At 32.5% G+C, this 144,179-nt stretch overlaps 5 protein-coding genes and 2 long non-coding RNA genes across 8 annotated transcripts; 5 read left to right on the top strand and 2 right to left on the bottom strand.

Moving 5' to 3' along the window:
* Positions 1-4,586: 4,586 nt before the first annotated feature.
* On the bottom strand, positions 4,587-5,453 carry LOC115952071 (F-box/kelch-repeat protein At1g57790-like). The gene has a single exon (XM_031069157.1). The coding sequence runs from the start codon at positions 5,451-5,453 to the stop codon at positions 4,587-4,589; it is 867 nt and encodes a 288-aa protein (XP_030925017.1).
* Positions 5,454-38,786: 33,333 nt separating this feature from the next.
* On the top strand, positions 38,787-41,969 carry LOC115952070 (alpha carbonic anhydrase 7-like). The gene is made up of 7 exons (XM_031069156.1): positions 38,787-38,841; positions 39,953-40,167; positions 40,522-40,628; positions 40,700-40,805; positions 40,896-41,060; positions 41,162-41,215; positions 41,818-41,969. Exons 1-7 carry the CDS (start codon positions 38,787-38,789, stop codon positions 41,881-41,883), a joined length of 768 nt encoding a protein of 255 aa, XP_030925016.1. The 3' UTR covers positions 41,884-41,969.
* Positions 41,970-65,770: 23,801 nt separating this feature from the next.
* Positions 65,771-75,426, top strand: LOC115953367 (alpha carbonic anhydrase 7-like). Its single transcript, XM_031070997.1, has 8 exons — positions 65,771-65,943; positions 66,065-66,282; positions 73,637-73,743; positions 73,824-73,929; positions 74,024-74,130; positions 74,604-74,661; positions 74,771-74,824; positions 75,278-75,426. Exons 1-8 carry the CDS (start codon positions 65,856-65,858, stop codon positions 75,341-75,343), a joined length of 804 nt encoding a protein of 267 aa, XP_030926857.1. The 5' UTR covers positions 65,771-65,855; the 3' UTR covers positions 75,344-75,426.
* On the top strand, positions 68,015-70,397 carry LOC115953369. Its single transcript, XR_004083673.1, has 3 exons — positions 68,015-68,285; positions 68,694-68,766; positions 69,984-70,397. It is a non-coding gene; the product is annotated as an uncharacterized LOC115953369 (long non-coding RNA).
* An 11,904-nt stretch (positions 75,427-87,330) lies between the features above and the next one.
* Positions 87,331-90,961, top strand: LOC115953368 (alpha carbonic anhydrase 7-like). Its single transcript, XM_031070998.1, has 7 exons — positions 87,331-87,475; positions 87,599-87,784; positions 89,524-89,630; positions 89,709-89,814; positions 89,917-90,081; positions 90,197-90,250; positions 90,688-90,961. Exons 1-7 carry the CDS (start codon positions 87,398-87,400, stop codon positions 90,766-90,768), a joined length of 777 nt encoding a protein of 258 aa, XP_030926858.1. The 5' UTR covers positions 87,331-87,397; the 3' UTR covers positions 90,769-90,961.
* A 12,194-nt stretch (positions 90,962-103,155) lies between these two features.
* Positions 103,156-104,279, top strand: LOC115953371. The gene is made up of 3 exons (XR_004083674.1): positions 103,156-103,430; positions 103,531-103,594; positions 103,738-104,279. It is a non-coding gene; the product is annotated as an uncharacterized LOC115953371 (long non-coding RNA).
* Positions 104,280-105,154: 875 nt separating this feature from the next.
* Positions 105,155-108,403, bottom strand: LOC115953366 (E3 ubiquitin-protein ligase RZFP34-like). 2 transcript variants are annotated; one of them, XM_031070996.1, is made up of 13 exons: positions 108,275-108,403; positions 107,834-107,973; positions 107,599-107,686; positions 107,431-107,490; positions 106,932-106,964; positions 106,747-106,824; positions 106,613-106,656; positions 106,485-106,525; positions 106,311-106,393; positions 106,133-106,224; positions 105,969-106,038; positions 105,775-105,816; positions 105,155-105,682 (listed from the first exon to the last, which is right to left on the bottom strand). In XM_031070996.1, the coding sequence occupies exons 2-13, from the start codon at positions 107,923-107,925 to the stop codon at positions 105,530-105,532; spliced, it is 876 nt and encodes a 291-aa protein (XP_030926856.1). In that variant the 5' UTR covers positions 107,926-107,973; positions 108,275-108,403; the 3' UTR covers positions 105,155-105,529. The 2 variants fall into 2 exon arrangements, with proteins under 2 accessions (XP_030926856.1, XP_030926855.1); XM_031070995.1 differs by lacking the exon at positions 108,275-108,403 and adding an exon at positions 108,097-108,262.
* Positions 108,404-144,179: the final 35,776 nt, after the last annotated feature.

Raw genomic sequence — 144,179 nt, 5'->3', positions numbered from 1 at the left:
ACTATCATCATTTACTTTTCTGGTTATAAAGCTCATTGCTTTTCTTTTTTTTTTTTTCTCTCTCTCTCTCTTTTTTTTTTTAATTTTTTTTAAGAAAAAGAGTCTTATAGGCTGTAGCTCGGTGGCATTACTTGATCTCTTATATTAAGAGAACCAGGGTTCAAATCCCTCCACCACCACTTGTAACAATGAATTTTCAAAAAGAAAGATATCGGCTCTTCTTTTTGTTTATAGATTTTGGCCAGAGATGGAGAGCTAACTGACAATAAGAGGTGGATCAATCTTGTTGGAGACATAGCCTGCTTCATTTCGATAAAGAGACCGGAAGAGGTAATAATCCACTTGGGATATTATTTAATACTGTTATATATATATATATATATGTATGTATGTATATATATTTGTGTCTACATTTATTTTTAGTATGACAAGTGGAAAATTCTAACAATTGGTGGAAAATGAAGTATGAGAACAAGGACACTAGGTATAGGGAATAAAACAATTCAATCATTTTGTATTATACTCATGGTCAATTTCATGTGAAATCGGTGACTTGGCAATAAAAACTGATAGGACAGAAGATTTCTAGCATCAATTTTCTTCTTTGGGCTATAGAGAGTCAGGGTTTTGCACTAATCGTCACTCCAGTCTAGAAGTGGTTTATATGATGGAGATGGGAACTAAAATTAGAAATGAAGTTCATACTTATGGTTAATTTCATGTGAAAATGGTAACTTGGCAATGAAAAATGATAGGAAAGATGACTCCTTCTCTTTCCATTTCTTTGGGTAAATAAAGAGTCAGGGTTTTGCACTTTTGATCACTCTAGCCTAGAAGTGATTTACATGATGGAGATGGGAATTGAAATAAGAAATGAAGGGTTTGCAAGAAAGATGCTATAAATTCTAATTTCTTACATCTCTGAGAATATGTTATTTATGATTTTTGTGCTTGAATTTACCTTCCAAATGAAAGTAACTGCAGTTCAATTATATATATATATATATATATATATATAAAGTAACCGCAATTCTTCTGTTTAACCAGGCTAAGTTTGTAGTTAAAACCTTATATTCCTTTATTGAGATCCATAACCTTTCATGAAAGGTTTTATGTTGATGCCTGAAGCTTTGATGGGGTAACTGTATTCAAATTTTTAAATGATTGGTCTTAAGCATTGTAGCTTATTAGTGAATTTACATTTGAGATCTACACCAAATTTCAGCTTAATATTGTTTTCAAAATAAATTCCATTGGCAGTTCATAATAGCTACTATTATTGTGGTAAATTTATAGGTTCAAAGTATTTGTATAATTTTGAGTAAATCCCTAAGTTGACAACAAAAATACCAAAGAGAAGCTGCATGTGGAGAAGATCCCCTAATTCCCTCTAATTTTTTGTTAGGAGTGAGACATGTGGCATTTATTTGATTTCATGCAGTTTACATGAAATTTCTAAGACCACTGGATTTTTTAAATGCCGTGTATTTCACATCCAGCTAAAAATTGGAGGATTTAAATGGGAGGGGAGCCCCTCCCACACCAATGCTCTCTTTTTTGCACTGTATTTTATGTAATTTTATATGGAATGTTGCCACTATTAGTATTTTAATTGTTCCATTGATGGTGTGATGGTTACTATTTACCTTGCAGTTGCAGCTGCCTTTTCCCTTGTTTTTATTTATAAGTTTTTAAAGAACCAATTGTGTGTAAAGAATATAAGGATGGAGATGATAATGGCCATCGAACGGGGTTGGATTCATATTTGTCCCAGTATGATGTGCGGTTGCAGCTGCCTTTTATGTACAGCTTTTTAAAACATTTTTTTTTCCTTCAATTTTTAAAATTTTTTTAAGGTACAAGTATAGGAAAAAATGGGAAATTAGGCATAATTTCCCAACTATCTAGTTAGTAGTTAAGGTTTCAAAACTATTTTTTTTTTCTAGCATCTCGAGTCTTTTAAACTCGATTTTGGCCTATAAATCGAGCATCAAAGACTCGATTTCTATGCTCTAATTCCTACCGACGTAGCATATTTTTCCACGTGGCTATATAGAAATCGAGTCTCTAAGACTCGATTTCTAACCCATATAAATAATATTAAATCAATGAGGAACCAGAACATAGAGAAGAAAGCAGAGAAAAAAAAAAAAAAACCAGAAACAGAAAGAGAGATCGGCTTCAGATCGGAGTGGGTCGCGCGCGGCTTGGGCTCGTGGGTCCGAGCTGCCTGGGCTCGCGGGTCCGGGCTGCCTGGGCTCGTGCGACCCAGGCAGCGCGCGGCAGGGCTTGCGCGACCGACGCAGCGCGAGGCCAGGCCACGCGACCCAGCTCTTTCTCTCCCTCTGATCTGAGTCTTTCTCTGCCTCTAAGCTCTGATCTGAGTCTTTGGGATTGATTCTTAAATTTTTTTTTGGGCATTTTGGGTTGTCTATGAGACTTCAAATTTTTAAAATTTTTTTTGGGGTAGAAATCGAGTCTCTAAGACTCGATTTCCAGGTAGGCTCCACGTGGAAAAAATCCACATCGGACGTGATCAACCCATGAAAATCGAGTCTCAAAAACTCAATTTATAGGCCCTAAATCGAGTCTTTGAGGCTCAAGATGTTAGAAAAAAAATTTCTTTCAAAACTGAACCTATTAACTAGATAGTTGGAAAATTAATGTTAGTTACTTATTTTTCCCTACAAGTATATTTTAGTACATTTTTATCAAAAAGTTTTCAGCAAAATGCTAAATACGCTATTCCTAAACGGACACTTAATATGTACGTGAATCTCTCATCGGCATTGTTGTGATTCAATTATTTTGGGCCAAATAAGGATAATGCCCTCCAATATTGTTCATTTCTATATTGATAAATTGTGTACCATGTAGATAGCTGTCTAGCCCCATCTGTTTGATTCAAGTATTTTGGCCCAACTCTTAGCTTGATTTTGTTAATATACCATTTGGACTCCTTTCCTATAAAGTGGGGCCAAACTAAACGTTTGGAGCTTGATGAACAAGTTTAATGGTACGTTTGGATGGAGGGCTGGAGAGGAGTAGAGTAGTGTTTATTGAAAATAGTTTAATTTTGGATTAAATCTACTCTACTCTCCCTCCCTCCCCCTCAATCCAAATGGACCATAAGTTATTGAGTACTATCAATTACTTGTGATTTTTCAAAAATTTCTAATTTTATTTATAAAAAAAAAAAAAAAAAAAAAAAAAAATTTTGATTTTTTGTAGATAAGAGGTTTGCTCTTTTTGTTTCTATCACTTGATTGTTGTTAGTTTAATACTTTTTTTTTTCTTCCATTCCTTTCATTAATGTGTTTAAATGGTTTTAGCTTGAGAGGACTAGTACAGATTTAATATTTTATACAAACTGTAAAATTGCCATGTGGTGTTGAATTTCTCACAAGTAGATAAGCGTTGAACTATTTGAATTATTCTTTTCCTTTTGTTTTTATTTTTTATTTTTTATTTTTTATTTTTTATTTTTATATGTTAAAAATTAAAAATTTGTTCCTATCACTTTTCATGCATTGTATCCAGTTTTGAAATAGGAACCTGTAGTGTTGAGACTAGTTTGATAACTAACTACACCACCCAGACATTGCTATCATTATTTTTAATAAATTTTCAATGATCAAATTATTTCTTTTTGCTGAATAGTTGAACTGTGCATATACACTCGCTTGCAAATTTTCTGGCAGGCACACAGAATCATGGACAGCCAAGTACACTCACTTGCCTTTTCTAGACTCTATTTGTTTTAGCTCTGTTTTATATGAAAATGGGCTTATGTAGATTACTTTTTATGATGTAAACTGTTTTGTATTGAGAGAAACAGAACCTTAAGAGAACTGTTGGGTTAATTTGGTATTGGAAGATGCATTGTACAAGCTAAGTTCCATACTAAATATTTGATGCATACACAATGGCAAATTGTTGGGTTTAGTGCATTATATTTTAAAAAACTGGATTTGCATTGGTGTATATGTTTCTCATTTTCTTTCTTCCTAACTGTTAAGAAGTGACTTCTGCAAATTTTGGATTTCCAGATACCATCTATTGATATTCTGCAGTATACAAGTCAAGTCTTAGGGGTAATACTAGCTTTACTTGAAGATCCAGATGAATCCGTTCAATTAACTGCAGTTTCATGCTTACTCATGGTGAATTCCCTTCTTTGTGTTTGTTTCATAAAATAATGTTGGAAATTACATGTTTATTTATCTTGTACCTCAAAATGACCTAATCAAACTAATGTCTTATATGTTAAATAACCTAAGCTAACATCAATATAGCACCACAACAATTCACCATTTCCATGTGTAAGAACAGGTTATATACTAGTTAAAAATAATGTTGAAACTTAAAACCAATAGGCTGCAAAGTTTGCATAATAAATAAAAATAAAAGTTGCAAAGTTCCATGTATGAAGCCAAAATGTTTACAATAAAATAATTAATTAAAAAAAAAAAAACTAAACTAGAGATATAACCAATGCATAGTAAAAATAAACTAAACTTTTTGTGAAGTTCTTTCCATCTAGAATAAGCTTCTTTGTAAGTTGTCAACCTCTATAATTCTTCTTCTCACCATTTAAACCCTTTATCCAAATCTATGTAATTGGGTTTAATCCAAGTGCATTCGGTTAGTTCTATTCCAAGAGATATACTCTTACTCGAATAATCACTAAAACAGGAGTGGTACTTCTTAGTTTGGAGAGAGTAGAATATGTTATTGTTGTCTAGAACATTTGGCACGTAAATCTTATTACTCATACCCTTTGCCACAACCAATTTTGAAAAAGAACCATAGGAACTAACATATAGCATTTTATTTCCAATGTTTGTCACTTTATGCCATTTCATCCTTGTCCCAATTGAGGAGAGATTCAATGAGTAAATCTGAATACTTGGCTCAATATCATTAAGCTCAAATACTGCAAAAAGCTTCCCATCACTTTCCAACAAATAACTATTCCATGATTTATCTAAGTGTTCTGGAGGAGTAAAATAGGAAAGATATTTCCATCGACAATTGTTTTGATTAGGATGAATCAAGTATTCATGCGGATCAAATACTCCCACTTCAGTTGGGAGACCGTCCTCTTGTAGACCCAACCAATAGCAACGGTCTTTATATAGTAGGGGATTCCCATTACCAAGAGGCTGAAAACGCTCTGTAAATTCGCACAAAGTCCAAGCCACTTCACCACGCCTAATGATGCCGAATTTGGATCCATTAGATATGATTGCAATAACAAAACAGTTAGTAGAAGTTGGGGGAGAAGAAAAACTCATTGATTTAAATTCTTCCTCACAAGAATAACTTGGGAGTTCTATTTTAATCCTATCAAAGGGATGGAAGAAAAAGACACTTCCATCCATTTTAGACAAAAGAAGCCAACCGTACTTTGAATATCGGATAAATGCATCTTGTAACTCTGGAATATCCATTTGATAACTGCCATTATCATGCATTGGATGAAAGAATGTGCATTTATGAATATCCAATTGCATTAAACATGGAGAATGAGAATATGGGGGATCCAATAATGGTCGAAGTGGACTCATAGGACTAGGAAGGGTTTGGATATAGCATTTAAAGTCTGTGTTTCCACATTAAAAAACAGAGTAAACAATAATTTTTCCCACATTAAAAAATTATTTTGCTACAGTGTTTTTAGTTTTCAGTTTCAGCAAAAATAAGTTGTATCCAAACAGACCCTTAATCACTATGATTTGCAAATGGCACGAAAAGTACTCAAGTCTTTGAGAATGAGGCGTGCCGAAAATTGACAAAGAAGATGAAATGGAAGCTCAGACCATGATCTGTCTAGCAATTCTTCCTTCTTTTTCTCACAAAGAAGATCTAATGAAAACTCAGAACATCATCCATCAAGCTCTACTTCATTTAGACTAAGAAGATGAAATGGAAGCTTAGACTATAATCCATCTAGCTCTACTTCTTCCTTCTCTTTCTCTTTCTCTTCCTCTTGCTTGAAAGATTGAACAATATTTTCTATCATATATTTGGAAGATATATAGTTGTCCTGTATTGAATTTAATAGGGATGAAACAAATAAGAAAAATTATTCAAACTCGACCAAACAATGAAATAAAGTAATTCTTTACAATCATGAAATACGAATAGACGACATGAACAATATATATTTAGATTGTAGACTCTAAAAGAGTCTGGGGATCAATTTAGCAATATGATACAATAAAAACAATAATCCTGCTCCCTCCCCTTAAAACTGATGATGATATTTATTAAAAATACATTACAAAAAGAGTTTTAACTAGTACACTGCATGGCGGAATAATTATTGATATAAAAAAAAATAAACGATAGTAAATACCAAAAGAATAAATAACTATGGTTTCTGATTTCTTTGAAAAAATAATGTCTATAAGACAATAAATCAACAACAAAATTTATAAGAAAAGAAAAGGTACCATCTTCGGTTGAGGGTAGTGCGGCGAAGGACACAAAGGGTTGAAGAGCGCGATGGAACTGTGCGTGTGATCCTTAGTTGAGGAAAAAAAGAAGAAGAAGAAGAAGGGCCTCTATATATAAACAATAGAATCAGCTTTACTTTGGAGGGGTTTTTTATATTACAACCTTGAGTCGGTTAGGTCCAAATTCCAATACGATTTCAATTAGTAATAGTAAACCCAGTTACAATTGATCTAGGATTAGGATATCCCAATCCTAATAAATCTAGGATGAGGAAATCCCAGAGTCCAAGTAAACATCGTGTATATATAGACTCGTTAACCTAGCAACATGAGCTCACGAACAAAAAGAAAAACTTACAAGCGAAACCAAGGGCGCTCCTCAAGTCGAATTAGACTTTCACCTATAAGAATATTCGCTCAACTACTGTGTCCTCCACAGAGAATCTCAGAAGGTACGTATAATTTTAAATTTTGTTCTATTATTTTCCAAAGAATACAGTTCAATCATCATTGTTTTACTTATAAATCCCAAAAATTTATTCCTTAAATAAAATAAGAATAATAGTCATCTACTGTAAATTTTGTTTTTGTTCTTTTTGATCATAATTTTGACTATCGATTTGTTGTTTGCTTCGTTGCGCTTGTTTACGTGCTTTCTCCTAGATTTTTAATTTTATAACACTTATTTAGATTCTAATAATTAAGGGATTAATTTGTTGGTACGTAATTGATTTTGTTTTAGAGCCAAAAATCATTAGGCAACATGTACAGCGTTAAGGGACGTACTTGACAGTGGTTATAAATATTATTAATTGACATAGTATTTTGCTTTTAGGAAACAATGATTCTAGCACTCGGACTCTCTTCCTTTTTATTTTTATTTATTTTTTTATGAATTCTGTTTTATATGATATCAATGTATTGTATTTCTGTTTTTTATATTTTTCAATGAATTTGTACTTAAATTGTCAATGTTTGAGGAATATTGATTGCCTGAAATATTATTCCTTTTGAAGGCAATAGGACAACTTTTCTTGATTGAAAGTATTTTAAATCGGCGATGCAACATATAATAAGACTCAAAAATTTAATTATTTGGGTTTCCTGAAATATTGTTCATTAGGTTTCTTGGAAGCCAAACTCTAGATTAGGTATAAAAGATTACCATATTACCATGCTAAAAATCATTATGAGAATATATATATTTGTTATTCTTTGAAAGACAAAATTTAGGTGCTTAATTTAAAAATACACTTTCATCTCATGAGAAAAAAATCTACATGACAAAATCTTAAGAGGAGAATTTAAGGAATAACACCTAAATATTGTACTTAAGTCTTGCCATTCTTTAAAAAGTTGGGATAAAAAAATTTAAAGTACTCCACAAGTTTAGCATGCATGACTTATCATTTCAAGAAAAAAAGTTTGCAAGAATATTAATCGATATTTGCGAGAATATACTGTATAATTTTTTTTAATGAAAGAATATACTGTATAATTACTAGTTAACAATTTAACCAATTTATTATAACATAAGTGTTAACGTTTGGACCCGTACTATTATATTTGGAAAAGATCTCGAGTTTGAGTTAGGAAACTCAAACTTTTATTTTATTTTGATAATAATTCAACCTTTTATTTTAAGTTAGAAATTAGAATAAGACGTGGAGCAAGAATATTTAAATAAGACTGTCATACCAAATTTCCTTCTTTTTATTGGACTCTAGTTTTTCATATTTTAATATTAAAATTTGCTTTTTTTTTTCCACTTATACACAGGCTTGGAAATGGAAGCTACAAAACATCCTTATATTATTCCTCAATCATATCCTTGGCTTGTAATTGCTGATGGGAAAAATCTAGAAAGGCAAACTTTGGTTAACATATCAAACAATCATTTTGACTCAGGGACAATTCCTGAGATGCATAATAAATCAATATGCACTACCTCAAAAGAATGGTTGTTGTTGAAAGATATTGACTCAATGGATCTTTGCCTCTTGAGTCTTACCTCTAAAGAGGTGGTGAAGCTCCCACGATTGCAACTCACACAATTCGAATTTATTTACGATTTGTATATTTGTATTCTATCCTCACCACCAAGTGAATCCAAGCATGACTGTTATGTAATGTTCATTGATCGTTCCAAAAGCAAATTCTATTTTTGTCAACCTGGAGATAAGGAATTTAGTGAACAAGTGTTTGAATTTGATTTGGACGATAGGTTGATGAGCATAACTGCAGCAACAATGTTTAAAGAGAAGGTTTACTTTTTGGCATGGTTTTCAGGACAACCTCCTATTTATGAATTGTTTACAGCTGAATTTGTGGGTTCAAATCTTCATTTCACAAAGTTTACAAGGGAGAGCTTTCCTCAACCATCACATCCTGAAATCGACGCAACCAATGAATATCTTGTTGAATGTGGTGGTAAGCTCTTATATATTTATAAGATGAGGGGTGGATGGAATGCAGCAAAGATTCTTGGATTTCTTATTTTTCAAATGGATTTTTCTAGTCGAGTGTGGGTGCAAGTGAACAACATAGGAGGGTGGACTATTTTTCTTTCTCGGTATCATGGTATGGAGCATAAAGCTATATCTTGTTTTGTCGCAGAAAGGGGAATCAGACAGAACGCAATCTATTTTACAAAGTCTTTTGATAGGTTGATTTATGTTTTTGATCTAGAAGATCATAGTATTTCAAAGTCATTGTCTTGTCCCATTGTAAGCAAATATAAGTCACGACTTGATTGGGTTATGGTTCCTAATACAAAGCCATAGGATCAATGTTATATTTTGGTTATTTCATTATTATTTAATTTTTTTTACCTTTTCTTTTTTGTTTCTTTAAGTCATTGAAGTTGCAAGAATATTGATTAAATAATGATCAAAATCATTTAGTCTTACAAAATAATATTATACAAGAAAAAAAATGTAATGATTTGATAAATTTATGTGCCAAGTTATTTTCTTTTCCAATATAAATGGCAATAGTACAAAATTAGTTAAGAGGACTTATGGATAAGACATACGAATAGCTGAGTTAGTTTCTGTTTAGAATCTTTTTGTACATCTGATTTTTGAGTAATTAGATGAATTACATTGTTGACTTGTGTTATTGGATATGAAAAATTTCCCTTAAAAAGTACATACATGTGTTTTCTGACTATCACGGTTTGTTTATGCTGCTAATATAGCTATTGGCTAGCCTCTTGACATTCTGAAGGCTTGTGTGTACATTAGGAGAAGATAATCGGCAAGTGATAATGCAAAAAAGTCTAGAATTACAAATTTTTTCACAATTTCTTGCCACAACTATGATGTGACAAGGTGTGATTGGTATATAAAAAATAATGGGTCCATGTGTAAGTGATGGTTAACCACTCATAGTCTGCCATGTAAGAGTTGTAGCAAAAAAGTTGTGGAATAGTTTGTGGTCCTAGAACTACTCGTGGTACTGCAGCTGCCTAAGATCAACCATCCGAATTTGTTGGGAACCATTTGGATATTTTTAGGAGGCCACCACTTACCCAAATTATCCAAACAAAAAGAATGATTGACTAGTTTTTGAATGATAGTTATGCTTGAGATATGAGGCCACTAGATAAGAAATATTTGGTGTTTTGTTTTGTTTTGTTTTGTTTTTTTCCTTGGCATTTATCCATACATGATTTCCCATTACCCAAAAGATCAAATGATGAAATTTATACTTGCAAACACCGTATAATTATGGAATATACCCCATCAGATTCAATGTTCTTATTCCAAGATAAAGAATATGAGAAGCTATGGTTGTCGAACTTTCCATTAATTCTATTATCTTTGCCAATGAACATCCCTTTTGCTTATTTGGAGCTCATGAACTAAAACATATTTCAAGCTGGCTGGTCCGATTCAGGAATCATGATAACTCCCAAGGCTTTTATTTTCCCCCTTTTGTTTAGTATTTAGACACTCATTAGCTTGAATTCAAGCTTGACTCACATTACCAATCAATTATAGAATAAATGACAGACAACCAATGATAGACAACCAATGTGACCCAACTATGTTACCTTTCATATTAGGTGAAAGCTATGTTATTCTATTGAGATTAAGTTCTTGGTCTTAAGTTCTTAAAAGCTTTATTTGAATTGTCTATATATAATGTTTTTATAAAATGTACTATATAATTTTATAAAGATAATTTTTCTACCATTGAGCTGGCATATCAGACTTGAAATATATGTAGTTTGATTTACGCTTTATTTGTTTTGATGGAAAACCTTGTATAAATATAGTTTTCTGTGTTTTTTCAGTATTTGGTAGTATAAAAAAAATAAAAAAATAAAAAAGTCAAAGGAAAACTATTTTTGGTCAACAAAAAAATGTGGCTTATTTTCAAAGATTGTTTCCATTATTATTATTTTTTTTGAAAAAAAAAAATTCTATCTCACATTAATCTAAATAAGACAAGTTAGCAGATTTTTTTTCAACTTAGTTAAGATTGTTACTAAATATAGAACAATGAGATAGTTTTATAGAAACATATTTTGAAAAATGACTCATTTTTTAGAAAACATTATGGCAAAAAAAAAAAAAAAAAAACAGAGCATCAAATCAAATCCACATATGTAAGAGATTTGTGATGTTGCCTTCCTTTAGCTAGCACTAGTCCTGCATATGTGAGAGTTATGAATTTACACTTTACACGAAGTCATAATTTGTGTATATAGTTTTAAGGATTAGTCTTATCAATATTTTTTTTAAAAGTTCATGGCATTCAAATGATTTCACAAAATTATAGTAATTTAGGAGATTCTTTAATTTGAAAACTTGATCTTAATGATGCATTTTGCTAACTATCTGGTTCATCACACATAGGGATGGCAATGGGACGGGGTGGGGTCGAAGGATGGGGTCTTCGTCTCCGCTCTGTATGATTTTGTCTTGCCCCATCCTCGCCCTGTCCCGCCTCGCATGACGGGGAAAACTTTCTCACCCCATCCCTATCGCCCCTTGGGGCCCCGCGAAGCCCTGCCCCACCCTGTAAAACTCTACTTTTTGTTAATTTGCCTTACAACTAGTACAATTTTTTTAATGAAACCTATTTCATTAATAAAAATATACTTAAAATTACAACTAAATTTATTCCATCAAATCAAATCAATTTTTAGAAAAAATTGAATAATATATCTAAGTGTTTAACAAGAGAATCATTAAAAAAAAAATCTCAGACATATAACAAAATAAAGGTAGAAAATCACATTAGGTAGAATAAAATAAGTTAATATTGATATGTTTGTTTAAATAGTAGGGTTTTAGGGTATGAAAAATTTACAATTAAAACTCTTAGCAATGCGGGCTAGGGCGGGGACGGGGAGGGGAGGGGCGGGTCTAAAAAATCTAAATCCATCCCTGCCCCGCCCCGTGGTGTGGGGCTAAAATTTTGCCTCATCCCCACCCCACCACCTTTGCGGGGCAAGGAAAACCCGTATGGGGCGAAGTGGGGAGGGGCAGGTTAAGCGGGGTGGGGAAAAATTGCCATCCCTAATTGCACAGGATATCAACTAGTTTATAGTATAATATACACAATCAAATATTAGACAAGAAAACAAGTGTTTGAATTTCTAACCGTGAAAGATATATTATTGAGATAGAAATTTTCATGCATTGCCTAAATTTTGGGGCTTAATTAATACTCCCCCAATATAATTAATAGTCCAATTTTTTTTCTTTTACTGTTCTTTGACTAATATTTGAGATTTTTTAAAATTTTTTTTTAATATTACTCCACCAAGATAATTAATAGTCCAATTTTTTCTTCTTCTAATTTTGTCAAAATTCCTACCTTTTATTCTTATGCAAGTATTAGTTGTTCATTGCATGATTAATTGGTTATGTTTGGTGCATGAACAATTTGTTATGATTATTAGTTAATGAAATAAAACTGTTATGTTATTCATTGACTAGGCTCAAAACTCGATTGTCTTAATCCATTTCTAACCCGCTTAAAATGACCTATTTTTTTATCTGAATCAATTAACTCAACTTGACCCGTTGGCCACATCTACTACTGATGAAATATTCCCCTTCAATCAATCCAAAATTACATTATAATTACCTTCTCTCCTTGAATTGATAATTTAAGCCAATCGTAGTTTCTTCAACAGATAGGATAAAAAAAAAGATATGGACAACAACATTTGGTTTTTTTTTTTTTTTTTTTTTTTTTTTTTTGGAGTTACACTAGGTGATTGCAAAAAGTTGACTTCCTCCTCTCGCTATGCTAGTTTTAGCCATATGAAATGCAATGGCAACAACCTTAAGGTTGCCCATGCTCGTGCCAGAAAGGTAAAGTCCTTCAAGGAATATCAAGTTTGGTTAGAAGATGTTCCTGAATATATAATTTCTTTTCTAACCCATGATTTTCTTTAGTTTCTTGATCAATAGAATTCCTTGACTTAGTTCTCAAATAAATAAATGCTCCCAATTGACCCCAAGTAAAACCCTACAAAGAAGTAAGCTCATTCGGCAGGGCACTCTTGAATCATTAAATTTAGGGCCATCTCAATTAGTTGTCTTTCAAACATCATAACCCGAATATGGAACAAGCAAATTCAAGCACAAAGCTTAAGGATTCAAAAGCATTGAGGGATGAATTCGATAGATAGTATAATGAGAAGTTAACAATTCACATGACAGATACCCTACAATCTTCTCTGTTGAAGAAGCTTAGTGGGTGAAGACTAACTTTGAAGAAAAGCATCAGCTAGTGTTGTTCTAATTTTTATTTTTATTTTTATTTTTTATTTTTTGAGAAAAGTGTTGTTCTAACTCTTAAATATAATAAAAAGCATGGTTTTCATTCCCGGACCGTTCAAAGAACCGGTTAAATGAGAGATTTAAGGTTTTTAAGATTCAACAGAGGTTTGACCGAGGTCGAACAATGATAATGTCATAATTAATTTAGTTATTAATTAAAATAAAATAAAGGTATTAAATTTATAAATTTTAGCAAAATTAACTAAAATATCTAAAAAATTGAAACAAACTTTCAAATAAATTTTCATGATATTATAAGGTTAATAAAAAATAGTATAGCATAAATTAGCATGAATAAATATTGTATAATAATCCCTCAAGTAGAAATTATTTTGATTAAATAAAAATCACTTTTAAAATAAATTTATAAATAGTAAATTCCTATGCAAATGTATTATTCTTAAATCAAAAGATAATTTAGCAATGAAAACAAATCTAGTAATATTTAATACATTGAGATAGAGGTGATATGGAAGTCTAGAAACTATAAATCATGTAAATCTAATATAAATCATGTAAATCAATTTTGGCTGGATTTTCTTTTACATTTTTGAAGCTAAAGTCAACCACAACACCCTAACTTGCAAAAATTGGAATATATATATATATATATATATATGAGTTGGATTACATCAATCAATATTGTAAGGACCTGATTTAGACTTCTAGCCCAACGTGTATATGGACTTAAGCCCAAAACAGCCCAAAACAATAAATTTGTAAAGAATGGGTTGGAAAACTGGGTTCTCGTGAATCAGATAACAGAAAAACAGGTTTTGATGCTAAAAAGAGAAAGATAACAGAAGTTTGTTAAGGAATAACGCTTTCGGATTGGTCCGAGGACATTGATTTCTTAAATATTTACTCTTAAAGCTTTATTACAGATTTGTTTACAGTTTTTTCCTCCCCCTTTTCCATGGAGGGTCTTTCACATTATATAGCCCTCCCCGGACCATCTTGATCATACACTTGTTGATCATCTGAGCCCTTATTTGAATACCTGTTCCATTAGACACCCTCTTTGGCTTTCTGTGAGTTGCGTTCGCCAAGGCGGCACTGTTTAGAGGTCTTCTCCACATAAATGCGGCCAGAAAAGTAGCTGTAGTACATTTAATGCAGTGGTAGCAGTTTTTCCTTAGATATTTTTGAGTTTCCTTCCTTCTTGCACATTCATGAGATACGTTCCTATCACTGGAGCTTTTTGGAGGATTACCTTAGTTGCTGGAATGCATGCTTGAGCTGCATTCATCATATCCAAGGAGGAGTTCCTCCTCGGATCACCTTTCGTTCGTTCCTCACTTATAAGACTTTCATTGGAGACTTCTGATAACTACTTGCTTCTCCTCGGACAATTCAGCGTTCCCGGACAAAAGCCCAAGGCCCAACATGTCATTCTGGGCCTTCATCCCCACAAATATTTTTTAATTGGAAGTAAATTTTGACAAATAGACCATTGGATTACATTATCTTTGTATATTCTCCATACTTGCAAAATTTCAAGGTGAATCAAAGATTAATAGTCATGTCATTTATCAATTGTATAAATTCAAGTTTTTGTAGTTTAAATAGAACATGTAATCCAACATGTAATCCAACGGTGGAATTTTCAAAATATAAATTCATCAACTAGTTATTGGGCGGTGTAACATTGTTTAGAGTTACACAAAGTGTAACTTAAACCCAACCGTTGAATAACATATTCTATATGTTCTTAACATGAATACCAATTTTTATGGCAATCAGAAGTAATTTACCATTCGACCTATAAACTCATATTTTATGCATTATTTTAAACTAAAAAAATTAAATTTAAACAATTAATTAATGACATGACTATTAATCTTTGATCACTATGAAAATTTGCAAGCATGAAGAATATATGAAATTAATGTAATCTAATAGTGGATTTGTCAAAATTTGTATTCAATTAAAAAATATTGAGTGGTGTAACATTGCTTAGAGTTACACTAGATATAACTTGGACCCAATATATATATATATATATATATATTTATTTATTTAAACACACACACACACACACACACACTAAAATAGCCTATTTTCACCATCCTAAAAATATTTTGAATACCTTGACTTAATAATCACAAGAATTTGGGTTCAATAAAAATAAGAATAATGAATATAATGTTACATCCACAATATTTTCACAACAAATCTTATGTGACAAGTTGCTGTTAATTTTAATTTGGGCCCAACACTAACATCTCTTTTATACCCACTAGAAACTTATCATATAAGATTTGTTGTGAACATATGAATGTAAAATTACTCAAAAAATAATTATGGCCTCCAAATCATAATGCTTAACCCACCCTCAAAAAAAAAAAAAAAAAAAAAAAATCGTAATGCTTAACCCCTAAAAAAGAGCTTAATTAATAACAATTATTAAACCAAACAAAAATAAGACTAGATCAAACAAGTGAACAAATTATTCAACAAAAAACACATTAAAAAACAAAATAAAAGTAAAAAATCCAAAATCATTCAAAATTGTAACCTGTTCAACCCATTACGAAAAACCAATACATAATTTCATTATTCCAAAAAAAAAAAGGTACCAAGAAAAATATTGTGATTGTGAGTTCTCATTTACGGTGCTGACATCTATTCTTTCTTTGGCTTTACAGTCACGATAATTTTCCTCTCCTTAGCAACTCAACTTATAGTTTATTTTCACCAGTTTACTAGACTTATAAAAAAAAATAAAAATAAAAATAAAAACAAATATACAGTTGTACTATAAATAAAACTTAAAAAGTTATATATAAGTTAAATAAACTAAATAAATTCTAATAAATGAGCCCTAATTGATCTTTAAATTAACTCATACAATCCATTGAGATGGGATGGCCGGAGAGGAGAGGGGAGGTGAAGGGTAGTGGGTGTACAAGCATGACTATTTAACAAAGTTGCCCATGGAGGATAACGCCATCACCATCATAGGGAGGTGGCATAGTGTGGAGGAAGACGATAAGTCTAGGGTTCAATCTCTCTCTCTCTCTCCAAATTGTGGACTTGGAGATTCATATTTGATTTGATTAATTTAGGTTACCCATTTGATTCGTGAAGTTTCTTATGAGTAAATTCAATTTTGCAATTTTTTAATTAAAAGATACACTATGCCATTAAAAAAACAAAAGTTAAGTCATTATTCCGTTAGTCAAGTAAGTAATACCACTAAAAGAAGTTGAGCTCCTTACGAAAACATAAGAAACCAATTGTGCTCAGAAGGTAAACTTGTGAGACCAATTCAAAAATACAATTTCTATTAACTCCAAGCCGTGAATTTTACTTTTGCTAATTCAAGAGTGGAAATTTTATTATTGTGGCGGCCAAAAAAGAATTAAGTGAAAATTATTGGCAATATTTTTATTGCCTATATAATTCATAATTCTCATTATGAACTAAATTGAAGTAAATTGAAGGGTTTTAATTTTACAAAACTTGACATTATTTTGAGACATCCGTAAATGGAATAGATGAGTAGAGGACCAATAATTTGAGACAAAAGGAGTAAAAGGAAAGACAAAAAGAAAAGAAAATTAAATTAAAAAATTTCTTATGTGAACAAAATGACATAGTTTTAATGATTCTGAGTTGAGATGACACTTAATAGCCATCTCATCAACGACATGAATAGAAGGGCTTAAATCCAAATGCTATGTAACAATAGGTGCGTAGATTTGAATTGTGAAACTGTAGGGGGTAAATCAAAATTTCCCCAAACTTTAGGATGTAAATTATAGTTAGATCTATTCTTCATTTGGATATTGCTACGGTACTGCACCTTAATTAGCCTAATTAATCCTGCTTGATAGATTTTTTTTAAAAATAAAATAGTATAAAATTCAATAGCCTGGGAGCTAAGTTGTTGGAGGTGGATGGGGCTATTTTTCAACTTTTTTTTAGTGCTCATTTACCAGGTGACATTAGTACTGATACACCGAACATAATAATAATTGTATCAAATATATAAATTCGTTTCAATCAATTCTATTAAGTACAACACAGAATTTAATAAAAAAATCAAATCAAGAGAATATTTATTTATTCTCTCATAATATTAGAATTTTAAATGATTTTATTATAAATTATTTAAATATATGACATTAAAATCCGATCACCCAAATTATAGAAATATTCATAGAACAAAGACAAAAAAAAAAAAAAAAAAAATTATGGAATCTAATATAAATATGAAATATATAAATGTTTAATATAAATAGTTTATTTATATTAATATAGTAGATATTGTGCAAAATCCACAATGTAAACGTATTCATGATCTAAAGGAGACCCATTTAAATCCATAAAGCCCAAGCAGAAAATTAATATGGAATCCAAACCCAACTCACAAATGACCCAACCTGAAAACCCATTTCAATCCAATTTAAACCCAAAATACTCAAACCCATTTAAAAATCAAAACTCATTTTGATCCACAAGGCCTAATTGGAAATCCACTTAAACTACAAGTCGTTTTGTCTCACTATGTAGGTTTTATTACATTATAAAGGCATAAACAAAAGGCGTAAAGACTAGACGTTCATCAAAAGTGTTTTCTCCAAATCCAAAGATCAGATATATAGCAAAAGGTTTTTCTCCAAATACCCAAACCCTTTTCTTCAAGTAGGCATGAGAAAGTCAAAGATCACTTACGAGAAAGTATCCAAGAAGAGGCTGGCATCAGAAAAAAAAAAATTAATAGCTTGTTTGGATGGAGGGGGAGTAGAGGGGAGTAAAGTAGAGGGAGAGAGAATAACGCTATGTTTGGAAGTTTAGAGGGAGAGGAGAATAGAGGTGACTAGAGGAGAGGAGAGTAGAGGAGAATTGTTATCTTCCACCTTATTTGGATGTTTTTAAAATTAAGTAAGGGGGAGGGGAATAATTAGTTTTTTTTCATAATTGTAATTTTGTTAATATGATAAGGGTAAATTGGGTAATTCATTTACTCAAGTATTTCTATACTTTACTCTCCCCCTAAATCTCTCCAATTTGGGGAATTAAAAATGAGGGAATAGAAGTAATTAGAATCCCTCTAAACCCCTCCAAATCCTTTCCTCTCCTCTATTAAAAAATATCCAAACAAGATCATTTAACTTAGTCTCTATCCTTTTACTCTACTTCGCTCTACTCACTCTCCATCCAAACAGGTTATAAGTTAAATTACCTTATTTGAATTTTTTGTGATAAGTGCTATAGATTTTCATATACTTTTTTTTTTTTTGGTGAAAAAAAACTTCCTATACTTACTTTCAAACTTCCTATACTTACTATAAACGCTATACTTCTAAATTTAGAAGTATAGGAAGATATTTGAAATGCTATACTTCTAAATTTCAACCAAAATTTTTTTATTAATAAATGTCATTTCAAATATCTTCTAAATTTCATACTCATTTTGGGCCGGGGGGCCTGGGCCCATTTACTGGGTCCACACGTCTTTTTGGGGTTACAAATTTATCACAACTCTGACCTTTCAAAACATGATATTTCCAGCCATAAACTACTTACTATTTACTCTCAAACTTCCTATAAACTACTTACTCTAGAAATATCGCGTTGAGAGTAAGTATAGGAAGTTTATTTTTACAAAAAAAAAAAAAAAAAAGTATAGGAAGTTTTTTGAAGGTAACATTGTCAAACTTCAATGTTACCTTCAAAAGACTTACTATACTTTTTTTTTTTTTTGGTAAAAAAAAAATTCCTATACTTACTTTCAAACTTCCTACACTTACTCTCAATGCGCTATTGGGTCCTCTCCTAGGTATGTCCCTGCCACAAACCCACCCAAACCCGCCTATTTGACACCCCTCCCTCTCCCCAAACACACAGAACACAAAAATCTGAATCTCTTTAACTATGCATCATTTCATTTCACATCATAATTATAAATGATAAATAATCTTTAAATATATATATATATATATATATATATAAATGATAAATAATGTCATTTCAACCGAATTTTTATTTATTAATAAATGTCATTTCAAGTACCTTCTAAATTTCATATCGATTTTTTCATTTTTCTTACCTCCTCCTTCGCATAGTTGTCTTGGTGGGTAGTCCACTAGGAGTCTAGGGCATTCCTTCAATGTGTCAATTTTCTTTTAATTTAAAATCATTTCTCCTCAACTTTTAATTTTTATCAATTTCTTGTCAGATTGCACTACGTGAGAGTCAAAGGAGAGCTGCGGCAGAGAATTAAGATTGCAATGATAAGAGTGGCTTGGTGTGGTTTAGTTTGTTGATGGAAAATATATATAATTTAGGTTTTAATTTTGTTGAAGAACAATCTGTAATGGAGTTGGGTTTATTTTAATTTTCTTGATTAACAATATCTGTAATGAGGTTAGGTTTTATTTTTTCCCCTGTACTCTTTTCTCTTACAAGCTGCAGTAACTATTCCAAAACCTAGTTTTATAGACAAGCTGTTATTTACTAGGAAGAGAGTGGGAGAAATTTGATTATTATATTCCCTTACTGCCTTACATTAGATTTATTAGATATAAACTTTATATGTATAATGATCATATTTAGAATTTAGGTCACCTATCGCCTTTGACCACACCAGTTGAGAATGATGTTATGGCTTTTTTTGGGAATTTCCATAGTTGTGTATTTAAAAATTCCTTAATGACCTATTCTCGACAATAATTCCCATAAAGAATAATGCCATCACTATAAGGAATTTCCATCCTATGATCCCTCTGGGTAGTATCTATAGATTATTGTCAAAGATGTTAGCCAATAAAATAAGGGTGGTACTATATATCAATGACTCATAATGCTTTTGTAGGGGAAGATCAGATTTTGGATTGGGTTCTTATTGCAAATGAATGTCTTTGAAGAGTCATATACCCAGAGTGATTTGCAAGTTGGGTATTGAGAAAGGTGTATGATCATGTTAATTGATAGGATGGAGGTGGAACAATTGGATGAGAGCTTGTAATTCTATTGTTCAATTTCAATTTTTGTCAATGGCTCTCTGGCTAGAATTTTTAATCATTTCTCCATGTTTCAGTTGGATTGGGTTCTTATTGCATATGAATGCCTTTGAAGAGTCATATATCGGGAGTGATTTGCAAGTTTGGTATTGGGAAAGTGTTTGATAATGTTATTTGATAGGATGGAGGTGGAATAAGTGGATGAGAGCTTCTAATTCTACTGTTCAATTTATGATTTAGTCAATAGCCCTTTGGCCAGAATTTTTAATCCTTTCCCTAGGTTTCAAGCAAGGGACCCTCTTTCACCATTACTATTCATTCTTATTATGGAAGGGTTGAGTAAGATGCTAAAGTTAATTTTATCTATGGCTTTCATTTAGGGTCATGTGGGGTCCAATGTGATTTAAGGTTGCGCAACAACTATATTATAATTTTTTAATCATTTCTTTACGTTTCAGGCAAGGGACCCTCTTTCACTCTCTAAGAGGGTCCACATTAGTGGAGCTAAAAATTTAGCTATTTAGCACCCACAAAAGTCATTTTATCTATTTTACCTTTTCACTTTACAATACACCCAACATTAATGGATCTATATTTTTAGCCATTTGATTAAAATAATATAGAAAACTCATTAAAATAAAATAAAATATATCCACCACAACAACCTTTCATCCACCCACAATCACCTCCACGACCACTCTAGCAGCAGCAACCTCCACAACCACCATCACCAACATAGACAACCAAATCTACAAACAAAATAAAAAACCAAACCACCATCATAGTCACCAATCCACCACCATCATAGTCACCAATCCACCACCACCCAAATTCCGATCTGAGCAAAGAGAAAAGAGATGGATTCAAGGGCGGCGGCAAGGGCGTGACTTGATCTATGAGATGAGAGAGAGGGATGAGAGAGAGAGGAGCTTTGGTCTGAGAGAGGGAAGTAACGTGAGAGAGAGAGAGAGAGAGATGAGCTGAAACGGGAAGAGAAAAGAAAAAAGAAAGGGAAAAATAGAAAAAAAGAAAAGAAATATTATTTTAATGGGAAGTTTAATAAATTTTTTTGTTTTGTTTTTGTTTTAGCTTCTTGCTATAGTGCACAACTATAGATAGCTATGCACTGTAGATGAGGAGCTAAATTTTTTAAATTTAACTCCACTATTGTAGTCCACTTTTTAGAATTGGTGGTGCTAAAAATAACTAAATAGCTATTTAGCACCACTGTTGCTAGTGCTTACACCTATGTTGACCTCAAAATTTATAATCTTGGCCCCTGTCCCCGAAAAACTTACAAATAGAACCATGCAATCCCAAAAAATTTAATTTATCCCTAACACCAATGAGTCATGTCTCACTACTCATATAGACAATTTTAATTAATCCATAAAATTTTGAATTTTTTTTAATTTCATTCTTCAACTTCTTGACTAATGTGATCCTCCAATTTACCCTTCACTTTTTGTGTGTCTCATTTCATCTTCATCATTACTCTCTCTCTCTCTCAAGCTGGTTCTTTACCCAACTTCTATGCAAGCTCATCACACACCTCAGACCAAGAACATTGGGCTGCTCATTTCATCTAACCAAGCCATGTTATTGTCTCTAGTCCAATATTTCAAGATGTATAAAAAGCCTGCATCTTAAACATACCTGACCCTTGCTATCCCTCCCAGATCAAATACAAACCCTCTTTGAAACAAAATACCTACGTTCTCTACTCTCACTACAAGAAAAAAGACATAATACAACAAATATTATTGCAAAAAAAAAAAAAATAATGGAGGTAATATATATACTATTGCATCTCTAGGTTGCTTTTTGTTGTAATAGTAACTTAAATTTATTACATCAATATGAGATTGTAGCAATAATTATTATGTTACATCGAAATGTGTTGTTGTAATAGGTAACTCTTTTTATACATTGAGATATGTTGTTGTAATAGGTAATCTTTTATTTCACATTGAACTATTGTTAGTATAGTTCTTAGATATGGTTTTTGAATTGCAAAACAGGTTAATGAAAAAATTATTATTCAAGAAAATGATTTATTTATTTTTAAATTTTTTTGATAAAAAAACCAACTTATTGCAATGAGATTTTTTCAACCTATTGCCACAGAGTTTATTACAACGGCTTGCATCGACTTTTTTGTCATTGCAATAACACCTATTGCAACGAGATTTTCAAACTAAATCATTGCAATATGTGGTACTTATTGTAATGAAAATCTAATGTTGCATAAACCTATTGCCTTGGAGTTTATTACAACGGCTTGCATCGACTTTTTTATTGTTGCAATAACACCTATTACAATAACATTAGTTGTTATTGCAATGACTTATTTTGTTGTATTAAGTCTTTTTTCTTGTAGTGCCTAAACAATTCTCCTCCCGCCTACTAAATATCTCTTCTATCTCTTTTTGTGTTTCATTTCATCTTCATCATTACTCTCTTCTCTCTCTCAAGCTAGTTCTCTACCCAACTTCTATCTATGCAAGCTCATCACCCACTTCAGACTCAGATCATTGGGCAGCTCATTTCATCTAACCAAGCTAGGTTATTGTCTCTATTCAAATATTTCAAGATGTGTAAAAAGTCTACACCTCAAAAATACCTGCCCCTTGCTATCCCTCCTAGATCAAATACAACCCCCCCCCCTCCTCTTTGAAACAAAATACCCACGTTCTCTACCCTAAACAACTCTCCTCCTGCCTACTATATATCTCATCTATCACTGCAGAAGATTTTCAAGATTACTACTCCAATATACACTTGAAAATGCTATACAAGTTTTACTATATAAAGTTTATAAACTGACATGGAAATTAATGTGATTGGTTGGCTTCAATTACATCATAAATGAATATTTAGTTTGTCACTTTATGATTGGTAATACATTAGTTTGTAAGCTAAATAGAATAAAACTTATAGTACCTGTAGCACTACTCATTTACACATCCACCTCCTCATCCCTTCCAATTAGGAAGTGTACCATCTAAACTGATTATTAGAAGCACCTACCGGAAGAAATTGACTAGTTAAGGGTGCCATCATTCCTTCTCCTCCTAGAAGAAATTGACCAGTTTAGGGCACCATAATTCCTCCTCGTGTCCTAAAGCTTTCATCCCACCTAGACCCAAAGTTCTAATCATGCACCCCCCTTCGCAATTAGCATGGACCTATCATGCCTTGCCAGGACCAAGGCAATTAGAAATCTAAAAGGCCTTACCAGAGATCACAACCATGATTGCATCTTTTAGCCTAACATAAAAATGAGGGAGAAAGATGAGGCTTTAGCCATGCAGCTAGGTTTGTACATACGGTCAAAGGGAAAAGATAGGTTTCTTTAATACAGTAAGTGGGAAAGATTGGGGTCTATTCGTGTAATGTTGTTTAAACACTGAAAACTGTTGTTTAAACAACGGTAACAAATGAGCACTGTATCTTTCAAACACAACCAAAAGCTTAACATGAGATATAATCCCACATCATAGGTCATAATGTCATGGTCTCCACTTCCTATGTAAAACACATTAAAGCTCCCATTTTCTAACACGGTGAATTCGTTTTGCAAATAGCAATTGCAATATGGATTTGAATATCACGAATTCCCTGCAAGCACATATTTTATTCCGATTGTAACCTCCTTTGGCTTTCACTTCACATGAGAATGTTGGGTTTATGATTTGGTGGCTTACAGAAGGTTTTTGGCGGTGCAAATAGGTTGATGGTTGGTTCAACAATGGCGGTGCAATAGGAAGGATTTTGTGGACGACAATGGAGATTGGAGGAGGGAGAGAGACCAGTGGATTTGGCCGCACATTTCAGAATTTGTTCATGTGCTTTTGGTTTCATTTATTTATTTGTTTCAGCCAAGGTTCAAACTCAAAGCGTGTACCTCATTTACGTGGACTTGCTTTTTCCTTGTTTTTAAAATGGAAAACACCTTGTTAGCTGTTCTCAATTTCTTTTGAAAACTGAGATTTGGTTTCTTACTATTTTAAGTTACCAAACATGTTTTTTTTTTTTTTTTAAATCTAGAAATAGAAAATAGTTTTTAAAAACAAAAAACAAAAATAAAAATTGGGGAAAAAGAGAGTTACCAAAATAGAGGTATAGAGAAGAGAATAGACTAGTCCATCTTTGCTTGAGGAATGTTTTTTTTTTTTGGATGGGGAGGAAGGCCTTTTATTTAATTTTGGGGATCATCCTCAAACCACATCCATAACTAAAGTTACAATTAAATGATGTGCCTTGGGAGAAGAATAGTATTTTCATGTTTCGTGGACTGTTGAGGAGGGGAACCTCAGGCATGTGAGTACAGATTAGTACTTAGTAGCTTTGCCTTTCAGTCTTTTATAAGCTTCCCTTTCCCCCTTTTCTTTTGTATATTTTAGTTATATATGGGTGCCACTGGGGAAATAAAAGTTTGCTCCTCAACAAAGAACTCTTTGTATGGGCCTCGGTTGTGTTGTAAGTTTGGAGTCTATTCTTGCTTTTCACAATAGAAGAGAGACAAAAAAAAAAAAAAAAAAACGATTGGTTCTATACTTCGGGCCGAACCCGAAGTAATGAAATTGTTATCTTCATGGCCTCATGGATATGGTCATGGGAATGACAGACTTCTCTGGTCAATATAGGCCCACAGTGAGCAGAGTTCCTGGACTGGACTCGAAGTTCGAACAAAATTATAAGAGCATTATTAGAACCTTTGAAAAAAAAAAACACACCCGAAAAAATTACACTCCTCTCAATCTTTCAGTTGATTTGAGTTTCACAGCACCACAACAGCAAAGGATTCTCTTCTTTGGTGTGAAACATTAACGAGCCCTTACACTTTTCTAAATTAAAAACACATAGTATATGACTCTTCGCATGTCATACTTGTTGTATTTTTTTTTTTTTTTGAGAAACTTGTTGTATTTAAATATGAGAAGTGATACCACAACATTTTCACATAAAATTATAGATAGTAAGTTATTATTGGATCTAATTTGAACTTGTCATTGTAATTACTTAATTGCCCATTGGCAACAACCAATAACAACTACCATTTAAGACTTGTTGTGAAAATACTGTGCTCATAGCATTTCTTATTAAAATATAGATGATTATTGTTAATGAAAAAAAATGAAAGATGGTTATTGGATCCATTCCCTTATATATCAAGATCATGATCATCCATCATATGTCGTTTTCAAGTGCTTATCATACAATTTATTCTAGACTTAAAAAATAAATTAAACAAAGATTCAGTTGTACTGAAAAAAAAAAACTTAAAAAGTTATATACAAGTTAAATAAACTAAAAAAATTCAGATAAATGAGACCTAATTGACCTTTAAATCAACTCATACATTCCTTTCTAGTTGAGGGGGTAGGTCTAGACTCTAAATGGAATCAAAATTCCTTGATAGCATAATTCTAATACTCCCCCTCACATGTGGTCTCAAATTACAAAAATTTTAACACCCCTTTCACATGTGGATTTAAACTATCTTTTAATAGATGAGGTCTAATACATGGCATTTTAAGTGGGATGTAGGGTGAAAAAGACAATGATTGAACTTAAAATCTCTTGTTCAGATACAAGTTAAATTACTAGTTTTTCCAAAAGTTTAAATTATTACAGAATTGTAAATTTAATCATTTAACCACATAATTTTGACATAAAAACTACTAAACATTATATATTGAAGTGAGATTAGGGCAAAAGAAAGAAAGTAACAAAAACAAAAGAGAAATAGGCATAGACATATTGTTGCGATGAAAGACTTTTTTTTTTTGGGTAGAAAAGGCTTGTAATACAATTAAACTAAAGATTCGTTGGTCATGTTATTGGGGAAAAAGGGAAGAAACAATGGAAACAAATAAAAGGAAAAACTAACAAACTAAACAAATTTTATTAGAAAAAAAAAATTATGATGTGAACAAAATGACACAGTTTTAGTTATATTAGAACCATGCCGTCTAAAACTATATATTTTTGAGTTGAAATGACACTTAGTACTCGTTTGGATGCTGAGTCTGCGTTTAGTGTCTGCATTTCACTTTTTTTTTTTGAGAAGAGTAGATTATGCTTTTCCAATGGGTCCCATGTATTATTCACGGGACCTGTAAGTACTTTATTCAATAATTTTTTCATAAAAAATGGGTCTTATGGTACTTTTTACACATTAAAAATTATTTTGCTACAATATTTTTAGTTTTCAGTTTTTAAACAGACCCTTAATGGCCATCTCATTAACAAACATGGATAGAAATGCTTAAATCCAAACGCTATGCAACAACAAGAATGATTCGAATTGTGAAACTTTTTGAAAAGGTAGAAGATGTCTCATCACAATAAATTATACTATGAATTTGGTGTATATACCATCTCTCTTAGAATAGGTGGGCCTCAGATGTAAGAGATTCACCTGGTGTAAAAGATGTGTATATTCTTGAAATAGGGTATACCACCTCCATGAAAACCCCCTTTCACACATGTGAACACAAAATACTTTTGAGTTGTGCTAGGAGCCTAGAATCATCAAAAATTGCATAATTTTGTACCACAACTCGGTATGTGGCGAATTATGATTGATAAAAAAGTGTCTGTAGACCATGTGGAGACATACTTTCACCAATCACAACTCACCACATGGCGAATTGTAGCACAAAATTGTGCCATTTTCTATGACCCAGCATTTTCCAATACTTTTTGGTGAGGGTGGTAGATTGAATCCACCTCTGACACGGGAAAATTGATAGTGGTACTATTTGGCTAGAAGTCCATTGACATTTGGCAATCTTCCACATTCATGTGAGAGCCTAACTAATTCGGTGCTGATAAATTTTTTAAAATAAAAATAGTATAAAATTCAAGTACATGAGAGCATTTTAAATTTTTTTTTTTTGAGAGTTTCAATCTATAACATTCACTTTTAATAATAACTCTTTGTCATCATATCAGAATGCCAATTGATTTTTTATGTTAGCGGGGATAGAACCCAAATTTCTTGTTCAACCATAAAATTTTTTACTAATTAATCTAACTGGAACTCACAGCATAAAAACTGCTTTGATAGACATGGATGGGCCATTTTCCATTTTCTTAGTGCTCATTTTTCTTGGTTCCATACCAATCATAATATTAATGGTGTGGAATATATATTATTCAATTTTATTGGTACATTATAGATTTAATTAAATAAAAAATTGAAACCAAAAGATTAATTATATATATTATTTTACTTATTTCTTTTATTATATTTCAATTTGATAGCTCATTATTTTAAAATAATTTATAAGATATAATAAAAAAACCAATTAAATAGTAATATATTTAGTTACAATGTCTTTATATATATATATATATATATATATATATCAATTTTCCTTACTTTTCATTTCAGTACTCTAAGTTTGCATTTTGTTATTTCAGTCCTTTAAGTTTCGAACATCTCAATCCAATCCTCCATTAACGAATCCTTCATATCTATTATTAACCAAGAGGTGCTACGTTCATTATATTTTCACAACAAATCATACGTGGTTAGTTGTTATTGGTTCTAATTTAAACCTACTACTAAGATTACTTTTGTATTCCACCAATAACAACTCGTAACAACCTGCCATATAAGATTTGTTGTGAAAATATTGTGGATATAGCATTTCTCATTGTTAACCTACGCAAAACGACTCTGTTTTATCCGTAATTTACTATTTAATATTTATTTCTTAATGTAAAAAAAAACCTAAAAATTAAAAAAAAAAAAAAAAAAAAAACCCAATTACTCCCACAAATCTCACCTTCAGGTTTCTTTTCTTCTAATTTCAGTGTAACTTTAATATCTTGAAGTATTATCACACTTGCATCTTAGCTATCTTGATAAATTCTATTTCTGCTTAGTTTGGTTTTGGTTACTTTTGAATAGTTATATTCTTTTTCTTAACTTTCTACAAATTTCTCTTGAATGTAGTCAGTGGGTTTTACTACAGTTCCTTTGTTTGTCATTGTTGCAGTCTGGTTTCTATCTTTCGGACTGTGCTTATGTCTTATTTCTCTCTGTTGTTTCTGTTGCAAAGGGGAGGCTTATGGTTATTCCAAAATAGCTTATGTTCTTTCTCTTATTTTCCTCATAATTTTCATGATAACAACTCTCTCTCTCATTTTCATGATAACAACTCTCTCAAGTTGGTGTTAAGTTGAACTTTTAAACCCAAAAATTAACTAACCCCATATTGAGAGATCAAGAGGGAGACTGAGGCCGAGTACACCTCCTAGAGCGGAGCAGAGTCGCCGAGAAACCTTGGAGCCAAGCCACCGAAAACACCTCTCAATCTCCTTCTCCCTCTTGGTCTCTCACTCTCCTTCTTACTCTCGATCTCTCTTTCTCTCTCTTTCCCCCTCTCGGTCTCTCTCTTTCTCCCTCTCAATCTCTTACTTATTAGGTTAGGCTAGAGATTTTTGTGTTCTTCAAATGAGATGAGTGGGGCAATTGGGGTTATTTTAATTTCTAGGTTTTTTTTAATTAACATTTAAAAAAAAATATTAAGTATTAAATTATGGCCAAAACGACGTCATTTTCATCAGGTTAATGATAGATATGGGTGGTGAGTTAGTGGAGGATTGAATTGAGGAGGCTTAAAACTTAGAGAATTGAAATAACATAATGCAAACTTAGATGACTAAAATGAAAAGTTGTGAAACTTTTTTTTTAGAGAGTTTCAATCTATAACAAGTTTTTTGAGAGGGTGAGTTTTGCATTTTGAAAGAGTTTCAAATCTTCATGGATATGGGTTAGAGGGTGAGTTTTGCAATTTGGCCAAAAAATTATTTATTGTCTCTCATAATATTATAATTTTAAATGATTTATTTTTTCTTTATTTGAAATTTGTATACGTCCCTCTTATATATGACATTAAAATCCAATCATCCATATTATAGAAATATTCATGGAACAAAGAAAAAAAATTACGAAATCTAATAAAAAAAATTAAAGATATAAATGTTTAATATCAATAGTAAAACATAAAACTAAAAAAAAAAAAAAAAAATTTATTTTGATAGTTTTTTGTCTTATATAATGACAAACATTGGCTTAATAAAAAAAAAAAAAAATAGTAGCTAAGAGTATTATAATTTAGTCAAAATTTCAGTATAATACATGCATAATATGAGAAACATTTTGGTACTATATTTATTTATTTTTAAAAAATTTGTATCCTTTTCAAATTAATTTTATCTTTCGATGACAAAGTTTTTCTAAAATATGTATTTTTTTTTTAGAGAGAGTTTTAATTTATGGCGTCCGCTCCTGATAATTGCTCTTTAACATTAGACCAAGACACTGCAATTAGTTTTTGGTGTAGGTAGGGATTGAATCTTAGATATCTTATATAATCATCACAGACTTTACTAGTTGAGCTAATTGGAACCCACTCTAAAATATGTACTTAGGTACCATAAGTATATGTATTTTTCTAATTATGCTTTGTTTTGATGTTTACATGTGGAGTTTATATATAAAAAATAGTTAGATATTTGAAGAGGTTAAGATACTCTTGTTTATCAATATATATAAATTTTCCAGTGTTTATTTTTATTAATACATTCTGCAAAATCCACAATCTAAACGTATTACTATACGGTAATTTCGCTATATGTAAACTTTAGCCAGTTCTCTCCCAACTCCAAGTCCCATCGAATTTTCGTTCTCATGTTCACGTATGGAAAGCCGAACACAAGAAACGTGTACCTAATTTTCCTTTAAGCTATCATTTTAAGACACCCCTCTGTTTTCTAGAATGTTATATATAGTTACCCAAATCCCAGTGTCAAAGCAAATTAAACTGGCCATTAATTGGGTTGTGAAACATGAAGACTCAAAGCAAATCGATATTCATTTCCAATTTGCTAATTGTTGTGATTCTTTGCTCAACAACAACATCAATCACACAGATTCACAGTTCAAGAAGTTGGTAAGCAACTTACACGAACATGTATTTATTTTGTAGTGAATTGCATTGATTAGTGCCATTAAAACACATATCAATATTCATAATATAAACTGTATATATATGGAGCAGAGGATGAGAGAGAGTTTGATTACGTCGAAGGAAGCAAAAAGGGAGTGGAATATTGGGGTGAACTTAAGGAGGAATGGTCCACGTGTAAAGATGGAAGCATGCAATCCCCCATTGATATATCGATTCTGGAGGTAGGAATAATTCCAACGTTACTGAATCTAAAGGGGAATTACCAGCCTGGTAATGCTACTGTCAAGAATCGAGGCCATGATATTATGGTAAGGAAGTCACACTCTTCATATATATTAACCTTTGAGCACGCGCGTTAGAGGCTCTTCTATTTTTTAGGGAAAAATTAATAATTTATATTTATTATAATTGGGGATTTCTACTTTTTCCAATCACAAAAAGGAAAAAAAAAAAAAAAACATGGGGTGAGTTTTGTAGATTGGAGAAGTTTTAAAACTAACAAAAGAGCGATCCTATTTTGTAGGGAGTTAGAGAATAGAAGTAGGAATTTAAATTAACATAAAAGTAGGAAGGCATTTCAACGTAGAAGTAAGAATTTATTATTTTTGTCAATTTACTATTTTAACCTCATTTTTAAGTTTTAGGTAGGGGTATTTTTTATAGTAAAAAAAGCAATAACTAACTTTCTTTTATCAATTTACTATTTTAACCCCATTTTTAAGTTGTTGGTTAATTAATTTAGGGGTATTTTTGACAGGAAAAAAAGCAATAACTAACTTTCTGAATCCTCTTAATATATACAGATAAGAGTATATAATCGCAACTCTTCATGTGTTACCATTTTGCTTATAAATCAATAACCTTTTAGTCAAATTATAATTTTCTTCTCGTTTTAATGTGGAATAGTAGAGTTCCACCAAAATTAAGGGTTTGGTGAGTTTATGAACTCTTCTATTAATTTGGGGGGACAAAAACAAAACTTAAAGCACTCATATCAGTAAGTGCGTAGTATAAAGGGGAAGCGTAGAGTTTCACCAAAATTAAGGGGTTGGTGAAGTTTTGAATTCTTCTATTAATTTGGGGGGACAAAAACAAAACTTAGAGCACTCATATTAGTAGGTACATGGTACAAAAATGTAAAATTTACACAATTTTTCCTAAAATTAACTCACATTAATTAGTTTGTTTATAGTTGTATAAATATACAAAAGAGTTACGGCAACTATGTAAATATACACGGTTATTGTAGTTGTGTATCCATTATTTAATTAATTTTTTTTTCTCTCTTCTTACCAAACTCCTCTTTTTTGGTCTCTTTCCATTTTTTTTTTCTCTTTTTGTACAAGACTTCTCTCTCTCTCTCTCTCTCTCTCTTTCTCTCTCTCTGTGTGTACAAGACTCCTCTTCTCCCTTTGTCTTTTTTCCCTTAATCTTCGTTTTCCCTTCCTTGGTTCTTCCTCTTCCCCTTCATTCTAGACCAACACCCTAAACCAACCACAAAACCACTACCTAATTCAGCCAAAAAAACCCAAACAAATGGGTCACATAGTTGATCAACCACAAGATCAAAATATCAACAATTCAAAGGAATCCATAACTCCTTAATCTTACTTGGTGGGTTGCTAATCTATGGGTTTAAAATTTCCTGGTGGGTTGATGAACCAATTTTTTCAAATGATTGGTGGTTTGATGGAAGTTGGTTGCTTGATGAAGGATGGGTTGATGATGGTTACTTGATGATGGGTGTGGGTTGATTCGTTGATGGTGGTTGGTTGCTTGGTGATTTTGGGTTGTGTTGGGTCTTTGAGAGAGAGGGAGCAAGTGAGAGGATTCTAGGGAGAGGGAGAGAAAGTGTGAAGGAAAAACAGGGAGCGAGAGGCTTCTAGAGAGAAGGAGAGAGGTGAAGAAAATAATAAAAAAATGGAGAAGAATTAATATTTTATTGAAACAAATTTTTAGAATAAAATTTGATGTAAGTTTCTTTTTAAAAGTGGTTGTGTAAAATGGAAAAAAGTATGTTTTTTTTTTTTTTTTGGTAAAATAGACAAAAAATTTTAGAAGAGCTAATGCGAATGCTCTTAATATGATATCAAGGTTATGTTAATTGCCAAAAGCCTTATAATATATTCAACTAAAAAAAATGAAGAAGATATTCATTAATGTTGACATAAAAAAAAGGGTTGTATTTATTGCTTCTCTATAGTAGCCAGGTATATATAATGGCGTTGCTTCATTTATTCTATCAATTGCAATGTTGGTTTATCAAGTAGTAGACTTTAGCAATTAAAGTTCTTGTTTACGAAATATATATACTAAAAATACTATGGTAATGAATGCAGCTGAAGTGGGCCAGTGGTGCCGCCGGTTCAATAGAGATCAACGGCATAGTTTATTATCTACAACAATGCCACTGGCATTCACCTTCCGAGCATTCCATCAATGGCATAAGGTTTCTCTCTCCTTCTATTTGAAATGAAAAGAATTTTAATATTTGAAACCCAATACATTTCATGATTTATATCAAATTGTAGTATTACATTATTTAAAATTATTTTAGATATATGACGTCACTTGTTAGATTCAGAAAATATAATCTTAATTAATTATGAAATTGATTAGCTCTTCTCTCTCGGCTCTCTTTCTTTTTAAGGTATGAATTGGAGTTGCACATGGTTCACATGAGCCCAGACATCAAATTCAAAGACAAAGTTGTTTTTGTTGGGGGTCCTCTACAACATTGGTCAGCCCGATCCATTCCTTGCCCAGGTGAAAGATTGATGATTATTGATTCCTTCATGATACTTTTTTGTTGCTAAAACCTATAGTTTTTTTTTTCTCTACAATTCTTCAAAACTATTTTAGAAAATTACATTTTAAAACTAGCTCATGGCTATAACAAATTAAATCTTGAAATTTCAAAAAGTAACACATATAGATTGAAGGTTTAATTTGTTCTTTTAAAAATGTTGAGTTTAATTAGTCACACCCCTTAAATCACAAGGTGTAAAACCTAATTTTTTATTCTTTGGTAATTCGATAATTAGAGGGGAGGGAGAAATTTAAACTTTAAACGTCTATATTGAAAATACTTGAAAATATCAATTGAACTACAAATTAAGTTTCTAATGTAAATATTAAATTTTAATGAAAACAAAATTTAATTTCAAATCTCTCATATGATGTTAAGAGATTATATTTGTAACCTATTTAACATGTAGGAGTTCGATTGGTAGCCCATTGGTACCAACAATGGCGGTGTTTAGAATTTGAGTCTTACTTCTCTTTTCTTGCTTCCTATCTAGCAAGAAAAAAAAGAAGAAGGTATTTTGCATATAAGCCAAACAGAAAGAATTGCTTTTCCATTATAAATAGTAAAATTGCTAACAAATTACACATATTTTTCCTCTCACACTCAATAACCCCACATCAGTTAGAATGGCTTTTTTATACAGTAAATAAATAATCAAAATTCAATTTCAGTTTATCGAGGATATAGTGTCTATATCTGATACAAAGGAAGAGAGAAACGTGAGCTTGATTAATCTGACAAAAATTCAGACGGACGGCTACATTAGTTCTTGTTACACATATGTGGGCTCACTCACTGTTCCTCCATGTTCTGAAGGTGTCCTTTGGATTGGATCATTGATAAAAGGGTCAGTTTTCATTTATGCTAATATTTTTATTTTTATTTTAAAAATTTTCCTGGTATATTTTTCAAGGTACCGATTAGATTCTTACGTAAAATCGCATTGCCCTCAGGTAAGCACAGTCTCGGGAGAACAAGTTCATGCACTTAAAGTAGCGGTCCCATGGTTTTGAAATCCAAACCGGACCATATGGTTTGATCTGGTTAATTGAAAACGGCCTCTTGTGATGTTTTTTTAAATCCCAAAACCCGCTCTACACAAAAAACACAATGAATCGTGCGAACCGCCTGGATTTGAGAACCGTGGACGATCCATGACGTAAGTTGCAGTTTTAATTAACTCATAACTCATATTAACTTAGGTTCTAATTAACTCAATTGATAATATTTTGATATTGTTTCTTGATAATATTAATTTAATATTGAATAAGAAATTAGAAATTGAATTCAATTTATATCAAAAATCTATTGACATATTGACTTTTTTTTTTTGATAATCAATTGACCTATTGACTTGACAATAAATAACAACAGATGTTATATATTCAAATTATATATTAAAAAAATTGACACATGGAACCTGAATTCTATGTATAAAATTGTACAGTAGTGTAATTCAAAGTATATGTGTGATGGACAAATAAACTATGGTGGGCCTAGAGCCCAATGGGCTTGTACACTAATACTGGTTAACCAATTGTGATTTAACATAATTGCAGTATGCGGAGATGAATGACCAGTGCAGCCACTCCATGCTCGAAAAATCCAACTTAACATTGCAAAAACCTGAAACTTAAGGAGCATGTTTGGTATACTGAATGAGAATTATTATAGGAATAATAATATTTATTATTATGAATAAAATGTATTGTAATGATTTTTTTTTTGAGAAAAAATGTATTGTAATGAAATAATTAAACATATTTATAAGTTTGGTTGTAAGTTCTAACATTAGAATAAAACTTAAGATATAATCTCGGAAATATCTTACTCATACAATTATGTTTTCTAAATATAATATTTTTTTAAATTTGAAAGAGAGATTAGTTTTTATTTTTTTTTAATGATTTTTTTTAAATTTTCAAAATTGCTATGTGCATATTAGAAAGTTTGTTTATTTGAAAATAAATTAATTTTAGAAATTATTATATATACTAAAAAATAATTATTACAATCTTTTTTATAGGAATTTAGTTTTTCCTCGTTATAAAAAATAGCTATTCAAAAGAAATGGTTCTTTCCTATTATAAAAACATTATCAAATTATCAAATAATTAAACTATAAGAATAATTATTACATTACAATACTTATTACAATATACCAATATATACTGTAAGGAGCTCAAATGTCTCATTGTACTATTTGGACGTGGTTGAGAAGCTTCAATGTGAAAGTGTCATATTGCCTTCTAAGTTTCTGTGTTTCTTGTATATTGTGTAGCAGTTGCTTATGCAGCTTGTGGCTTGTGCTTTGTCGTTGTTAAATAAACTTACTCATGAAATTAGTAAAAAGGTGCCATCACTCAAAAGTTCAAACAATGATTGCCTAATGATGAATACGCTCGCCAATCCAAAGTAGTCCTAGTTAAAAAGGGTCAAGCATTCAAAGTTCAAACGATGTTGCGATAATATGAAAAAAGGGCCAGTCAACAAATGTATTGATTAAGGATGAGTTTTGTTATTGCGATCAATCAATTCTTTTTGGGAGTCTCACCTAAGTATGGTAAATATAAGTACTTCCTTTGTTTATTTGTGTGTGTTTGTTTCTCAAAAATTACTTTCCAAAATAGTGGATCCCTTTAAATTCTTCCTTAACAAATATAAGAACGCACCCATATACAAAAAGCCTATAAAAATTAGGTGAAACTGTTATTGGTCGTATTTGTCAGAATACAATTTCATTTCTAATCTATTGATTATGCCAATTTACTTATTAAAATTTTGAAAACTACTTAACATCACCCTTATATCACTTTCTATCAAATGTAGTTAACCAAATCATACTAAATACTTCCTTTCAACTGGTGATATTAAATTGATAAATATCAAGTTATTTACAGGTTAACTTACTTTATTTACAAAACAATTTATTGGAAACCATTTGATTTTTAAAATGAATTGGAAAATAAAAGAAGCAAGTGACTAGAATGCTAGTTGTAATGGGTAAAAACTAACTCAGCACATTAAATTTGTAGAACAAAATTTAGCTATAAAATTGGTTATAACCTCAGAGGAATATAAAGAATCTGGTTGCCTTAAACTTTACTCAATAAAATAAACATTATTACATATTTTGAAATCTAACCGTTGAATTACATGTTCTTTACGCTCTTAATACACATGTTAAATTTTGTGTCAATCAGATATTATTTATTATATGATCTACAAGCTTATATTTTATATTTTAAATTACAAAAACTTGCAATTTAAATAATTTATTGATAACATAACTACTAATCTTTAATTTTCTAGAAATTTTGCAAGTATAGAGGATATAAGAACAAGATGTAATTCAATGGTTGTTTTGTCAAAATTCATCTCCAATAAAAAGATATTGAGTAAGGTTGTAGCCTAAAACTACAACAAATTTTGTAACTGAACTTTGTTCAAATTTATATTACAAAACTTGGAAATAATGATCCCACTAAAGAATATTACAGTTGGAATGCTTAGTTGTCTTTCCTTTGATGCAAAAAGATTGCTCGGCCCTTGAAATGGGGGCCTGAGTGGAGGGGTATTTAATATTAGATAAAGTTTAGTTACAAGCTTAGTGGTAGCAATTGACTATAATTTTCACTAAAAAATTTATTAAAACTATATATTTTAAAAAATCTAACTATCGAATTGCATGTTATTTATATTCTTAACATGTATATCAAATTTCATGCTGATTGGATATTATTTACTATTTAGCTCATAAATTTATTTTTATACATAATTTTAGATCAACATCAAAATTTTGAAATTTAAACATTTAAATTTTAGACTACAAAATTTGAAATTTAAACATTTAATTGATGACATAGCTATTGATTTTTTTAGAAATTTTACAAGTATGAAGGATATAAGAAGAAATGTAATCTAATGTTGGATTTGTTAAAATTCACATCTAATAAAAAAAATATTAAATGGAGTTGTAGCCAAATTTTATCATAAAAATATTTATAGAGGGGTTTGGAACTTGGAACTCCTTAATTCTATTAGGAACTAATGGATAAAACTCAGTACTCTTGAAAACTGACTTGCAAGAGAAGGGTATCCAAGAGCTTATATACACATATTTAAGTTTATACTTAAACAATGTGGAACACTAGGATCATAAGAAATTCTTCATATAAATATTTAATATTTATAGAGGGGTTGGGAACGTGAAACTCCTTAATTCCCCCTATTAATGGGGTGTTTGGGGAAGGATTTTGTCCAATCATGCTTCCTTTTGTTAGAATCAGGGAATGAGTTAGGTTAGGATTTGATTCTACTATCCCTACTGTGGATTCCCTCAATATAATAGGTTGCCATAAGGTTGCATGGATCTCAGTAACAAGTTGGCAATTTGTAGATTTGATGTATGAATTATGATTCCATTTGGGGAAAAAATAGTGAAGCAAAAGATACATGAAAGTTTAGTGTCATCCAAAAAGAAACATGAGCATGATGCTCGAGATTCATACAACCTATATCTCAAAAAACAAAAACAAAAACAAAAACAAACAAACAATATATCTTAAAAGGATTAAAATTTTCTAAAATATTTTTTTTTGACTAAAACTATCTATCCATTTTTGACTTATATTCCACCAAGCAATCTTCCAAATTAAGTCAAATTATATGGGTTCAAGCTATACAAGATGTAACTTAACAAAAATTACATATTTTTTAGGCCATAAATTTCTAAAAGATATTATGGTTAAAATAGGTCAATTGTCTATTAATATTGTATTATTACACATTTATGATTTACCACATTCTCTCTCTCTCTCTCTCTCTCATTTATTACAACTAAAGAAATATATAGGTTTATTTATATGACAATGGTTAAAGTGCATTTAATGTCGTTTTAAATACTAATATATTTATACATTTTCAAAAATTAGAGTTAAACCACACACCCGTGCCGTAGCTTGACCTCATAATATTTTTCCACGTAAAATTTTGAGGCCACACAATTTTTCACATCTTTTTTTTAGAAACAATTTTTTCACTTTTTTTGGAGAATCAATCAAGTTTGTAGCTCTTTATCCTTGCTCATTAATGAACCACATTAATATTCTAATTATATATATATATATATATATATATTAATTGAGTTTAAATTCTATTCTATGCATAAACTCTCCATTAAAATCTTGTCACACCAAAGTTTCTCTAAATAGTAGAATAGATAGTTCCATATACAAACATAATTATAATGAATATTTTTTATAATTACCATAATTATATATTAATAAATATCTTAATAAATACCTATTAATTTTACGATAAATATCTATTAATTATAATTATCACAATAAATATCTATTAAAAAATCATCATAAATATCTATTAATAACTCCCATAACTATACAATTTCGTACTTAACATTGAGTATTTCATATATATATACGCAATCAAAATAAATGTCTATTAATTACAATCATAATTATAAAATTTCACATTTATATAAAAAATAAAAGTGAATTTTTTTTATGGATAAAAACTCATTTTTTTTTTTTTTTTTGAAATAGTTACAATATGTTGTTAATTCCATTGTTTTAACTATTCTCCTTTAGACTCCAAGAACTTTATGCATAGGGAGGTGCTATTTAGATAAAATTATATTTTATTGAACTTTCTCGCACATTTCACTAGTTGTTGACTAGTTTACTTTATAAAAATAATTATTTTTTAAAGTCCCTTGATGTTATACCATGGAATCCATGCAACCTAATGGTAACCCACTACGAGATGTTCACAGTGCAGCTGGTAATTTGTGTGATTCTATAAATGAATTATGATTCCATTTGGGGGAAAAAAATATTGAAGCAAAAGAAAACATTAAAGTTTAGTGTCATCCAAAAATATATATACATGAGCACGACAGATCGAGATTTATACAACTTACAATCTAAAAGAGGCTAGTGTATCTTAAAAGGATTAAGATTTTCTAAATTTTATTTTTAACTAAAACTATCTTTCCACTTTAAAATGAGTGAATTGAAATCTGCAATTCCTCATTGTTTATATTTGATCTTTTCTTCCAATTCAGATGTTAAAAATTATTATTATTTATTTCTTTTTATTCTCCTCGGTTTATACATGGGAGTTAAAAACTTCTTAGTAGATTCTCCTTGGCATACAAAAACACATTGGCCATATGTGAGTGATACTCCTTTCGTTCCAAATTGTTAGGTCTGTATTTTGCTTTGGGATGTCCCTAATAAAGTCATCTTTAAAAAATCAACATAAGAATTTTCTAACATACACTTTAATTTAATTAAAAATTCAATACCCCTCTTTCCTTAAAGTTTAAGTTAACGAGGATAGTTTTTGAAACTTGTAATTATTTATGCAAAAACAATATATTAACTGATGGTCCCTTAAAATATTGGATTTTTTAAACAGTCTTAACGAAATGGAACTGAGGGAGTATTACATTAATGCCTCAATTAATTAGAAATTCGAATTATGATTTCGTCCTTCTAATGTGATTGACACTGATGCAATTTCAAGGATTGATATTTGATAAAAATGGTAGTGCAATCACTATTATTATATAAACATAAATATTAGATACCTCTCAGGCATTAGCATCTCCAGCAAAAACCTCCCTATTTGACCTGCAATTAGTTTCTTTTAGCACTTTGGCTGTGTATATCATGAAGAATTATAGTTTACCCATCTTCAGTTGTTGGTTTATATTATTTCTTCTTTACTGGGAGCCAATACCCATTACAGCTCAATCTGGTAATGCCAACGATACTTATTACTTTCATTCACAATGCTAATATTTTTTTTAGTTGTTCATAGTAAGAATTGCCAAATTATTGACTTATTGTTACCTATGATGATGTGATGTTTGAAATTTATGGGATAGGTGAGGAGCCAGAGTTTGATTATATTGAAGGGAGTCCAAAGGGACCCCAACACTGGGGAGAACTTAAGCCAGAATGGGCAGAATGTAAGGATGGGGTATCGCAATCTCCAATTGATATATTGAATAAGAATGTCAAAATTGCCTCAACAGGTGACCTGAGGTTGAATTATAAGGCATCTAATGCAACTGTAAAGAATACAGGTTTTTCTATAGAGGTAAGGACATATCTTATTAGCTCTGCAACAAGTATATTTATGTATACAACCTACTTCACACATTTTATTTTTTATACAAAATTTACGATTTCTTGAAGTGTTATGTAATGATTGATAGATGAAAAAGTAATAATAATAGTGGACCTATATGTTCCGACCAATCATAATTTGGTGCATCAACAAATTTTTATCATAAAAAGATTGTAAAAAATGATATATGTACCTAACATTGTTCATGCTATAAAAATTCTCTACTAACATTTATAGTTATAGTTTGAGAGGTAAAGAATTCAACTGTAATATCCTTTTTATTTTATTTGGTATTGGTTCAATATCAAAATTTCATGGACCCAGGTTGCATGGGAGGGTGATGCTGGAACAATTCACATCAATGGCAAAGACTACCCCCTCCAACAATGTCACTGGCACTTACCCTCCGAGCATCTCATCAATGGCAAGAGGTCTCTCTCTCTCTCTCAAAATTAAATGTCTCACTGTCGAAAAATTTCATCTACAATGATTTCTTAACCAGGTATGAATTGGAGTTGCACATGGCTCATATAGATGCATCAAATAAAATTTCAGTTGCTCATGCCCAGTTCTACCAAATTGGTGAGCCCGATTCATTCCTGTCAAAGGTGAAGAATCCCATATCAACCCACTTTCACTTCTTCACTCAAAATTGCTTTTAAATGTTTCTAAAACTATTCCATTTGTTTAAATTTCAGTTCACAGAGGAAATAAAATCTTTGGTTAAAAAAAAGGAAGAGAGACCAAGGGGGGTGATAGATCCCAGAGACTCAAATATGGATGCTGTCAAGTATTACAAATACAACGGATCACAAACATTTCCTCCTTGCGCTGAAGGTATTACTTGGATCATCAATGAAAAGGTACGGATGAACACTTTAATTAACTCCAATTAACTCTTATAATCTGCACATTTTATTTTTCAACTTGACACCATATATACCTTAACTTAACCTTGCCTCAGATAAATACTGTTTCAAACGAGCAAGTACAGTTACTTCGTGAAGCTAATTTCGATGTATGTACTCTATATCTAGCTTAAACTTGTGTTAATTGTTGCTTTATCTTATTTTTCTTTTCTTTATCTTTTTTTTTTCCCTTAAATTATATATTTGGTCCTTAATGTTTTGATTTTGTTTCTTATAATTTAAAGTTTTGATTTTGTTTCAAATTTGTTCTTATAATTTAAAATAATTGACTTTTATTCCTATAATTTCAAAAATGTTTTAAGATTTTTTTATGCCCATGAAAAAAAAAATCACATGTGAGAAATTGAATTCATGCCACGTTATCGCCTCCATTTCAACAAAATGATTTTGGTTTCATAAATTTCATTTGTTAAGTCAACAATTTTCATTTATATATCAAATGGTGGTAAAAACTAAAAACGCATTTTTGAAACATTTTAAAGTATTTAGCTATTTATTCAATTTTGAAACAATCTAATGTCTTGATGTAATGATAAGAAATAATTGTTATAAAGTGGATGCTATAAGATTTCAAATTCTATCATATCTATTAAAAAAAAAAATCAAATACCAAATATTAGGGACCTAATATGTAGAGTAATTTTCTTTTTAAAAAATTAAATTATTGAAGTAATTGGTTAATTTATTTCAGTACGCAAAGAACAATGCAAGACCTGTGCAGGCTCTCAATGATCGAGAAATCTTTCGATATTGTTGAGTTAGTCAATGACTAAGAAATCTTCCAACATGGGACAAAGGGATTTCGTTCAAGAAAGAAGTAACTCTTCCTCTCTATGGCTAGCAAAGAAGTTATTTTATTGTAATAAATTAATGATTATTGAGAGTTAGGGATTTAAAATAAAAGCTCTTGGATCTCCATTCTTGTTAATATCTTTGATTTAATTCTAACAAGCATCCGTTGTACTACATAGACTCAGGTTAAACGACATCCAGTAATGTTTAATCCTTAGCTAAAGCACGACACGTAGCAATGCTTCGTCTGGCTTGGAACGACTTGTAGCACATGAATTAGCTATCTAAACTATGTAGCGTTTAGGCTTATATATGTCTCTTCAACCCAATGCCATCGCACCCTTCACACATGACACACCGATACAACCAACAATGTCGTAACCCAACTTTCCTTTCTCGGGTCACCCTTCTCTCACTTCTTCCTTTTAGCTGGGACACCACCGCTCCGTGATGGTGATCTGGACCTCTTAGAGTGCATTTGGATTGGGCGTTTTCGCCCAATCCTGCGTCTGCGTTTTTCATTTTTTTTTTTTTTTTTTTCACGCGTTTTGGGTTTGCGGCTACTGTTCATGCACTGTTCAATGAACAGTAGCCGCAAACTTTGACTTTTCAAATTTTTTTGACCAATCACAGCACATCGTGTACTGTTCACGGACCCACAAATTTCACTTTTCAGCAACTTTTTCATTAAAAATGGGTCCCACGATACTATTCACACATTTAAAAATTATTTCGCTACAGTGTTTTTCAGTTTTCAGTTTCAGTTTTCAGTTTTCAGCTGTATCCAAACGGACCCTTAGATGTAGTGGTAGGGAGCTCCTGGTGGAAAATATAGGTTTGATATGGTAACTTAATTTGCATGAATATATAGCGGCATTTTGTAATGAACTTGATATAGCAATTGGCATTTATGGGTTTTTCTTTTTGGGTACTAGCAGTGTAGGTTTCAAGTAAGAAGGTGTGTGGGTGTTTTTGTAAGGTGTTCGAGTGATGATTGAAAGACAATAAAGGCTTGGTGTGGTTTGATTGAGTGGTTGATGTTTTGATTCGACTAGGTGAGCCAATTTGGAATTTAAGGAAACTTGAAGTGGGGGTGGTGTGACTCTTTGGTAGTAATTAGTGTTTGGTTAAAGCCTTTTTGGTGCTTCGGTGGTTTTTCTTGTGATGGTTTGAATGATTATGGTGGTTTTGATGGAAAATTAAATAGGAAATTGTAGAAATTGTGAAAAAAGGGGGAGAAAACTTTTGAGGCTTTTTTATGTTTTATTTTCCTCTCACAAAGATAGACGATTATTTGAAAAAAAAAATGCATTCTATTAGACTTCACACTGCTAGAATTCATGGTATATTTGTAATAGTTTTACCAAATGCAACCTAAATCAATTTACCCACCAGTGTCTATTAGTCCATTAACCAATGGTTAGTTTCAGGCGTGCTAAGATGATGTTTTTATCTTTATTTTATAAGTAGGATTTAAACCTACGTCTCTTATTTCAAAATAAGAGATTTTACTTGTGAAATTAACTAGAACTTACATATGATTATGTGTTAACTATTAAGTATTACATTATATATATATATATATATATATATAATAGATCAATCTTAATTATATAAACCTATCAAACAAAGTATTCTGTGTGTGTTATGTTTGTAGACAATTATAAATTTAAAATTGTGGATGGTTACAAGCTATGCATGGTAGTAGGCTAGTAGCTGAGATTTTATTTTGATGACATTGTATAATTTTTTTTTTTTTTTTTGATACAGACATTGTATAAATTATGTTAAATGCGGATATATAGGTATATGTCTAAGACAACATTATATATGTACATGTAGAGGTGGCCACATGTGTTTTTACATGACTAGGATAAGACAAAACCATGTTACATGGTTTTATTGACGTCCATTGCAGATGATATGCTACATTTTGAAAGAAATATTGTGAATGATTTAATATTTTATATGTGCAAGTTGTGAAAATGCGCGCTGTTTTTTAGCTTGTTTTTGTTGAATAGAATCACAAGGATAGTTCCGTTTAAACCACAGATTTAGGGGAAATGCAACATCACATTGGGCACACACACAAATACACAATATTATGCAAGCACATCATTGTTGTTGTGTGCCTAGCTTTGTAATTTCACTGGCATTATGTATTTTGTTATTATTATTCCTATTATTAAAGGTGATTTATGTATTTTGCTATTATTAAAGGTGATTGTATTTAAGTAGATATTAAAAAACTTTATAAATTTGATTAATTTTGTGGATTTTTATATGCACAATTTATTTATAAGAAATCAATAATATTTTCTTTTTATGTGCACAGAAAATGCATTCTACACTTCAAACCAAATCCAATTTCATTAAGAATAATTACTTTTTAGTAAAAATCTCAACATAATACCAAATGTATTTTTTCAAGAAGGAAAAAAAAAAAACATTTGGTCAGAATGCATTCTCGACTACAATTCCAAAATCTAGCATTGATTTATGAATTTAATTTCTTAGAGCATTAGTATCAGTCTCAATACAATTTTAGCTAAATTGATCAAAAAGACTTTACTTTTATTACTTTAGCTAATGTAACTTTTACAACAAATGTATCTTCCTCAATACTCTATCACTATTTTATTAAAATATTATTTTTCCCCCTCAATTAATAATTTTTTTTTTCACTTATTTCTTTCCCATCACTTCTGCAAGCTGTATTACCAATGGCAGAGTCAAGAATTTCCTTTTAGGGAGAGGGACAAATAAAAAAAATGAGAACTAAAAATTCTTTTCTCTATATAATTTAATTATTTTCATATTATGTACAATAGTCTAAAATGGTATTGTAAATGCAATTTAATATACAAGTTAATTATTCCCACTATTAATGATTCAAAAGGTTGTTTTTCGGGGTTCAATCCTTAGAGATTTGAAATAATGCTTATTGAAAGTTAAAGTTTTAATATATAACGTGTATTACTTTTTTATTACCATCTTCCTTTCATTGGAACTATAAACCACTATTTTATTTTTCTTGCCTATAAATCAAGTTTTTAAATTAAACAATGGATAAAAATCATTAAAAACTCAATAGATAAAAAAATCTAATCAAATCATCAGTTACATTATTTTTGTTTACAACGATCAATTATTTTGCTTAGCCAAAAAAATAACGTTACATTATATTTTATTTATATATTATAGTTTAATAATAGTTTCTTTCCTAAAAAAATAATAGTTTTCATTTCCTCGAAGAGAATAAAATAGTTTTCATAAATGATGATGTTATGTACTATAATATATTTATTATTTTAATAAGAAATAAAGATTAAAGAGAACTTAGAGAAGTCAAACCTATGGGCGGCTGTGGCCACTTAGGGATTCTACCTCAGTTGTGATGAATTATAATCTAACCATACACATACTCCATGGTATTTTGGAAGTTGGAGCAAAGCAAACAAGAGAGTGTCTCACCACGTGGAATGGCAGTGTTGTTTGCTTAAAATTTTTTACCAATTTAGCTATATATTTGCTGAAAATTAAAATAGCTACATTGATTTGAATGCTCTTGTTACACTTAAGGAACTCATAATTCCTCTTCGTATGTAGTTTATAGTTTCATAGAGAGAAATAATGAAACTTAATATATAGTTTCTTATTACACTTGGAGAGAAGGGAACTCATAATTCCTTTCTGTAATTCATGGATAGAAAGTGATAACGTAATTGGCTCTACCAGAGCAAGTAAATGTGCTATTCTGATCATCATAAGCATAGCTATAAGCTTAATGACATTGGTTCTCAAAGATTCAAGAATTGTCCGTGGGTGGACATGTTTGTGGGGGTGTTATACGAGTTGGTGCAACAATATTGTGATTGATGGAAAGCAGTATAAGCACTCTTACATGCAATAATGCTCCCATCAAACCCTTTAACTTGCAGCTCTGCTGGGGAAGCTGCGTTCACATTGCCTAGATAGCTCGAAGTCTTGCATTCGCTCCACCTTGTTTGGCTACTGAAACAGGCAATTTGAACCCATCTACAAGGCTAACATCGTAAAAGTCCATTAATTTTCCTAAGTTGTAAGGCAGAGTTTACTTTTGTTAGAGATGATATATATCTCTTTTTCATTGACCTTATGTTTATGTTGGAATTGAGATTATTCAATGAAATCTACTTTTAGTTTTTTGTATACATTAGTTATATTTTGAGATTAGCCAATGACAAATTATAGTTTGTGATTTTTTTTTTTTTTTTAAACATTGTTAATGCCAATTTGCCTAACTTGTCGAGTTGAAACTGCCAAATTTTGTAATCAATCTGTCAAATTTAGACTTTGATGGGTCGGTAATGGATTGAGTGCCAAGGTTTTCATCATTAATTATTTGTATGATACCTACACTGTTGCTTCAAAGTGGTGGTAAAAACTAACAAGTATGATAAACTTGTGCGTGGTATGGTGGTTGCTAATCCGAAGAACTTGGTTTGGTATGTATAGAGCCTTATAAGTCAGATATCAAGGCGGTCCAAAACTAGAATTTGACTTTTCATTAGGAATTCTTATTGGCCTACTTGGCGTTAGTCTTTCATACGGCGTCGACTCGCTACTGCGGCTGTGTCAATATTTCTTTGGTATTTTACCCAAAAAAATATTTAAAGCAGATCGATCGGACTTGGTATTTTACAATTTGGTTATCAAATGTATTAGTAGTACGACTATTATGCTAAATAGACTTTTGCATTCAATTCAACTACGTCTGAGGATTGAGACTAAGTAATTAGTAGTAGTCTAATTCATCATTATGACTAATTAAAGGTTACGTGCATAGATTTTTCACTGGGGAAATTGAAGACAATCCCACGCTAACTCTAAGTACTAGGCTACTAGCTATGCCAACATTAATTTGTCTGATTTCAACATGAGACCCTACACATGGTTTGGACCCGAGGCTGGAGATATTGACGGGAATATACTGCAGATGCACTTGAAGTGAACCAATTCATAAGGCATCTGAATCTGATAGACTAATATATAGCTAGTATCTCTGTTAGGTTTCTTTTCTTTCTTTTTCGCCAAAAAGAAAAAGAACTTGGAATTTTCAAAGAGCAAAAATGAACCATCGAAAGAGTTGAATCATGCAAAGACTTTAAAATACATTCACGGTCTAGAAATAGTCCGTTTCCGAGTAATGTTGTGGCAAACTCTAGTGAAAAATATTAAAGAATATAAGAGCTCCCTTTTGTGGATAGAGAAGGTGAACAAGCGGAGCATATTTAACTTCTTTCGGTTTTAAAATTTGGCTATTTGAGGGCGTATTTCTTCAAGATTTGAAGAGATTGTGAATGCATGGTAGTAAATAATAATAATAATAATAATAATTATTATTATTATTACCCTACTTCAAAAATATTTATACTAGGGTAGCTCAAGTCTGAACCTATATTTCTAACACAAAATACATAGCCTATATATTATACGTCGTCACATGACTATGTAATCTTTCATAACAGAATTTACCACTTACAGTACTTAATACAAGTTGACTGATTTATACCCCTTGCATATATATATTGTCGTTCCAGACTTCCAGGATATACTGGAATGTCGACCTCAACCTCCTTTTCACCACCTTCTTGCACAAACTCAGTTAACCCTAGTGATGAATCGTGTCCAATCTCTTTTCTCAATCGACACCTCTAGCTAGACTCCAACGCCTTTCCAGGGAAACAATTATGTTGCAAGACTGATCTAAATTTAAGAAGTTTCCCTTGGAGAGCTTTTGATCTCATGAAGCATGATTAGATCTCTGGTTCCCACCAACCTTGACATCTGCCATATACACAGAACCAGCATGATGAATATGTGCAGTGCAGGGATCTGCTTTCTCAAGCCGGGCAATAGCCCTCTTTTCCTCAAAGCATTGAGGTAATGTTCAGTTCTTGTACAGCAGGGAGTCAGCTACCTTTTGGATAAAATGATCCTTTTCCATCCTTCAAACCCGGTGTCGAAGTTCCCACATAGCAGCCTCCATCACTCCATGTATATGCTCCAAATCCATGCATCATGCAATTTAACCAGCTTCCTTCAAACGAGTCTCCATTTGTCCAAGTAAGAATTCCTTTCCACTATATGAACTTGGCGTGGTGTGTGTGTGTATGGAGCGGTTTGGATACAAGTCCACATCCACGTTTTGGCACTGTAGCATGTTTTCAGTTTTTTTTTTTTCCTGGATGTGTCTGGCACTGTTCATTGTCCATGAATAATGATTTTAGGCTTATGAACAATAAAAAACAGAGTAAACAGTAATTTTTTTACACATTAAAAAATTATTTTGCTACAGTATTTTCAGTTTTCAGTTTTCAATTTTCAGTTTCAGCAAAAATAAGTTGCATCCAAACGGACCCTATATATATGTTGAGAGTAAGGGCTTTCATGAATGTTCAGCAATGTCCCTTTCTTTGAATACTTTGAGAACCATTTTGAATGGCACAAAAAGTCTTGTGTTATCACCAAAACTAACTGGACCGTAGAAGACAACAAGGGAAATAAGAATGTTGTTCGGTCTAGCCATCCACCTCAGGAAGCCATAACCTTTAAGCATCGTGGTAGTGATGTAGTTGCCTCTCCCTTCAAGCACCCAACCAATGAAGAAAATGTTGTCAAGAAGGTAATAGAGCAAAACAACTATACCAATCAATGTTTAGGTGTTATAGGTAAGCAGCTTGATAGGATAGAAGATCGGATAGACAACAAGGTTATCCTTCAATCAGGAAACCCTAGCAAACCTATCTAAATCATAGAAAAACCTTTAGTTAAGCTCCCCACAACCAGACAAGACTCAGTTGTTGATCAGGAAGAAGACAACACTAGTCAAAAGTTACCATCACCATCAGGAACTGACATGGAAGATCCTTTTCAAGAAGAAACTGAAATTGATCGCCAGCTCATGGTGATAAGAAAAGAGTTCACCCTTGATTTAGTAGCCCTAGGCAAAGAATTTGACTTAGAGAAAAATAAAGTCAAGAGAGAAGCCTATAGAGCCAACCACACCAAGGAACAAAAGAAAGAAGTTTTGGAAAAACCAGTCTAGACTTAGTGCTAAATATTGTTCATGCACAATGACTGGTGCTGTAATTACAGGTTACAAGTGTGAAAAGTTACAGACTGGGGGGAAGGCCGACTGAGGCCATATGTGTGCAGAAATATAAATTATAGGTTACAAATGTGAAGACTATAACTATGGTGTTACAAATGTAAACTAGAATATGAAAAGGGACTGCCATCTATTTACAAGACTATGGGTTGTAAAGAGAAGGGAGGTATTTCTGAACTAGACCTAAACTAGACCTGCTCAATTGGACTTGCTGAAGAATGAAGCTAAGGGTTCCTTATATAGCTGGAGGAAGCCTTGGATTCTTCAGGAGATTGCTGGAAATCCGGAGAGTAAAATGCTTTTACTAGGGGTGAAAACTTTTTCCACTGAAAGCAAATAGTAACTCTGGATTATTGTGTCGGGCACTGTAGATGAACAATGACTATTACTGTTCATGAATAGTGACTTGTGCCCTTACTTTTCTGGAATATTGTTCATGCACAATGATTGGTGCTATGGATGAATAGTGGACTGTCTAGAATCTTGCTGAGTGCGGGTACTATAGATGAATAGTAACTGGACTACAGAACTGTTCTGGTGCTTTCAAAACATCTTAATCGCTATCCAAGTTGTAACCATCATAAGGATCTTGAGAATCCTAGAAGGGATCAACTGGATTGTAGTTCACTGGAGCTTCAGAAGAGGTAGGAGAAACTCTTTCTTCTGACTCTAACTTCTCTGACTGAATGAGCAATTGCTGAGCAAGATCTTTAAGTTCCTTGCTAGATTTTCCAGTGATCTGGATAGAATCTAGACGGGACTGAGATCGTGTGTTGTGAGCAATGGCTAGTCTGTATCATAAGTAGAATGATGAGTCTAGACGGGATGGAGTCTGGAGGAGGAAAGTCCTTGTTGGCGAATGATGTTCTAGATCACTCTTTAGGACTTACAAAACAGAATGCTAGTCTGTATCATAAGCATCTGATGGATCTCCATCATGGGGATCCCAAGGGGGATTATAGTTACAATCATGCTCATGATAAGTGGCATATTGATTACAAAATCCACAATAAAGCAAAGGTTCATATTATGGTTTTCTTGTAATGAACTTCCTTGGATCATCATGGTTGGTCCATTGGCAATCACGAATTGCAGAGGAATAGGGTCTAGTTGTGAATACTGAAATTCTTCTTGTGCTTCCTACAAAATGGTAATTTTTCCATAGATCTTGAGTGGTGTCAAGAATTTCATTATTGAAGTAATTACTCCAACATCCTGCGAGGGCATAGGGATCTCTGTAAGATAAATGAGAATCTCCTTCATACTAGGGACCTTGATGGGTGTAACCATTAATGAGCACTAGATGTCTGGAAGGTATTACAGTCATCCAATTGTTGCTATCCCATTGTGGGAGTGTGCTCCAGCACTTGATAGAAACAAAGGGACTCCTAACTTTTGTAACAACTTGTTGAATAATTTGTGGGAACTGGCTGATTTGATTATGGTGAGTAAGCTTAATTAATTTGATAAAACCATATTCAAACATCTGTGAAAGCCAGTTGGGATCTCTGTCTTCTTCATTAGATCCATCTTCATAATTGACTATGAGCTCGGGAAACAGATTCTTTTTCTCATATACTCTGAGACTGCTCCCAAAGTACTCTTCCCACCTAGCCTGTACAAAGATATCATCTGTATCATCTGAGTTGGCTGGGTTAGGATATGTGGTGGTGACCAAGACTTTGAAATGTTTAAACCATCAGTCGAATGATTCAAACATAGTCTTGTAACCTAAAATACTAGTTTGTACTTCAGGGGGCAAGTTGGCCATAGCACTTCTTAAGATAGTTTGAGCCTTAAGGCTAAACTTAGCATAATCAGTGCCCATGATAGTCATTTTATCCATTGAATGGATATCCTTTTTGTCAAAGAGTTGACTAGTGATAGCGTCATTTCTTGCCTCAAGATTAACCAGGTGGATTTCTAATGCTTTGAGGGTTCTTTGGAAAAGGCTATTTTTGTCTAAGGTGAAGGCTGCTTGGAGGTTGTCAAGGATAAATTTAATGGAGTATGGCAAGTCTTCATATACACCCTTATTCCATTGCAATTTCTTGGATAAAACTTCCTATAAAACAACAGTCATATCACCATTGGAATATGTCACCTCTGCCGGGACATAATCCTGAAGGGATGATGATCCTCTTTGGTTTCCCTTAGAGGATACGCCTTCATGCATTACAAAAGACGATCCTGCTCGAGGCCTTTTGTCTTGAGGATAGCCCTGTGCTGGTGCTTTCCCCTTGTTCCTCTTCTTTGTTGAAGAAGTCATTTTCCACTTACTAGTGGTAGCTTTATTAGACATTTGCTTGTTTTCCTGCCAATAGGCATAATAGGCTTTTAAAGGATTTTCAGAAACGTTTTTAATAAAAAGATGAGATGGTATGTAACAAATATTTGTATGATGAGTGCAAGGAATGGCTGGTATAAATTGATCAAGGTTTTTGATCTGATAAAAACCAGTTGTGGATGGAAGAATTTTGGCATGGATAAGGTTAAGAGTCATGGAGACAGAGACTTCTTGGAGGCTACTGATATCTCTATGTTCTGGGCTCCTAAGAAACTTAAACTTAACTGGTTGGCCAAAATGATGGGTAGTGATTCCTTCACTATCCGTGATAAAATGATATAACAGACACATGAAAGGGTTTCCTAAGATGACCCTATTTGTCATGTTCTTGACAAGGACAAATATGGTTTTGAAGCACGTATTGTCTTGGCAAACATGAGCTTTTAGGATCTTGAATTCAATCTGCATTTTTCCTCTCTTTGCAAAAGTCAACCTTTCTTTGGTTTTCTTAAAGTACTTGGAGGGAATAATTCCTTCTTGAATGCAGTTGAGATCAGCTCCTGAATCTATTAAGGCTACTACCTCAAATTCAAAATCTTTGCTGATGACAATCTTGACTTTGGAGTGCCATTTTTGGAAGTTAATCCTACTGATGGTTTCTAAGAACTTCTCACTGGATTGTTCTAGGATCATATCAGTTGTAGGGTTAATGGTTTCATCAACTTTTTCATCAGAAGGGTTCTGAAATGAGGTTCCTTCCTCATTGCCTTGATGAGAAGTATTTTCTAGATGTCAGACTCTTTGATCAAGGAGATTGTGATCTACCCTAAGGATTGTTAATTCTTGCTTAAGGGTTCTCACCTTTGTCTTGGTGTCCTTGATCTCTTTTTGAAGGTCGTTGACTGTAACTTCCTTCTTTGATTTGGTAAATCTGTTATAGATTTTTTCCAAATCAACTTTAGGTTCCTGAAACCTTGGTTCGGGTTTACTGGCTTCCCTATCTAAGGTTTTATGGAAATCAGTAAGCCTTTAAGCTTTAATGACTGGATTTTCGATCTGTTCTATGAGATCTAAGAGGAGCTCTTCTTGCTTAGAAAGAACATTGATAGTCTTGTTCCTACAACAACTATCTTTGCAAAGTATAGGTTCATCTGGGCTACTAGAGGTGCTAGAAGAAACTCTAGAGGGGTCAGAGGATGACCTATAAATCTGGCGGATCTCTTCTTAACTAGAACCTTGGGGAGACTCATTTCCTGAGTGGTTGAGTTCTAAGAGTTTAAAGATCTCTTCCCTACTGGCTTGGTCACTAACAAGGGTGTTGATAAGGGATTTAGCCTTAGCTTGACACTCTTTCTTGAAATGACCTCTCTTTCCACAGTTAAAACATTTTCTTGTTGTTTTGGGTATGAACTTCCCTATGGATTTGGATTTTCCTTTCTTATAGAAATCATCGGCCTTAAACTTCTGTTTCCTATAATACTTGGCTGCTATTTTCTTCCTGTGAACCTTCTCAGAGGGTTCTTTTTCTTTGTATTTGGATTTTCTCTTAGGGATGACTGAGGGTAAGCCATACTGTGTACAGAAGTTTCCTACTTCATACTTGGCTTTACTCTTGTTGGCTTGGCTTTGAATTTTCAAATCTCTGCACATCTTCATTCCTTCACTTCGGATCGTGCTAGAGATGTCTCCATAGGTTAGGTTATCATAATCTATGACACCTAAGGGGCTACAAGGGGTTTCTTTGACCTTTTCGCCGAACAGTCTGGGTAAGCCATTGATAAATTTCTCATTTCAAAATGGAGAGTTACAATCGCTTTTGTGCATGACTCTGGTGGTGAACACATCTTCGTCCCACCTGTAGTCACCAAGGGTCTTATATCTAAGGTTACTCAACTGGTCGTAAATCCTAGATGTGATGTTTTTGGGTTTTCCTACGAAGTGTTTCATGATCGTATAGATCAGGGTGTTAACTCCGTCGAGGATACCTTTTCCTATGCATTCGTCAAAGATGGGGTTTTCATCCTCATCTTTTTGTACAGCATTCCTAATGTCTTCTCTAGACTCTTTTGTTAGGCAGTTGTTCCACCATTGCAGAAGTTTTCCTGTGAATCCTAGACTCATGAGCTCTATGAGCTCTATATGGGGATGTCCATCATTTAGGTAGTTATTGGCTACCATGGTCATATGCTGGATCTTGTTTAAGATTTCTTGTTCTGATAATCCATCTATGTTCCACTCATAGAGTTTACCAGAAGATACTGAGAACTGGCTATTCCTTTCCTCGAACTGGAGGTCAGGGGGTGTGGGTCTGAGACACCAATTCTTGGTTAGACTGGTTGGTTTGGGCTGGTAAAGCCTATTTACCTGTAAACCTTGAAATTGGTCTTCTAGATGTTCTATCTCCTTTTCATTATCTGAGAAAGTTCTGCTAGAACTGCTAGAGGCTGTGTGGGCTTCTAAAGTGACAAGTCGATGGTCTCGGGGGTCTCTACTGGTTGAGGTGGTGTCTGGTGAAAGGGTGACTGGTTCCTTCTTCACGAGTTCCTCAAGCTTTTGGGAGACAATTTCTAAGGTTGTTTTATCCTTAGGTCTAAGACTGGCTTGTCTAGTTGTGGGGAGCTTGACTAAAGGCTTTTCTAGGGTTTGGATAGATTTACTAGGGTTTCCTGATTGAAGGATAACCTTGTTGTCTATCCGATCTTCTATCCTATCAAGCTGCTTACCTATAACACCTAAACACTGGTTGGTATAGTTGTTTTGCTCTATTACTTTCTTGACAACCTTTTCTTCATTGGTTGGGTGCTTGAAGGGAGAGGCAACTACATCACTACCACGATGCTTAATGGTTATGGCTTCCTGAGGTGGATGGCTAGACCGAACAATATTCTTATTTCCCTTGTTGTCTTCTATGGTCCAGTTAGTTTTGGTGATAACACCAGGCTTTTTGTGCCATTCAAAATGGTTCTCAAAGTATTCAAAGAAAGGGACATTGCTGGATATCTCCTTCATGAATTCTTTCCATTTTTCCAAAACTTCTTTCTTTTGTTCCCTGGTATGGTTGGCTCTATAGGCTTCTCTCTTGACTTTATTTTTCTCTAAGTCAAATTCTTTGCCTAGGGCTACTAAATCAAGGGTGACCTCTTTTCTTATCACCATGAGCTGGCAATCAATTTCAGTTTCTTCTTGAAAAGGATCTTCCGTGTCAGTTCCTGATGGTGATGGTAACTTTTGACTAGTGTTGTCTTCTTCCTAATCAACAACTGAGTCTTGTTTGGCTGTGTAGCATGGAGTGCTGACCTGGGATTGGGTTTTTACTCTTTGGAGCTTTGGTCCTAAGTCTCTCCTAGATCTAGGAAAGGGTGCTAGGGGCCTGGATGAGCTACACTGGAATGCAGGTCTATCTCTGAGTAGGATAGGTGACTGCCTATAAGGTTGGTGTAAATCCATTGGGGATCTAGGCCTTGGTTCAGAATATTCTAAAGGTGATCTAAACCTAGATTGGTCAAAACTGAGTCTAACCGTACCATCGGCTAACTGCTGGACGAAATCTAGATCTAGATTCTGGGATGGGTTTTAGATCTAGAGATGATGATTCTCATTCTCTAGAGTCCAATTAGGAGGGTAAGTAACATCAGACCATTTCAGGGTCTTGGGAACCTAGATCTTGGATCTAATGTCTTTGGTTTGGATAAGAGTGGTTTCTCCTAACTTTCTCTTATCAATTGCTTGAACATTCAAGTTCGTCCTGCAACACTTATAATATACTCTGTATATCAATGCTATCTGCTGGACTCCTTGTAACATGAGGGTTCCATGGGTCTTGATGTTGAGAGTAAGGGCTTTCATGATTTAAAGGCTAAACATGAGGGAATATATATATATATATATATATATTGGTTTATACACTGATTTAAAGGCTAAACATGCGGAAAATTGTACTTTAATTTTCTAGAATTCTTATTGACCCACTTGGTGTTTATCTTCCATACGGAATCGGGTCGCTACTGTGAGGGAAAGAGACTGATGTAAATGTGCAAGTATTTGGTAAGGGAAGCAGTGGGAATTAGTCGTTTACAAAAGGGGTTGTCAAATGTAATACTAGTATGACTGTTATGTTCAATAGACTTTTGTATTCAATAAAACAACGTGTGAGGTTGAGACGAAGCATCCAGTCTAGTACACCATGACTAAAAGGTTATACGTCCGTCCATTGAGTTTTTACTTGGGAGATTTGAAGACAATCCTATCCAAAATGTACGTGGAGCCAAAACCAATTTGTCTGATTTCAACATGGGAATGGTTTGATGCTTTGAACTTGAGGTGGCTAGAGATATTTACTGGTCTTTGAGCTGCATATGGAGCCAATTCGTAGGGCATCTAATCTTGGTATCTAGTAAGGAATAAATTCTCTCTAAATTAGTTTGGAGAAGATTTTCCAAATTCCTCATATATTTTTATATTGAGTGCGAATTTTGAAAATCTAACTATTGGATTACATGTTCTTATCATATCCTTAATACGTGCAAAATTTCAAGAAAATCAAAAATCAATTGCTATGTTATCAAACAAATGTAAAAGTTTCAAGTTTGTGTGATCTAAAATTGTGTATAAAAAATAAGTTTATTGATCGAATGATAAATAACATCCAATTTAAACGAAATTTGATATGCATATTAAGAACATAAAGAACATGAAATTTAACAATTAAATTTTTAAAATTCATACCCAAAAATAAAATATATAAAAAATTTGAAAAGTTTAAACTTTGTTCTCTAGTAGGTACTGATTCTTCTCCTTCGGCCAAAATACATCGTCATAATTTTAAAAAGTAAAATTTAACCATGGAAGTACTAAGATCTAGAGTTCTTAGAGTAATTTTAACATACATTATCAATATTAAAAAAAAAAAATTAATTGTCATCATTTTCGTACCCATTTAAATTATTGCTGACATAGAAAACTTTTTTGGTTCTTGGTCCATTCACCACACAAATGGGAAATGATCAAATTAAAGCTTTGGTTCTTGCTTAGAGCTGAGATAATCATTTTCTTTTTGTTTTCTTTTAATTTCAGCATTTTTTATTTTATTTTTTTACTTCTCCTTTAGTTTTCTGCTCTTTATTTTTCTTAGCCATAGATTTTCTTTATTTTCCTTTTTATTTTAAAGTATTATGACTAGAAACATGCTTAGGTTAGAATAGGGGTTTCTACCTCAGGGCGTGTTACGCAACCTTAGCTTTACATATGCACCCTAGGAGTCCTGTGTACAATGTACATAGCCTGAGTCATTTGTAGGTAGGCTCTTTTAGAAAATCAGGAATTTTTTTTTTTTCTTTCTATTTTCAACACATGTTAGAAACATGCTTATGATGATTGATTCTTGGTAAAAGCATGCTAAGGATTTGGATGTGTTGATAACGTGGTAGCTTTTAAAATTCTGGAATAGAAATTTTATTTTTTAATTCGAGAAACGATGTGTTTAGAATGTGTGCTTTTGTTTGAGCCTTACTCTTAATTCTTGCATGCATAGGAGAGGTCCCTCTTAGGGGGGTGGATCCTTATTGTAACAACATGACTATGAGGTCCATTAATGGAGGCCACCCCACTCAATTAAGGAGGTTTGGGTGTCCTATACCTTTCTAAGCTCATACACTAACTTTATACTCATTTTTGGTTTGTTAGACCTCTATATAAAAATTCAAATTTGATAGGCCAAAAACTTATCGACCCCTTGTGATGAATTAGTTGATTAATTAGCCAAGTTTATTAATTAATCAAATTAACATGCAAAGCATGTGGTAGCACAAACAAATCACCAATAACTAAAGTATGCAGCGGAAAATAAATTGACATGGTGATTTGTTTACAAATGGGGAAAACCTACATGGCAAAAATCCCATCGAGTGATTTTAAGGTCACCACTTCCGAGAATCCACTATTATCACAACAAGCGGTTATAAGTAAAGGAATCCCAATACCTTATACCAACCTACATTTGAACCCTTACCGCAATACCCAATTAGACTTGTTCTATAGTAACAATCTCTCCTTTTAATGCATGGCTCCCAATATGTGACTAACCAATTGTGCGAATTCTAGTACGTGACTTCAATCATCAACTAGAGAAGGTTGTTGGCTGCAAAGTTCTTCAGTTCATCACCCAATGAAGATCGAGAAGCTCCTTGGTTACAAAACCCTACGGTGCACAAACACAACAGCTTCTTCACAAGAAAGATGAATTAGAGCAAATTCTGTCTCCAGTCACAATTTGCTTGAACAAAACTTTGCTCAACACTTGTGCAACTTATGTTACCTTTGACGGCCCTTAAAATAATCATTTTATATGTCTAGGGTTGTGAGAAAAGAAAGCTCAAACATACAATCACAGATTGGATGAAAAATAGACCAGAAATTTTGAGTTTCATAAACTTTGACAGATACCTTATCTGTCGAGCTGCTATCGAGATACGGGCTGGAACAGCTTTTCAAGGCTTAATAGATGCTAGTTGTCGAGTTTTAATGAACAACACTTTTCACACTTGAATCTTGGACAGACTTGCATGACTTTAATATTTGAACTTGAAACCTTATTTCTTGAAGTATTAAACACATCCTAGATCTACCCAAATACAAGTAAAGTGCGTTTTGTCAAAGGATTAGCCAATTACAAAAAATAGTGACATATGTTCCTAACATGTGAAACATATATATCCTAACAAAATTGATTCCTAGATGGCTGGATCTGAATCAAGTGGAAACTCGTACCCATAAGGCTAGTAGCATACCGCCATGCCAATGTCTAAGATGGACCTTATATGGCAAATAAACCTAGAAGCTCTCTACACAAGAAAATCTTAACTAAATCTACCCTAAGTTCCTATTAAATATATATATATATATATATATATATATATATATGTAGGGACACCGTTCCTTTGCGGCCCACTAACATTTTTGGGCTCACGCAATAAAGGTCCCTCACAATATGATTTGTAGAGAGTGGGCTTGAAAAGCTGATCGCTGGTCACTGGGCGGTGTTCCGGGCTCGAGTTTAGAGGAATTCATGCAGAAAAAGGAATTGGGCTTGAACATTTAAGCCCTAAGACGTCGCAGCCAAGGGGATGGGACTCCTCGGAGTTGATCCGAGGACCATTAGGGTCTCCCTCCGGTTACTCATTGATGGACTTTTTCGTGAAGTCCGGTGTTGTTGAGACGTTCTCCCCCCTGTAACCTTTCTTTTTCTGGGAGATCGAATGGCCTCCCCTTTAGACTTCACTTACTTCCTTATTTTATACTGGCTTGCATTCGTTGTCCTTCGTCCACGTGTAGGGTCAATCTTTACAAACACTGACATTTGTCCCATCAGTCCAATCCCGGAATTATTGGGGATGGTTTGATAAAGCTGCAGAGTACGGCTCTGTCAGGCGCTGGGTCTTATCTTGAAGGGTAGTAAGGATAACTTCCCCAAGGTATTTTGGATCTTACAAATTCGCCCCTACGCCAGTTTTACCCCTTTGTTCCGGTGGGATTATGGATATGCCGAGGACTAAACTGTCCTCGGCTGCCTCCCAAAAATTATTTCGTGCTCGGCATTGTAGAGTGTGGGCCACAGCTCTCCTCGGATTGGGCCTTCAGAATCTCTAAGGGCAAATGGGCCTGGTCCACGAATTGTCGGGCCCCACAATATATATATCTCTCTCTCTCTCTCTCTAAAAAAAGAGTTTTATTACATGCACGAAGTGTAGGTGATGAGGCTAAAATCACATAAAATAACACTTTTGTCATGATTTATTATAATTTTTACTACAGCTCGTCACATGACGAGTTGTGACAAAAATTATGTCATTTTATGTAGTCCTATCATTACTGAATGCAAAAAAGACAAATAGTAAGAAGGTTAATAAACAAAAAGTTATACTATTAACCCTTACCTTAAGGACATTTATAAACATTTTTCATAAACAAATTAGCCAACTACTTTATGATGTGCAGCTGAGAATATTGAGGACATGGCCCAATTTTGTATAGTACGTCGGTCTATTAAAGCTTTACAAGTTGGTTGAAGTAACAAAAGGTTCAATAGAATACACGATTGCATTGTTGTTGTTCTAGAATCCCATTAATAGAGAGACATGGATGACTGTTCAAGACTGGACTTAGTTATTTGGTGGGATTTCATGCAAACCACAATCTTTCCACCTAACACATTGCTGCAGCATAATGACAATGGTCTTTTCCAAAGACAGCTGGGTGTTCATACATGTCATAATCAACGTTACTCATCCTCTGACTCCGATAAGTTATGAAATTTTCATCTTAATTGATTCTAATTTTAAAGCTACAATTACATTTTTTTTTCTTTTTTTCTTTTTTGATTTGGAAAAGCTACAATTACTGTATTTGAACTTTGATGGCGTACAGTTGTTGAGAGTTTCGATTATAAGGTGTACGACCTAAAAAATATCTAAATTTTCTGAGTGACTATAAAAAAATTATGAGTGACTAAAAAAAAGGCACTTAGGAGGGGTAAGATCCAACAATAGACTTAACAAACGACGTGTGCCAACCAGCAAAAACCGTTTAGTTGGTGGCCATGGCAAATGCTTTTTCTCGAAATAGTAAGAACAAATGAGGCAAGAGTTTGTTTGATTTATGGTGGTTAACATGCTCTAGCTTAACTTCCAAGATAGCCATATAGATCCTCAAAAAAAAAGAAAAAAAAAAAAGAAAAAGAAAAAGGAAAAAAAGAAAGCCATATAGAGTACATTATCTTTAAGGGGGGAATTATTCAATAGATGAAAATTATCTCTACTTCTTAAAGGGTTGTTCACTCTCTCTATCTTTAACAATTCATCTCTCTCTCTCTCTCTCTCAAAATCAAAATCATAGTGCATTTTTTTTTTCTTTTCATATATTATATTTAAGAAGTCTATTGACTCCAATTTTTACTTTTGTTGGTGTAAACTGGTAAAGTGGAGTATGGATCACTTTTTCTCCAATCCATTAAAGTATTAGCATTGGAATACCTAGGTAGCTAGGAGAAGTAAAATTTGAATACCTAACCCGAAAAATCATGCCATACTGGGCTAACTTTCAACTCGGAAAAATGTATGTTCCCTATTGTGTTTATTCAAATCTAACTAGCATTATTGTAGCTTTCAACTAGACAAAATGTATGTTTGTTAACTTCCCAACAAAATCATGTGTAAAATTTAACAAAAAGAGAAGAAAAAAAAAATTAAATTGAGTTTTAATTGACCTTGGTAAGAGAATGCATAGCATGAGGAATAAAAATTGAAATCAGATTTCTAATTTTTATTTTGGTTTTGAGAGAGAGAGAGAGAGAGAGAGAGATTGTTTGGCATGTGACTGTATGGAAGATTTAGTGATTAATTTTGACAATCTACCATGTCAAATACTAGCTTACAAAAATTGAAGCCTCAAGGAGTTGATGGAGGTTTTTTGGGTGCCAGGGACGTAGTTTTTTTGGTGAATCAATTTGGGGGTTAAGACAACTTGAAGTGGTGGTGGTGTGACTCTTTGGTGGCAATTAGGGTTTTATTTGGTTGATTTTGGGTGGTGGTAAAGGATTTTTTGGTATCTGTGTAAAAACTCAAAGATACAAGAGTTTATTATTTCTCTATATTGAAAATATGAGATACAACGTGGGTTCCAGTTAGTTCAACTGGTAAAGTCTCTGATAGTTGTATAAGAGATCTAGGGTTCAATCCCGCCTACACCAAAAACTGATTGATGTCTTAGTCTGATGATAAAGAGCTATCATCAGGAGCGGACACCATAAGTTGAAACTCTCTAAAACAAATATGAGATACAACCAGAATATATATACTACAATGCACATACAAGGAATATACATATATTAAGGAATATATTAGCACAGGAAAGGCAGTGACAAATTAGTGGAGTTTTTCTGCACATGGGTCACGCTACTTTGATTGATTTTCTCTGTTTTAGCTTTCCATAACAAAGTTGCTTGTTGACTTAGTTTCTGCAATAGCTGTTGGGATTATATTAGGAAATGAGTTAGCTGTCTTGCCCACAAGATCAACACTGTCATGAATGGAAATACTTTCCTTAACAATCTGGTGGTGTGTATGATGTTTTGAATGATTATGATGGTTTAGATGGCAGAGTGGAATTGTAGAAAATTGTTGCCCACTATTAACTTTGTATGGTTAGTGAGAAATTGTGAATAATATGAGAAAAAAAATTGTATCTTTTTTATGTATTGGTTTCCTCTCACAAAGTTGATAATTATTTTTTGAAAACAAAAATTCAAAAAATATATATATTTATGAATAAAAAATTTCATTCTAAAAAAAAAAAATGTATTCTATTAGAATTCCTCCTTCCAAAATACATTCTATTAGAATTCAAAATATATTTGTAATAGTTTGGCCAAACACAACCTAAATAGATTTAGCCACTATTGTTATTGGTCCATTGACCAATTGTTAGGTTGGGATGTTCTTTAATATTGAAAAATGATGGTTTTTGGTGTAGGTGGAATTTGAACCTAAGTCTCTTATTTGATGATAAGAGACTTCACTTATGATTATGTTTTAAGTATTACATTATGTGTCACGGCACAAATCCATGGAACATTACATGGATTTAGATGCACGACTAACTTGCTGATCTTACATAACTCAATAAACATAATAAATTCCAAAATTAAATAAAACTCCAAATAAACAATGCTCTTAATAAACCTCTTACAATATCTAAAACCACAATTTAGAAATAATCTCCAAATACTGTAAAATCTTAAGCAAGATAAAAATAACTAAAAATCCTTTAAGGCTTCAAGCATTGTTGACGTCGCCTAGAAGCTCCCACTCTCTACCTTGTACCTTATGAAGTGATCCAATGGTTTTGTTTCCCAACTAAACTTTAATCTAAAAATTGTAATTGATGGGGTGAGCCACACATCTAGTAAGCAATTATACACAATACACAACAAAATAAAGTCAAGTAAAAGACGAGTATTTTGATTTCACAAATTCACTCAATGATATCAAATATAATTTTTCCAAAACATATAATGAGTCATTTAATACATATGTAATCAAATCTTAGAATCATTCGAAAACACTTACCGGTAATTGATCAGAGCACAGTGTCACATATCCACATATCACATATTCTTATATACAATCCTATGAGTGGATACCAATATCTAACCCTTGCTAGTGAGGGATCAACATTTATTCTCACATACAACCCTGTGAGCAGGCTTACACATATGTCAGATCAATTCTAAAAACATTTATTTTGAGTCACATATCACAAAAGAAAAATTTACACAAAATAGAATAATTTTCTTAATATTAACAATTATTCCAAATATAGAGATATCGAATATCACAATATTGAATTGAAACATAAATCAAAGGATGCTTGACTCTCTTGGGGAATAAGTAGGAACTGAGGAGTTTATACAAGTATTTTACAATTATTGAGTAAATCTGAAAATTCAATTTGCTAAAAGAAACATTTTAAATACCATTTGGAGAATAGGAATATGACTTTAAAATCACTTAGTTTTACACAAATTTAAAGAACAAGAACCTTTTTAGAAAACTTACATTGAAACTCAATTCTTTTCGGAAAATATTTTAGTTTAGAAATCATCTTTTAAATAAGATTCGGATATTCAAAACGTTATTTAAAATTCAAAAATTTTCTTTAAAACATTATATAAATGTTGAAGTTTCTCTTTCAATGATGTAAAAATGTTTTCGATAAACTTCAGAAAACATAAGCTTAAAAACACAACTTTTGAAAACCTTTAACTTCTAAGAACCTAAAGAACAAAACTTGTACATATTATGCATAATTACTTACTGTACTTGAATTTCTCTAAAAGTCCATCTGAAACACCTTTCAAATAGTCTCAAAACACTCTAAAATATGACCTATAATCAACCATGGAAATTACTTAATATTCTCCATAAAATATAAAGCTTATTGAATTATACAAACTGATTCACTAGGAAAATGCTTTGTTGAACTAAATGATAACACTAATGCAAAGCATCTCTACCCAAAAATATGTTTCCTTGAATTTATCAAACCTGAGAAGCAATAACCAATATTTTGTAAACTTAGGATTTGAAATATGTCCCAACGAAAGGTAAACCCTTATACACGATTTAAGCTTTATAATCTTGACTTTTGCTCAAGAATACAAGCTGTAGGCACCCTAGGATTTTATATATAGATATATATAACCCAAAGAAAGTGTAAAAGCCATGTATATAATCAAGCTCGTAATCCGTGGCTTTATTCTAGCAAGCTTGTAATCCGTGACTTTATTTAGATAGCACACAGTGGCTTTGTTCTTAAATGAAATCCGTGGCTTTATAATCCCAAAGCAAAAGAACGTTAAGCACACAGGGACGGAGGGAGACTTGGCCTAGGGGGCAATGGCCCCCAATTTTTTTTTTTTAAAACTAATATATATATAGGCACTAATTTTAGTAATTTTGTTCTATAAAATCACACTTTGCCCCCCTTAACATTATCATTGATTCTTTTAAGAATACTACTCTAGTCACAAACTTTTCTATAACATTTTTACAAACTGTTGAGGTAGTAAAATTTTATTAGTTTGCATATAGCTAGGCTCATCACTTACATCACATTTTTACTTACTAATAACTACTCACCACATTAATAATTTGTAAAAAAGTTTGTATTTCTGACATTTTCCTCCTTTAATTTTAAAGGCCAGATCTAAAATCTAAAGCAAAATAAATATATAAGCCCAAAAAAATTATTCAACAACAAAACTACCAATAGTAAAGCTAAAAACAATTAAACTCAATAAACCAATTTTACTCAAAACAAATAGCCAGACCATTTAAAAAATTTTAAACAAAATAATTTTGTCCCACAAAAAATTGCTGCCCCTCATAACTTCAAGTTTTGGCTCTGTCTCTGTAAGCCCATCTAATCTATATAACCACAAGGAAAACGTAAAAGCCATGTTGTTCTTGAATTAGGATTTGCAATCTAGGAGTTCTGTTCTTGAATACAATCTATATAACCCAATGGAGAATGTAAAAGAATCTACACGAATTAAGATTTAAAACCATGACTTTTGTTCTTGAATACCAATTATAGGCAACTTAACGTTATAGTGTAAACAATCTCCATTTAAACAATCTACCCATCACTACCGATTCCATGATAAGATCCTAACCTTTTAATTCTTTGATTCTAACAAATGAGAAATCATACTTGGAATTCTTTGGTTACCTCTTTAATTGTGTGTGTTCTAAACTCTAAGGGAAAAAATACACCTCCTAACCTCTTTAGTGATGAATCTCTTTCTTTGAAAACCCTAATTTATCTCTTCCTCTATCTTATATTTAATGCATTTGAGATGTGGGCTTAGTGGAATAGTGAGCTGCAATTACTAACAAAAGTACTTATAGCCCATCAATTAAATATATATATATATATATATATAATAATAATAATAATAATAATAATCTCATAAAAAGATATGAGGGGTATTACATTATGAATGTGCTGGATCAATCAAAATTATAGAAATAGGTGTTATGAGTTTCAATGATAAGGTTTACCGCCTAAAAAATGAGTTATAAATAATTACTTATGATCGGAGTGGTCGAACCCAAAAAGAGAGACTTTTTTTTTTTTTTTGGAGAAATCTACAATAGAGACTTGATGCGTGCCAAGTGGTATAAATTATTTTTTTAGTGTCAACGGAAAATGCTTAATCTTAAACACAAAATAGTAAGAGCATAAGAGCGAGACAGAGTATTGTTTAAATTATTATGATTAACAACTTAACATGCACAAACTTAATTTTCGATTGAGCTATTAAAGTTCATTATTTTGAAAGAAACAAATATATAAAAAATGCAATGTCTATTGTAAGGAAATAAATTATTAAAAAAAAAAAAAAAAGTGCAATATCTATATCTCTTCCTATGTAGGAGTTTTAACAAAGCCCTAAGAAATGGTCAATAGATGAAAATCATTTTCAAAAAATTCTCTCTCAAAATCGTAGTGCATACTTCTTTCTTTCTTTTGTTTTAGTTTTCTTACTTTTATGACTTGCAAAGTCCATTGACTCTATTTTGTACTTTTGTTGGTGTAAGATGGAGTGTGGATCAATTTTCTCCGATCCATTGAAGTAATAACACCGAACTACCCATGTGCCTTGTCCAGCTAAAATTTGAATGCATAACCCAAAAAGTCAAGCCATATTAGGTTGGCTTGCAACCATGCAAATTAAATGCATGTTAGCTACAATTATACTGTTTATACCAAATTCAGCTAGCTAGTATTGTAGCTATTATAGTTGAGTTTCTGCTTACTATATATGGATAGATAGATAGATATAGATATAATTAGAGAACTCATTGACATTAGCTTCTCCAACAAAGAACTGCGCTCTTTAACTTGCCTTTAGTTTCTCTCATCATTTTTTCTATATATCATGAAGAATTATAGTTTACCAATCTTCAATTGTTTGTTTCTCCTGCTTCTTCTATATTGGCAGCCAATATCTGTTACTACTCAAACTGGTAATGCCAAAGATTCTTACATGTGTCATGCTATTAGTGTTGTTGTTTTTTATATATAACAAGAATTGCAATATTATTATTACCTATGTTGAGGATGTGATGTTTGATATTTACATGGCAGGTGAAGAACCTGAGTTTAACTATATTGAAGGGAGTCCAAAAGGACCCGAACATTGGGGAGAACTTAAGCCAGAATGGAAACTGTGTAAGATTGGGCGTCATCAATCTCCAATTGATATATTGTATAAGGACGTACGAGTTAACATAAATCTAGGAGATCTGAGATTGAATTATAAGGTATCTAATGCAATCATAAAGAATACAGACAGTTATGTCGAGGTAAGGAGATAACTTATAAGCTTTGTCAATAATTAAGTTTACGAACACCAATCATAACTTTTTCATCCATGGAATTTTAAAAGAGTAAGAAATATTTTGTGTACTTACATTGCTTATAAGTTTTATAAGTAAAAGTTACATGATAAAGACATAGTATGGTATTTATGTATTGTTGTATGATGTATCCAATGTTGGAGACCAACTTCTCCTGCTCTTTAAGAGCGCTATTCAAAATTTAAATAGCTGGTTTTGCCTAATTAGTAATTAGAATGGACAAAGGATTAATTAGAGGTAAAGTTCGGGTTCAATCCATTCAGGCCAGGTTTATAATTAAGTCTTGGAACAAAATTACTCAAAATTTAAATTAAAAAAAAAAATATATATATATATATATATATATATATATATATATATATAATAGGTGTTTCTAGAATTGGGTCAACTAAAAGAAATCAATACTGTACTGGAGACTATTTCGGTTTAAGTAAAAGAATGAAATATTTTAGTATTAATAAAAATCGATGTACCGTTTCGTGATTACAGCTACTTTTATATATATATATATATCTATATATATATATATAAAAGCAGAAGCTGAGAGAAAATGAGTTCCTAGAATTAAGGAGATAATGACAAATAGGAAAAGTCCCTACCTAAAATTCAGACATGTGTAACTTTAAAAAGCGATACATTATAATGTTTTCAAAACATTAACACTGTTTGGCTGTAATTGTTTATATTAAAAAAAAAACTGTTAAAAAAAAAAAAACGTAGAAATTAAAAAATCTAGCTAATATTGCGATACACAGAAAGGGAAAAAGGAAAAAACCCTACCCTCTTCACATCAGTCTTCTTAATATTTTTTCTCTCTAAAAAAACCCTAACCATACTGCGATAGAGGCGATCTCTTCACATCAAACTCTGCTAGGAGAAAAATAAAAATAAAATAAAAAAACTTGCGCCAAACTGGAGATTCGATTGGCCGACCATTGCTATCCTCTTTTGAGTTTTCCAGGTACGTTCTTCTCTCTCTCCCTCTCCCTCTCCTTCTCTCTATGAGTTTTTGTTGTTTGATTCGGTTTTGAAACTTCTCTGTGATTTCGGGATAAATTTCCCCTGTTTCCGTCAATTTACGGAATATTCTAGATCTGTTTTGAGAGTTTAGAGAAATTTGGTTGGATTGATTTGTATTTAGGTATTTGGGTTTCATTAGGTTTTGATTTGATTTAGTTTCTCAGAATACTAAAAACTTTTGGGAGTATTTGGATTCAATTAATTTTGTGTTTGATTTTGGTTTAGTTTTAGCGTATTTACAATTGGCTTTGGATAATCAAGGTTTAGATGCCAAAAGTCCAAAAACGGTAGAGAGAGAGTCGGTTAGTCACAGAGTTCAGAGAGATCAACCGATTGGATTTGTTTTTGGAACAAGAGGAAGAATAATCATTAGACTGTTAAGTTAATGCGCCATGGATTGAGAAAGGGGCACCACCACAAGTTCTGTCATCACCGTAAGCTTCCATCCACCACAAATTAAGGGTTTTTGGTTTTTATTTGGAGAATCAATAGGAAAAGAAAATCCAAAATCACAAACCAATTTTGCCTCTTCAGAAATTGCAACTGTCAAATTCTCCCATTCGATTAGACACACACGGATAAACCCTTTCCTCCATCGAATTCCTTACGCATATTTATTCCTTATTAATTGTTGCTGCTCTCTATCAATTGGTAAGCCCTATATCTTCTCTAAATTTCATTGACTTCTTATGCATTTCATGCATCAAAGTAAGGTATTTCCATGCTCATGCATAATGATTATTTTAGCATTAGTCGAAACTTGGGTTAGTAGATTTTCATATGAATGTTTGGATTGTGAAAGGAAGTTAGTCCTACCCATTGCATTCGGGTGTAAAAATTTGACAGAATCAAAATATGCTGTTGTTCTTGACAGTAGCAGGTTTAATTATGCACTTGAAGTGTTCGATAAAATGCCTAGAAGATGCAAGGTTGGTTTTTATTGGGATGCTTTGGGCTCAAATTAAGGTCTCTACTTTTTTGTTTTGAGAATTTTTCCAGGGTGAAATTTTGAGTAGAAACGAACAAATAAATGGCAAATAGTTTGTTAAAAAAATGTGTTACTGCATATTAAGGGATTATTTACTTAATATGGTTGTGTGATTATTTACTTAATGATAGTTTGTTTTGTGTGTGTCTATCTTTCATCTTTCTCTTCTGTCAGTTTAAAAAACCTTCTTACCCTTTCATTTATTGTTGAAATTCAGATTCGCTGAGTTTTTCCTGTCAAGTACTAATAATTCATAAATATGCCAAATTTTCGAGGGCCTCATTTACATTGTTGCTTCTCAGTAATTTTGTATTTTCAATGACTTTTTTTCCCTCACGTGCTAATGTAGATCTATCATCTCTGCTCTGGCTTATAAGACAGTTGGTAGCTATTCAAGAAGAGCTACTTGATTAAATATAAAGGTCAGGCCAGCCTAATTTTCCTTTGTTGCTTTTATTTAAATTTGTATCTCTTTATCATTTGTTAATGTTTGATTAAAAAAAACTTTAAACAAAAACAGTTTAAAAAAAGATGGGTTTTAGTATTTTTCTTTGAATTCTTTGGTCTCAAAATATCATCATTACTTTTTCTTTTTCTTTTTTAATAGCACTGGGAGTATCGCCCTATTGAAAATAGATGTGTTTAGGAAAGGCCTAGGAGAAGATAGAACTATGAGAAATTTAGAAAATACAGCTACTGATTGGATAATCAAGTTTCAAGAAAGAATAATATCATCAAAAAAATTGTGTAAAGAATAATATCATCAAAATTTTTTTGTGTAAAGTGTGTGCTCAATACTTGATATATTCTTTTTGTTAACATTTAGAGTTATGTTTGGGTGTGCTTTTGTTTTAAATGCTTAGCAGAGATTGATGGGGTAGATGACAATGGTAAGGCCAACATTAGATTTTTTTTTTTGTATCGTTTTAACTTTTATTCAGTTTTAAAATCAATTTGACTTCTAAAGTAAATTTGTAAAGTCAATTCAACATTAGATATTTGGCTTTTAGTTTGAGTATTATTGGTTTCTAAAGTCAATTTGTATTTTAAGAGTGTGATATGCTCCCAAGAATTTGTAAATTTGATTGTGTATGTTTGTCAATATAATTCATAGTCGATAAAACACATCCTACCCACTCTTTCTTTTCTCTAATTTAGATTTCCCTCTCTACACTGCTAAAACAATTCTTATGGTCCCTAAAAATCAAACTTTTGGGTATTGGGTTTGGGTTGTGAGTTTTGTATCGTAGTAGTTTTTATAGGTTGGTTGAATTGTGGGTTACTTTGCAAAGCCAGCCATTTCAAAGTGAACAATTTGCAATCTTAATGGCTATTCTGGCATTCTGCAGAACAGGGGGTGTAGAAATAGGTATGTAACATTTAGTTTCCTTTATCTAATTCTTTATTGTTAGCTCACCAAAAACGTAAATATACTTTCAAACCATTAATATTGAAACATCTCATGCTTTTATTTTGTTGCTTTGTTGAGAAACTTTAATAGGCAGAACAGTCATAATTATACTTCAAGTTGAACATTTATATGTCTACAAATCACATTTACAAATACACAAAGAGAGCAGTGTGTGTGGCTGTGTGCAACTGAACTATCTATCTTAATTGATTCTCTTACTCCCTGCAGAAATATCTTCTAAGAGTGGGCCACAACTTTACTTGCAATGTTAAGGCTGATTAGTGTCTGAGTGTCTTAGCTATGTCCGAGTCGATTGAGACGGCTCTATTAGAATCATACACTAGCATAAGTGGTTTACTAGATCTGTTTTTGTTGTTTGATTTAGTTTCTCAGAATACTAAAAACTTTTGGGAGTATTTGGATTCAATTAATTTTGTGTTTGATTTTGGTTTAGTTTTAGCGTATTTACAAAATTCCTAGAACGGTAGAGAGAGAGTCAATTTGGAACAAGAGGAAAAATAATCATTAGACTGTTAAGTTAATGCGCCATGGATTGAGAAAGGGGCACCACCACAAGTTCTGTCATCACCGTAAGCCTCCATCCACTATCAGACTACCGGAATCGCTTCCTGTAAAGTTTTGCTTTAAACTAAAAAATTAAGGGTTTTTGGTTTTTATTTGGAGAATCAATTGGGGGTTAATTATTAATTTTGGCTTATTTGTTTTTGTTAAATTTTACTATTCAGTGTAGCTCAATGATTACATTGTGTTGGTTTTGAAGGATTTGAATTTCTATTTGTGATGATTATGTAATCATTAATTTCAGTTCTTATTTCACATCCTCACCGCTATTTTTTGTTATTTGAATTTGAATAAAAATCCGGACATTTATTCTCTTTCTTTCAATGTTTTGACATGATAGTTGCTCAATAATGATTGATTTCTGAACCTTTTTTTTTCAATGTTTGTAGCTTTTGCTGTTTTGGGCTGCTTTGAATAAGTATATGATAGTTTTCTTATAAGATTTTTGGTGTTGGCCTGTAATAATTTTAACTAAGGGATATTTGCCTCTATATATATATATACACATAATATTTAACAATGCTTTTACTTGGTTCTTTTTTAGAATAGCATTTTGTTACTTCCTATTGGCTTTTCTTTTATATATGGTTGTTAGAAACATCTGCTCAAAGACCTGAAAGAATGCCGCTCCAAATGCTTCAAAAACGTCAAAAGAGTACTAAGCAAATTGCTACAAAGAAGAAAAAAAACTGAACTCTAATGTATATACTACCTTACTCTAAGAGTCTTTATGTATTTCATAGTATTGTTAATTTTTTTTTTTTTTTTTTTTTTTTACTTTAGAAGACTAAACTGAATGTACTGAATAAAGCTGACAGATTAGGACAGCATTACTATAAAATGTAATTATATTTCACAATTCGGTATGTTAGACACTGTGATGGTCCCAAAATGGCTGATTTCAAAGTGTATAAAGTGAATGAAGAATGTAGTCGACAGGATTTGCTTTAATAAAATAAATAGATTTTCCCCTACTGTTCTATTGTTGTAAAGTAAGAAGTTATGTGTGTTCAACTACTGCATCTCTATTTTTTTAGTTATTTTAATTTTTCAACCAAATCAATATAGTGTATATAATTGTATTGTGGCTGTTTGGATTAGTTATATATCTACTTGAATTCATCAAAATTTCCTTATAATGTCTATTGTGACTATTTTTTCTTCTCATCATCTATTGAGGTTTTTTTTAAAGAGAAAATCTTTTGAGTAGTTGAATGCATGATCGGTTGCTTAATAGAACACTATGGAGTTTTACCTAAGAAATATGGTAAGTTCAAACACATTATTTTCTGAAATAGTATGCCATGGTTCAGATATATAAATCTAACAATCTAAATTTTTCTTTCCATTTCTTTTCCTCACCTCCTTTTTTTTAAAAAGAAATATAATGATATCTAATTCTTACAACTTTATTACTTCTATGAAACCATTTTTATAGCTATACACAGGTTATCATTTTGATCTCTTATTTTTTTAGGAGGGCTATACAGTGAAAAACATGTCTGTTTATTATAATGTAATTTATCAGGATCCTTCGTAAATACCATCAAAAATAAAGTAGTAATGACTAAGAGTCTTTACAATGTATAATATATATTAAAAGCAATTATCTGTATTTTTTTCTACTTATAAGATTTTAAATAATCCCGCGCATTGCGCGGGTTAAACACTAGTATATATTAATGACCCTCTAACTTGCTATGGATCTTTAAAAGCCCCAATATAAATATGTCTAATCAATAAGGCTTATGAGTAAATAAAAAAAAAAATCAATGCAAGAAGTAAATAGTGCTTCATTGTGTGGGTAGAACCGTAGAAGACTCGGTTAAAAAAAGTAAGTGGGTGATAAAACCAAAGAATCCAACTTAAAGGCTAACGTGTATTTTTCAATTTTTCACATCTTCCTCCAAAGTAACTTTTTCAGCATTTTTACTCTACAGTACGCTAATTTTAATTTGACAAAACTTCTCACTTACCTGCCTCTCTTCAAGCTAATTTAAGTTTTAGATCTTGTTTTCACTCACTCTTAGTTTCCTGCCTCCATGAACGCTGGTGCTGCTGTTCACCACTACTGTGCGCCGCATGGAAGAAAAAGAGATGAAGAAATCTCAGTCCGGCGGCGTGAGGAGGAGAACTACAGTCAATCGACAGAGTTTTTGGGTATAAGTTCATACTGGTCCGGTATATATTAACCGGCCAGAATCTGGTATTTACTCCGGTACCACCAAAATGGTCCCGATATAGCTAGTATTTTAACTGGTACGAAATCATTATGTTTTTGTACCAGTATACCTGCTAGTGTGGTAAATTCTGGCCGTACCAGTTGGTATTGTACGAAATCAACTCCGCTCTCACTTTCCACCCTCCCTCTAAACATAAAAATGCATTAATCCGCTAAGTAGTAGAATAAAAATTGATGAATCATCAAATATCCAAAATAGTAGATGGTCTTTCACAAGATTATACGTCCTACAATCATTCAAGTCAATTAACTTCAACAATTTACAGCCAAAAAAATAAAACAAAATGTATCCTAAACAAAGTTTTGAATACTATTTTGGAGGCCACTTCTAAAAAAAAAAAAAAAAAAAAAGTTTAGTTACAAAATTAGTTGTATAAAATATAAGCTTATAGATCATATAGTAAGTAATATCCAATTGACACAAAATTTGATATGTATATAAAGAATGTAAAAAAAATGAAATTTAACGGTTAGATTTTCAAAATATGTAGTAATATTTATTTTATTGAGTAAAGTTGTAGCATTAAACTACAAACAATTTTGTAGCTAATATTTGTCCTGCAATAAATATAAGAACTACATAATTTATGTAATACGCAAGGCTTTATTATAAGAAAAATAATAATGAACTATAACAAAATTATTTCATATATCCATTTCAGAATTATTCTAAAAAAAGTGGATTTTAATTAGCTCAACTGGTAAAGTTTTTGATAGTTGAATAAGAAACCTGAGGTTTAATCCCCGATTACACTAAAAATTGATTTGGTGCCTCAATTTGATGATAAAACAGAGTTTTCACTTTTTTTTGGCAGAAGAAATCGAGTTTTCACCTAAAATGGCTGGAATAGGCTAAAATGCCCAAAACACACTGATATGGCCTTGTATTTTTTAGCCAATTCAAAATAATGGTCTATGTGTACAGATTTTATACACTAATAAGGCTTGAATGAAACAAAATTAAAATTTTAAATATTCTTATCAAAGAATGCAAATTTAAAATGTAATATGTTTTTTTTATTTTTAAATATTGGTTCAATTTTAATTATGGACACAGGTTGAATGGGTAGGTGATGCTGGATCAATTCAAATCGATTACAAGCAATACAGCCTCTCTCATTGCCATTGGCACTCACCTGCAGAGCATCTCATCAATGGTAAGAGGTCTCTCTCTCTCTCTCTCTCTCTCTCAAATTAAATGACTCACCGCCAACAAATTTCATCTACAATGATTTCTTCACCAGGTATGACTTGGAGCTGCATGTGGTTCACGAAAACACGCCAAATCAAGTTTCTGTTGTACGTGCCCAGTTTTACCAAATTGGTGAGCCCGATTCATTCCTGACAAAGGTAAGGAATTAAGCACCAAATCAATCCACTTTGAGTTCTTCACACATTATAACATCTTAAAGTTTTTTAAAATTATTCCTTTTTTTTATTTCAGTTCACAGAGGAGCTAAAAACTTTGGTTAATAATAAGGGAGAGAGAGCCATAGGGGTAATAGATCCTATAGACACGAACACAAATACATTCATGTATTACAGATACGATGGCACTACAAAAAAACTGGTCTAAAGCTGCGTTTGAAAAACGCAGCTTAAGACCCCAAAAACGGGCTATAGGTAACCTGTAGCTGTGTTTTTTCTAAGTAAAAACGCGGCTAAAGGTGACCCGTAGCCGCGTTTTTTAATTATAAAAACACAGCTACAGGTTACTATAGCTGCGTTTTTTGAAAAACGCGGCTGTAGGTAATCTTTAGCTGCTTTTTTAAACAAAAAAACGCGGCTATAAGTTCACCTTAAAAAATTATTCGGTTGGACCTATAGCTGCGTTTTTTAAAACGCAGCTACATCTTATCTTTAGCTGCGTTTTAAGTTAGCTATAGTGGCATTTTTAGTAAACGCGGCTATAGAATGTGGCTTTAGCGGCGTTTCAGAGAAACGCGGCTATAGATCCCTTATAGCTGCGTTTTTTGTAAACGCGGCTAAAAAAAACGCGGCTATAGCCCGCTTTTTTTGTAGTGTGGATCACTTACAACACCTCCTTGTAATGAAAGTGTTACTTGGATCGTCAATGGAAAGGTACTGCTAAACACCTTCACTATAACTCCAATTAATTCTTCTATTATTACATTTTTTTTCCCCTTTACTTTGTAACTTGACTATTCACCTTATGTTGACCTTGCCTCAGATAAATACTGTCTCCAGCAAACAATTACAGTTACTTCGTGAAGCTAATTTCGATGTATGTGCTATATATATTTAGCTCAAATTGAGTTAATAGCTTTTAAATTTTTTGTTAAATTGAATATTTGGTCCTTAATGTTTGACATTTGTTTCAAAATTATTTTTATATTTTAAATTATTTGATTTTTAGTTTCTATACTTTCAAAAATATTTTTAAAAAGTAAAAATGATTGACATGGCAAACAGAATTTATGTTATGTTGTAGGCTTCACATCATCAAAGTGATTTTGATTTCACGAATTTCATTTGTTAAGTTAATTAGTAAGTTCTATGATTCTATCTATCAAATAACACAGCAAATAACTTTTTAAAATATAAATACATCTTTAAAACTAATTTAGGCTGATGATAAAGAAAAAGAAACAATCATCATGTGTTGAGGACCATGTATATAATTTAACATTATTTTTAAAAAATTAAATCCTCGATTTAATTGGTTAATCTATTGCAGTTCCGTGGAGAGGATAACGCAAGGCCTGTACAGGCTCTCAATGACCGGAAAATCTTCCTATGGTGAAGGTCATTATACTGTAGTAAAGCAATTCTTCCTCTATGGCAAGAAAAGAGTTATTCTACTGTAATAAAGTAATTCTTCCTCCATGACAAAGAAAAAGGTTATTCTACTTTAATAAATAGATAATTAATTTTACACTAAAAGCTTCTAGATATCTCTTTCTTAAATTTAGTATACGTTTAGGTTAAGATGAAAAATGAAAATTATTTCACTATTCAGCTTCTTTTTGTTATTATTTATAGGTCACACTGTACTTTTTGGCACTATTCATGAGCCTTACTGTACTATTTCAACTAACTTTTACTTTTATCTAGAGTACTTTCGGCAATAATATTTCAGTTTCAGCAAAATAAACGGTATCCATACACATTAATATCTTTTACAATAATTATTTTGAAGTGAGTAGCTTTGTTTGTACTGCATAGTATTCATTTTAGCTTGCAATCTTTTGTCAATTTTACTTAATTAGTACTTCAGGATGATTTAACCGATCTCTTTCAATAGCGTATTTAATATAATGTTGTACTTTAATAAAAAAAAAAGTTTTAAAAACTCTATATAAATCAAAATAAGCTATTGAAAATAAATTCATTCAAACATAAGGAATGTACCTAGTTAATTTATCTAAAGTTAATTAGAGTTAATTATTATTATGATTTTATTTTACCCTAGTTTATTTTAGGATTTAATATCTAAAATATATATTGGAGAGTTATATTGTCATTTAGGGTATTACAAATTTACAATATGTAGATGTAATATCTAAAATATTCCGCAGCAAGAAACTAGAATTATTGGTGTCTTCTCACCTTTTCCTTAATTTGTTGGTATATTCGAACCTTTTTAATGTGTTCGATGGCATAGAACCATATTTATTTCTGCACCCCACCAGCTACCTCAAACCTTCAGTCCTTTGAAGCTAAAAATTGGTTCAATAATTTTCGGAGCAATTTTTTTTTCCTGATTATCACAAAAGATTAAAAACCACCTATTTGATATAATGATAAATTATCAATTATTCAAAACCTTCTAAATTGTTAAAAAATAATAAATTTAATCATTTAACCAATACCTACTTAACCACATAAGGTTTCCTCCTTTCCATCAAATAGGTGCTGACTCTCATAATGCACACACATCGGCACAAAACAGCAACATTTTCCAAGTGATTTTGTTCTATTTCTAGCTACACATGTAGTTTCATTTTCTAAGAAAACATAAAACATGCAAAGTCTCTTAATTGAAAACTCCAATCACCCTAGCTAATTGGCACTTTCTTCCACAAGCAACAGTTCATACATCCAGTGCCAATATAACCCATTGCCTTGTAGCTATCGAGCAAAACACGTACATAGGTCAGGGAAGCTCCAGCACCATATCCAGGAAGTAATTCATGTGTCGCGCACATATGGTAGAATGCTAAGCTCTAAGACTTGTGATGATCATTCATTCCATGCTTTGCATTTGAATATTTAATGCATAAATTAAGAATCAACTGAATACTTTGAATGGACATATTGGAAAAACTAAGCAACAACAATAACCAAAATAAACAACTTCTCACTATAAGCAAACCACAAAAGGATTTATGACAGTTTTTAGACCCCTTAAACAATTGATTAAACTTAGGTAATTAGCCAAGTTGTTACTTAGTCCAATTAAACAAGTCTAGGTTATCACAATAATAAAGATCAAATCATGCAAAGCAGCGGAAAATAAATAACACACGATATGATCACCCAGGAAACCAAACCGGTAAAAACCTGGGGAGGATTTGACCTAGCTATCCTCAAGGTAAACTTGAATCCACTATCAGAAAGAATCGAAGTTCATACAAAAGGACTACAAGCACCCCCGCTCGACTTCCTAATGCTACCAACCAGTAGAACTTATTGACACGACTACGTGCAAGCTCCGAATCCACGGACTCTTTCTTTCTTGAATTCCCACCAGCTACAAGCACCCCCGCTTGTGTATTCTTTAAACTTTAATGGCAGCAACTGTTTTGATCATCAAGGTGTAGAGAATATCTCCTCCTTGAAAACCCTAAGTTTGTGTAAAGGAAAGCTCCTCTAGATCTCACAAGAGATTTACACAAACCGCAATATGAGCAACACTAAAACGTGGCTAGGGTTTGCCTTTTATACTTAGGACAAATAAGAAACCCTAAAAACGTTTTAAAACAACTAGGGCTGAGTTGGAAAATTCTGCAGAAAAGCAATCTGCCCGAGGTTCGATCGGTCGAGCCTAAGCTTCGATTGATCGAGCCAGGTCGAAAGCCATAGTGCTTTCTGCTTTACACTCGATTTCAACTTTACATTGACATACAACTTTGAGCTAGCTTTAAACACTTCTAAATACATTTTTTTTATCATGGTTTGCCAACAATACAAATTAGAGTTCTAAATACATAAAGTCCTACACTTTAGAACCTAACAATTTAGATGATTTATTTTGTCTATTTAAAATAAACACACTTTGTCTTATTAATTGTTACAAATTAGATTTTTATTTAAAGGTAACACTGCTTACCAATTATATTTTCTAAATCCATATGGGAAAAGCTTTATGCACTGTATACCAACATTTTTATTATGAGAATTGTCAAACTAATTACCTTTGTGTTGGTAGAACTTGTTGTGATGAATTGCATCCTTCCCAAAGGCAATTTTCTATCTCTACCAAATATCAATTAATAATTTGAAGAAAAAAAAAACAGTAATAAATTGACTTTTTTTTTGTTTTTTGGAGAAAGTAATAAATTGACTTAGGGTGGACAAATACTTTATAGCTAAATTGAGTTAAATAGAGTATTCATTTGATTGACAACCGTATGATAAATTGAGAAAAAATATATACACAGTAATAAACTAGCTTAGGGTAGACAAATACTATACTGAGTTAAATAGAGTATTCATTTTGAATGACTAGGGGTGTACATAAAACTGACCTACACTGACTACCAAATGGGGCAACTACAAAATTGGTTATAGTAATCAGTGAAAAACCTAAGAAACTGACGCCAATAGATACACTGACACCAATAGTCCATAGTGCATCCATTGATGGATGTTTTTGTAAAATACACACACATATAAATATAATAACAATGTTTTGGAATATGAAATTACGTCATTTCAAGTCTCCAAAATGACATTATTTTGGTTTGAACAATGACTTTAATCTTCACTTCCTTTTCGAGAAGATTCAACTCTCTCCCTCTCATATATCTCTATCGTATGATCCCCTTCTCTTTATCTCTCTTTCTTTGATTTTAGTTTGTTCGTGATTAGACTCTTAGATCTCTGGTATTGTCAGTTGGTCCTCATTCTCCTTAATCCCGTGTTGAAGTAATTTTCCCCCTCTAGCTCTCTCTTCAATCTTAACTTCTTTTCCGAGAAGGTTTGACCCTCTCTCTTGTATATCCCTATTATACGAACTCTCTCTCTCTCTCTCTCTCTCTCTCTCTCTTATTAATACATATATAAATTTCTTTGAAAATTTTTTGGGGTTTTCATGTTTGCAAGTTAAATTGATTGGACATCCCTCTTATTTTCCTCAAGTTGATCGGACAAAGTTGTGAAGGATTAAGAGGTTAGTATTTTCAGTTCACCGTTTTAGTTTCAGTGGCTGTTAGTAATTTAGTATTGTGATCCTTGTGTATCCCTCTCGTATACGGTACAAGTTTGTTTTGGATTTTGTGAATGATTAATTTCTACTTTCTGCTGCATAGATTTGTAAATGGTTGAAATCCAGCCACGTTTCTGGTTGATCTGCAAACCAATCAACCAGACCGACCGCACTGTTTAGCCTAAAGCCAAATAAGCCAACCTGTCAGCACAAAATTTTCAAATTAGGACGGTGCGGTTTAACAAAAATGAGCACCAATGACGTCGGTGTGGTGCAAAAAAAGTGCCAAAAGGTCAACTGAACGTTACGGATTACACAACCATGCATGAGCTTAAGACTATACCTTAAGCTCCTGATCACACTTATCTTAGAAAGAAAGAATAAACATACTATTTGATTTTCTTACTAGTTTGAAACCGCAATAATTGTAAAAATGAATTGATTTTATTAAAAATTTAAAACCTTCCCTACAATTCACCCAAAAACTTTGTACTCCAAATAGAACCTCTTTATGTTTAACATTCCGGATTCAAATCTCTCTTCTATCCAAAAAAAACTTTGCTTATGAGGCTATGACTCAACAAAGGAGTTTACATGTGTATGTAACTATACATGTTCAGTCTTTACAATATTTAATTAGAAGGAAAGTTTTTCAAATAATACATAGTTATCTAGATAGATTTATTCATGGTAAGCTATCTGTTATAATCAATCCTTATTGAAAAAATCCTTAATCCATGTGAAGACCAAAGCTGACAGTGTGTCGAGATCTTTTTTCCAATATTAGAGGGTTTGATTTCTCACTCGATTCTCCATACAACTTAGCATAAATAGTGGGAATGCAAATCCTTTATACTACCTTTTGTGTACTACTCTATATTCCACCAATCATTATTTACCATGTGTATACTTGCTTTCCATTTTAAACTTTAGTTATTTTATAAAGAAAGTAAAATCAAAACATGACACGTAGTGATTGGTGAAACATAGAGTGGTATACAAAAAGTAATACAAAGAATTTGCAAGACCAAGTTTGTTTTACTATTACAAACTCATCTCAATTCATAGGCACCTTCCTATATTAATGTTACTTATTTTCGCCTCCATGAGGATTGATAGAGATGAGTATTATGTGATACAAATATAGAATTATTATTCTCATTATCAGCAAGGGAGAAAGAAAGAAAAAGTGGTGCTCCAAACAATCCAAAGTTCACTATTTTGGCTTTTACCTGGTGTCACTGATCTGGGTAATTAAGGAGACACATTGGCTGTAATATCTTCTTTTCTCCCACAATCTAAATCTAAAAATAAAAATCCCCTGCAGATTCGAAATTGAGATTATAGATATATACATAGATAACCAACCTATACAATTAAAAGAAACTCATAATAGAGAAGTAGACTTCAAGTTGAAATAGGTATGGTATGAATATTTTCCATGCTTGCAAAATTTCAAGGTGATCAAAAATCAATAACCATGTCATTAATTAATTTTTAAAATTCAAGTTTTTGTTGTTTAAAAGAATGCATAAAAGATGAGTTATGGATCAAATGGTAAATAACATCCAATTGATATGAAAATTGGCATGCATGTTAAGAACATATAGGATATGTAATTCAACGGTTGGATTTTTAAAATATTAATTCAATAACAAGTTATTGGGTAGTATAACATTGCTTAAAATTACACCAGATGTAACTTAAACCCAACTCTTATATATATATATATATATATATATATATATCGATTATCTCAAAATTTTTTAAGTTGTTAAAAAATAATGAACTTAATCATTTAATCAATATTTACTTAACCACCGAAGGTTTCCTCCTTTCCATCAAATAGGTGCTGACTCTCGTAATGCACACACATCAGCACAAAACAGCAACATATTCCGAGTGATTTTGTTCTATTTCTAGCTACCCAGTTTCATTTTCTAAGAAAACATAAAGCATGCATGGAAGTCTCTTAATTGAAAACTCCAATCACCCTAATTGGCACTTTCCTCTACTACAAGCAATAGTACCTACATCCTGTCCCATTATAACCCATTGCCTTGTAGCAATCGAGCAAAAAAAAAAAAACAGGTCAAGGAAGCTCCAGCAGCCTATCCAGGAAGTAATTCATGCGTCGCACATATATAGATAATATCATAATAGAATGCTAAGCTCTAAGACAATAAGTTAGACTTGCGATGATCATTCATTCCATGCTTTGCATTTGAATATTCAATATTTGATGCATGTAAATTAAATTAAGAAGCAAACGAATATAAATGGACATATTGGAAATACTAAGCAACAACAATAACCAAAATAAACAACTTAGCAAACCACAAACGGATTTAGACGATTTTTTTTTACGTTGACATGCCGAGATAAACTTGTATTTATGCATAGGTTTTATTTATTAGTCTATTGTAACTTGTATTTATGCATAGATTTTATTTATTAGTCTATTAGTTTCCCAAGTTCTTTCCAGATCACTTTTTCCCTTAAATGATATGATCAAAGGTGAAAATAATATGACAACATTCATATTCTGCTAGATTTTGGACTACTATTTCATTCTAGTTAGGAATTTCTTTTATTTTTTCCTAGGGTATCGTTTCCCCTCTTTTTACTATGTGGATCAATGGATGGATCTCCCAACTATATGTGGCACAAGTTTCTGCTAATGCCTTATCTACCGTAGTAAAAGCTTCAATGGAATATCTTCACTTGTTTAACTGAAAATAAATGTTTAGCAGCAATTTAAGAGTTTAATACATATATATATATATATATATATGTGGGTGTGTGTGAGAGAGATGAAAAAACATATAAAAAATGACATACCCAGCGGCTTGAATTGCAGTCCATTACAAGGCATACGTCTGTCACCTTCCCAACAATATCCTACTAACTTAGGATAGAATTTCATTAAAAACAAAAAATAATAAAACTTCGGATGGACCTATAATGAAATCTTCATCCCAACATATTTTCTAAATCCGTAAAGGGAAAAGCTTTATGCACTGTACGTATACCAACATTTTTATTATGAGAATTGTCAAACTAATTATTTTTGTGTTGGTAGAACTTATAGTGATGAATTGCATCCCTCGCAATGGAAATTTTCTATCTCTACCAAATATCAATTAGTAAATTGAAAAACAAAACAGTAATAAATTGATTTAGGGTGGATTTTTTTATTAACTAATTCCTTTAAAAAAATACTTTACTGTTAAACTGACTTAAATAGAGTATCCATTTAAATGACTACCATATAATAAATTGGCTTAGGGTGGACAAATACTTTATTGCTAAGCTGATTTAAATAGATTATTCATTTTGAATGACAAGGGTTGTAGAGAAAACCAACCTATACTGAATACCAAATGGGGCAACTAAAAAATTGGTTATAGTAATCGGAGAAAAACTTAAGAAACTGACAGTGATGGATGCGCTGATACCAATAGTCCATGTTTTGGAGGATAAAATTACGACATTTCAGGTCTCCAAAACAACATTGTTTTGGTTTGAAGATTTAATCATAATAATGAAGTCAATATTCACTTCTTTTTCAAGAAGATTCAACCCTCTCTCTCATATATCCCTATCGTATGATCCCTTTCTCTCTCTCTCTCTTTCTCCAATTTTAGTTTGTCAGTGATTAGACTCTTAAATCTTTGGCACTGTTGGTTGGGCCTCGTTCTCCTCAATCTCTTATTCAAGTAATTTCCTCTCTCTCTCTCTCTCTCTCTCTCTCTCTCTTAAGTATTAATATAGAAATTTCCTTTAAAAAAATTGGGGGTTTTCATGTGTGCAGGTTAAATTGATTGGATATCCCTCTTATTTTTTGAATATTCTCTCTCCTTATCAAGTATTAATATAGAAACTTCTTTGAAAAAAATTGGGGGTTTTCCATGCGTGCAGGTTAAATTGATTGGAAATCCCTCTTATTTTCCTCAAGGATTAAGAGGTTAGTATTTTCAGTTCACCGTTTTAGTTCCAATGGCTGTTAGTAATTTAGTAGTATGATCTTCGTGTATCCCTCTTGTTAGAGATTTATTACTTAATGCCAAGAACGAAGTCTCATATATATACGGTTCATGTTTGTTTTGGATTTTGTGAGTGATTTTGGTGGCAATTAGGGTTTTGTTTGGTTAATTTCGGGTGGTGATAAAGGTTTTTTTGGTATTTGGTGGAGGTGTGTGATGTTTTGAATAATTATGGTGGTTTAGACAAAAAAAAAAAAAAAAAAAAAAAAAAAGAGAGTGGAATTGTAGAAAATCGTTGCCCACTATTAATTTTGTCTGGTTAGTGAGAAATTGTGAATAATATGAGAAAAAAAAAATTGTATCTTTTTTATGTTTCGGTTTCCTCTTGCAAAGTTGATAATTATTTTATGAATACAAAAATTCAAAAAATGTATTTATGAATACAAAATTTTATTCTAAAAATAAAAAATGTATCCTATTAGAATTCATACTTCCAAAATACATTCTATTAGAATTCAAAATATATTTGTAATAGTTTGGCCAAACACAACCTAAATTAATTTAGCCGCCATTGTTATTGGTCCATTGACCAATTGCTAGGTTCGCTACAACAAACTTTAGTTATTTGGAACCTCTTTTATCGGGGGTTTACTAAAATCTGTTAATACAATCTATACATACAAGTGTGCTTGTTTATATTACTAAACTTTATCTCAAAGGTTATTAGGTCTCTCAAAATATGTTAAAACACCCTTGAAATAAATGTGAAAGAAAAGAGCGGGTACAAAACTTTACATTTTTCAACCCACAACCCTTGATAAAATATGACAAAATTTTCAGCCCTTGAAAAAAGCCCACAAAAAAAATTAAAAAGAAGCCACAGCCCTTGATAAAATATTTGTTCACTCTCTTACAGAAACTGAGAAAGCATAGAGCTCAAAGAGCTTAACAATCATGGAAATCTCAGAGCTCGACGATCATGGAAATCACACAGCTCCGATTAGGTATGAATTGATCTTGGCAATTTGTGGCTCTTTGTCTCTCTTGGCGTTGTGTTCTCAGCTCCGATTAGGTACAAATTGATCATGGAAGTAACAAACCCTAATTTCATCTTTGATTTTTTTTGTTTTTTTGGTTTACCCACACTTTTTCATCGATTTTCCCATGATTTTTGTTTCACGTTTCTCAGAAAACTGAGAAATGGAAGTCACTCTTTCTCTCATTCTCTCAGCAATGATGTTCAAGGTTTCTCGCGTTGAGACCAGTCAATCGATGGCCAAAAGCCTGGTACCTCTGGTCTCCGCAAGAAGGTTTAATTTCCCTTTCTTTCTATTCAATTCAATTCAATTCGATTCTTTCACTGTTGCGCTTTAATGTTCGTTGCTTTTTATTTGATCTATTGCGTGCAGCTTTAGTGTTTCTGAATGTTGCTTTCTAACACTTTTCTTGTGTCTCTGTATTATTTGCCAATTCCCTCTCATATCATTGAGTTTGAAAGAAGCAGTGTTTGGTGATAACATGAAACTAATTTAGAATTTTATTTTCTCCCTTTGGCTAGTTAATGCATTGGAAATAATTTCTCCCTGCCTATTTTTGAGTTAGACTAACCTATGAAATAAACCTAACGGATACTCCTGTCTCATTTTGTTTGTTCATTCCTTCAAATATTTTTTCTCAATTAATAAATTATTAAAAAAAAACCTTTAAATCTTAACTATTTAAGGGAACAACGTTTTATTGCTTTCACATGCAAATAAAAATCCATTGCTTTTAGCTACTCAATTTGAGTTTAAGTATGTACTATATCATATTTTTCTGGAATGGAAGATTGCACCACCAAAATTAGTTTTGAGCGAGTTCTAGAGTGTCTAGATTAGATTATGAGAATGTATTATCATGGTGATGTATTATCATGTCGTGTCATAAATTTTGGAAAATTGTCCTTTTTCCTTTTTATCAATGTAAATCTAAAATTTACTCTGTATGGGTTGTCAATTATGATCTGCATCATGGTTGTTGTTGTTTACTCTGTATGGGTGTATTAATCTAGTTAATATGTATACTTGCGTTTTATTGCCAGCCAAAGGTTATTCCATCTACAAAAAAGATCCCCCTTTGAATGTCACACCTTCCCTACTAGAGAATGAGTTCAAGAAGTTTAATATAATGTTTTGAATTTTCTGCCTCTTGATGTCAATTTTATTACAAATCATGCTTCAGATTTTTCAGCGTCTTGGTTCAAGCTTGCTAAACAGCGTAAGATAAGTTCTGGTGGTATTCCATTTGAATGGAACACATAATAGTGCTTGATATCCTGGCTCTATAATGAAAGTTATGGCTCAATGATGCTAATAATGAATAATTGTGCTAACTTATGTTTTGCATCCTATGGACAGATGAATGCATACTAAGAAGTTGACATTCACTACTACTTGAACTACCATGGGAAAAATGGTGACTCTCTTGGTGGGAACTGGATGGAGCATGGGTGAGTTCAGTTAAGATGTCAAGTATGTTGGGGTTTAGACACTTGTGTTTTAGGTAATAATTCATGAACTAAACTATGCTACTGAATTTGCTTTTCAGAAATATGTAACATTTTGAAAATCACAAGTCAATATGGACTTCATTGTATTGCAATTTTTCAATCAAACACCTCAACCATTTAACAAGTGCATGATTAATTGGTTTGTCAATTTCCTTGCAGTTCTTAATGCAAGGGAAAGTTGGTGGCTATGCATCAGTCTTTGAGAAGTACCAAGAGATGGCAGAATCCTTTATGGTTCTTGTACTAATTTATTTATGGAATTTATTTCAAAGGTCATCAAGGGTCAGTTAAACCCTCAAAATAATATATTTTGAGGGCTTTTAATACTTTTTTCAAGGGTTTTGACCCTCGAAAAAAATCAACTTTGTTATAGCGGTTGGGATGTTCTTTAATATTGAAATATGATGCTTTTTGGTATAGGTGGGATTTGAACCTAAGTCTCTTATTTGATGATAAGAGACTTCACTTACGATTATGCTTTAAGAATTACATTATGTATGTACTAGATCAATCTAAATTATAGAAATAGATGTTATGAGTTTCAATTATAAGGTTTATAGCCTAAAAATGAGTTATAAAAAAATAATCACTTAGGATGGGAGTGGTCGAGCCCAACAATAAGAGACTTGATGTGTGCTAAGTGGCATAAACTACTTTGTTAGTGTCAACAGAAAATGCTTTATCTTAAACACAAAATAGTAAGGGCATCAGAGACAAAATATTGTTTAAATTATGATGGTTAACAACTTAACATGCACAAACTTAATTTTCGAGAGAGCTATTAAAGTTTATTATTTTGAAATAAAGAAATAAATAAAAAGTGCAATGTGTATTTTAAGGAAAGAAATTATTTATAATCAAAAAACAAGAAAGTGCAATATCTATATCTCTCCCTTTGTAGGAGTTTTACTTTTAACAAAGCCCTAAGAAATGGTCAATAGATGAAATCATATATAGTGCATTACTTCTTTCTTTTGTTTTAGTTTTCTTTCATTTATGACTTACAAAGTCAACTGACTCTATTTTGTACTTTTTTTGGTGTAAGGTGGAGTGTGGATCAATTTTCTCCGATCCATTGAAGAATTAGCGCCGAACTACCCATGTAGCTTGTCCAGCTAAAATTTGAATGCATAACCCAAAAAGTCAGGCCATATTAGGCTGACTTGCAACTGGCAGGCAATATTGAATGCTAGCTACAATGTTTATCCCAAATCTAACTAGCTAGCATTTAGCTTGCTATTAGAAAAAATGAATGCATCACATGATAAAACTTTAAACTATTAGGGTATATTTACTAGACTGTAATAGATAATGTAATGTAATGGTTATTCCAATGATTTAGCTATTCAGTAATTTAGTTATGTTTTTATTACATAAAATAATCATTTTATATGAATAGTTATTCTTTAAAATGAGGGATAATTATTTTTTTTGAAAGGATTGTAATAGATATTCCTTAATAGGTGTAATAATTTTTTAAATTAATATATTTTCAAATAAACAAACTTTCCATATGCACATAACAATTATAGAAATTTAAAAAAAAAAAATCATCAAAAAAATAAATTATCTTTCTCAAATTTTAAATATAATTGTTTAAAATATTTCCTAAAATAGATTTTAAATTTTATTCTAATATTACAACTCATAACAAAACTTATGAATAGATTTAATTATTCTATTATAACACATTTTATTCTCAGTAATAAAGATTACCATTCCAATCGTAATTCTCATTTAATATACCAAATGTGCCCTTATAGTTGTGTTTCTGCTTAGTATATATAGATAGATAGATATAGATATGATCATAGAGCTCATTGACATTAGCTTCACCAACAAAGAACTGCACCCTTGAACCTGCCATTTGTCTTCTGTATATCATGAAGAATTATGGTTTACCAATCTTCAATTGTTGGTTTCTACTGTTTCTTCTATATTGGCAGCCAATATCCATTACTGCTCAAACTGGTAATGCCAAAGATACTTACATGTAGGATGCTAATAATGTTGTTGTTTTTTTATATATGTAATGAGAATTGCAATATTATTATTACCTATGATGATGATGTGATACTGAAATTTACTTGGCAGGTGAAGAGCCTGAGTAAACACTGGGGAGAACTTAAGTTAGAATGGAAACTGTGTAAGATTGGGCAACATCAATCTCCAATTGATATATTGAATAAGGATGTGCAAGTTAACATAAATCCAAGAGATCTAAGGTTGAATTATAAGGCATCTAATGCAATCATAAAGAATACAGGTCATTCTGTTGAGGTAAGAAGATAACTTATAAGCTTTGTCAATAAATAAGTTTACGTACACCAATCATAACTTTTCATCCATGGAATTTTAAAAAGAGTACAAAATATGTTGTGTACTTAACATTACTTATAAGTTTTATAAGCAAAAGCTACATGATAAAGACATAGTATGGTATTTATGTGTTGTTGTATGATGTATCCAATGTTGGAGACCAACTTCTCTTGCTCTTTAAAAGTGCTATTCAAAATTTAAAAAATAGCCGGTTTTACCTAATTAGTAGTTAGATAGGACAAATGGTTAATTAGAGGTAAAGGTCAATTTGCTTCAATTCATTCAAGCTAGGTTTATAATCAAGTCTTGAAACAAAATTACTCAAATTTTAAAGTATAACCTATAATAGGCGTTTGTAGAATTGGGTCAAATCTCACTTTCCGCCCTCCCTCTAAACATAAAAATGCATTAATCCACTAATTAGTAAGATGAAAATTGATGAATCATCAAGGCCCTGTTTGGTTATTATTGGGGGTGGATTCATTTTCTCTTTCCATTTTCTAAACTCATTTTTTGTTTCTCAAATCTTGTATCCATTTTCTCTACCCAACCCATTTCATGTTTGGCATTATTTTCTAGTCTGGTTTTTGCTTTTTTTTTTTCACTTTATATTTTTCAATTAAAAATTCAACACAATTGAGAGAGTGTGTGTTTTTTGATGGGACAAGTCAATGTTAGAGGAACCCACATATTTGGTTTATTTACGAAAATTCATTGTATTCATTTTCAAGAAAATGAAAACACCAAAAAGTTGTATTCAGTTTTTTGTATTCAAATCCTTTTTTTTTTCTCAAAAAAAATCCTTTTTTTTTTTTTGGAAACTAAAAATGTAAACTGAATACAAATACAAAATTAAACATGTTTTTTAATGAATATAGAATATACCCCTTTTTTGCTCAAATTAAACAAGCATCTCCAAAATAGTAAATGATCTATCACATGATTATACATCTTACAATCATTCAATTCAATTAACTTCAACAATTTACAACCAAAAAAAAAAAAAAAAAGGTGTCCTAAACAAAGTTTTGAATACTATTTTGGAAGCCACTTCTAATTGACCGTTAGAAGAAAAAAAAAATTCAATATGCAAGGTTTTTGAAATTTGAAATTTTCGCATATATATAATAATAATAATAATAATATTCCTTATAAAATAAATATAAGAACTACATAATTTATGCCGTCTCACTTCCCAATATGGAAGGTTTTTATCATAAAAAAAATAATAATAATGAACTATAACAAAATTATCTCATGTATCCATTTCAGAAATAATCTTTAAAAAAAATAGAAATCAAACTTTTAGAAATAAGACAATTGGAAATTGAAATATACTTGATTAAATCTGACTTGTAGGGGAAAAATTACCAAAATGCCCAACATTTAAATAAAAAAAAATTACAACCTCTACTAAATCATATTCTGAGCCTAAGCTAAGTTTTCATATGAAATGGCTAGAATAGGCTAAAATGCCCAAAACACACTGATATGGCCCGGTATCTTTTAGACAATGCAAATAATGATTGCTGTGTACTGATTTTATGTACCAATAAGATTTGAACGAAACAGAATTCAAAACATTAATTTTAAATATTCACAATAATATTGTTGTCAAAGAATGCAAATTTAAATATAATATGGTATTTTAAAAAAATATTGGTTCAATAGCTAATTGTACGTGATGAGTGATGACACAGGTTGAATGGGTTGGTGATGCTGGATCAATTCAAATCAATGGCAAGCAATACTCCCTCCGACAATGCCATTGGCACTCACCCGCAGAGCATCTCATCAATGGCAAAAGGTCTCTCTCTCTCTCTCTCTCTCTTAAATTAAATGGCTCACCGCCAACAAATTTCATCTACAATGATTTATTAACTAGGTATGACTTGGAGCTGCATATGGTTCACGTAAACACATCAAATCAAGTTTCTGTTGTACGTGCCCAGTTTTACCAAATCGGTGAGCCCGATTCATTCTTGTCAAAGGTAAAGAATTAGGCACTAGATTAATCCCCTATGAGTTCTTCACACATTATAACTTCTTAGTGTTTTTAAAATTATTCCTTTTTTTTTTTTTTTTTGTTTCAGTTCACAGAGGAGCTAAAAACTTTGGTTAATAATAGGGGAAAGAGACCCATAGGGGTAATAGATCCTAGAGAGACAAACACAGATACATTCAAGTATTACAGATATAATGGATCACTAACAACACCTCCTTGTGATGAAGGTGTTACTTGGATCGTCAATGCAAAGGTATGGCTAAACACCTTCACTAACTCCAATTAACTCTTCTATTCTTACTTCTTCTTCTTCTTTTTTTCATTCTCTTTTTAACTTGACTATTTACCTTATCTTGTATTTGCCTCAGATAAATACTGTCTCAAGCAAACAAGTACAATTACTTCGGGAAGCTAATTTCGATGTATGTGCTATATATATTTAGGTCAAATTGAGATAATTGTTTTTTATTTTTATCTTTATTTTTTTAAATGTTTGACATTTGTTTCAAAAAAAAAAATTGTATTTTAAACTATTTGATTTTAGTTTCTATACTTTTAAAAATAATTTTTAAAAGCAAAAACTTTGACATGGCAAACAGAATTTATGCTATGTTGCAGGCTTCACATCATTAAAGTGACCTCCATTTCACAAATTTCAATAGTTAAGTTAGTAAGTTCTATGATTCTATTCATTAGACAACAGCAAATAACTTTTTAAATATAATTATATTTTTAAACTAATTTAGGCTGATGATAAAGAAGAAGAAACAATCATCAAGGTGGAGGATCACAAATATATAATCTAACTTTCAAAAAAAAATTAAATCCTTGATTTAATTGGTTAATCTATTAATTGCAGTACCGTGGAAAGGATAATGCAAGGCCTGTGCAGGCTCTCAATGACCGAAAAATCTTCCTATATGGGGCAAGACCATGGTGAAGGTCATTCTACGCACTGTAAAATAAAGTACTTCTTCCTCTATGGAAAGAAAAGGGTTATTCTACTATAATACAGCAATTCTTCCTCCATGGCAAGAAAAGAGTTATTCTGCTGTAATAAAGTAATTCTTCCTCCATGATGAAGAAAAAAGTTATTCTACTTTAATAAATTAATAATTAATTTTACACTAAAAGCTTCTGGATGTCTTTGAATTATTTTGAAGTACGTAACGTCGTTTGTACTGCATACTGCATAGCACTCATTTTGGCTTGCAATAATTAATCTTCTGTCAATCAGTCTTAACTTAAAATGTCAACTTATGTTTATATATAGTTTTTTAAAACTTTTTTTTTTTTTCTAAAGTACAACATTAATTATATTAAATGGGTTATTTTTTAAAGCAAAATAAGCTATTGAAAATAGATTCAATCAAACATAACACAAGTGAATGTACTGCGCAGTTAATTTATCTAAAGTTAATTAGAGTTAATTATTATTATGATTTTATTTTACCCTAGTTTATTTTAAGATTTTTTATCTAAAATATTAGATATTAGATCTAATATCTAATAAATTATATATTGGTGAGTTATATTGTCATTTAGGATATCACAATATGTAGATTAATTTAATATCTAAAATATTCCACAGCAAGAAACTAGCTAGGGTTATTGGTGTCTTCTCACCATTTCCTTAATTTGTTGGTATATTCGTATCTTTTTAATGTGTTCGACCATAGAACCATATATATTACTTCGATCTGCAGCCCACCAGCTGCCTCAAACCTTCAGTCCTTTGAAGCTCAAAATCGGTCGAATAATTTTTAGAGCCAATATTTGTTTTTTTTTACTGATTATCTCAAAAGATTAAGATCACCTATTTGATATTATGATAAATTATTAATTATCTCAAAATCTTTTAAGTTGTTAAAAAATAATGAATTTAATCAATTTTTACTTAACCACCAAAGGCTTCCTCCTTTCCATCAAAACAGCAACATTAGAAGTGATTTTGTTTTATTTCTAACTACACAGTTAATTTCATTTAATTTCTAAGAAAACATAAAACATGCATGGAGGTCTTTTAATTGAAATCTCCAATCACCCTAATTGGCACTTTCCTCCACAAGCAACAGTTCCTATATCCAGTGCCAATATAACCCATTAATTGCCTTGTAGCTATTGAGCAAAACACATAGGTCAGGGAAGCTCCAGCAGCATATGCAGGAAGTAATTCATGCGTCACGCACAGATAATATTCGATAGAATGCTAAGCTCTAACACTTGTGATGATCATTATTCATTCCATGCTTTGCATTTGAATATTTGATGCATGAAAAAGAAGCAACTGAAAATTTTGAATAGACATATTGGAAAAACTAAGCAACAACAATGACCAAAATAAACAACTTCTCATTATTAAAAGCAAACCACAGACGCAGGGGCGGAGCTACATTGCTCCCAAATTTTTTTTTTTTTTTTTCTCCTACAACTATACTACTAATTGGATATAGTCCTCCCAAAAAATTAGAACCGGACCCCCCAATTATTTCTAAGATTTCTAGTTAGTCCAATGGATTTTTAGTTAGCCTCCTCAATCGTTCAAAACTTTATTACATGTCCACCCCAATTATTCCTAAGATTTATAGTTAATCCAAAAGATAATGACTAATAGTTGATCTTCTCCATTGTTCAAAAAATTTATAATTAATCCAATAGATAATAACTCACTGTCTAGCATCATTGACAACCCATTTCCCAACATAATTTCAATTTTTTTCATCTTTAGGTACCTACGGAGCTTTGTTGTGGCTACTAGTGCTAGCTCATCGCCCCATTTTCTTTCTTCTCAACACAAAAACTCCTATCTCAACCAAAATTATTAATCCATTTTTTTTCTTGGTGCAACATCATCTTCTTGACTCTTCAAAGAAGTGAATATGCAAGTGCATTTTCTTTTCTCTCTCTTTTATCAATCATCATTGTTATTTTACCATTAGTATTATTTTTGTTTCTTTCTTCTGCCACTATGTGTGTGTTGATATGCATGAGGGTATTTAAGATTTTTTTTTGTTCACATTTTTGTATTGCTATCTTTTTTCCATTAAAGATTGTTGGGCATAATTTTGATGTGAACTATTCTTTTATTGGATTTTTTTTTTTTTTTTAGTATTTGTCTATAATAAACTATATAATTTTTGTATGTTCATTAATATTTAAGAATATAACAATATATCAAAGTAAATAATTTTGTATTCAATATGAACTATGGTTAATATATCAATACTACAATTCGGCTCCCCCAAGTAAAATTTTCTGGCTACGCTCCTGCATAGACAGATTTAGATGATTTTTTTTTTACTTGACATGTCGAGATAAACTTGTATTTATGCATAGGTTTTATTTATTAGTCTATTGTTTCCCAAGTTCATACCGGATCATTTTTTCCCTTAAATGATATAATCAAAGGTGAACATAATATGACAACAGTCATATTCTGCTAGATTTTGGACTACTGTTTCATTCTTTTTTCTTTCTTTCTTTTTTATCAAAAGGTAACTGTTTCATTCTAGTTAGGGCAAACAGAAGATTTCTTTTATTTTTTCCTAGGATTTTTTTCCCCTCTTTTTACAATATGGATCAATGGATGGATCTCCCAATTGTATGTGGCACAAATTTCTGCTAATGCATATCTACTGTAGTAAAAGCTTTAATGAAATATCTTCACTTGTTTAACTAAAAATAAATGTTTAGCAGCAATTTAAGAGTTTAAGAATTCCCCCAATCCGGGGATAATTTATTCAACAGGAAAATCTTTAGATACAAAATTCAAAACATTTGGTGGAGCATCCTCCATCCAAATACGTAAAGGAAAAGACATTCTAGCCTCCCTCACTAAAGCATGGGCTACACTATTACCCTACCGCCTTACATGAGAGATAGAATAAGTTTGAAACAAACCAGCTATAGACTAAAAGTCTTTTACTAAATGCCCCACAAAAGCATTGGAGCTATCTTCCTCCCTTATACTTCTCACCACCCCCTCGGCATCAGCCTCAAAGCAGACATTCTTGAACCCCAACTCATTGGTGAAGATGGCAGCTCTCTTGGCAACCAGCATCTCGAGTACCTCCACCAACGATGGCAACACTATTTTCTCAAATAAGGCAGCCTTTACCTCCCCCTTTTCATTCCGAATCATAACTCCCACCCCTGCCTCATATGAATTACTAAAAACTACACCATCAAAATTCACCTTTATTAAATCAGGTGGAGGAGGCTTCTAGTGATTAGGACTTGATTGGCGTTGACTAGTTATCCTCGATTCTTCTACTAGAACTTAGCTAGGAGTGTTAAGACTGATTTATAGATTTTGTGGATCGGGGTGCTATCTTCCTTGCTTCGAAGCTTGTTGCGACATTGCCATATTTCCCATGCTACCATTGCAAATTTTTCTAACTCTCTAGTCTCTTCAAGTATGAAACTAACCAGGTCACACATGGTATTCATCCTCGGGTTTTTCACCCTAGCTGCTGCAAACGAGGCTTCCTAAACTATTTGGATACAGTCACAACTCCAGATTACATGAACTTCATCCTTAATTTCCAACGAACATTGATCACAGATTTTATTATCAATAATCTTTCTTTTTTGTAACCCCACCTTAGTAGGAAGTGCACTTGAGTATGCTCGCCAAAGGAAGATTTTAACCTTACTTGGCACCTTGAGATGCCAAATACTCTTCCAGAATCTTTTAACTCCCTCATCCATAAACCCTGATGGTGCACCTGTTGCCTAGCTTCACACAATAATTGATAACCCGATCTGACAGAATAAGACCTAGTTCTACATTTAGGCCATGACACACAGTCTTCCTGGCTTATGACAAAAATAGGAATACCTTTGATCCTTTGAGCCTCAAAAGGAAGGAACATGGCATCCACCAATTGATTATTCCAGCCAGCACCATTCGGAACTAGTAGCTTGCTCACTGTCCAATCTGTAGAAATACTATTTGAGGGTGAAATCACCTTAGCTGGTTCCTCCCCTGGCAGCCACCTCTCCCCAAAAAATTTTATTTGCTTGCCATCCCCAACCCTCCGCAACATACACGATTTGATCAATGGTAATGCTTTCACAATGCTTTACCAAGCATATGAACCCGAGGAAGGTTTAGCATCCAAGACTGAGCCATTAGGAAAATACTTGGCACTAAAAACTCGGTAGAACAGGGATGTGTGATCTATTAACAACCTCCACACTTGTTTCGCCAACATCGCCTCATTGAACTTCTCTAAATTCTTGAATCCCATTCCACCCAAAGTCTTTGTTTTGCACAAGGTCTCCCAATCTTTCCAATGGATTTTGCATTGATCTCCCCGTTGCCCCCCACCAAAACTTCCCAATCAATCTCTAAATATCTTGTATAAGTCCCTTTGGAAGCTTGAAGTAACTCATAGCAAAAGTGGGGATTGCATGAACTACTGCCTTAAGCAAGACCTCCTTACCCACTTGAGATAGAAGCCTCTCTTTCCACCCTTGAAGCTTATTCCACACCCTTTCTCTAATGTCATTAAGACTCTCTTTCTTGTTTCGACCCACCACAGCCAGTAATCCAAGATACTCCCTAACCTCATTTACTCCCAAGAACTCCACCAATTCTACCCTTCGTTCTTCTGTAGTAGCCTTACTAAAAAACACCGTAGTTTTTTCTCTATTTAACTTTTGCCCCGAAGCTAGCTCATACAACTGTAATAATTGAAGAATTACCTCCAAATCACCCCTTGATGCACGGCAGAACAGCAAGGTATCATCGGCAAAGAACAAGTGACTGATTCTTAGGCCATTTCGACACAAAGAGAATCCTCTAATTACCTTAGATCTGGCTGCATGTTGTAATTGCTGGTTTAGAGCTTCCAAACATATCAAAAATAGATATGGTGAAAGCGGATCATCCTGCCTAATCCCACTCATTGGCCAAATATCCCCTCTTGGAACACCATTCACCAAAGCTTGATAGGAAGCTGACCCCATACAAGCCATGATCAAATCCACCCACCGGCTAGAAAATCCCATTTTCCTCATGGTTAGCTCCAAGAACCGCCATTTAACCCTATCATACGCCTTGCTCATATCAAGTTTGAGAGCTATAAACCTTCCCTTTTTTTACTTCTGATTTTTCATATGATGTAGGGGCTCAAATGCTACAAGGATATTATCCGAAATTGCCTTATCAGATTGGAAAGCACTCTATGATTCTGAGATAATAAGAGGTAGTAAACCCCTCATCCCGTTGGCAACAACCTTTGAAACAAGCTTATATACAATGTTACATAGAGAAATAGATCGAAATTCAGATACTTTGGTAGGGCTTTTTACCTTGGGGATAAGAGTGATGAATGTACTATTGAGAGAAGAGGGAATGACTCTCGTGGGTAGGCAACTCAGTACCGCCTCAGTCACATCATCTCTGACGACTTGCCAATACCGTTGAAAGAATAAAAGAGGTAAACCATCCGACCCCGGTGCTTTCAAAGGTTCCATTTGCTTCAAGGCCACTACCACCTCTTCCTTTGTGAAATCAGCCAAGAGCTCGGCATTCAACTCATCTGTAACGAAGCAAGGAATGTGTGCAACAACCTCTTCTATCATGGATGGATTGGATGAGGCAAAGAGCTGTTGATAGTAGTCAACCAAAATATTTGAGATGCCCTCTTCATCACTACATAAGTCTCCATTTGTATCCTCCAAATTATCAATCTGATTCCTCCTAAATCTATGAGATGCTCAACTATGAAAATACCTTGTATTGTTGTCACCTTCTTGTAGCCACAAGGATCGAGATCTTTGCTTCCACATTTGTTCCTCCCTCACTAAGAGTTTGGAAATTTCTTTGTTCAACCTCAAAATCTAAGCAAAATTGCCTCCCCTTGTTGCTTCAGCTTCGGCTAGCTCCAGCAATCTTTTCTTTTCCTTCAATTTTCGGGTCACATTTCCAAAGGCAACCTTACTCCATCATTTCAGATTTCTACAGCACCTATCGACTTTACTTTCTAATATGTTTATAGCACTTCCCTATGAATCATAAGCCCATGCGTCTTCCACCACTTCCCTACATCCCTCATCCTCCATCCACATTTGCTCAAACCTCCATGGTTTATTAGTCTTCTTTGTTATGCCCACTAAGTAAATCATAAGAGGCTTATGGTCTAAGGAACCACTCTCCAAATGGACCACCTTGGATGCCGGAACATATCCATCCATTCCACCACACCAACTGCTCTATCTAACCTTTCCCACATCGTGTGGCCTTCCCCATGGCCATTACACCAAGTAAACTTATTGCCACTAAAATTGAGATCTTGAAATCCACATTCATCGAGTACATCTCTAAAATCATCCATTTGTTTACTCGGCCTCAACCTCCCTTCTAGCTTCTCATGTGTACTGGTAATTACATTAAAATCTCCAACACATAATCAAGGCAAAGAGTATTTTGATTTTGAAAGTTCAAATAGTGTGTAAAACACCTACGAACGTTTAGACCCTCAATTTACAAATTACCAACACAAGCTTATAATCAAACAATGTATGTGTGGAATATGAAAATAAGCTAAAACAGAATTGGTAAAACAATTTAAACCAAAATTAATCACAACTACAGCAGTAATTAAAAGGCAAAGATTAAGGGAAGAGAGATGCAAACACAAAGACAACACAGCGATATGTTATCGAAGAGGAAATCGAAGTCCTCGGCAAAAAACCTCTCTGCCGCCTTCCAAGCGTTCAATAATCTACTAGAGAATAAAGTTGAGATACATGAATAGCAAAAGACCCTCCAAGTTTAATCTACCCAGTACACCTAAGCCTTCCAAACTTCTTGTTCCAACAGGGTTACGCCAAACCTTGTCTTCTCTAACTTACCAAATCCCACAATAAGCCCGTTGTATCAATCAAAATGAATTGGTCCCTTCTGAACTGCTTCCTAAGTACCAAAATGCCTTCTCATAGATATGGGTATGGTGAGATAAGGATTTGACTAATGTACCTCTCAAGGATGTGACAATGGAGAGGGTGGGAGTAGAGGAATTTGGAGAATCAAAGAATGAAGATTGTGGATGAGTCAATCTTGTTTTTATTTTAGGGTTTCTCACTCAAAATTCTCTCTGGAAACTCTCTACATTTCGTGGGAATAAGAGTATTTATAGTAGGGTGAGTGAGGAATGTGAACAGTCAGGTTTCTAACAAACAAAGCATTCTAGCGACTCAAGCTTGCGACTGGAATGAGTCGCGAGTTTGAGGCGCGAGCTAACTGTCTGGCCGGGCTAAAAGTTTTGTCCTATAGTGCTACAGCTAGCGTGACCCTTCAACTCCCCTGCATGCTTCATACATGTGCCACCTTTGCGACTCGCCAGTCGTAAGCCAGTTGTGAGATCTAGTCACAAGACTCTTCTTGAGTGCACACTCTTAAACTTTTCTGCACACTCTTAAACTTTTCTTCACACTCTCTCACACACTACCCTTACATGATTCTCACCTAAATACAGGGTTTCTAAATGCTGAATTACAAGCAAATTTGGCACGGAATAAAGCCAAAAAAAATGATTGAATAAATTCAACTTTACAATCTCCCTCTTCGGCTATTCCATGACAAAACCCTAAAATAAACTCTAGACTTAACATGTGAGTTGGGAATAATTGAACAAAACTCACTCACACCTAACTCTAGAATCTGTGAAGCTCTTGAACCATACGAACAAGTATTTCCTGAAAAACAACAACACAAGACGATCATTGTAAGCAAAAATCTAGAAATGCATATAGAGCAAGCACAATGTGATCAAGAAATATAGATTAAAGCAATAAAGTATGGCTTGACCAAAAATGAACAATCACTATAAATAGTGACCACAATAATCATTCACACAAGTAATGAACATCCAGACATACAAGCTAATAAGCTTAATGCAAAGTATCATTTGCATGTCCAACACTCAACTGATACAACAACACAAGGTAATTGCATCAAAGATATAAAATCCAACAAGGGCATAAGAGTAATGTACTTAAAGAAATGCATAACATTAACAATAAGTACTAAGCTACAAAGCATGGGTACAAAAACAATATATTGAATATAAACTAAAGTACCAAAAGCTTTAAACAAAAGCACAGTAAATATCCATAAGTTTATGTACCAAAAGCTTTAACAAAAAGTGTTGTGTAGGCCTATATTAAAACAATCCAAACAAAACAACAACAACCAAAAAAAAAAACATAAACAAAACGTTTTTCTCCCCCTTAAAATGGTGCTCTCCCTCAAGAGCTACTCCTTCTTCATCTCCAAAGTTCTCCCCTTTTTTGACCGGAATGGCCAAAGGGCTACTGCTGGGTAGTGAAGCTGTCAAACTTTGTTGAAAAAAGATTCATTGTTCTTGGATAGCAGCAGACCCTTCAAGCCTAATCTACCCAATGCACCTAAGCCTAATCTACCCCTCTAAACTACTTCCCAAGTACCAAAATGACTCCTCATAGATATGGGTATGGTAAGATAAGGATTTGGCTAATGTACCTCTCAAGGATATAACAATGGAGAGGGTGAGAGTAAAGGAATTTGGAGAACCAAAGATGAAGATTGTAGATGAGTCAATCTTGTTTTTCTTTTATGGTTTCTCTCTCAAAATTCTCTCTGAAAGCTCTCTACATTTCATGGGTATAATGGTATTTATAGTAGGGTGAATGAGGAATGCGAACAATCAGGTTTCTAACAAGCAGAACATTCTAGCAACTCAAGCTCATGACTGGAATGAGTTGCGAGCTAACTGCCTGGCCAGACTGGAAATTTTGTCCTATAGTGCTACAGCTAGCGTGATCCTTCAGCTCTCCTGTATGCTTCACATGTGTACCACCAGTCGCGAGATCCAGTCGCGAGACTCTTCTTGAGTACATACTCTTGAGCTTTTCTTTACACTCTCTCACACACTACCCTTACATGATTCCCACCTAAATACAGGATTTCTAAATGCTGAATTTCAAGCAAATTTGGCATAAAATAAAGCCAACAAAATGATTGAATAAATTCAACTTTACAGATTTTAATCTCCTTAGAGTGGCCCAAGAGATGTAGTGGTTTCTTGTGTCAAGTTCACCATAAAACCCAGTGAACCTCCATTCATCCTCCTTGCCCTTATTTATTATAGCATCTATATGATTAGGCGAGTAAATATCAACCGAAAGATCTACATCTTTTTTCCACATGATAGCCACCCCGCCACCTCTCCCTTCTCTTGAAAAATCCAGCAAGCCTTCAAACGTGAGCTTGTCTCAAATGAAAAGAAACCTAGTTTTATCAATCCATGTTTCGACTAAGAACACGACTAAGGGACCTTGAGCTCGAATGATATCACCAAGCTCTTGCTCTGTCTAGGGGTTCCCAAGCCCCTAACAGTTCTAGCATAAGAGATTCATTGTTGTTCGCAGGGTTGCTTAACAACCTCCACCATTGATGAAAGTGTAGTCTAATCATAGAGAGAAACCGCTTTTTTCTTACTTGTTAACCCACTACAATCCTCCTTACAAAGTCCCTTCGCCTTTGTCAAACTCGAAGGAATCATGTTTTCATCCGTACTAACCCGACCTTGCTTCTTCTTTCGATTTCTCAACTCCACCGTGACTGTGTTATTGGGTTTGTCTAGGGCATTTGTGATATCACCCAATATATTTTGAGTGATTGGGACACTTACCAGATCAGCTTCATTGACACGTGGCTGCCTACTCAGCTTCTGACTCAATAGGCTCCCAGAATGATCCTCATAAGGAAACAATGCCTCAGCATGCATGGTCTAATCAAAATCCAGCTATGTTACGTGGTCAGCACTAACATCTTCCTCCAAAATTAAATCCTTATCAGATCCCAATTTTGAAATTTCATCCTTACCAAACTTTTTCAATTCCCTATCAATTTCCTCAATTCTTTCCTCAAACTCCTCCCTAGTATCTCGGTTTTTCTTCACTCTCCCACCCGTGATCCTCTCCTCAATTTCAGGTCCTGATCCCCTGACATTATTCTCCTCTTGAAAATCCTCACCTTCCTCAGCTATTGGGTACACCACCACCAGAGACTTCTGCAAACCCAAAACCACCACCAAGATCGGACTTGGTTCTTTGTTGTTCATCTATTGCCTCTCTTTTTTCCTTGCCTCATAATAACCCAGTACTATAATCATCGGACTACTTCCCTTAATAAATGGTGGAGCACAGATCCAAGACCCATTCGCTTACTCTTCCTTCTTCAACTAACCTTCACTATCTAGCCATAGCTCGCAATCTCTATCCACATGGCTCAAACACCCACACCAATAGCAAAGGTTTGGTAACCTTTCATATTTAAAAGAAACCCACCCTTGTTCCCCCTGAGAAGAAGAGAAACGTCGCCCTTAACAAAGAGGTTTGTTAATATCGATAAGAACCCTAACCCTCATAAAACTCCCTCCATCCATTTGAGTAACATCATCCACTCGGCATACCGAGCCAACAACATCACACAAATCTTCAGCAACCTTACGGTTTAAGAATCTCACTGGGATATCATGGACTTGAACCCAGACTGGAATCTTATCAAAACTTAACACCCTAATCGGACCTCCTCTATCATACCACTGTATCACCTCCAGGTGTTTATCAAAGCTCCATGGCGCGTTGCTTAAAATTTTCTCTACTTCCTCCTTATGGTCAAACACAAACAATAAGACATGATCTCCTGCTCTTCTCACCTCAAACCCCCTCACAGGTCACCACAAAGGGCTAAAAGTTTTAATTACTGCCTCAACACTCAAAGCCCTTTTTGTTAGGAATTTCGCAGCCAGGATGAATTCAATAGTTGAATACTCATTAGGTAGTTCTAGGTTTTTCTCCTCTCTATCATTCAACGACAACTTCTGGCAATGCTTGGCCAAGCTGTCCATCTCAGAGTCATTCCAACCCTTGCGTTTCTCCCATACCCTAGAGAAAGGAAAAGAAAAGAAAAGAGATAGTCCCCCAAGAAACCTCCAAGTAAAACATGTTTACTTGAGGTAAAAAGTAATCCTCACACAAGGAACGACAATTCTACAGCCTAAGGGAAGCTTCCCTGGGTTCCAGAGAGAACTTACTTAGTGACAGAGAAACTCTATATTTTTAACACAATATATATACAATATATATGTGTGTGAAATGAAAAAGCATATAAAAAAATGACACATACCAGCGTCTTGAATTGCAGTCCATTACAAGGCTAACAATATCCTATTAACTTAGGATATACAGACTTTCATCAATAAATAAATAAAACTTCGCCTGGACCTATAGTGTGGGTTTGGATTCAGCGTTTCCGCTGAATCCTGCGTCCCGTTTTCCTTTTCTTCTTCTTTTTTTATTTTATTTTTTATTTTTTATTTTTTTTGCTTTCACGCTTTTAATGGAGGAGACAAAATTTACTGTTCATGAGACAAATGTCACTGTTCACGCACTGTTCCAATACTATTCATGCATTGTTTACGGGTCCCACAACACTATTCACACATTTAAAAATTATTTTGCTACAGTGTTTTCAATTTTCAGTTTCAGCAAAAATAAGTTCAATCCAAACACACCCATAATATAAAATCTTCATCCCAAACTTTTTCTTATTAATTGTTTCCCCAAACAAATTATATTTTTATTAAATGTAAGACTGCTTACCAATCATATTTTCAAAATCTGTAAAGGGAAAAGCATTATACACTGTATATCAACATTTTTATTATGAGAATTGTCAAATTAATTATTTTTGGTTGGTAGAACTTATTGTTATTAATTGCATCCTTCCCAAAGGCAATCTTCTATCCCTAACAAATATCAATTAATAAATTTTTTAATAAAAAAACAGTAATAAATTGACTTAAGGTGGATTTTTTTTATTAACTAATTCTTTTGAAATTTTTAAAAAAATTAACACTTTATTGTTAAACTGAGTTAAATAGAATATTCATTTAAATGACTACCATATAATAAATTGAGAGAAAAAAAATATACAGTAATGAATTGGCTTAGGGTGGACAAATTGACTACACTAACAACCAAATGGGGCGACTACAAAATCGGTTATAGTAATCGGTGAAAATTTTAAGAAACTGACACCAATGGATGCATTGATACCAATAGTCCACAGTGCATCCATCGATGGAAATATATATATATATATATATATCATATACTCATACAAAACAATGACGTGTTAGATGATGAAATTACGTCGTTTCATGTCTAAAAAACGACATTGTTTTGGTTTGAAGATTTAATCATAATAATGATTCAATCTTCACTTCTTTTTCAAGAAGATTCAACCCTATCTCTTATATATCCTATCGTATGATCCCTTTCTCTCTATCTTTCTATCTCCAAATTTAGTTTTTCAGTGATTAGACTCTTAGATCTCAACGATGTTGGTTGGGCCCCATTCTCCTCAATCATGTATTCAAGTAATTTTCCCCCTCTCTCCCTCTCTTCAATCTCCACTTCTTTTTCAGGAAGGTTCAACCTCTCTCTAATATATCCCCTATTGTATGATCCATTTCTTTGGCCTTACTTTCTCTCCGATCTTCTGTGCTGTTGTTTGGGCCTTGTTCACCTCAATCTTGTATTCAAGTAATTTCCTCTCTCTCTCTCTCTCTCTCTCTCTCTCTCTCTCTCTCTCATTAATATAGAAATTTCTTTGAAAAAAAATTGGGGGTTTTCATGTTTGCAGGTTAAATTGATTGGATATCCCCTTGTTTTCCTCAAGTTCAGACAAAGTTATAAATGAGAATGAGGTTAGTATTTTCAGTTCACCGTTTTAGTTCCAATGGCTATTAGTAATTTAGTGTTATGATTTTTGTGTATCCCTCTCATATACGTGCGGTACATGTTTGTTTTGTATCTTGTGAGTGATTGATTGCTGCTTTCTGCTGTATAGATTTGTAAATGGTAGAAATACAGCCATGTTTCTGGTTGATCAGCAAACCAATCAACCAGACCGACCGCACTGCATCTGCATGTTTGGCGGGCCTAAAGCAAATTAGGCCAACCTGTCTGCACAAAATTTTCAAAAGGACGGTGCGGTTTAATAAAAAGGAGCACCAATGACGTCGGTGCGGTGCAAAAAGAAGGACCAAAAAGCCAATTGCACCTCACGGATTACACCACCATGCATGAGCTTAAGACTGCACCTTAAGCTCCTCACACTTATCTTAGAAAGAAAGATTAATCATACTATTTGATTTTCTTTATAGGCTGAAACCGCAAAATTGTAAAAAGGAATTGATTTTATTAAAAATCTAAAACCTTCCTTACAACTTACACATTCCTTACAACTTACCCAAGAGCTCTGTAGCCTGAATAGCACTTCTCTATGTTTTTATTCTCTTTAGCCATTGTAGCTATTAAATTATAAAAAAAAACCTTCCCTACGACTCAACAAAGGAGTTTACATGTATATATAACTATATATAATCAGTCTTAAAGAAGGAAAGTTTTACAAATATACATAGTTATCTATAGAGATTTATACAAGGTAAGCTATCTGTTATAATCAGTCCTAACTGGGCTGTCAGCCTGCCACTAGTGACTTATTTTCGCCCCCGTGACGGTAGAATTATTATTCTCATTGTCAACAAGGAAGAGAGAAAAAGTAGTGCTCCAAAGTCCAAAAAACTCAAAGTTCACTCTTTTTGGCTTTTAGGCGGTGTCACTGATCTGGGTAATTAAGGAGACATTCGATAATATCTTCTCCTCACCTACAATCAAAATCTAAAAATAAAAAATAAAAAAAACCCCTGCAGATTGTAATCTCTTCCACAAACTATTTTGGGCTCGTTTGGTTAGGGGATTTGGAGACTAAAAAATTGTTTTTAAAATCCAAAACTCAATTTCGCAACAACTTCTTATAACTTTTTAGTCTTTTTTACAAACATTCATTCTAAATTTAAAAGCTCAACAGCTTATCCAAACACCAAATGCATCATTTATAATATTTTTACAAATTATTGATCTAGACGCATCACTAACATCATTTTTTTACTTACCAATAACTACTCACTACATCAACAATTTGTAAAAAAGTTTGTAATTTCATCATTTTCCAAGTATTAACTATTTCTTATTTCCTCATAAAAAATAAAAATCTTCTAATACTAGAATTTGTGAGTAGCCAAATCCAAGCACTTTAAATCAACGGTTGCACGTCATCATATATTCTGTTTGTGCACCTATAAATAGAAAGCCCCAACCATCGAGAATTCGAAATTCACATGATATCCTTGCCTCTTTTAAGTTTTAAATACTTGTTTCCATGGGCTTCACAAACTTTCATATAAAAGTTTATCACATGGTTCACATAAAAATTTGTCTTACCTCTCCAAATTATTTTCAAGAGAAAATGATGATTCATTCTTGGATCACACACATGATTATCGAAATCTCAAAATAAAAACAAACTCCATTTCTACATCTGTAAAGCCGAAGTACATTGGATTACATTCTTTGAAAAGGTAATTTATTAGAGTAACTAATTATAAGCCCAGTAACGCACATATTACCCAACAAAGGAAAAGAGGAATAGAAAAATTAATACCCCCACTCTTCTTCTTAGGTAGAAGTCCCTGCTGTAATGGAACTGTTACATTTGAACCTTGAGATAGCAATACCTCATATAACTTAAGTCGATCATGTCACCATCTTGGTAATCCTATTGAGCATGAAAAAATATGTCACTGCACCCTCTCAGCAATCCTAGATGAGTATGAAACAGGGCCTCCTTGTGTCTGCCTTGTGTTGTAGGATTTACATTTTAAGCACTTGTGAGCCACAATGTGGAAATTCACCTCTGACGTTTTCCCACAGTCGTTGCAGAGGATCCAAACCTAAGAAAATTGTAACAAAAAATTGTGGAGGTGTTATAGGTTGATAAAACTAGTTGCACAAATCATTGACACCTTATCAAAACATTTCTTACCATTTTATTTTGGTATGTTTGAGGCATAGGCGTTGCTGCAACCTGAGATTGGTTCTCAAAACAATTTAGTATATATAAAGGACCGGTTTTTACAAGTATAAAATTACTCAAAAACATAAACCTAACTATTTTGGATCTTCATAAGAGCATATTATGTAATTTTTTTGGGAAAGTTAAAACTACTATCAAAGTACCTCCTCATCAAGTTTTTTCCACACACGGGACATATCACAATAGGATTTTGAGCAAACAGGGCATGAGTACCTGCCAAAAGTTTATACGTTTTAAGGGTGAAAGAAGGAACAAAAAATTTATACAAGTAATCAACATAAATCAGCAACTTCCTTTAAAAACATACTGAAAATGACGCTCCATCTCTTTTACGCATTCCAAATGTATAGTGTGTCCACATCGCAAGACAGTAATGTCTTTTGTAGTATCAAACAGAAACTGCGCAATAAGGTGACATATATCAATTCATTTTGAAATAAAGCCTTTCCCCTTTCTAATTAAGCATTTCATTCTCCTAAATTTACCTCAAAGCAAACTGGACAATTGTGGTGCATTGCTTTTTCAATACAATTGTGTGAATCCTTCAACATAATTGAATAGCAACATCCTGATACAATGAAAACTTCCAAACTAAATTATCAAAAAACAACAAACAATACCAGTCTCTGAGGCAATGAATAAGGAGTTCAACACTTTACCGCATTTATTACAGTGGAAAAAATTCTCCTTGCCCCCAGTTCTGCAATAATAGACTCAATAAACATATGTTATAGAAGTAATAACAAAGACAAGATAATGAAAGCAAAGAATTGGAATAGAGTTTAACCTGCATATACCACACTCATCACAATGGTATTGCTTCTTAGAAACCTAGCAAAAGAATTATTATTATTATTTTATATTACAAGTTACAGAAACTTTCTTGAGTTTTCAAAAAAGAAATTGATTCAGGAGGCTTACATCATCATCAAAGAAGTTGCATTTGGAACAAAAGTACTTCCCCATGCAAACCCCACACTGAATGCAGTTCTGTTGAATCTGATAAGTTATCAAAGAAAAATCAAAACCTTATTATGAACTTTATATTTATCATTATCCTTTCAAAAGAATAATGAAAACACTATTATGCAGTTCTGGAGACATACATCTTGCTCTGTACTACACATGGAGCAGATCACCTGAAAGACAACAATGCTGAATTTTAGTGTGCTATTTGTAATTTTTTATATTATTTAAGAGTTCTATAGATGAATGAAACTAAAAAGTAAATTATCAAATTATCAATAAACAAGAGAGAGAGAGAGCGAGAATTTGGGCGGTAAAGTTTGCATCTTTTGATAGCACCCTTAATTTGCCGGATCAATGACTTCCTACCAAAAATAGTTAGAGATCTCAAACATAAATTAAATGAATAAATCCATTTAAAGCAAGACCCTAAAAAAGTCATATGTCACAATTTTTACCGCTAAGAGTACAGGGAAAAAAAAGTACTATACTTTTTACTTGTATTAATTAAAAGAATAAAAGTTTACGCTCTACCTAGTAAAATTTCAAGCCATATATTTATCCCATTAACAAAACAAAAAAAAAAAAACAAAAAAAAATGCACCAAAATATTGAGTGAATAAATATAAACTTACTAACCCTCTTCAAATCATGGCGGGGAACGTCGTGGCGATCAACAGGATCGACTTCGAATGAGTTCTGTTCCAAAATCATCCAAAAGAAGGTTTAATTTTTTTTCTAAAACAAAATTAAAGAGCTAATCTAAAATTAATTTTATTAGTAATAAATCAAAAAAGTGAGGGAAACCTTAGACTCGTTATGGCAATGCCTGCAATCAAATATCTCATCGCAACAAGGTGCTCTGATCTTGCATCTCCTTCTATAATGCGAGCACCTTCAAATTTTTAACCCAAAAAAAAAAAAAAAAAATCAGAAACAGCACAAAAAAGTTTTAAAATTGAAAAAATACAAAAGCCCAGAACAAATTACTGAAATTAGAGACAATCTCTAAACTTATAAATAAATAAATAAAATGACATACCCGAATTTCCCAGATTCCAGCTCCACCATAGCCTCACATTTCTTATGATAATCATCATTAGTGGACAAATGGGGCTCGTAATCGCTCTCCATTCTCCTCAGTTTCTACTTAATTTTCCTCTTTATGTTTCAAAAAATTACCTGATACCCACAACATTCCAATTCATAAATCGTAAATTACTAAAAAAAAGCGCATATCAAAAGTCAAACTAAACTGAATTACAAACATATGTGAAGGAAAGTTTTGAAAAAGCAAAAACAGACCCTAATGAAACGGGTAAATTGGAAAGGAGAGAATTTTCATCTGAAGAGAAATGGAGCCTAAAGAACGAGCATTGAAGCCACAATGTGGAACTCGCACACAAACAGAGAGCAAGAAGAAGAAGAAGAGCTTGCACGAGGGATATACCACATTTACCCCTTTTTCTTTAGAATTATTTACCTTGTATAATTTGGATAACGAGACGACACGCCAGCCCTTTGCTTTACTAATTACTACCCACCAACCTGAATTATTAATTCTACTGTTTATTTATTGCGCAACGAAAAGGAAAGTGGGTGATTGATGAATTAATATATTTTGATCTTATGCTTACCAAAAATATATATATATATATATTGATCTTATCGAAAAAAAAAAAAAAAAAATAGTTAATTTTGACTGATTAGTGAAAGAGAAATGGAGAGAGGAAATTGATGATATTGGCAATGCCAAAATATGATCACACGTAAACGACACCCACGTTTTTCTGGGTAGGAAGAAGAATATAGGGTAACGTGGGACGGTGGGAGGAAATTCGTTTCTCTCTTTACGTACCAGCAATAAACAATGAACCTTGTTTCGCGGGATCAAGTTTTCTACTTTTCTTTGAAAAGGAACTATGAAGCGGTTGGAGTTCCCACCTTGAACCTTCTTTTTTTCTTTTCTTTTTTTCTCTCACATTTCTTTTCTGTTTTGGTTGGAGTTCCGAGCTTGAACTGAAATTGCTAATTTTGGTATGTTTAAGGAAAGGTCAAGCTCTGTGGGCAAGGCTTTTATTGAGAGGGCTCAAGTAGTTAATACAATTACAAATTATTTTACAATTTTTTTACAAAATGTTAATGTGATCAACCTTTTATTGATTTTCATCTAAGTTCACCATTAATATCATTTTTTTATTTACCAATAATAATTCACCATATTAGTAGTTTATAAAAAAATTTGTAAGATAATTTGTATCTTTAATATTATTATAACTTTGTAGCGCATAGTTTGGCTAGATATGCTATTAGCTACTAGATTTTTTAGTGTGGATGGAGAATGTTCCACCACGCATTCAGTCCTTTGTACAAGTTGATTTGACTTCCTTGCATTAATAATATTTACAATTTTCACTCTCAAAAAAAAAAAAACATTATTATAATTTCGGTGCACAATAATATATTAGCTATAACCTAAAATGACACAACCCTCTGCAAAAATTTATTTCCATTTAGTATAAAAATAAATAAACTTTTTTCTATTCTATATATTCACTTTTAAAATACTCTACATCAAATTATTTATTTTATACTATATTTTTTAAAATATCAATTTTTATTAAAAATTGTTTATCTTTCATCACACACAACAATCCTCATCCAGTTTATTCCTTCATCCTCAGAATAAGGAAAAAAAAAGAATAAAAAATTAAATGCAAAATAAATAGTATTTATATAAATTTACAGGGTTATAATAGCAAATTTGTAAATTTACACAATTATATATAGAATGATGTTTATCTTTTTAGGCAAAACTGTTTCTATTATACACCCATTTATGTGAGTGCTCTTCTGCTGCATAACACCAATAAATTTCTTATATACGTGGAATTCAAATCTAAATTATTTATAAATGATATCAATGAGTCAACAGAAAGTCATTAATCGTAAGAGTGGGAATTAGTTAAAGAGCATTTACGTCAAAACTATATCCAAAACACTAAATACCCCCCACCCCCTCACCCCCCCAATTATACTAAAAGTATCAAATCTATAAAAAAAATTTCCCATCTACACAAAAAAATTAAATAAAAATAGAGAAATAATAATCAAAATAGATTGTAAAAAATATATATAATATTTTAAATAATTTTACTTGAATGCTGAATAAAGGTAATTTGGGAGGTAAAAATGGCTGCTAAGCACTATAAGCTTTGACTCGGCTTGGAGCGTTACTTACGGGCTGTGGGGGTATTGGGGTGGTGATATTTTGTTAAACAAAGTAGATGAGGTTCATTGAATTTGCTAACGAGATATGGGCCGGGTTATAACTTACTCACTGTCGTCTTTTGATGGCTGCATGCACAGAAACCGATGGAATTTTAGAGAAATAATATATTCACAATATTTTTATAATAAATTTTAAGTGGTAATTTGTTATTGGTTGTTATTGTTGGAGCAAAAAAGTAATATTAGTGTTATGTTTAAATTTTAACCAATAATAGCTAACCACCTGTGATTTTTTGTAAAAATATTGTAAAAAATATTGTAAATGTAACATCTCCCGCAACTTTAATGCCAGTATTTTTCAAAAGTTAACTTGGCTGAGCACGTGTCAAAAAAGTGAAAGGGATAAACTCATAAACAATAAAGATCCAACCAGTGAACCGTGGGCTTGTTTACGACAGTGATTGATGGCCCAAAATGAGGCCCAAAAGGCAAACAAAAATATCACCTTCATTTTTTTTTTTTTGGAAACATGGACTTAATTTTTTTTTAAACAAATAATTGATTGTACATCTGTAATGATGTGATGGGCAATATCACCTTCATTCTTCATAGTAATCTTTTTTTTTTGGGTAACAATGGAAAATCAAAGAGTGTGCACAAAAGAAAGTTCCTGTGTCTTTAACCAAAAAAAAAAAAAAAGTTCCCGTGTCACTTATTAGCCATGCATCTCGTAATGTTACTATCAAATTTGAACAACTAGCAGCCCAAAGCTCCTCCTACTATTCAAAAGTGGCCCAACTTACACATTAGATTCGTGTTGGGAAAGCACCACACAGGCCTAACAAAATTGACTAGATTTAGTTGTGCCTGTATTGGGTCAAAACAATTACAGTCTGTTCGCCAACAAAGAACTGCGCTCTTTAACCTGCCATTTGTTTTCTGTATATCATGAAGAATTATAGTTTACCAATCTTCAATTGGTGGTTTCTACTGTTTCTTCTATATTGGCAGCCGATATTCATTACTGCTCAAACTGGTAATGCCAAAGATACTTCCATGTAGGATGCTAATAATGTTGTTTTTTTTTTTTTTACATAATAAGAATTGCAATATTATTATTACCTATGATGATGATGATGTGATATTGAAATTTACTTGGCAGGTGAAGAGCCTGAGTTTAACTATATCAAAGGGAGTCCTAAAGGACCTGAACACTGGGGAGAACTTAAGCCGGAATGGGCAACGTGTAAGAATGGGCAATCACAATCTCCAATTGATATATTGAATAGGGATGTGCAAGTTAACATAAATCCAGGAGATCTGAGGTTAAATTATAAGGCATTTAATGCAATCATAAAGAATACAAACCATTCTGTTGAGGTAAGGAGATAACTTATAAGCTTTGTCAATAAATAAGTTTACGTACACCAATCATAACTTTTCATCCATGGAATTTTAAAAAGAGTACAAAATATGTTGTGTACTTAACATTACTTATAAGTTTTATAAGCAAAAGCTACATGATAAAGACATAGTATGGTATTTATGTATTGTTGTATGATGTATCCAATGTTGGAGACCAACTTCTCTTGCTCTTTAAAAGCGCTATTCAAAATTTAAATAGCCGGTTTTACCTAATTAGTAATTAGATAGGACAATGGTTAATTAGAGGTAAAGTTTGATCTGGTTCAATTCATTCAGGCCAGGTTTATAATAAAGTCTTGGAACAAAATTACTCAAATTTTAAAGTATAACCTATAATAGGCGTTTGTAGAATTGGGTCAACTCTCACTTTCCGCCCTCCCTCTAAACATAAAAATGCATTAAACCACTAATTAGTAAGATGAAAATTGATGAATCATCAAGGCCCTGTTTGGTTATTATTAAGGGTGGATTCATTTTCTCTTTTCATTTTCTAAACTCATTTTTTGTTTCTCAAGTCTTGTATTCATTTTCTCTACCCAACCCATTTCATGTTTGGCATTACTTTCTAGTATAGTTTTTGCTCTTTTTTTTTCACTTTATATTTTTCAATTAAAAATTCAACACAATTGAGAGAGTGTGTTTTTTGATGGGACAAGTCAATGTTAGAGGGACCCACATATATATTTGGTTTTTTACAAAAATTCATTGTGGGGGCAATTAACTAGGAAGTATTGTTAAAAGCAGTCTTAACTGGGCCTATGGCACTATCTGAGAACGTTAAACCATCCGAGGAGGCCCAAATAAGGCTATGAAGAGAATAAAGTTAAGAGAGCATTAGAGACAATGTGAGATGGGTCCAATAAGCATCCGAGAACAAAAGTCTTCTCGGCAACGTGTGTCCGACGTAAATCTGAGTGTCATACCATCATAGACTTACTTCAGAGTTACACCATAACTAAGGATGGGACATTGGACCAAGGATAAGAAAAGAAAGGTAAACAAATATCTCCAAAAGCTGCTACCTCTGCATTAAATGCCTTTCAACCAACTCTCTGGCCACATTAATGTGGAAATGATGTCTGAACAGTGATCAAGCAGCCTTACAGCTATTGGTTGATGGTTCTAGGAGGTGCTGGATGGGACAGGAAGGAGTCCCCCAAATCTAACCTACACGTGTGTGGTAAGGATGACACCAAAATTGCAATATATAACCCGGAAGAATACACTGAGAAAGGGGATTGGAACTTTGATACAATTTCTATCTTGAAGAAAACCATATGAAACAAATAACTTAATTTGTTCCGAGGATAAATTTGATAATCTTATTTGTGTCGAACCATCTTGAATCGTTAAATTTAATCGTTTTTCTTCTGGGATAAATGTAGTTCTTCTATCCACGCTCTACAAATTTATTGTTTGGGCCGTTAGCGTTTGAGCCCAATCCAGTTTTGGGATCAATACAATTTCAGTCCTTACATTCATTTTATTCATTTTCAAGAAAATAAAAACACCAAAAAGTTGTATTCAATTTTTTGTATTCAAATCCTTTTTTTTTTTTCTTTCTAAAAAAAAATCCTTTTTATTTTTTTGGAAACTAAAAATGAAAACTGAATACAAATACAAAATTAAACATGTTTTTTAGTGATGGGTCTCATGAAAACTGAAAATAAATACAGAATACACCCCTTTTTTTGCTCAAATCAAACAAGCAAGTATCTCCAAAATAGTAGATGGTCTATCACATGATTATACATCTTACAATCATTCAATTCATTGAACTTCAACAATTCACAACCAAAAAAAAAAAAAAGGTGTCCTAAACAAAGTTTTGAATACTATTTTGGAGGCCAGTTCTAAGTGACCATTAGAAAAAAAAAATTTCTAAATTGGGGCATACCAATGTACCGCTTCGAAATTTTCACATATATAATAATAATAATAATAATAATATTCCTTATAAAATAAATATAAGAACTACATAATTTATGTCGTCTCACTTCCCAATATGGAAGGTTTTTATCATAAAAAAAATAATGATGAATTATGACAAAATTATTTCATATATCCATTTCAGAATTACTCTTTAAAGAAAATATAGAAATCAAACTTTTAGAAATAAGACAATTGGAAATTGAAATATACTTGATTAGATCTGACTTGTAGGGGGGAAATTACCAAAATGCCCAACATTTTTTAAAAAAAAATTACAACCTCCCATAAATCATATTCTAAGCCTAAACTAAAGTTTTCGTATGAAATGGCTAGAATAGGCTAAAATGCCCAAAACACACTGATATGGCCTGGTATCTTTTAGACAATGCAAATAATGGTTGTTGTGTACTAATTTTATACACCAATAAGATTTGAACGAAACAGAATTCAAAATGTTAATTTTAAATATTTAATAATATTGCTGTCAAAGAATGCAAATTTAAATATAATATGGTATTTTAAAAAAAAAGTGGTTCAATATCTAATTGTGATGAATGATGACACAGGTTGAATGGGTTGGCGATGCTGGATCAATTCAAATCAATGGTATTGTTAGAGGGAGTATTGCTTGCCATCAATGGTATTGTTAGAGGGAGTATTGCTTGCCATTGGCAAGCAATACTCCCTCTAACAATACCATTGGCACTCACCCGTACCGTAGAGCATCTCATCAATGGCAAGAGGTCTCTCTCTCTCCCTCTCTCTCTCTCTCTCAAATTAAATGTCTCACCGCCAACAAATTTCATCTACAATGATTTCTTAACTAGGTATGACTTGGAGCTGCATGTGGTTCACGTAAACACATCAAATCAAGTTTCTGTTGTACGTGCCCAGTTTTACCAAATTGGTGAGCCCGATTCATTCTTGTCAAAGGTAAAGAATTAGGCACTAGATTAATCCCCTATGAGTTCTTCACACATTATAACTTCTTAGTGTTTTTAAAATTATTCCATTTTGTTTTTGTTTCAATTCACGGAGGAGCTAAAAACTTTAGTTAATAACAAGGGAGAGAAAGCCAGAGGGGCAATAGATCCTAGAAAGACAAACACAGATACATTCAAGTATTACATATATAATGGATCACTCACAACACCTCCTTGTGATGAAGGTGTTACTTGGATCGTCAATGCAAAGGTATGGCTAAACACCTTCACTAAGGATGAGTTTGGTTCGGCTTTTTATAAAAGTGCATAATGAAAAAGTTGAGTTTTCAAAAAGTGCATAATGAAAAAGTGCATTTTCAAAAAGCTGAGTGTTTGGTAAAAGCTGTTAAAAAGTGTTTTTTGAAAAAACTGAGTATTTGGTTAGCGCTTATAAAAGTAGCGATTTGAGTTGTAAATTACCAAAAGAGACAATGTATATATAAGAGCATCTCCAACAAGTTAGGCAAATTTTTGTACTGTTTGACATTTAACTTTTGTCTACCCACTTTTTTAATCTTTATTTTTTAATCAAATTTTATTTTTTCTTTTTCTATTCATTCTCAACAATTATATTTTTCAACAAAAAGTATTACATCCACAATATTTTTTGCAATACTTTTACAAGAATCATAACAAAATCTTATATGGAAAGTTGTTACTAGTTCTAATTTGAACCCACCACTGAAATTATATTTTTACCCACCAATATTAGCTAATTACTTAAAATTTATTGTGAAAATATTGTGGTATTATTTTTAAATTGTGATTTCTTATTCTTTGCCTTTTCTTTCATCCATACGTTTCTTTTTTTTTTTTCTTGCATTTTGTCCACCACACACGTATATCCATCATTAGTACATCTTCTCCTTTTTTTTTTCTTTACTTCCACTTGATTCCAGAAGCTACCTCACTCTTTCTTTCTTTTTTTTCTTTACTTCCACTTGATTCCAAAAGCTCCCTCACTCTTTCTCCATCTCTCTCATTTTCTTCTCTCTCTCTTTTTTTTTTTTCTTTTTCTACTTGATTCCATAAATTCTCTAGCTCTCTCTATGATACGTCTCACATAATTTTGCTTGCCTTTAGGTGTCATTATCTTCAAACACACACAGATACGCATGGAGAGAAAGGAGAAATCGCCTTTGCTCCACCACACCGCCGCTGCTACTCCTCCTCCTCACTGCAAAGTGCATGCAACCAAAGGTCATATCGGCTTCTATTTTTTTTCCTTGTTTTTGATTAGTTGTTGTTTCTAATTTTAGATTTGTCAGATCAGTTTCTATTTTTTTTTGTTCTTGATCATTTATTGTTGTTCTTTTTTTTTTTGTTCTTGATCTGCTGTTGTTGTTTTGATTTTCGATTTGTTGTTTAAATTATATCAGTTTTATGAGAGACAAAATTTTTTTGCTTTTATTGTAGTGAGCTTCAAGCGTGGGAACTGATAAGGACTTTTTATCAGGGTAATTTGGTAATTGATTAACCAGCCCAACAGATAGTTCCAACGTGCATGTATAGTTGTCAAATCGTGAATCGTATCGTGAATTGTTTTTTCATTTTTATGTATCGTGTATCGTATTGTATCATGTATCGTAAGATACACAAACACTATATAAAATTTATAAAACATTATACATATATATATATATATATATATTTATTATAAAATTGAAACATATGCAAATAATGACTACTTTAATTATCACTTATGTTAAAGTATTTGACTAAGCTAACCAAATAAACCAAATGGAAATATATTTTTAACATCCATATCCAAAAGATAAAAATATCCATATCCAAATTCATTAGAGTTCAAAGTCACTACATATTATATTAGCCAAAATACTTTTTTCCTAATCATATTCATCACTGCCTAATCAAAATCATCAAAATCATCTCCATAGTCCAAGTCAATGAAGTTATCATCTTCATTATCTTGCAAAATCATTTCATCATTGGCATCTTCTTGTACATCTTCTTCATCATCTCCAACATCCACTATCTCTTCTGGTTCTTCAACTTCAATAACTTTTTCTTTACTTTTCTTTTTGGCATTCAAATTTCTTGGACCTATAAAAATAATAACAAAAAATATATATTGTCAAAATTAGCATTTTATTCATAATATAGAAAAGAAAATTTCAATTTAATATAAATTTATACCTCTCTTTCTTTTTCTACTACATCCTTCCTCATTAACTTCAAAGCATTCATGAATGTCCATCCATGAAGTATCTTCTAGTAAGCAAGGTTCTTCCTTTTGGGTAATCCATTCATCATCAGATTCCATATTCGATAGACAAATTGGATCATATGAGTCACCATTCTCTTCTCTCTTTATTTGTCTCAACTCCAAATTGATATTATAGTTTACAAACACCAAAGCATTCACTCTTTGTTGCTCAAGACGATATCTTTTTTTAGTGTGTACATGATCAAAAGTACTCCAATTTCTTTCACATCCCGTTGCACTACAAGTTAGGCTTAAGACACGTATAGCTAAGTTTTGAAGCTCTTTTCAATGTACTCCATAACTTTCGCACCACAATGCTATATTACCAACAAAAGAAATTGTAAAGGGCTACAATATAATTACAATAACAACAAATAAAAAGCTACATTAAGATGATAATGATAATCAATAATAATGATAATAACAATAGCACATACCTGGCTGCTTCTTTGTTCTTGTAAGTATAGCCATTTCTTTTCCAAACAAACCCTCAGCTTTATCAAATTTCTCCAATTGTAGATCGATCCCACACCTCTCCAAAGTTGTAGGACACATCCTTTCAATCACTTCATAAAGTACAACTCTCACTTCTTCATTTGCAACAAAGTTGGGATCATAATGAAACCTATCACAGTTTTATATCTTATAAATAAATATGCATACAAAATATAAAGATAAAGATTAAAATATATAACAGTTCAAATAATGAACTTACTTAAGATTGAGAAAATAAGTTGTTGCATGTAAAGGCCTATGAAGCTGAAGCTCCCATCTAGTTTCAATAATTCTCAATATAGGTCTATATCTCCTTTGCACATCATTAAAAATTTTCCAGATTTGCTCTTTTGCTCTATCCATAGCTTCATATATGTAGCCCATTGCTGGTTTTGCATCACCATCTACAAGCCTTAAAACTTTTACTAAAGGGATCACACATTTCAAGCAAAATTTAATAGCAGGCCAAAACTTTGGATCACTTAAGACAATTAATTGGACATTAATGCCATCACTTATCTTTGCATAGAGACTCTTAGCCCATTCCTTAGATGCAAACATAGACCTTAATCCAATCTTTTGTTGATATATACTCTTCAAAGTTAAGTAAGCAGTGGCAAATCTTGTGACACCTTGTCTTGCCAATTCCCTCCCTTTTGTATATTTTCTCATCAAATCAAGCACCCAAATATGACGGTAAATAAAAACAGTGATCTTCTTTGCTTTTTTTATAGTATTTGCATACACAGGCAAATCACCAATGTCATGAAGCATCAAATCAATACAGTGGGCAGCACAAGGATTCCAAAAGATCTTACGTCTTTTTTCCATTAATTTTTCACCAGCTGAAACATAAGCCGAAGCACTATTTGTCACTACTTGTACTGCATTCTCCTCTCCAATTTCTTGCACCAAAGAATCAAGCAATTGAAAAAAAATTTCAGCATTCTTGGAAATATCGGAGGTGTCAATAGATTTAAGAAAAACTGTTCTCTTTGGACTATTGACAAAGAAGTTTATGATAGACCTCTCTATATTATCCGTCCATCCATCTGACATTAAAGTGCAACCTGTTTTTTTCCACTCATTTTTATACTTATCCAATGTGAAGTGCATATTTTCTACCTCTTTTTTTCAAGAAAGTCACCCTTGTTTCATGATAAGTAGGGAGTTTCAATCCCTTGCCATAATTTGCAACTGAATCCATCATTTTTTTAAACAAAGGGCTCTTAACTAAATGAAAAGGTATAGCATGAGCGTAAAAAAATCTACAAATAGCCAAACAAGTTGCAGTACGATCTTTCACCAAGGAAGGTAAAGTCACTTGTTTAGAATTTGATTTCCCTTTTAAGTATGCATCCATGGTTCCCTTTTTTGCATTATCACCACCAATCTTTTGTAATTCATCTTCTTGAAGACATTCAACATCAAACTCATCATCAAGTTGCTCATTTTTTTTTTAATGTTTTCCAAAAGTTTGGCAAAATAATTTTTAATATCTTCGGGCACCTTCAAGCATGGTTTAACATCCTTATGTGTATGTGCCAAATGGTTTTTCATTCTTATGACTCCACCCCAATATTCATTTGAGCAATAATTACATTTAAGCTTAAGCCTACTTGTCTTATCATCATTAATACGTAGACAATGATCCCAAGTGGGATCTTTCTCCTTATTTCTTTTCCTCCTATCACCCATTTTTTTTATATACCTAAAAGAAAATATGAACACATGAATTTATAGTCAATCAACAATTTTTATGTACACAAATTAAGCATCACAGTTACACTATCACAAATTCACAGTATTAATATTAACATTACAAAATACATATACACATATATATATATATAATATTTATATATAAACACTCATATACATACATTGATACATATTTAGTTATACTAAACTAATTTTTTATAAGCCACTCGGTTATATTAAACTAAATTAACTAATATAATATGTTAATAACAATAAATAATTACAATAATTTTTTAATATAAAGAATTAATCAAAAAAATTTATTAAGAAAAAAGAAAAACTAACCTTACACACACAATGGACCCAACGTGAGGCAGCACTTGTTGTTGTTGTTGTCTTGCTCTAGTAGCATGTGAGAGTGTGGGACTTTTGGGTTAGGAAAAGGAATAGAAGAAAAAGACAAGATTGTGGTCCTTTGGAGCTTGTGGTCCCTTGATGAGAGATCTCCTGAAACTTGATGATCTAAAAGGTAAAAAGATGAAAACAAATAGAGAGGAAGCCAAAGGGGTTTTGGGAAAGTTGAGAGCTTGAGAATTGAGATACAAAGGAAAAAACATGTGGGTGACTACTGACTGGTGCGGCTATGTGGTGGGTAAATTGATTTAATTGTGGTTCAAGTTTTTAGGGGTAAAAAAAAAAATAAATAAATAAATTAAGAAGGCTTTTGTATTGGGCCAAACCACCAAAATAGCCCAACTTGCTTTAAAAAAAAAAATGGAAAAACGTTTTGGGCTGAAATTTTGGTTAAAAAAACCTATTTAAGCCAATTGTTTATGTATCGTCCGATACAACCGATATGTATGATACTCACAATACGTATGATACATACAACTGTATCGTCCGATTCATATGCACCTACGATACGTATCAACGATACAACACTTTTTTCAAACGATACGATACATATCGCGTATCGTACGATACTGACAACTACACTGCATGTGCTTTTTGTTTTATGGACCTCCAGCGCTCCATAAGTTTTGCGCGTTTTTAGCCTTGGCCCAAAACGCAACTTTTTCCAAAAAGTTGCATTTTGAGCTGAACCAAATGCACAAGTTGCTCTAGCTTTTACAGAAACGTGTGTTTCAGCTCCTAAAAGCTGAAACAAATGCACACTTAACTCCAATTAACTCTTCTATTCTTACTTCTTCTTCTTCTTCTTTTCATTTTCTTTTTAACTTGACTATTTTCCCTATCTTGAACTTGCCTCAGATAAATACTGTCTCAAGCAAACAAGTACAGTTACTTTGTGAAGCTAATTTCGATGTATGTGCTATATATATTTAGCTCAAATTGAGTTAATTGTTTTTTATTTTTATCTTTATTTTTTATAGTGTTTGACATTTGTTTCAAAATTGTTTTTGTATTTTAAACTATTTGAGTTTAGTTTCTATACTTTTAAAAATATTTTTTAAAAGCAAAAACTTTGACATGGCAAACAGAATTTATGCTATGTTGTAGGCTTCACATCATTAAAGTGACCTCCATTTCACAAATTTCAATAGTTAAGTAAGTTCTATGATTCTATTCATTAGACAACCGCAAATAACTTTTTTAAATATAATTATATTTTTAAACTAATTTAGGCTGATGATAAAGAAGAAGAAACAAACATCAAGGTCGAGGACCACAAATATATAATTTAACTTTCAAAAAAACTTGAATCCTTGATTTAATTGGTTAATCTATTAATTGCAGTACCGTGGAAAGGATAACGCAAGGCCTGTGCAAGCTCTCAATGACCAAAAAATCTTCCTATATGGGGCAAAGAAATGTCAAGGAAGGAATTAATTCTTCTACTATGGTGAAGGTCATTCTACGCACTGTAAAATAAAGTACTTCTTCCTCTATGGAATGAAAAGGGTTATTCTACTGTAATAAAGCAAATCAGGGGCGGAGCTAGGGGGTCAAGAGGGGCAATTGCACCCCCAACAACACCATCCCCCCCCCCCCCCCCCGCGGCGACCTCACCCAAACCCACACCCCATTAATATATATCTTCCTATATTTTCTTTGTGTATGTTTCTGTTTGCTTTAAGCTTATATTCTGCAACTTTGCATGTAATATTGTGCTACGGGCTGTCACTTTTGGCTCCACTTGTAATAATGTAATGTACTTTTCTTAGCTGATGATTACCAAGAAGCTCATTATATTCCCCTAAAAATATCATTTTTAGTAATAATAGCTTTGACCTGAAATTTTATTTTGAAAATATTTTGAACTCGACTAATATAATGAAGAGAAAAATTCTTATATGTACTATGTAATCTTGAAATTAAAAAATGGTATATTATCACATCTCAACCAATATACCAAAAATTTTATGTGGCTTTCTTTGATTCTTCTATAATGCTTTTACGATAAACACAATATAGCATAGAATTAATAAACATCAATACTTTTATGATTTAAAAATAAAAAACGCCGCACAATCTTTTTTTTTTTTTTAAATCTAATGCTATGCACGAGGAAAAAAAAAGAAACAACTTAACACTTACATTATATTTTATATGCTAATCAAATTTTTTGATTAGTTAGTTAAGTATTTTTTTAATTATACTAATTAAAAAAATTGAAATTGATTTTGCCTTCAACTCATTATTTCATCTTGCCCCCCTAAACTAGAATCCTAACTCTGCCACTTACTGTAATAAAGTAATTATTCCTCCATGATGAAGAAAAAAGTTATTCTATTTTAATAAATTGATAATTAATTTTACACTAAAACCTTCTAGATATCTCATTCTTAAATTTAATGTCTTTGAATTATTTTGAAGTACATAACTTCGTTTGTACTGCATACTGCATAGTACTCATTTTGGCTTGCAATAATTAAACTTCTGTCAATCTTAACTTAAAATGTCAACTTATGTTTATATATAGTTTTTTAAAACTTTTTTTTGCTAAAGTACAACATTATATTAAATACGTTATTTTTTAAAACAAAATAAGCTGTTGAAAATAGATTCAATCAAACATAACACAAGTGAATGTACGCGCAGTTAATTTACCTAAAGTTAATTAGAGTTAAATTTTACCCTAGTTTATTTTAAGATTTATTATCCAAAATATTAGATATTAGATCTAATATCTAATAAATTATATATTGGTGAGTTATATTGTCATTTAGGGTATCACAATATGTAGATTTAATATCTAAAATATTCCACAGAATAGCTAGGGTTATTGGTGTCTTCTCACCATTTCCTTAATTTGTTGTTATATTCGAACCTTTTTAATATGTTCCACCATAGCTCCATATTTGTTACTTCTGCATCCCACCAGCTGCCTCAAACCTTCAGTCCTTTGAAGCTCAAAATCAGTCTAATAATTTTTAGAGCCAATATTTTTTTTTTTTACTAATTATCTCAAAAGATTAAGATCACCTATTTGAGATTATGATAAATTACCGATTATCTCAAAATCTTTTAAGTTGTTAAAAAAATAATGAATTTAATCAATATTTACTTAACCTTCTTTCCATCAAATAGGTGTTGACTCTCATAATGCACACACATCAGCACAAAACAGCAATATTCGGAGTGATTTTGTTCTATTTCTAACTACACAGTTAATATCATTTTCTAAGAAAACATAAAACATGCATTCTTTTAATTGAAAACTCCAATCACCCTAACTGGAACTTTCTTCCACAAGCAACAGTTCCTACATCCAGTGCCAATATAACCCATTGCCTTGTAGCTATTGAGCAAAACACATAGGTCAGGGAAGCTCCAGCAGCATATGCAGGAAGTAATTCATGCGTCAGGCACCGATAATATTTGATAGAATGCTAAGCTCTAACACTTGTGATGATCATTAGTCATTCCATGCTTTGCATTTGAATATTTGATGCATGTAAAAGAAGCAACTGAAAATTTTGAATGGACATGTTGGAAAAACTAAGCAACAACAATAACCAAAATAAACAACTTCTCATTAAAAGCAAACCACAGACGGATTTAGATGATTTTTTTTTACTTGACATGCCGTGATAAACTTGTATTTATCCATAGGTTTTATTTATTAGTCTATTGTTTCCCAAGTTCATATGAATCATATCAGATCACTTTTTCCCTTAAATGATACAATCAAAGGTGAACATAATATGACAACACTCATATTCTGCTAGATTTTGGACTACTGTTTCATTCTTTTTTTTTCTTTTTTCTTTTTTATATTTATTTATTTATCAGAAGGTATCTGTTTCATTCTAGTTAGGGCAAACAGAATATTTCTTTTATTTTTTCCTAGGTTTTTTTTCCCCTCTTTTTACAATATGGATCAATGGATGGATCTCCCAATTGTATGTGGCACAAGTTTCAGCTAATCCGTATGATCTACTGTAGTAAAATCTTTAATGGAATATCTTCACTTGTTTAACTGAAAATAAATGTTTAGCAGCAATTTAAGAGTTTAATGCATCACTGTAAGTTTCTTTAAAAAAAAAAAATTTCTCATTCTCCTGTGTGTATGTTAAAAATATTTAGTATTCTCAAAAGAGTTTAATACAATATATATGTGTGTGAAATGAAAGAATATATTAAAAAAAAAATGACACATACTAGCGCCTTGAATTGCAGTCTATTAAAGCATCCACAACAGTGGAGCTAAAAATTTAGTTTTAGCTCCACCAAAAGTTACTTTATCTATTTTACCTACACATATGCTACAACAATAGATCTATTTTAGCTTTCAACACAATAAAATAATATAAACATCACAATAAAATAATATATCCCCTATACTAAAATAATATATCCCATTACCCAAAAAAACATCCACAGCACCAACCACAACCATCTCTACCATCAGCCACACCCACAACCACCACCACCACCATCGGCCACAACCACCACTCTACTTTGGCAACCACAACACAACATAGAAAAAAAAACAAAAACAAAAACAAAACCACAACCACAATCACAACCCCATCACCACCAGTCACCACAAACTACCAGTCATGACAACCACAACCACAACCACAACCCACTACCACTGCCACAACCACAACCACAACCCACTACCACTGCCACAACCACAACCACAACCATAAACCACAAAACTCATAGCCAAAATACACAAAACCCACTGCCAAAGCCAAAATCATCCGCCACCACCACAACCAAAATCCACAAACCCATTGTCAAAATCATCCACCACCACCACAGCCACCAAACCCATATGAAAATACATAAAAATAAATAAATAAATAAATAAACTCAATCACAGCAAAGGAGAGGAAGAGGCAGCGCGGGTTTGACACGTGCGGCAGCGGAAAAGGCAGCGCTACCGAGAAAGGAGAGGAATCCGGAATTCGCTGGCTCTTGATCATCGAGGAAGAGATCCTTTTGAACTATAAACACACCGTTCGCGCACATGATCGCGAAGCTGAGCATCAACACCGAGATGAGGAACAATTCGACGGTGGTGAGGAAAACAACGACGACAGTTAAGAGTGAGAGACCGGTGTTGGTGACGTCGAGCTTCGGTGGCAGCGACGTTGACGATGGTCGAGCCGACGGCGGTAAACAAAGTGAGAAGAGACCGGAGTTGAGAGAGAGAGGTTGAGAGACTTGAGCTGAATGAGAGAGAGTGAATGAGAGATCGGTGGGGGAAAAAAAAAGTTGTACCAGGGGAATAAAAAATTACTTTTTTTTTTTTTTTTTAAGATGTGAGCTACAGTGCACATCTATAAATAGATGTGCACTGTAGCAATTCAGCTAAAAAATTTAACTATTGCTCCACTGCTGCATAGGAGTTTTTTGTGTTTTGACACTTCTAAAATAGCTATATAGCTATTTAGCTCCATAGTTGCAAGTGCCCTTACAAGGCATACGTCTGTCCCCTTGGCAACAATATAATATCCTATTAACTTAGGATATAGAGACTTTCATTAAAAAATAAAAAATAAAGCTGAGGCCCAAAAAGCAAACAAAAATCTCACCTTCATACTACCCATGCATCTCGTAATTTTACTATCAAATTTAATCAACTAGCAGCCCAAACCTTCTTCTACTATTCAAAAGCAGCCCAACTTACACATTAGACTCGTGTTGGGAAAGCACCACACAGGCCTAACAAAATTGACTAGCTTTAGCTGTATTGGGTCAAAACAATTGCAGTCTGTTCAGTGCAAGTAAATTTGAAGTGATCGTAGTCGAAGAATAGCTGCGTAGGGGAAGAACATTGGAGGACAAATATGGTTTTGTGTGGATTTTAGTCAGTTACTTTGAAGGGTTCTGATTCTTCTGAATATCCCACGCTAGTAAAAAAAAAAAAAGTCTCATGATTCATTAAGGTAATGTTTGGCATATTTATTAAAAATACATTTCATAAATTATACAAAGTAAAATGTATATTGTAATTTTTTGTGTTTGACATTTTTTTTTTAAATGTGTGGAATGCATTTTCCGTGCAATGCATTTTGTATTTCTCACATTCAAAATAAAATTTTTGAAAAACTAAAACTACATTTGGTAACTATTTTTGTATTTTGTTTTCAAAAACTTGGTTTTGAAAATGATAATGAAAAAAAAACTTAATATGTTTCCAAAATTAAAACACATTTGGTTAATCCAAAATAAGGGTAAGCATTTATTATTATTGTGTACAATCAATATAATATAATATAATAGCATACGTTTATATTTATCAGTGCTTGTTTAGATATTTTACAAAGTTAAAAAGTGAACATGTAATAGGCCAAGAAAGGGCCACCTTGACTAGACCTGACCTGAGAGGGGGCGGAGATTTGAAAAGTCTTTGACTCAATTGGCAGTGGACAAATAATGCGTTCTGCTTATTTTTAACATTGAAGTTTTAAAAAAAATAAGTAATTTTTTAAAAAGAATTTTCTATAAAACTATTTATTTTTCTATGTTTAGTAGAAACTTAAAATAAGTTGAAAAATCATCTCCTAACTTCTTTTATTTAGCTTATTATGAGATAGATTTGTTTTTCAACAAAAATTAGTGGAAAACAATCCCTACAAAATAAGCCATATTTTTTTATTTTGACCAAAGATAATTTTACTTTTACTCATTTTTTATAATGTTAACAAATAATAGAAAATACGGAAAACTATTTTCTCACAAAATTTTCCATCTAAACAAATAGAATGTAAGAAGAAGAATAAAAATAAGAATAAAGGTCAATGGTTGGTTCAACAACAGGAGTGCGGCAATGATGATTTCAAGGATAACAAGAGGAAGTGGAAGAGGGGGAAAGAGAGTGGCGAGTTTGGTTTTGGCCGCACGTTTTGAACTGTGTAGATCATAGGAGGGAGCAGCATAGGAGTGAGGTTTTGTAAAGGAAGGTTGATCAGTGTAGATCATAGGAGGGAGCAATCATAGGAGTGAGGTTTTGTTAGCCAGTCAAGGTATGATCTTTGTTTTCTTCCTTTTTGCTTCTATACTTGTTTTTCTTTTCTTCCCTCTTATTCAACAATTTTTTTTTTGGGTTTTTATTATTATGTACAATGCCTAGGTAATAATAATAATATTATTATTATGCATAATCAATATAATATAATAATAGTATAAATTTATATTTATTTGTGCCTGTTTAGATATTTTACAAAGTAAAAAAGTGAAGATTTAAGACTAGGAAATGGCAAATTGACTTGACTTGACCTATTGCTGGTGGAGATTTAAAAAGTCTTTAACTATCTTATAGATACGCCCCCCCCCCCCCCCCCTTCTCTATTCGGTACAACGCATGTCGTGTTCTATCAAAATCTCGATTTTATACCTAAATGAAAATTTGTATAAAAATTGAAGCACGATAATTTACGGAGAATTTCCTATAAGCATCATAGACAAATAAGATACTCGATTAGATTTAGATAAGATTTGTGTAACAAGTTATGTTCTGGGGTTTTTTACATATATTCATAATTGCTATTATTATTATGATTGAAATTGAGAAGGATTTCTTTATTGATTAATTAGTTACGTAGCAGTTTGGATTTTCTTATATCATTAGTAAAACACAATTTTCTATCCAAACCCGGGAATCGTTCCTAAATTTTAATTCACATTTAATAGTTAATGGTTCCAATTTGTTCTGAATTTTTGCTTTGTGACTGAAAATACACTATATTTGTTTTGACGTTAAAGTTTTCTACAGAATGAGTCATTTTTTAGAAAATATTTTTAAAAAATTATCTTATTTTCCTATGTTTAATAGAAATCTTAAATGTGTTGAAAAATTATCTTTTAACTTTTCTTATTTAGCTTTTCGTAGATAGAGTTGTTTTCCAACAAAAATTTGTGGAAAATAATCTCTACAAAACAAACTATACTTTTTATTTTGACCAAATATAATTTTCATTTTACTCATTTTTTCTAATGCTAACAAATACTAGAAAATAACCAATCCAGCCAACCCAAACATGGCCAACACAATGACAGATCTGGACATCCTAATGACCGATCTGACCTTGTGGGCTTGTCCCTTATGGAACCGAAGAGTTAAAAGGATGGGAGAGTTGGAGGAACTCTTGAGATTTAGAAGCCGGCCATGAAGGTCTTGAAAGCTACGATCTTGAACCTTAAATTCTGGCCATGGTGTCAGAGAGGAGAGGAGAGAGGAAAGGATATAGAGAGAAGAAAGGAAGAGTTAGAGAAAAAGAAGAAAGGGGGAGAGTGAAGAGTAATTAAATAAGAATTTTTAATTTCCCAACCTTTGAACAGTAATAAGTTGTACAAGCATTAGCATTCGAGGGTGTAAAACCCCCCAAGTTGCTATTTTAGCAACCCACCCACTCAAATTGAGCTCCATCTAGGGGTGGGTTGCTAAACATAAAAGCAAATATAAAAGTACATGAAAGTACAAAAAAGATGAAAGAGATAGATAGGAGAAAAGAGAGAGAATGAGTTGATTGGGTATTTTATATTATTTTATTGGGTTGTATGTAAAAATAAAAATTGGGATGTTGGGTGTATTGTTAGATGGGTTGGTAAAACAGATAAAATAGTATTTGAGAATGTAAAATAGATATTTTTTTACATCTCCCATTGCTAGTGCTAACTAGCAACTTATTGTAGCTAAAGGGTATAAATTTTTACATCTATATACCCGGATGTTGCAGGTTTTTAGTAATTTGGGTTGTAAAATAGTAATTTTGGGAATTTTACACCCAAATGCTAATGCTCTAAAGCATGCATTGAAAGTCTGAAACCAAAGCAACTTTATTATTTCTGTAAAAGGTGACGTGGCTAACCACATGTCAAAAAGTGAGGAAAAACATTAGGGGTATGTTTAGTAACTGTTTTTTCCCCTTATTTTCTATTTCCAAAAAAAAAAAAATTATTTTTAAGACTAAAAGACTTGTTTGGCAACCCAAAATGAACCACAAAAAAAAAAAAAAAACGTTCTCGAAACTCAATTTGTGAAAGAAATTGAAAAATGCAAAATAGTTGTTTTCAATTTCTAATTTTCAAAAGTCAATGAAAACACAATTTTAATCTAAGAAACTAGTCTCATTTAATGAGTTAGCATTAGAGTTCAAATCTTAATAACAATATATTTTAGTATTTTCTATTTTTTTCTTCAAAAAACTATCTTTTTAATTTCAACTAACCAAACATATTTTTAATTTCAAAAATATAAGAAAATGGTTTTTTCTTTATATTCCTAAAAACAAGTTTTTGAAATTAGAAAACAAAAATTGTTACCAAATATAACTTAGAGATCCAACAAGAGAGCCATTAGACTTGTTTAAGACAATGATTGATGGCTCAAAATGAGGCCCAAAAAGCAAACAAAGAACAAAGTTTCTCTCTAAATTAGTTTGAAGATAAACTTTTTAAACTTCTCATATATATCTTTTTTTAGTGTAAATTTTGAAAATTTAACTGTTGAATTTCATATTTCTTATGTTTTTAACATGCATATCAAATTTCATTCAAATTTGATATTATTTACTATTCGATCAATAAACTTATTTTTTATACATAATTTTAGATCATAAAAATTTGAAATTTTAACATTTGTCTGACGAGATAGTAATTGATCTTTGATCTTTTTACAATTTTACATGCATGAAGAATATAATAAGAACATGCAATCTAACGATTAAATTTTCAAAATTCACCCTCAATATAGAGATATATGAGGAGTTTGTAGAGTTTCTCTTCAAACTAGTTTGGAGAGAAACTTTGTTCCAAAAATATCACCTTCATAGTAATGGGAGCAATGAAAGTGCCCTTGTTTTTTAGCCATGCATTGGAAAAAGTTAGTATCAAATTCGACTAGCAGGTAGCAGCTCAAAACCTTCTACTACTATTCAAAAGCGGCCCAAATTACACATTAGACTTGTGTTGAGAAATTTTTAGCACCACACAAGCTTAACAAAATTGACTAGTCAGTCTATTCAGTACAAGTAAATTTGAAGTGATAAAATAATAGCTGTATAGGGGAAGAATATGAAAAATTCTAGTGCCACACCTAAAACCACGACTTTGCTTGCAACTCGCCTATTTTGTCAGTCTATTCAGTACAAGTAAATTTGAAGTGATAAAATAATAGCTGAATAGGGGAAGAATATGAAAAATTCTGGTGCCACACCCAAAACCACGACTTTGCTCGTGACTCACCTCATAGGCGAGTCGCAAGCAAAGTTGTGGTTTTGAATATGGCACCAGAAATTCTCAAAGAATATTGGAGGATAATCGTTTTGTGTGGATTAGTCATTAGTCATTACTTTGAAGGGTTCTGAATATCCCACACTAGTAAAAGAAAGTCCCATGATTCATTAAGGTAGTGATTGCCTGTTTGGCATCTTTATCGAAATGCAATTCATAAATTTATAGAAACTAAAACGTTTATTATAATTTTTTTTTTTTTTTTTTATAACTTGTGGAATGAATTTTCCTTGCAATGCATTTTGTATTTCTCATACCCAAAATAAAATTTTGAAAAAATAATACTGAACTCGTTTGGTAACTATTTTTGTATTTTGGTTTCAAAAACTAGTTTTTCTGTCTCTTTCACATTGCGTGTACCTCTCACCTTCTTTTCTTCTGTTTTCATTCATTCATTCATCATCTTCAACCTTGTGTCTCCGCCTCTCTCTCCCTGAAAACACCAGATTTCTCCAACCTTCCGCCTCTCTTTCTATTTAACTGTCTCTAAAGTCTGAGGGGGAGATGAGATCTTTGACCTTCCGCCGTGTGTCTCTGTCTCTATCATGTCTGATCTTGAACCTGCAGGCTTTTAAATTGATTTTTCATGGCTGTACATCGATGTGGTTGAGACATTTTTGCACGCATCATGTTTGACCTTTCTTCTCTCTCCAAAATAAGAACCTCCACGCACCACCACCACCACCACCACCACAGAGGACAGAGAGGATAGAGAACCGAAGCTTCCTATGGCTGTTTTTGGACGTCTGTAGTGTTATATCGGCTGATCTGAATAAAGAAAAGGGGATGCGTAGATCGGAGTAAAGGGAGGCCGATCTGTGCAGGCATAGGAGTGAGGTATGATCTGTGTTTTACTTTTCTTCTTTCATATTCAACGAAGCTTTTTTTGTTATTATTATATCTAGATTGAATGTCTAATGAAAATATATTGAAGCGTCTCTTGCTTATGATGAGTCGTGTGATTGTGTGTGTTTTTCCGTGTTATTTTCTTGTCTTCTTTGTTTCTTTCGTCCAGATCTGTGTTTGGAAAGGAAATAATATTATATAACCTAGTTTACAAATTTTAAAATGAATAAAAAGAGAGAGTAGTGATTATAGAACTAAAAGTTAAGATGTCAAGGGCTTTCTAGTTCTCTTTTATGGCCGATTTGGACTAAGGAGGACCAGCTTGGATTGAGGGGGAAAGAGGGAGAGTGAATAAGATTAACCGGAACTAGGATTATTTATTTTGGGGCACAGATTATGGTTATGGCATGTAGCCTTACCCTTCTTTTTTATTAGAAGCTAGTTCTCGAGTTCAAATACACCATCTATCCTTTTGGAAGGAAACACTTTTATCGTCTAAGGTTTAACCTCTACAATTAAAAGCATGACATTTTTTTTTTTACCATTCAAAAAAAAAAAATAAAAAAAAAAAAACCAAAATGCAAAACTAAAACTAGAACATATTTTGCTATTAAAAAAAAAAAAAAAAAAAAAAAAAAAAAAAAAAAAGAAGCCCATATTCAATATTAAAAAAATGTATAAAAAGGAAGAAGATGTGAAATGAAACGATTAGGCTAAAATGCAAAACTCACAGGGAATGAAAAGACTATTTTTAAAATATTCTTTCCATATTTTGTTTGGAAGTTTTAATGAAGAAAATGAAAAGTCCATTCATTTCTTTAATTAAAGTGGGAGAAAATGGAATGATTAGGAGGGAACACTCATTCCTCCATTTTTCCTCAAAATTTCAAATTTTTGTTCCTCAAAATTGGAAAATTATTAGGTACTCCCGGAGTACCATAAATGCATACTCTCTCCTCTCACATAAATGGTAAGTCTCTCTAATTAAATTCATGATGAGACCCATCATTCATGTGAGAAGAGGAAGTACGTATTTATAATACTCCGAGAGTACACAATAATTTCCCCTTTAAAATTGAGAGGAATGAAATAGAATGGATTTAGGTTTAATGAAAATTTTATTAAAATTTTACCCAAAATAAAAAAATTTTATTAAAACTCCTAAAATACCCCTTCAATCTTAGCCCTTTTTACACATCATGGCACCTTTTTTTTTCTTTCTCAACCAGCCTTTAAAATACATAGCCATCACTCTTGCACTCTATTGGTCACGCTGCTACTGCTATTCTCTTCTTGTTGATTCATCAAATTCCGTGATTTTTTTATTGATCTAATTCCTTGATTCATTAACTTTTCACAAGTTGATGTTAGTATATTTGTCTGCTAGTCTTTCAATTCCAAGCCAGGCCACTTTATGTATTTCTATCACGCCACTCTATGTATTTCTATCATTCAATATTGCAATTTTTTTTTTTTTTTTTTTGTCTATTTGTCTGCTACTTTTCAACCATTCAATATTGCTAGTATTTATTTGTCATATATGATACGTGAATTGCTTTAAAAAATAGAAATATGCATAGCTTGATTTAGTTACGGTATGCATAGCTTGTTTTTTTAGTTTACTATTATTATTTCATTGAATTTTGAAAGCAAATAAAAAGCAACAACAATATTCACATGGAGTCTAAACTAGAATCATTTTTTATATTTTATAAAATAAGGGATATAATAGTAATGTTATTATAAAATAATTCCATTCATTCTTTTCAATATCACTTCCAAATAATGGCACTTACATTTTATTTGATTGCATTCCTTTATTTTAAAACATTCACACAAGATTACTTGATTCTATTCGATTCCATTCCTTTCCCTACTTAAATACACTCCATTCCTTTATAATTATTTCATTCCCTTCCATTCCATTTCTTTAGTCTTTTTGGTGGGTAGTTTTTTTCATTTTTGGTGCTTCTAAGTATGCTTTCTTCCACAAATGGCTTGAGAAAGCATTTTGAGGTAGTTCAGGTGGCCAATTCAAGTTTTACGATGAAGCAGAAGTGTGACAAGACAATGGAAGGAATGATTGGGGCAGTTCAAGTCATTTTTTTAGTATTATTATTTGTTTTTAACTCTGGAGTTTTCTTCCCTATATGTGTGCAATCAGGTTACTCCTGCACAAATTCGAGAAGCAGAGAAGAGTTAAAAGATAATGGAAGGAATGATTGAGGCAATGACCCCTGGTCTCTTCACCTCTCTGCTTTTTGAAGTTATTTTCATAAATAATACTTGATCTAGCATCTCTTGTTAACACCTGGTATCACTCCCCAGTGATTGTAGCAACGTTCCTTCTTTTATTCCTATATAAATTACTAAGGTCAGTTTAGCTTTTCTTTTATGAGGTTATAATTGTCTATTTTAATTGCAGAGGAGAGAGAGAAGCCAGAATTGTCGGCAGAACCTCCTGTCAGGCGGAAAAGAGTTGCTCAAGAGTCTGGGAAAACAAAATAGCAGGTATGTTTTGTTGCAATTGATGTAAGATTGCTAAAGTGATTTCATTTTAAGTGCCTCAAAAGGCAGGGTTTTCTATTTTTTTTTTATGAAATTTTGGTCGTATTACTTGTTAATACTAAAAAGAGCAACAATAACTGAGAAAAACAACTCATAATCTCTATAGATGTAGGTGGATACCTGATTTGGGTCATTTGCTGCTGCACCTTCGGTAGCAGCACTTGTGGCTTCAGCACCTCCGGCAGCAACAAAATTTCCCTGAAAAATAAACGAATCTACATTAAAATCAAAAAGAAAAAGAAAAATGGAATTCAATCTGAATTCTGAACTAAATATTTGTACCCAATTGGTCCTTTTCTTGCATTTGCGCTCATGCTCCAATCTCTCACTAAACCCTTGAACTTGTATTTTGCAAAATTGACACGGTTTAGGTTTTTTTGACTCCAAGCTCCTCTTCCTTCCTACTAGGAATAGATCCTTAACCTTTTTCTTTCCTGCCACTCCCAAACACTGACTAGAAACCCTACGTATTTCCCTTTTTGCCAAACAACCTTGAGTAGTTCTTATATATTTATACGAAAGTGACAGTTTTTCGAAACTACAAGGATGGAGTAAGCTATTTTAAGATTTTCCATAGCGGGGTGGGCCAAGCCCATCGATTTGGCCCAGTGTACAATCGGGATTCAATCAACATTTTACTCGATTGCTCTGGCTTTAGCCCATTATATTATATTATGATACATAAGACAAATGTTGGAGTAATTAAAGCTGGAAGAACCATTTTATGGTTTTGACCATATTAAATTTTGGATGTATTGCAATAAAAGAAGCAAAGCACTTGGACTGGGCAATGAGGAATAGCTATGGGCGTGGCATACTGTCTGGAGTATATGCACCAGTTGACTCCACCTCTAACACACAAAACCCTGGCATCTTCTTTTTTATAACACACAAAATATGTACCCAATCCTAATGCCCATATTATTATTATTATTATTATAGTACCTATAAATTAAGACATTCGCACTGCTTTGTCCTCGCAAATAATGGGCTTAAGCCAAAGCAATCAGGTAAAATGTTGATTGAATCCCAACTGCACACTGGGCTAAATCGATGGGCTTGGCCAACCCCGCTGTGGAAAATCTTAAAATAGCCGACTCCATCCTTGTAGCTTCGAAAAACTGTCCCTTTCGTATAAATATATAAGAACTATTCAAGGGTTGTTTGGCAAAAAAGGAAATACTTAGGGTTTCTAGTTAATGTTTGGGAATGGCCGGAAAGAAAAAGGTCAAGGATCTATTCCTAAAGGGAAGGAAGAGGAGCTTGGAGTAAAAAACACCTGAACCGTGTCAATTTTGCAAAATACAAGTTTAGGGGTTCAATGAGAGATTGGAGCATGAGTGCAAATGCAAGAAAAGGATCAATCGGGTACAAATATTTAGTTCAAAATTCAGATTGAATTCCATTTTTCTTCTTGATTTTAATGTAGATTGCGTTTATTTTTTAGGGAAATTTTGCTGCTGCCGGAGGTGCTGCAGCAAATGACCCAAATCAAGTATCCACCTGCATCTATAAAGATTATGAGTTGTTTTTCTCAGTTATTGTTGCTTTTTTTAGTATTAACAAGTTATACGGCCAAAATTTTATAAAGCAACAATAAAAAAACCTTGCTTTTTGAGGCACTTAAAATGAAATCACTTTAGCAATCTTACATCAATTCGAATTGTGGGAGTTGCAACCGTGGGAGCTTCACCACCTCTTTAGAGGTAAGACTCAAGAGGCAAAGATCCATTGAGTCAATATCTTTCAACACCAACCATTCTTTTGAGCTAGTGCATATTGATTTATTATGCATCGCAGGAATTATCCCTGAGTCAAAATGATTGTTTGATATGTTAACCAAAGTTTGCCTTTCTAGATTTTTCCCATCAGCAATTACAAGCCAAGGATATGAGTGAGGAATAATATGAGGATGCTTTGTAGCTTCCATTTCCAAGCCTGTGTATTAGTGAAAAAAAAAAAAACAAATATTAATATCAAAATATGAAAAACTCGAGTCCACTAAAAAGAAGGAAATTTGGTATGAGAGTCTTATTTAAATATTCTTGATTCACGACTTATTCTAACTCAAAATAGAAGGCATAGTTCTCAGAACCAGATTGGATTGGAAGGTCGAACCGTGAAAACCAAGAACCGAAATAAAGATCAGTTTTTTAAGCATAAAGAACTGGACATATGTGGCAATTCCGTGAACTCCTAAAACCAGGGTTGGACCGCACGAATCGGTGGCAAGAACCATGCGGTCCAACCCCTTAGCAATTTTTTTTTTTTTTAATAAAAACAACTTTACACAATTTTATTCTACTTAATTAAATTATCCATCTCTTACAAGGAATAAAAAAAAATTATAATAAAATCTTTCAAAGATATTCAACTTTACTTCAAAAATTAATCATAAATTTTAATGTTTTCATGGTTATTATTTTATTTTATTAACTTTCTTATTTAATTATTAAATATATGCTTAAAAATCATTAAATTTTCCTCACATATATAGATATATTAGTCAATTTTGTTAGTTTTATAAATTTAATATCTATATTTAGGTTTTAATTAATTAATTAATTAATTATGACGTCATCAAGGTTTGACCTTGATTCGACTTCAAAAACCTTAAACTTCTCATTTTTTTGATTCAATGAACAGTCTGGGTCTGAAAACTTTGATAGTTGAATTATTATCAAAATAAAATAAAAGTTTGAGTTAGGAAACTCAAGATCTTTTCCAAATATAATAGTACAGGTCCAAACATTAACACTTATGTTATAAATTGGTTAAATTGTTAACTAGTAATTATACAGTATATTCTTTCATAATAAAATTAAAAAAAAAATATATATATATATATATATATATATACAATATATTCTCACAAATATCGATGGATATTTTTGCAGACTTTATTTCTTGAAATGATAAGTCATGCATACTGAACTTGTGGAGTACTTTCAATTTTTTTTTTATCCCAACTTTTTTTTTTAGAGCTATTATCCCAACTTTTTAAAGAAAGGCAAGACTCAATATAATATATAGGTGCTATCCTTTAAATTTTCCTCTTAAAATTTTTTCATGTGAATTTTTTTTAATGGGATGGAAGTGTATTTTTAAGTTAAGCACCTAAATTTTGTCCTTCAAAAAATAACAAATATATATATATATATATATATATATATATATATATTTTTTGTCATAATGATTTTTAACATGGTAATACGGTAATCTTTTATACCTAATCTAGTGTCTAAAAAAAAACCCTAATCTAGAGTTTGACTTCCAAGAAACCTAATGAACAATATTTCAGGAAACCCAAATAATTAAAATTTTGAGTCTTATTATATGTTGCATCCCCGATTTAAAATACTTTCAATCAAGAAAAGTTGTCCTATTGCCTTCAAAAGGAATAATATTTCAGGCAATCAATATTCCTTAAACATTGACAATTTAAGTACAAATTCATTGAAAAATTTTAAAAACAGAAATACAATCCATTGATATCATATAAAACAGAATTCATAAAAATAAATAAAAATAAAAAGGAAGAGAGTCCGAGTGCTAGAATCATTGTTTCCTAAAAGCAAAATACTATGTCAATTAATAATATTTATAACTATTGTCTAGTACGTCCCTTAACGCTGTACATGTAAAAAAAAAAGATTGGCCAATGATTTTTGGCTCTAAAACAGAATCAATTACGTACCAACAAATTAATCCCTTGATTATTATAATCTAAACTAGTCGCTAACCCGTGCGATGCACGGGATAGTTAAACAAAATTTATACACATTCACTTTTATTGGTACAATCATTTGAAAATAATTCTAACTAATACCCAAATGTAAGAGACGTATTGACTTACTATTTAAAGTAGCCTTCTGAGAGCCTTAATTTCTCATCAACAATAAAAACATGGAAAGAAAATAAAAATTACAACAATTAATTCCATTATCTTTCATGCTATACTTTGTAATTGTACGGAATTAAGTCAACTCAATTTAAGTAGTTGTAATAAAATTGGCTTCTACTATTCTCCATTCTATAGAGATATGAACATATTGGATTTCTCAAATAATTATCGGTATTGCAATAAAATGATTTATTATTGAAAATAAGAAACAAAGAAAATCTGTCTATAGCTTAAGAAACACAATATAATAAAATTAAAGAGATAAAATTTTCGGAGGACAAAATATTATAGATAATTTTAAAAACAGATTATACACTTAAAAGGGTTAGTAATTTATAGCACTTACCTCCCACTATTAGCATACAGACACCAAGTGCGGTCGTCGTAATCCTTTGAAAGAATCTTCCCCAATTGGACCCTATATAAAAAAATAAAAAATAAAAAAACACCCAATTAACAAAATTGATCCAAAAGGGTCTAAAAAGCACACAAAATCAATTCAAAAAACAAAAATATGAGACAAAGTAATTACTTTCCGCTGCCAATGAAATTGTCTTTTGTATTGCTGTTCCAAACTGCAACACTTATCTCTCTAAGGCCTTCAATTAACGAAAACACAAACTTTTCTTGGAATACCGGAGAATTATGACCATCTATACACACACACACACAAAAAACAAAATCAGCATAACTCACTATAACTCTATAGAAGCCTCAAAAATATAAAGAGAAATTAAAGGGGTTGAATTTGATATTTACGTTTGAAGAAAGAGAATTTGCAGAAACTGTGGCTTTATATTTCTTAACTTGAGAGAGGGGTAAGGTTGCTAGGGTTTTGAGGGTAAGGTTGCTAGGGTTTTAAGGTGTTATAATATTTTTATTTTTATTTTTTAAATATTATGCTGACGTGGAAAATTGTGGTGCAAGCAGAGGCTTCGGTTTTATATATAGAATATATATAGATAAGTGTTATAAAATTAAAAATCTAGGAGAAAGCACGTAAACAAGCGCAACCAAGCAAACAACAAACCGATAGTCAAAATTATGAAAAGAACTCAAAAACACGAAATTTACAGTAGATGATTATTATTCTTATTTTATTTGTGGAATTAATTTTTGGGATTTATAAGAAAGCTATGAAGATTAAACTGTTGTCTTTGGAAAATAATAGAACAAAATTTAAAATTATACGTACCTTCTGAGATTCTCTGTGGAGGACACAGTGAATGAGCGAAGATTCTCAGAGATGAAAGCCTAATTCGACTTGAGGAGCACCTTGGTTTCGCTTGTAAGTTTTTCTTTTTGTTCATGAGCTCATGTTGCTAGGTTGACGGGTCTATATATAAACGATGTTTACTTGGACCCTGGGATTTCCTAATCCTAGATTTATTAGGATTGAGGTATCCTAATCCTAGATCAATTGGACCTGGTTACTATTACTAATTGAAATCGTATTGGAATTTGGACCAAACCGACTCAAGGTTGTAATATAAAAAACCCCTCCAAAGTTAAGCTGATTCTATTGTTTATATATAGAGGTCCTTCTTCTTCTTCTTTTTTTGCTCATCAACCCTTTGTGTCCTTCGCCGCACTACCCTCAACCGAAGATGGTACCTTTTCTTCTCTTATAAATTTTGTTGTTGATTTATTGTCTTAGACATTATTTTTTTCATAGAAATCAAAAAGCATAGTTATTTATTCTTTTGGTATTTACTGTCCTTTAATTTTTTTTTTTATATCAATAATTATTCCGCCATGCAGTACTAGTTAAAACTCTTTTTGTAATGTATTTTTAATAATATCATCAGTTTTAAGGGGAGGGAACAAGATTATTGTTTTTATTGTATCATATTGCTAAATTGATCCCCAGACTCTTTTAGAGTCTAAAATCTAAATATATATTATTCATGTCGTCTATTCGTATTTCAGGGTTGTAAAGAATTCCATTATTTCATTGTTTGGTTGAGTTTGAATAATTTTTCTTATTTGTTTCATCTCTGTTTTCAATAAAGGACAACTATATATCTTCCAAATATATGATTGAAAATATAGTTCAATCTTTCAAGCAAAAGGAAGAGGAAGAGGAAGAGAAAGAGAAAGAGAAAGAGAAGGAAGAAGAGCTAGAAGGATTATGGTCTGAGCCCCATTTCATCTTCTTAGTCTAAATGAAGAAGAGCTTGATGGATCATGTTCTGGGTTTTCATTAGATCTTCTTCGTGAGAAAAAGAAGGAAGAACTGCTAGACAGATCATGGTCTGAGCTTCCATTTCATCTTCTTTGTCAATTTTCAGCACGCCTCATTCTCAAAGACTTGAGTACTTTTCGTGCCATTTGCAAATCATGGCAATTAAGTAGTCCTATGAGTCCACTTCAACCATTATTGGATCCCCCATATTCTCATTCTCCATATTTAATGCAATTGGGTAATCACAAATGCACATTCTTTCATCCAATGCATGATAATGGCAGTTATCAAATGGATATTCCAGAGTTGCGGGATGCATTTATCCATTATTCAAACTATGGTTGGCTTCTCTTTTCTAAAATGGATGGAAGTGCCTTTTTCTTCCATCCCTTCGATAGGATTAAAATAGAACCTCCAAGCTATCCTTGCAAGGAAGAATTTGAATCAATGAGTTTTTCTTCTCCCCCAACGTCTACAAATTGTTTTTTTATAGCAATCATATCTCGTGGTGACAAATTCGGCATCATTAGGCGTGGTGAAGTGGCTTGAACTTTGTGCAAATTTATAGAGTATTTTTGACCTATTGGTAATGGGAATCCCCTACTATATAAAGACCGTTGCTACTGGTTGGGTCTACGAGAGGATGGTCTCCTAGCTAAAGTGGGAGTATTTGATCCGCATGAATACTTGACTCATCCTAATCCGTACAAATGTCGATGGAAATATCTTTCCTATTTTACTCCTCCAGAACACTTAGATGATTCATGCAATAGTTATTTGTTGGAAAGTGACGAGAAGCTTTTTGCAGTGTTTGAGCTTAATCAAATTGAGCCAAGTATTCAAATTTACTCATTGAATCTCTCCTCGATTGGAACAAGGATGAAATGGCATAAAGTGACAAATATTGGAAATAAAATGCTATATGTTAGTTCTTGTGATTCTTTTTCAGAATTGGCTATGGCAAAAGGTATGAGTAATTAGATTTACTTGCCAAATGTTCTAGACAACAATAACATATTCTACTCTCTCCAAACTAAGAAGTACCACTCCTGTTTTAGTGATTATTCAAGTAAAAGTAAATCTCTCAGAAGAGAATCAACCAAATGCACTTGGATTAAACCCAGTTACATAGATTTGGATGAAAGGTTTAAATGGTGAGAAGAAGAATTATAGAGGTTGACGACTTTCAAAGGAGCTTATTCTAGATGGAAAGAACTTCACAAAAAAATTAGTTTAGTTTTACTATGCATTGGTTATATCTCTTGTTTTATTTTTTTAAGTTTCAACAATATATGCATGTGTGTATATATATTGTGTGTACCCAGATTCTACTATGTGGACTTGGCTTAGAATTGGGCTCACAATCTATTTGTATAGTGGGCCTAGTATTTCCTACTAAGGGCAGCTTCACCTCAAATCATTCTATAGCTTCCCTTAATCCCAGTGAACACTACAACAAAATGTATTTTTAGTGACGAAAATTAGTGAGGAAATATTTTTCGTCGCTAAAAATACAGCTTTAGTGAAAAAAATTATAACATTTAGCGACGAAAAATAAATTTCGTCGCTATTGAGATCTAAAAAATGGGCGCCAGTGGAGGGAAATTTCGGTGCGAGTGTAATTAATCTATAGCGACGAAATATTTCGTCACTAAAAGTTAAAATTTTTAGTGATAAAATATTTCGTCACTGTAGGTATTGTTGTAGTTAGTATTAGTGACGAAAATTCTTTCGTCGCTAAAAGGAAGAATTAGCGACGAAAAATATTCGTCACTAAAAATAATAATAGTATTGCACTTATATATTTTTAGTGACGAAATATCAATTCGTCACTAAAAGTATGCTACAGAGACGAAATTAGAATTTCGTCGCTAAAAATCTTGACAAAATATGGTTTCTTTAGTGACGAAAATAAAATTCGTCGCTAAAAGTGTAAGAAATTCTGGACCTTTTGTGACGAAACATAAATTCCTCACTAGAAGTGGCCTTTAGCAACGAAATGTTTTCGTCGCTAAATACCACTATATATAGTCCCAAACAAAAAGCACAATACATTCACCCACTCAGCCAAAAAAAAAAAAACATTCACCCAGAAACGCAAACAAAAAAAGAAAGAAACCCAAACGAAAAAAGAGAAACCCATTCAAGCTCGCCGTCGAAGAGTCTCAACGTCGCCGTCGAAGCTTCGAAGCGTCGCCGTCGAAGCGTCTCAGCATCGCCATCGAAGCTTCGCCTTGTTCTCAATCGACGGCGGCGGCGACACTTTGAACCGTCTCCAAATTGATGGCGACGCTTCGCCTTGTTCTCACTGGCGACGCTTTGAACCGTTGCCGATGAACCGTTGCCAATAAGCCACGAACCGTCACCGATTCTCGACAATTCCCATTCGTTGCCGATTCCCTGATTTGGACCATTCGCGACGATCTGGAATCGGTAAGGTTCTTTTTTTTTTTGTTTCTTCTTTCATTCCCTTCAGCTCATGTTTGTTGAGAATGTGTTTTTTTATTTTTGTTGAGAATGAAATGTTAAAATGAGCAGTTGAAATAAAGGAGGGGAAGATTTTATCAATTGTTGAAGAAGAGGATTGGCAGGGGAAATCCAAGCTGGGGCATATAGTTGATTATGAAGAGGCTGTTGTCATGCCTGGCCTGATTGATGTGTAAGTTATAAAATCTATGTATATATTGTGGTTAACTTCATTGTTGTGTATATATGTATCAGACTTCTAATTTTCATGATGGTTTTGGATTTGATTGTTGAGAAGGGGAAATATAGATTATAAATAATGATGGGAACTGTAGGGATATAAGTGTTAAGATGCTTATTAGACTTGGAAACATATTCCCATTTATGTGTCCCCTGTTTTCATATTTAGGAAACTGAAATCCAGGATAATCTATTTCCCATGCCTGAATAGTTGCCATATTTTGGGTCACATGTAATGATGTATTGATTTGCAAACTTTCTATGTCTCATGATAGGTGATATTTGGGCATTGTATTTTATTAACTTTTTGGCAGAAAGAATATAAGATACTGCAATTGAATTTTTATTTTTTTATATATGTTGACATTGTTGTGATTGAGTTTTTTTATATGTAATTGTTACTTATTTTAAAGACTTTGCTGTGCTGAATTTGTGAATTGTTCTATGGAATTCAAAATAGAGGGATATGTTTTTTGTATATTAAACAATTAACTTAAGGTTTTGATGTACTTGGAGAATGATAGACATTGTTGTTAACCTATTAACAGAGTTGTCTGGATAAATAAAGAGTGCATTTAGCTCTATGAAAAATAAGTGTTTGTGATGTGGCTTAAAACTCTGCGTCTGTGTTGTGCCTTTGGTGCTGAAGATGGTAAGTTATTGAACCATAATTAGTTTCATTTACTTTCTTTTTTGCTTTCCCCCTTAAGTAATTGAGGTGTGCTACAGTCGTTAAGCAGTGTTATTAATTGGTCTATTAATGGCAAAATTGTATTGTTATGTGAAAAACTCAATAGTTGTAGTATTTTATTGCAATGCCATGTTGTGGATACTGTAGCTTTAGTTTTTTTAGTACATTTTCCAATGTGTAGTATTTTGAGTTTAGAAATTCATGTTATTTTGAACATTGAGGATAAAACAATGTAGTGTTATTATTACATAATGAAAATAAAAGTGGGTTAGTACAGTTTCTTTGGTGGATGATACTAGCGGGTTCTTTCATAAGGATTCCATAAGAGCTATTCGTTATAAAGGTTGAAGTACATATAAATTTAACTTTTCTTTTGCAGGCTAAATACACATTGTTTACAATAACTTTAGATTTTTTCTGAAAGTTGTAAACTTAGCTTGAGCAAAATAAGTAAATTTTAGTTGAAAACCTTATAAAACTCTATACTTGTGATGTTGGAAATTGGATTTGTGGTGGTATGTTGTGTTGGAGCAAGTGGTTGGCTTGCATGGTGTTATAAGGTGGTTTAAATATATATTGGAAGTGTTTTTTAATTCTTGCAAATGTGAATGAGTATTGTTGATTAGATGTGATGAATATTACTTTATTCGATTTCAATACTTGTAAGCACTTTATACTTGTGATGTTTGTGATTGGTTTTGTGGTGGGTTGTTGTGTTGGAGCAAGCGGGTGGCTTGCATGGTGTTATAAGGTGGTTTAAATTCATATTGGGAGTGTTTTTAGTTTCTTGCAAATGTGAATGGAACTTGTTAATTAGATATGGTGAATATTACTTTATTCAATTATTTCAATACTTGTAAGCATTCTATACTTGTGATATTTGTGATTGGTTTTGTGGTGGGTTGTTGTGTTGGAGCAAGCGGGTGGCTTGCATGGTGTTATAAGGTGGTTTAAATTCATATTGGGAGTGTTTTTAGTTTCTTGCAAATGTGAATGGAACTTGTTAATTAGATATGGTGAATATTACTTTATTCAATTATTTCAATACTTGTAAGCATTCTATACTTGTGATATTTGTGATTGGTTTTGTGGTGGGTTGTTGTGTTGGAGCAAGCGGGTGGCTTGCATGGTGTTATAAGGTGGTTTAAATTCATATTGGGAGTGTTTTTAGTTTCTTGCAAATGTGAATGGAACTTGTTAATTAGATATGGTGAATATTACTTTATTCAATTATTTCAATACTTGTAAGCATTCTATACTTGTGATATTTGTGATTGGTTTTGTGGTGGGTTGTTGTGTTGGAGCAAGCGGGTGGCTTGCATGGTGTTATAAGGTGGTTTAAATTCATATTGGTAGTGTTTTTAGTTTCTTGCAAATGTGAATGGAACTTGTTAATTAGATATGATGAATATTACTTTATTCGATTATTTCAATACTTGTAAGCATTCTATACTTGTGATATTTGTGATTGGTTTTGTGGTGGGTTGTTGTGTTGGAGCAAGCGGGTGGCTTGCATGGTGTTATAAGGTGGTTTAAATTTATATTGGGAGTGTTTTCAGTTTCTTGCAAATGTGAATGAAACTTGTTAATTAGATATGATATTTGTGTGTGCAATGTATATTTGTTTAAGTATAAATATAGACTTGTTAATGTGGTGATTGCTTGTTTTTTTCTCTTTCAAATGGTAGGAAACTATTCTCAAAGTGCAAGAGGATCATTGTCAAGATCCTAATGCAATTCCCCTTACACAAGAGGAGATTTCAAACTTGATTTTTAAAAAG

This window comes from Quercus lobata, chromosome 7 (genome assembly GCF_001633185.2).
Source record: "Quercus lobata isolate SW786 chromosome 7, ValleyOak3.0 Primary Assembly, whole genome shotgun sequence".
Classification (NCBI taxonomy): domain Eukaryota; kingdom Viridiplantae; phylum Streptophyta; class Magnoliopsida; order Fagales; family Fagaceae; genus Quercus; species Quercus lobata.
The sequence above is the reverse complement of the archived record's forward strand: the minus strand, read 5'-3'. Positions and strand labels throughout refer to the sequence as shown.

Excerpts from the sequence above, each read along its gene's own strand:
- LOC115952071 (XM_031069157.1), bottom strand. The coding sequence starts at position 5,453 with ATGGATATTCCAGAGTTACAAGATGCATTTATCCGATATTCAAAGTAC.
- LOC115952070 (XM_031069156.1), top strand. The coding sequence starts at position 38,787 with ATGGAATCCATGCAACCTAATGGTAACCCACTACGAGATGTTCACAGT. Across the intron at positions 40,629-40,699 it reads CATCTCATCAATGGCAAGAG|GTATGAATTGGAGTTGCACA; the intron begins GTCTCTCTCTCT and ends TTTCTTAACCAG. Across the intron at positions 41,216-41,817 it reads TTCGTGAAGCTAATTTCGAT|TACGCAAAGAACAATGCAAG; the intron begins GTATGTACTCTA and ends AATTTATTTCAG.
- LOC115953367 (XM_031070997.1), top strand. The coding sequence starts at position 65,856 with ATGAAGAATTATAGTTTACCAATCTTCAATTGTTTGTTTCTCCTGCTT. Across the intron at positions 74,662-74,770 it reads CTTGGATCGTCAATGGAAAG|ATAAATACTGTCTCCAGCAA; the intron begins GTACTGCTAAAC and ends ACCTTGCCTCAG. Across the intron at positions 74,825-75,277 it reads TTCGTGAAGCTAATTTCGAT|TTCCGTGGAGAGGATAACGC; the intron begins GTATGTGCTATA and ends AATCTATTGCAG.
- LOC115953368 (XM_031070998.1), top strand. The coding sequence starts at position 87,398 with ATGGTTTACCAATCTTCAATTGTTGGTTTCTACTGTTTCTTCTATATT. Across the intron at positions 87,785-89,523 it reads ATACAGGTCATTCTGTTGAG|GTTGAATGGGTTGGTGATGC; the intron begins GTAAGAAGATAA and ends GTGATGACACAG. Across the intron at positions 89,815-89,916 it reads CCGATTCATTCTTGTCAAAG|TTCACAGAGGAGCTAAAAAC; the intron begins GTAAAGAATTAG and ends TTTTTGTTTCAG.
- LOC115953366 (XM_031070996.1), bottom strand. The coding sequence starts at position 107,925 with ATGGAGAGCGATTACGAGCCCCATTTGTCCACTAATGATGATTATCAT. Across the intron at positions 106,657-106,746 it reads GCAACTTCTTTGATGATGAT|GTTTCTAAGAAGCAATACCA; the intron begins GTAAGCCTCCTG and ends TTCTTTTGCTAG. Across the intron at positions 106,526-106,612 it reads GATGAGTGTGGTATATGCAG|AACTGGGGGCAAGGAGAATT; the intron begins GTTAAACTCTAT and ends CTATTATTGCAG.